Consider the following 144,179-nt stretch of genomic DNA (forward strand, 5'->3'; position numbering starts at 1 on the left):
GGCATATTTGCGGAATACACCACGCCCTGGCCGTTGACCCTGCCATTGACCGAGCAACCCAACGTTCCTACCAGCTCCCTCCGCAGGAAATGTGTTGAGAGCCCAGTGTCTTCGTGTGATGATTGTGACTGGTGGAGCACCGAGTGTGGCCAATCCTCTGCCACTGTTTATGGATGCCATTAGTTTACTGGATTCTCACCAATGCCAATTACTCAGGGTCCGTCCATCCTTGGAGATGCCGCGATTATCTCTTTCTGTTAGACCATACTGACCTCACTGCACGGTGTAGGCTGCTGCTCGTCAGTGGATTTGCCGTGGAGTTTATTTGTATGACATCTGTGGATCGATTCCCACCACAGCTGCACGACAATTTCTCTAATTATTGGCCAAGTGCTATTTGCTGTGATTGGATGTTAAAGGTTTTGACGTCGTTGGCCACTGTGTGATCGTGTTGTTGTGGTCCAATGTTGACAAATGAATGAACGTTTCTTGCAATGTTCAATTTGGGGAAACTCTTCACTTGACAAGAGTAATATGTGCATCCTTACACGGACTTATAGTAACATGGGTGATATGTATTTGGAAAACCTCTATGAAAACTCAGAGAAATTGGTCATTTGGTAAGCACGTCATACCTAAGAGTCTGAAGAGCCACTTATGCTCTGCTGAATATACAAATGTATGTATGTTGAACTTCTTTCACACCGTACGTAGCCAACCTTGCTAATCGGAGGTGCGGGGAAGGACAACAATCTAAACACAAACAACAGTTGCAAAAGATTTTGTTCTCAATTTCCACTTAAAAGTGCATAGCTACAGTAGCTTCCTAATATTCGAAACTAAACTATTCGTGATAATAATAGAACTAGGCCTGTTGCTGCATCCGCGGCACTAAAGGTAAGCTGCCTGCTGCTGGAATTTGATAATCTGCTGACCTTTAATCAACATGGAAGTCCTCCGTAGGCCCCACTCCTTCCTGATTAGGCTCAAATTGTTCTCTCTTTAAGGCTTCTTGACTTTCCTTTTTCGGCTCCACCCATTCTCCTTTAGGCTCCACCCCTTCCTCCAGACACAGGGTTGGGCTGGTGGGGGTTGGGTGGCAGTGGGTGGGCAGGGTCAGGAGGGATCGAGGTGTGGGGGCAGCTTCACGACCACTCCAAAACCCCCCTTGGAGCAATAGGAGATGTTTATAGGTACGATGGTGGCTGTAAGAACGTAATCACCAGGTGGGGTGTTGACTGTTGTGTTGGCCGACTCTCTGTGTTGTATTGCATTATATTTACAAGTTTACTAGGTTTGTTTTCTAATTCATTTGTACCTGACGATGGTTGCTTGTGTTGCAATCGAAACGTCGTATTCTATTATTATTTAATTCTTTCTACATGACTTTACCGAAAGAACCAAAGAGTAATTCCTGCAGTCACGAAAGCTTCGAATCTAGTTTTTACTACTTTGTTGTAAAATAAAAGTTATTGTCCTCTCGACTGGCCCTGGCCATGCAAATAGTGAAATGTACACGAGTGTGGGACCACCTTCACTAATGAGCAGCACTCCGTTGATCACTGGAACAGGACACACTGACAATATACTGGGTCAACTGGATTTCGGTGACTTTTTCTGTCCTTGTGTCTAAAAACCTTCCTGACTTTGAGTAAATACTATCGTTCTAAGTGCAGAATGCCAGAAACATTGGCGTGTTAACATATCGCCAGTGTTAAGACGATTTGGAGGCAAGAGAATTGGGGATAACCTCAAGTCAGCAGATTCACGATGGAAAACTCCACGGTGGAGTTTTAAGTATGGCAAGTGATGAACAAACGATTACTTAGGTTGTTGGGCGTGTAATGACATTCAAGTTAATCTTTTCTTTCAGAGATCATACCGAAGGATTGAGAATCCTCACGAGGTGGCTGAGCGTACGCAGTGACTGAGCGCTGTGGAGACCCAGGGTTCAAATTGGGGCTTTCACTCATCCACGATTATAAACTACCTTCTGATGTGTAGCAAGTTGGTGTTAAAACTAAGCTAAAAAAGTTAATTTTTATTTGACCAGGTAGGTCCCACCGAGCTATACAGCTGTTTTTAGAAGCGACCTGGCCCACAAATGGGAGCTCAACTTAGTGGCTTTTCGTGTGTATATTTATGGCAGCCAAATATAAATGCGTGTTTCTAACTGTGGAGGGAATAAGTATTATAAAAAAAAACGTTTTTTTTAAATACGATTTCATGAAATCTACCGTACTAGTAATGGCAGAACTCCACGACTCCAGGAAGTGGGCCCGAAGCTTGCCAGTAACGCTAAGGGGCCGTGGTGATTTACAGCCAGCGTCAGTTGAGCGTGGACAATTATACTCAAGCTGAAACATAACATATAAAAAAGAATGTTGAAAAATATTTTTGATAGAATATAGTATTGTCATCAGTATGACATAAGTATACCAAGTTTGCAGTCGATACCACATTGGGAAGTGGGTTAAAATTGAGTTACAAGATTTGAGGATATGACAACAACAGAATGAGTTAATAGAAAGCGTGTAAAAACCAGAGGACATGGATAACAAGTCCATACAACCACGGGGCAGAATATGCAAACACCGAATATAAAAGCGTCGGGATTGAACCCACGACCTGCATATCAGGCGAGGGAGTTAAAATCTCACCACCGTGTTAGCCCAGGCAACAATGAGCAAAAAACCTTCATATGCATACATTTGGTTCTTTACTTACTCAAGCTCGGAAGACTCAAATTTCAGATCAGTTGCTCATGAAACACTTTGCAGAGCATCATGAAAGATGCACCACCAAGTGGTGTAGACGCTATTGCATGAACTTCTTCACAGGCTGTCGTGTAAAGTCACGTTCTGGGTATGAGCTCATGTCGCACTCCTCACTGCAAGAGTTCCAAATGGAAATATCTTCATCTCGTGACAAGTCACCAACAGTCGTGGGGATATATTGGGGGAGGAGGGGAATATCGCACTACATATGAACAATGAACCTTGCCCATCAGGCAATGCTGCGTGTTTATTGCTTAAAAAGTTGTAAAATGTTAAAGGTGTCGTTGTTTTAAATACCCTTTGATATGATTTCCTGTCGCGCGTCTGCACATTTTTGAGATTAGTTTTGTTTTGCGTCGGTTGGTTTCACTTTGTATTTGTACAAAACGTTTTAATACACCTTTATGCAATGCGAGTACAAGCTGTTGTTTTTATTCGCAAAAAAAAACATCAATACATTCACATTTCGCTAACGAATCAAATTTCACAAAGTACGAGCAGACAACAAATGCATTCCTGTAACAGCAGCGCAACAATGGCCAAATAATGAGACTCCCTGCAGACAGCTGTGCCACCGGCACCAAGGGAGAGGCAACGTCGGACACTCCGCCCCTACTGACCATCTTCTGACAATTAGCTTCATCGCTCATAGATTTATCCAGGATAAATATTGTGATCCGTTAAGTTTACACGAGGCCGGCAGCCGTGGCTGCACTGCTTTGCAAACCCCGATATCGATGCATGAAGTGATGCACCGGTGGCTTCCGTGAAGTCTGTAGAGCGGCACTTCTCGCGCAGCTCTGCGTTGTTATCGACATGCTCGTGAATTTTTACGGAAAAACACATTGCCAAACGTGGATAGTTGGCCTGATCAGGGAGTGCCGAGTTGTTTCAAGATGCATCGCTCTAAAATAACCAATTGCTCTTCGGTGGCCAATTTGGATGAATGACGCTGTTTGCACGACACACATCTCGCAAACGGAAAGGATGCAAGTTGATGGTCCATGTGGGACTTGACTTTATCACCATCGTCCATGCAGTTCAGGGTCAATACATTGAGTACCACATTGTGAGAAGCCGTAAGAAGTTGTTTTTTGGACAGAACTACCACAAGAGGAATGTACACCACTGGTTCAACGCCGCTAGGTGGCTTGTTTAATCAGGGAGATTTAAAGTTATTTACTTAATCCACAACGGTAAAACAAGCCATGATGCCAAACAGAACACGAATATCTTTTATATGACCGAGAACCAATTGCTGATGTTTTTGCAAGGCCCTGTTACAGGTTCGCAATTGTGGGTACCAAATGGAGGCGCCGCAAGGGATGTGGTCATGTCTGCACAGCGGTGGAACGAAGTCTCCTGCCATCAAGGAAGGGCACTGTTCCTGTATCACATCTTCAATTGAAAACTCGCCGATTTAGAACTGCCTTTTTGTGTTTAGTTTCTTGATTGGCACGGCTGGCTACGTACGATGTGAAAGAAGTTCAACATACGTATGTACATACTTTCAATCACCCGCTCCCCCTTAACCCAGCTCCAGCCTGGCTTAGTGCAGCGATTGACCTCCAATCTCTCAACACCTAATCCATCACTTCATAACACCTCCCAGTGCATATGTTGAGTGCTGTTGTCTCAGTTAAACAGGTAGGCACCATTGCTTTCCCCCCCCCCCCCACTAATCCCCATTTTCCATTTTTTACGTTTGCACCACTGAACAGTGCTCCGTAAATGTAATGCTGACATGTGCGTAAGTGCCGAAAGCGAGTTTAGCAGTGACGAAAAGTTAGTTCCTTCAACTCGGGTCACATGGTGCAGTTTTCAGCAAAAGCCAAGCAATCCGGTACGTGGCGGACCTTACTAGGGGGCCTACGAAGACGTCCTTTGTCTCGGCGAAGTTGACTTGCCTGTGCGCAGTGAGTAACATACAGCTCTCTCTGTACAGCACAAGGTGATGCTCATGGGAAGATGTTGCCCGACTCAAACCTTCAAAGGTTCACTTCTGCAAAGAGTAATTTTTTTTTTACTTGGCTTCCCCTTTAATTCTTTGGCAAAATTCAACTTCGGTCTATCGAGAAGCAACGTATCTAATATCAAAGCCATGATGATAATTGAGATGCACAGTGGCTGTGACCAGTCCCTGGCACAACCAATACGAAGGGTTTAAAGGCCAAGCATGCAAGGAAGCTGGTTGGTGGCTAACTATTAAACCTGACAGAAAACCAGCGTTTTCTGCAGCCGAATATCACAGCATAACATGGATTATATTCAGAGGGGTTGCATTGCAGAGAACACTCAACTTAACACACTGGGTTTGACTTGGCCCATCATCTCACTAGAGTCCAAAACAATTAGTAGCACTGTGATGACTCAACAGTGGCTATCCTATGCATAGACTGGCCTCCCACTCAGAAAATGTTTAAATCCCTACAACTCTCTGGTAGCTGTTAACAATGGAACGAGGTCCATCCCATGCTCCTTGGGGTGGAGACACGCCTAGACTTTGACTCATCCGCACAGCAGAGCAAGGTGGGGGGGTAAGTCTGTCGTGAACTTCCGCACCAAGCACAGGACGAAAACCCTGCGACAGACCCACAAGTGCGCGTCTCCCGTAACCACGGCACTGATGATGTGCCCCCCCCCCCCACCAAGTCTGTCCCCCCCCACTCCCCGCCCCCCCCCCCCCAATAGGTGTCACTCAGGGAATGCGGAGGGGGTGGCCAGGGGACGTGCACTCAGTGCTGGGTCCACTGGATGCTCTTGAGGTCGATGCCGTCTTGAACCATCTCCCACAGGGGGCTGGGAACAACAGACCACACATAACTGTTTATACACGGATGGATTGTGCCCGCATATCTGCATTTATAAAAGTTACACCCAGCAGAGTAGGGCCGTGGTTTTATGGCAAGGTTAAAATTAATCGCCGAACATTTAGACCGCAAGCTCTGCAAGACACTGCGCTACAATGTGTCGTTAAACCCGCCACCACCCGACACAGCCAGCTCCTGACTAGGCCAGCACACCCGTGTATTGGACAGTGAACCCACAACATTCACAATTATAGTAACGTCGTTTCGCCGGTAGTTACAACCAGCCTCATCAGGCGACAGCCAGATTATGGACAATATTGGTGGCAAAAGCCTACGTGTTGAACTGTGCTACAATCTTGGCGACGGGAGGTCACTGCACAAGCCGTATCCAAATCTGTCCTCGGCCCGCTCTGCATTGACAGCCTCAAGTGAGTATTTGGTGCTGCGTGTAAACATCAGCGACGGGGGATAGAAAGGTGGAGTGTGCATGGTGCACGACTCCCTTGCGTGGCATGCTGGTCTCAACAAGTACGTGTTAGCAGCACTCGCCCCTACCGCACAAACACCCGCATCTTAGACTTGCAGATTACGACAGGAAGTGCCGTTATGTATGATGAACTTCGCACCGTACAGACCCAATTGTGCTAATCGGTGGTGCTCAATGAACGGTGAGCACCTACTGAGGCCAGCATGGCATGCGAGACAGTGGTGCTACTCACATTACTCCCAAGACACTTGTCTGCCGTCTGTACCAGGTACTCGTTTAATGTTGAGACACCCCCAAGCGCGGCCTGGGACATGTTCAGAAGCCACTTTCCACTGATGAGGCGCACGGTCGGGACTTGGTTGGGACTTGCAGTGCAGTGCGAGAACCTCCGTACCACCACTCCGCTCACTCGCACAAACAGAAAGGCCCGTGTGTGTGCGCGCGCAGAGCGGCTGCTCACCTCATCTCGCGCAGACGGTGAACGTGATGAATGCACTTTTCCACCGTATAGTCCACTTCCTGCTTCGTGGTGAATCGCCCGATGCCGAACCTGTCGCACGATCAGAGAATGGTGAGGGGGGGGGGGGGGGAGACGATGGCATTCCAACGGCAGAGCACGCAGCACGGCACTGCACCTCTGTGAGACTGCCTCGGCCGTGTGCTCAACGAACAATCCGTCTTGGCTGGCACAACACCACACTTATAGCACGATGGGCCCTTTCACAGTCATTTGTTGCATGGTGAGAGACCATTAAAAGCCACTGCACAGGACAATGTTAGGAGAATGTTTCGAGAAGGATTCAAATTATTTAAAGTCCAGCGTGAGACGATTCGGGCAATGCTGAAGGAGAGGGGGAAGAAGCAGCAGAGAGCGGGGCGAGTGTGGGGTGCCTTGGTGTGGGCGTGTGTGCAAGTAGGACGGCACCTTTGATTTAAGTAGCGCAATCAAAACTACGCAAAATTACAACTTATTTAAGTCGCAAAACTACGAGAGTAAATCAATATAAACTAAGACACCAATGAACACCACGAACAATTAAAAAAAAGCCAAAAATAACGTAAACGTGATAAGTCAAACGGTTGATAATTTTTGATAGTCACTGGAATAAATGAGAATAAGTTTCATTTTCTGGTGGGAGCAAAGAAATTGAGAGAGAATCTCAGGAGCGCTGGTCCAGTGACATCACAAGTGTTCAGGGTGCAGCATTAGCCACTCTGATCGCCCCTGGGACCTCAGCCCAGGCTGAACTGGGCACGATGCCGCACGTCTGCCTGTTGAACTTCTTTCGCATGGTACGTAGCCAACCGTGCTAATCGGAGATGCGGGGTAAATAAAACAAACTAAACACAAAAAGCAGTTCTAAAGCAATGAGTTTTTAATCTAGATGATAATTTAAAAGTGCATAGCTGCAGTGGTTTCCTAACTTCGGAAGAGCGTTCCAGATGGCCGCAGAAGCGTATCTGAAAGCGCGCGGTGCGGTGACACAAGTCTTTGTTCGATGACGAGACAAAAGCGAGGATGACATAAGTTGGCGTGATGACGGTTTATGCCGCTTGACGAGATCAGCAAGGTATTGCGGTTCACTTGCGCCAAACATTTTGTGCATACGAGTGCGAAACTTAGAATTGAAGAAGTGGTGGTGGCACGGGAGGGGGCTCACCTGATGGAGGAGTGAGCCAAGTCCTCGTCAGTGCCGATGGCTCGCAGCACGTAGGAGGGCTCGAGCGACGCGGACGTGCAAGCGCTGCGCAAAACGCGTCGACCGCATTAACACGCGGGGGGGGGGGGGGGTCAAGAGTCAATGGGTGGCACCGCAATCACCGAGCACGACACGGCAGCGAGACCACGTGGTCACCTCCCCTCCCCGCGGGTGCCGCAGTGGCGAGATGTTAACTACCTCGCCTGGTATACAGCAGGCCGTGGGTTCGATACGGACCCCGACGCCTGCTGTATATTTGGAGTTTGCGTGTTCTCTCTCACCACGGTGATGTGGATTTTTCTCCGGGTTCTCCGGTTTTTCCCTCCATATTTAAAATCAACGTGCATTTATGGGTATTTGGTCGCTATACATTGTTCACGTGATAAACCACTTCGCTGAGCAGTCGCTTCTGAAACAGAGCTGTATAGCTCAGTGGGCTTTACCTGGCAAACTAAAAAATAGTTTCGCTTTTTTCACAGTCCACCATCTCTCTGGGGTCAATTAAATCGGCGCTTGTTTTGTGCCAAGTCAACAGCAAGATTGTCCACACTCGCTAGAACATCAATCTCGCTGCAATATCAGTACAACACATCAATCACGTTTCAATGTTATTTTTTTGCAATTGGCTTTAACTTATTAATATTACATTCTGAAATGTAAAGAAAAACTCGAAAATTATATTTTACAACTGTAATTTTTGCTTGTTTTTTTATATAAAGTTGCTTCAGTTGTACACTGCATCTCAACTGAAGGGTTATGTGGCATCTTTCGAAGCTCACCGCATTGTTCCTCCAGTAATATAGCAATGTGGAATTCCCACCACTGCCTCAGAACCAACAATGTAAATGAGCATCACACCCCAAGCTCGTTAACGTAAGGCGAGTCTTCGATCATAAACTTGACTATGAAGGACTACAGAACATAATAAAAAAAACAAGTCTCTTGCAGTTAAATAAAATGTAACATCGTATGAATCTATATCCACTAAAACAAAATACTGAGCGCCAGTGGTGGACACACACACACACCAGTGGACAGTGACTTCTGTACTTACAAACATTTGACTTATGAACTTTCAGAGACACGAACAAACCTGTCTCTGTCCAGTTGCCTGTTCAGACTGAGAGTCGGAGGTTCAACCACTGCGCAATAGATGGCGGTGGTGACATCTACATCTGCAAAACGTGAAGAACCAGTGGCATCTACGTCTACAGGAGATTAAACAACTTTTAAAGCCATTCCCCGTGTTTAGTGTACATGCCATACAACATGTTTGGAATCGACAGGAGCAAAGTTGGACTAACGAACAAATCGAATTACGAACAGTACCCTCTGGAACCTAACTCGTTCGTAAGTAGAGGAGGCCCTGTACATGGACACAAACACGAGTGTACATATACAGAAGTTTGTTGTCATTCCCCTGCACCTCCGATTAACACGGTTGGCTACGTATGGTGCGAAGAGAAGTTCAACATACATATATTCCAAATTCCGAAGCGGAGGGCCAGTCTCTGCAGAGCACAACCACTGCCGACTCGCCACAATGTGGTACGACCGACCAATCGTGTCCCAGAATGGTTATTGGCCAAATTGACCACTGAGCATATTTTGAGTAAACAACCTTCTCATCAAATTTCGATTTAAAGCTTTCGTGACTGCAGGGATTCATATTGTTGGTTCTTTCAGTAAAGTCACGTGACTTTATCGAAAGAACCAAGAATATATAACCTTCTCATAGTCGAGTTGATCACTCTTGCAACACCGACACCCAACCAGATGGAGAATGAGTGAAATTGATAGTGTGTGTGTTTGTGCGTGCGAGAAATTTGAAAGCATTTACCTTCCCGAGGACAAAGCTACATCCTTCAGAGCCATGAGAAGAGATTCACCCTCCACGTACGCAAACGACAGATTAATACAACCTAGGGGATACAAACAACAGCCGCATGCGCTTGTGTACACACACAAACAATAATTCTGCATCAACTCGTACGACGCAATTATTTATCTGTTTCACCAAGACAACCCTGACTCCGTCTTAAGACTATATTTTACATGAAGCTTCATCAACATTGAATGTTTGGCTACATAGTTGAGCTATATCATGTGTGGCCAGGTCACTTCTGAAAATAGGTGAATACCTCAGTGGGCTTTGCCGGGTAGAATGTGGATGGTTTAGTGTTATCTGTGTGTTTTTGGGTGATTTGTTTACCTTTCTTGTACTTTGCACTACGATTGTGTTTTTGTACTGTTTGTTGATGTAATGTTCATACCCACCCCGACTGGACATCTGTGAAAAAGAGCTTTATAGCTCATCGGATTCTTCCTGCATAAATAAATATATTCTGATTCTGAAATCATGCCTGGTTAGTTGTTTGCATGAAGAAGCAAACATGTTGCCTAAAGAAAACTCACCACGCATACCAGGGAATAACATTTAAACACAGCTGTCTGAAGAACACCTCTGTTAGCAACCTACTTGCTGTACTGTTTACTAAAAAGAACCCTTCATTGTGCTGCCAGAGGGTATACTACACACGATGTCCCCGTCTTGACGTCATCCACTCACCCTGCCTGCACGTGTGCACGTCACAGCTCACACAGACGAACCCTTGACGATACGTGAACACAACCATAACACACTGGTCAACGTGCACGAATGCTGCATTGAGTGCCTCTGTCAATTTAGCTAAACGATGTACAAACACCAACCCTTACCCAAACCCTCATACAGCCCTGATCCAAACCCCACTCTAATACAAACATTAGCCCGAATCCAAATCCCAATCCTAATACAAACACTTGCCCTAATCCTAACCCAAATCCTAACCCAAACTCCATCCCACACTAACACTCTTCACAGTAACTCTCTCTCGCTCTTTACCTGTAATTCTACCACAAACACTAACCCCCCTACATTAGCCATAATCCTTCCCCATCACTAACATCTCCCTCACACCTAACGTTATTGTGACACTAACCCCCATCCTTTCCCGAAACACAAACCTACGTGAATTCTCATCTCAATTCTCCCATAAATCTACTGTGGCCATACAACCCAAACTCTGGACCATATAGTAAACTCTGGTCTGCGCTGCTTCAACAAAGGCAGGGCTGGGGAACGTCCGGCCCGCGGGCCATATGAGGCCCGCGAAATCATTTGGTGTGGCCCTGCCAAGGCAACCGCAGGCGGGACTCGAAATTCAATAAATCTAGGAGCAAACCTGGAAAAGCAGTTGCGAGTAGCAACATCATCAATACCAGCTAACATCACACGCCTCACCAAAAAGAAGCAGTTCCAGCCATCACATTAGAGGTATGTTCATTAAATGTTTGACCAAATATAACGGGCTAATTTTTAAGTTGATAATTTTGTATGGCCCGCGAATGATGTTAGAAATATCCAAATGGCCCTTGGCAGAAAAAACGTTCCCCACCCCTGAACTAAGGAGTGGTAAAACTACACCAACTCACTCCTGAAGCCCTCTCATAGCTAGCAGACCTCGACCTGTGGAATATAGCTCACGAACATATTGACGTTATATGCAAGAATAAAAACCCATAAACACAACCAAACCCTAAAACGAATTCTAATACTGTCCTAACCCTGACCTAGCACTAAGACTAACCCCTCATACTAACCGCTCACACTAACCCGATCTCTAACAATAATCATCACCTTACCCCGGCCCTACCCGAGTGCCAAGCCCTGCAAACCCATAGCCCGTAGGAAGCTGGGGCTTACCGTGGTACCTCTGCTCAGCGTCCCCGTTCATGATGACGTCCTTGAGCTCACCCATGAGCCTCTGGACGAGCCGATGAGACAGAGCCTCGATTCGCTTGTTGTCGTACTGACGGGGGGAGGGGGTGGTGGAAGAGGGAGCGGGCCCCGAGTCAAACTCTTCCCACACCGGGCGCACTACTGGTGGGTGAGCGTTGTTAGCGAGCACCTATTAAGGCCAATACGCATGGCATGAGCGGATGGTGTGGCTAGAACTTTATTTCCTGGATACTGATATTGACTATATCACAACCCTTTGTTTGCTCAACTTCTTTCGCATCATACATAGCAAACTGTGCTAATAGGAGGTGCGGGGAGAAGGACAACAAACTTAACACAATCAAATATTTAAAAATACTTTTTTTTTAAAACACGCTTTAATGAAATATACTGTCCGAGCTGCCCCTCCCCCTTAGCCCATCGCCCCTCCCCTCCTTCCACATCCCCCGCCCCTGGGCGTGGCTCCCCGAGGCTTGCCGTGCCGCAAGGGACCACGTGGTGATTTACAGGCAACGTCAGTTGAGCGTGGACAATTAGAGCCGTTAAAAAGATTGTTTAAAAAATTAATATAATTTTTAATGATAGAATATAGTATTGTCATCAGTATGATACACCTATACCAAGTTTGCAGTCGATAGCACATTGGGAAGTGTGTAAAAATTGAGTTACAAGATTAGTTTTTTATGGATACAACAGACGAAGTGAGTTAAATAAAAGCGTGTAAAAAAGCTGTTCTAAAGAAATGAGTTTAACATTTTTATCTCAAGATGACTTGGGGGAGGCGCCAGGATAGGTCAGAATCACAGTTTTTACTGCTGTAATGCGTCATGGCTAGGGACACTAATCATACAAATATTAGTTTTTTTTTATTTAGCCATAAAACCTCATGGCCACAAGAGTTGATTTCAAGAGGCAAGTAAAATAGGTCAAGGGACACTTTTAATCCCTGAAATTAAATCTTAATCCAATGACCTGTGAGCACCCAGATAAACTGTTCCCAAAGGCAAGATAAAGCCAATCAAATGTTTGAGCTGTAATGAGAATAGGGTAGCGCTTACTACTCCAATGGAAGCTCAGAACCAACCTTGGAATATCCACATTCGTATGATGAAGGCCAGGCTAAGCACTGCATAAGACACTTGCCGATGACTTCTGACAAAGGTGGTACTTACTTTGTCAGCCGATAACCAACCAAATGTTGAACTCGCACCACAACACTAATCAATCTCTGCTGCACGGACCAGTCGACAGCCTATTTGCTGTACCGCCTACGATTAGCTGCTGCCGAGTATCCCGATCTCTCATCAAGGAGCATAAACCATCACGCAAACTCTGGTCATTCTCGCAGCGGTTTCTGGCTAACCACCGAACACTGCATCGCGCGCTTTCAGATGCGTTTCTGCGGCCGTCTGAAACGCTTTTCCCTCCGAAATTAAGAAGCCACTGGAGCTTTGCCCTTTTAAATCATCTAGATCGAAAACTTATTTCTTTAGTACTGCTTTTTTTTCTTAGTTTGTAGTCCTTCCCCTGCACCTCCGATTCGCAAGGTTGGCTCCGTACGGTGTGAAAGACGTTCAACGTACGTACATAACACCAACGCCGTAAGGAAATGGCGAAGGATTGGGGAGTATGGTCGGGGGGGGGGGGGGGTGGGGCGGGGGAGTGAGCAGGGGGGCTGCGTCGCTCACCTCCATCTCGTACAGCGCGACGTCGCACGCCGCCCCGAGCCCCACCACGAGCGGCGTGGGCACGGTGCCCGAGCGCAGCCCCCGCTCCTGGCCCCCACCGCTCTGCAGGGACTCGACGCGCACACGCGGGCGGCGACGCACATAGATGGCCCCAACGCCTACGCACACACAGACAAAGATCCCCCGTATAGCCTCGGCAAACTCTTGGGGCGAGTGCTGTTAACAAAACAAAAAACCTTCATCGTGTGTTTATTTGTGTATGCTGTTGCAACGTTCTGACCCGCCCCGGCTGGACATCTGTGAAAAAGAGCTTAATAGCGCTCATCGAATGTCTCCGGCATAAATAAATATGCTGATCCTGTTAGCAAGTGGCAGCTATCTTCTTCTTTCGTCTGGTTCACGAAAATGCAGAGCAACAACGACAATTTCACTTTCAGGAGGTCAAGCCAGATATCTGAGTCAGGAGCAGCGGAGTGTATTGCTGCGATGTCTTCTTCGTCTTTGTGGATCAGTGGCACCTCTGAAAGTCCGGCACGGCACACAAGTGGGTGTTTGGTGGGGGCCAGCACCAAGCCCGTCTGCCTTGTTCTCGCAAGTGGCGATGTTTACACACCGCACTGGGTACTTGTTTGAGGTCGAGTCGACCTTGGGGGAAGGCCAGGATTGGTTCAGATCATCGTCACCGGTGTTGGCCGTGAGCGGGAGCAGAACTCTGGTCGCCGGGTTCGTAGCGCGGCGCGCTAACCGGTGAACTACCGCTTCCCATGATACAATTGAGCCAGAGGCAAACACGCAATTCCCACCACCTTTGACATGAATCATAACAATACACAAAGTGCACCGATTGACAAATGCACCTTCACCCCTCTGAACTCCAGGCACACTTAAGAGCGGCACGTCCGCGTGCAATCGCGACCTTTGGGACCGTAAATCTTGTGTCCGCTGATGGACATGAGGTCGATCTTCATGTCGTTGACGTCGATGGGGATCTTGCCGATGGCCTGTGCTGCGTCCGTGTGGAAGAACACCTTGTGCTGGCGGCACAACTCTCCTGTGGGGGGGGGGTGATGGTGGTGGGAAATGCCAGGAACGGGGCAACCAGTCGGCCAGCAAACGCACCGCCAGGGCAAAAACCGATAACTCGCACAGGTAACAATCCACAGTCCGTATGGTGATTTTACAGTGGCTAGAAACAGCACAGATGCTAACTGGCCTATGGTGTAGGATTTCGTCACTTCTGTCATGCGGAATGTATCAGGGTTTTCGCGATATGGCGATACTACAATATATCGTACAATATAAGATCCAGGATAACCATATCAACCACGTGTAAAATATCATTATATCGTGACTTTCATCGTTCATTTATTTTTTTCTACTTACTATATATGATAGCAAAGTGTTCAATGGATTATTTAGTAATGCTGTGCAACTGACAAACATGTGCATTATAACCATTATAGACTGTATTCATGTTCTTGGTTCTTTCGGTAAAGTCACGTAGAAGGGAAATAATAAAATAATAACAATAAAACAATAAAATTCTCACGACGTTTCGATTGCAATCGTGAGAATGTAATTGTTTTATTTGTATTATTTTATTATTTCCCTTCTACGTGACTTTACCGAAAGAACCAAGAATATGAATCCCTGCAGTCACGAAAGCTTTAAATCATTATAAACTGAATGATTATAATGACTCGCGGCAGGCGAATGTTGATTGAACAGCAGTCGAGGAACGCATAAGTAATCTTAATGCGCACTGGAAGTACGGCAAAGCACAAATCAGCAGAAGCGTGAAATATAACTACAAAGTTATAGGAAAATAAATATTGTGACAGCACTCCTAAGGAGCATTGACCGAAGTTAGTACTTGAGTGTAAGATTGCCTAGGAACAGCAGGTGTTGTAGGATTGGGCTGCATGGTGGGCAGGAGATGGAAGCACGGCAAACGGGATCTTGAATCCGTGTGCAGTGTAGAGTGTTGCCCCCTTCGTGTGCGTGGGTTTTCTCCGGCTTCTCCCACATGCCAAACACTCACTACATGGAATTGGTCAATAATGTTAATGCAGAGGCCTCCTGAGACAGGAGTATTTGGACTCATTCTGGCTTTCCTAGCAAATTAAAAGGGACTTATTATAAATAAAACTCAAAGAATATACAAGCTCAACAGCCAGTAGTCGAAATTCTACATTCCTACAGCACGCATCAGTATTTCTAGAAGACAACCAAACCTTGCTTATCTGCAACGTAACTCTACAGTTATGTAACTGCATAGTGATGTGGTTGCATGACTGCACAGTGTTGTAATAACAACAGAGTGATTGTAAGTGTCTCGGTCTCAAGATTGTTTTTGGAAGGGCCATGCTTCGGATGTTTAGTTAATTCTTTCCTGTGTAATTTTGCCAATGAGACAAACCAGATTCCACGGCGAAATAACCCCACGCATATTAAAAGAAGACTGATAATACTGGACAAGCAGGTAGCAAAAAGGTAACTCTCTCGTTGCAACAGAAGTTGAAATTCTCAAGACTGAATTCAGTTGTTCATCTTACACGGGGTGCTTCATTGGCAAGGCCCGCGGGCCACTGGCGGCCCCTGGTGGCCTTCAGTGCGGCCCCTGGCGTGCGGCCCCCCCGACAATACACAACACCTGACAATATCCCTTGCAGACGGTGGCGGCCTTCATACAGATGTCATCCTATTGGCGAAAGTGGACCCCTCTGAAAATGAGTGAAGAACACTGCTTAAGATGCTATAATAATATATTTATATATAAATATACCCAGGAAAGCCATACTGCATCATAGGACTCTTTTTCAGGAGGGATCCTGCATTGGATTTTTATTTTAAGACGTTTTCAGCCAATGAAATTAGCCTGATGACGACCGCTTGTGTTGCGATCGAAAAGTCGTGATTTGTTTCATTTTATTTCTAACTACGTGACTTTACCGAAAGAACCAAAGAGTAGTGAAATCAGTATTTTTTGCCAAGGGCCCCTGGACGCAAAACACTTTTTTTATAATATAAAAAGGCGGGCTAGAAATGTGTTTAGGAGAGATGATACAACAGATGTATTTCGGACAGTGAAATATGATCGAAATATGTAGCGAGAGGAGAGATAGCAGATGTAGGATAAATATTAAATGAGAAGAGACATGAGAGACGGACGAGAGAAAGTTGCACAAATAAAAACACGTTTCCAGCACTTCGATGAGGTGAGACAACTCCATCAACTGCAGTCCTCACTCCAAGCCCAACCAACTTGACACCCACAAGCCCGCATACTGATCCAGATGACTCGTTTAATCATTCCACGTTAGTGGCAAATATCAAGGATTATTATTTTTATTTGAAAGCCACGGTGGCGCGTCGTGTACCGTGTGGCAGGCTCGATTGGGACACAGTTAATGCAGCCTTAGCGTAAGAGAACACCTTGTGCGTGGTATGTGTCAAGTGTGGGGTGTGTGGTACGCAATGTGTGGCATGTGCTGCGTGACGTGTGGTATGCGTAGAGCGTGGGGCGTGTGTTGTTCGTGGTGTGTGTGTGTACATACTGTTTATAATGTGCACTGTGTGTAGTTTGCGTGTGCACCGTGCGGGGTGTGTAGTGTACACTGTGTGTTATGCAGACAGTGGCGTGTTGTGTACCGTGTGGGGTGTGCAGTGTGCGTGTCCCGCGTGCCGCGTGGACTGCGGCGCTGTGTGACAAACACTCACCAATTTCCCCGATAGGTTGCTTCACCCCGATCTCGTTATTCACGGCCATCACAGACACCAGGCACGTGTCCGGGCGCAGCGCCGTCTCCAGTTCCTGTCACGGGCCGACAGACACAGAGCAGCACTTAACCATCGGCAGGGCTTCAAGCCTCGTTCAGCCATCAGCAGGCTCATTAAGTCTTGTCGAATGCTCTGTGGTGAGCTAGAAAGATCTTGCTTGGCGGTCAGTTTTAACGAGATTCGCTTAAGAATCGGCAGTGCAGCAAACGTCACGTAAAGGTCATCAGTGTGATGAGCCTCACTTAATCTTGAGCAGATCATGTAACCCTGAGTAATGCTTCATTAGCCTGAGGGCGGTGGTGTGCTCCAGCGCTAAACTCAATCAAAATATGGCGAGTTCGCGATCAACTCGCAATTGGGGTGGTCGACACAGCCTATTACCCCCCTTTGGGGTTGACAAAATGAACAACACTCTGTGGAAAGTCGACAGCGGGATTGTGCTATGGACAGACTGCCCCCTGCCATATGAATGGTGATTTTTTTTCTGTTACTTCTGGCTTAAGGCCACAGGGATGAGCACCGATCTGTGCGGAGCTCCGTTTGAGCAGCGAGACCCAATTTGTTCTTTTTTTTACAAATTCCATTAATCTACATTGATTTACACTCAAATGTGGGACAAGTGTTTTAAAACTGCTGCCACGTGACAAACTACACTCGTGAATGGCACCACGTGATCTTTAGCAATCAGTGATGTCAATTTGAGCCACGAAAGAAAACACATTTGGGAATCATTTACACATCTTATCAAAATGAGAAATGTTCGTTGTTTGCTGTTACAGGGAAATCCAAACTGCCCATAGCATGGATATGGTTGTGGGGGTATTTTTCAAAATAAACTGTGTTGCAATCCTGCACATGTGTACTCAAGCCCTGTGATGTTATCGAGGGATCAATTATTAAAGGCAGCATTTGACCAGTTTAGCTCGGGGGATGTTTTTGGGTTGTGGGTACAAGTCATGGTCATCATGTCCTTACTACACGGCTCACAAAAGTCATTGTGACGCCGTGGTTCTGAATTACACACTTTACGTGCATTTAACTAATACACATCATTAAAGTATGCCCATTGGCTAGTGTACTGCATTACGAACCCGGAAACCTGAGTTCGATTCACGTCCATGTCTAGCATTCTTGGACAGTGATATTTGAACCATTCCTGGAAATCCCCCCTTCACCAACATGCACCAACCAACTTGTTGAAATATGGTGGCGATAATAATACGCTCCTGTTGCCACTGCTGCTGACAATTATATGTATGCTACTACTACTGCTGATGATGGTGCTGATACTGATGTTATTGTTTCTGCTCCTGGTACTGCTTAGAATGATAATCGTGACCACAATACAACTACTGTTGCTACTACTTCTATTGTTACTGCTGCAGGTGCTGCTGCTGATGATAATGCACGAACTAAAACTCAACTTTTTACTTTACCAAGTAAGGCCCACTGAGCTATATAGCTGTTTTTGAGAAGTGACCTGGCCACAAATCATAAGCTCAATAAAGTGGCTTATCACGTGGAAATGTATCGCAGCCAAATACTCTAAAAGCATGCTTCTAAATGTGGAGAGAAAAAACCAGAGGACCCGGAGAAAAATCCACATGACCACGGGGAGAGAAAGAGGCACGCAAACTCCAAATATACAGGTGTCATGGTCGAGATCGAACCCACGACCTCCTACATACCAGGCAAGGGAGGGAGGTAATCATACCCGTGGTTAAATCACAAGCCTGCGTGCTTATATTAGGTTTTAGAATTGTGTTCGTTATTTACTTGCTTGCTTTTAGTTCTGTGCGGCGCCCTGCGGCCTCTGGGTGAAACGTGCCAAGTGTAAATTATTATTATTATAACATCTTGCCACCGTGGTACGTGCTGCCTGCTGCTCTCCCCGGCCGAGCGAGCACCTTCATGTCGACGAGGCCGTTGCTCTGCACGGGGAGGTAGGTCACCTCGAAGCCCTCGGCCTCGAGTGCGCGACACGAGTCCAGCACACACTTGTGCTCCGTCTGCGTCGTCAACACGTGCCGCTTGCGCTGCTTGTAGAACCGCGCCACTCCCTGCCGCACACACGCAGGTACCAAGTAGGTGCACGCGTGTGTAAGGCAGAGACAAGACAATGTCCATCACAGAGGTTTTTGGGTTAGATCGCGTAAATATAAGTGTTGTTAAACACGCCACCACCCGACACAGCCAATTAGTAAGGTTTGCCAAGTAAACACCCGTGTCTTGGAGAGTAAACCCACAAATCTTGCGGGAATAATCTCCAACACACCAGTGTGCTGAACTAAACAAATTGACATGTTTTATTTACGTGACAAACCTTAGTATAGTTGACCCACGACTTACGACGGCTCGACTTGCAACCCCCCGCTTTACGACCTTTCTTATAGCAATTAAGACCCCCCCAGTAACGACCAAAACACGTATCTACAATCGCCTAACGACTGCTACCGACGCCGAGTTGATTGGCGACGAGTCTGCGCACATCATGTGCAGACTCGTCGCCAGATTGGGCTGCTTTGCTCTTCTGCCGTATGCGTATGTACAGTATAGCCCGACAGTCCGAGGCTGCCTTTCGCTACGTCCGAGAAGAGGAAATGTAATGCACGTGCAGAAAAGTACTTAAGAATGTTCAAATGTGTTGGTTTTTACTTAATAAATGTTTGTGGAGGTTAAATATTTTTTGGGGGTATTTTCATTTATTTTCGTGGTCAATAATGGTATTTTTACGGTACGTAACGGGTTTCCGGGAACGGAACCCCAATGTATAACATTGTGCCCTATGGGAAACGAGGGTTCCACTTATGATGGCCTCGACTTGCGACCGTCGTATAGGAACCAATTAGGTCAAAGGTGCAGGGGTTGCCTGTAATTAGTAGTTGTATCAGGTGGTGGCGGGTTCAACGACACATTTATATTTACGCGATCTCACCCAAAAACCTCTATTATGGATATTGGTTATGAAAGCCTCCGTGCTAAACAAGACAATGTGCAATGTGACATCATATCCTGCTCAATGTGCCGGCCCTGGGCTTGTGCTCATCACACCAGAGCTGATACGGGTAATGCCCTCTGATTACCCAAATCTACTCTCGTGTTGCCACATTTACCATTAAAAAGTCTCACGATTTCATATATATAATAAATAAATACAAATAACGAACCTTGCCCAGATGATCATTTACTTCTGGCTAGGTAAAAAAGGACAATGTAAAGAAATCTAAACCTATACGGTATTTTTAAAAATGTTAATATTGTCAAAAGAATTATCGACTGCAATCTCCGATGAGCACGGTTGACTCTGTATGGTGAAAACGAAGCTCAACATACACACAAACATACCTTCACGGCGATGTTGTTGGACTCGGTGGCTCCGCTGGTGAATATGATCTCGCGAGGATCGGCTCCGATCAGCGTCGCAACTTGCTGCACGGTGAGCGCAACAACAACAACAAAGCAGAGAGGGGTGTGGTCGATGAAACCCTCGTGGCAGTTTCGCTTCACGAGTGCCTTTAGCAAATCGCACGGCGCCATCACACCGAGCACACGCGAGCGATGCTGTCAGCGCGCAACAACGGAGGTGGGGGGGGAGAAGAGGCGGGAGTCGAACCTGCCGCGCTTTCTCGACGGCCGCCTCGCTCTCCCAGCCGTAGGCGTGCGTGCGCGAGTGCGGGTTGCCGTAGTTGCTGAGCATGTGCGGCATCATGGCGTCCATCACACGCGGGTCCTGTAAAAAACGCGCACGGGCACACGGGACGCGCGCACAGGTAAGAGCTTGGGCCGTGGCGACAACGCACCGGGGGGGTCTGCTCGGTCGGCTGTGGTGGCACACGCCTGCAAAGCAGCGCTTGGGAAATGCAAGGTTAGTGGGTAGCGCAGAATTCATGACCCTCTCAACCTGCAACTCTATGAGGTGGTAGTACAGAAATGTGTGCCGCTTAGCCACCCACGTGAGCATTTGGCGCGACAATGGCGGGATGTTAACTAACTCACCTGGTAAACAGGTCGTGGGTTCGAACCCGACCCTGACGCCTGCGGTATATTTAGAGTTTGCATGTTATCCCCGTGGTCTAGTGGATTTATATTGTGGGTACTCTAGTGTTCCCCTCCACATTAAGAAACGTGCGTTTCGAGTAACTGGATGCTATACATTTCCACATGAGCCACTTCGTTAAGCTATCATTTGTGGCTTCTGAAAAAGAGCTATACAACTCAGTGGGCCTTACCTGGTAAAATAAAAATAGTTTAGAGTTTGGGTATTTGAGCATTACGCCCTTGTACTTGGGTATTCTGGGACGGCTCTAGTCTTAGCCCCACATACAACTTACTTGCTAATTGGCCAAACATCTCAAGTACAGCATCTTGAAATTACTCGAGAATCGTTATTTGACAAAAAAAAAGCAACACTTTGATTGTTAAATAATGACTACACAGGGCATAGTATTGCATGCAAGAGTGGGTAGCAATCTCAGGCAAGCTGAAACGAAGTCGACTCAGAGGGCTGTAACATGTCGTAAAGAGAAGACGGGAAATGCGCATTGGAAGGAAGGCGATGAACGTGGAAGCACCAAGCTGGACACCCAAGAGGTGAACCAGAATATGAAGGACTGTGGAGTCGACGTGGACAAGGCCCAGGGCAGGAAGGAGTCGATGAAGACAACCGGGAACAAAGAGCACACATGAGTGAGAAAAATACCGGGAAGATAAAGTATACCAAAACTCTTGCCCATTTTGGGGGTTTGCGCTCTTGAAAGTAGCTGCAATCGGCAAATCCACGATCCCAAAACTCAGACAAATGGGAAATATAGGGTTTGGTTCACGATTCCTTTTGTTTTATGTTACCCTACATTAAACCAAACATGACACAGGAAGTATTTTTTACGTAACTTAAGATTCATATTGTCTAACAGTGCTAAATATAACTTGTACGGGAAATGTACAGAATGGAAAAAAATATAACGTAGTAATACAAATCGCGGGTGGCTGAATCTCACTGCCTTCCTCACTGGATGATGGGATCACGTGACCTGGGACCCACACGATGGGCTGGAGACGAGATGGAGACGAGACAGCGTGTGTATTCTTCCGCGGCAGCATCATCGCGAGCAGTGCAGTGAGAATTCCTGTACAGTGCTCTTTACGATGCACAGTGGACAGGAATCTCGAAGTCAACCGCGCCACAAGGGCACGATCTGTACCTCAATTAATTTGGCGCGAGTGGTGAAATCTGTGAAGGGAAAACCGTGATGGGCGAGGTTTTGGTGTATTCCATGCAGATTGACTCGGCAGCAAGCGTATACTGTATGTCTGAAAGAATCAGGTGTCAATGGGAATGGTGGATACCTTAAACTGCAGCAACGAATCCTTATACAAAATAAATACAAAGCTCAGCCATTTAGTCTAATAGACTGTAGGAGGCAATTGTCATTCGTGAGCACCTATTAACGCATGTGCTCAGCAACTGTAATTTAAAACCCCAAGTTTCCACAACACTCGTGGCGCAGTTTAAAAACCACTGCGCTGCCAAGAGCACAAACACGGGAACGCCAGAACACATTGTTTAAACTGTCAACGCACCAGTCAACTCTCCTCCAAGCAGCCCGAAGCCAGCCAACACTTGTTTTAGTGTTTAGTTTGTTCTCCTTCGCACTCACCTCCAATGAGCACGGTTGGCTACTTACCGTGCGAACGAAGTTCAACATACGTACACACATACCCAGTTCGCGCAATGCATCATGTATATCTCGCCGTGTTCTACCTGCAGGTTTAAGCCGTCATGAAAGTTTACGTGCAAATTATTGGACGATTCTGCATTGGCAGCGATGCAAAAACACAATGACCAAAATACTCTTCAATAATGAAAAAAAATGCTAAAATAAAGTCATTTGTATTCCAAGTGAAATAGTCAAATGTTGCTTGAACATTGTATCATGGGTGGCCGGTTGTGGCGAGGTCAATGGCAACTTAATTCACGTAATTCACTTAGTGATGCATTCCTGGGCCTGTCATTTCAATATGGGGGTACCATGGTCGTGAGAACTTATCTCCCTCATCTGGTGTGCAGCAAGTAGTTGGTTCGTTCCCGACCCCGACACACCTGTATTTGGCTGCTAGAAATCTCCACATATGCACCTTCGTTGAGCTATCATTTGTGGCCAGGTCGATTGTGAAAAAAACTGTTTAGCTCGGTGGGATTTACCTGGTACATAAAATAATAAACTTTTTAGTTTTGAATATGGTCAGAGAAGCTCTTCTTAACTAACTCTCTCTGATGTCTCTATGTATGTGCTATGAAGGGCCATTACCGAAAACATTACCTATCATATTTTTTTCCTTTTAAGGCCGTGGTGTCATTGACAAACGTGTTGCGTTGTCATTATGCAAGTGCAGTAGTTTTGGCTGTGGTCTCAGGTCTCCTATATTAACAGACTTCTTGTTTGGGCTGTTATGAAAGTACTGAATCGTTTCATTATGTAAGCACAGCTGCTTAGGTTTAGTGTATCCCGCTACAACATTAGGCCACACTTATTCACGTTCCTGACCTTCTCACATATCAATATTTGTAACAATGCAAAACATTGGGCGGTTCCCTTACGGTTGTGCCAGAGGACAGTGCTCTCGAATACGTTATGGACTCGACAGGTAGGATTTGTGTTGCAATAACCCCCAGAGTATCTGCCTTGCGAAGGTACACCTAAAAAATGCAATCGGGAATTACGTTCTTCCAACAGTCGTGGAATATTTTTTAGTCGTGGGTTTGGTGGTGAATGCCTGCAGTTTTATAGACGGTTTGTGGATCGAAGAGATAATTCATGTGCGACATTGATACGTTTTAGACGATGATCGCAGCACAGAAAGTAGGCTATTGATCTGTGTAGTATTTTTTTTGTTAGATGCATGGGTTTTCTGCAGACAGTTTGGTTTCCAACAACTTTAAAAACATCCAATCAGGCAAATATTACTGCCAAGGCCACGCCAGAAAGACAGTGTTGAGATTTGTTTGAGGGTTTCAGGCGAAGGACTTTTATTATCACTACCAGTGGCCACAATAGTTAATTCGCATTCACGTTATTGAATGGTGTTGGTGCTGAGCTAAGGCAATCACAATCCCTTGTGAGTTAGCAAAGCCACGTTGCAGGCTGTGAGGTGGAGGAAATGTCCAGCAGTCCTTGTGTATTGGCCCCAGTACACTGCAGTGTCAATGATTGAGAATGGCATTGCATCTCATTAACGTACCCTGGGGCACACACAAGGCAATGAGAAAAATGTGCTAGAAATTAATGTACAGTGTAACAGAGTAAACCAGGCACGGCAGACCGGTTGGCCTAGAAATGAGTCGTTTGGAGGGAATTAATTTACTTGTTTCCCCTAACACTCGTAAAACGTACTTTGCCAAACGTCCCATTCCAGAAGCCATCTGAAAAGGAGTTTTAGACTTTTGTATATTCCTGTACATTATGGGTGTAGCACTACATCGATTCAGTTTCAGTTCATTTTGAAGTACCCTGTGAGCTAAGAAGCCCTGAAGTCGGGTTTCATCAATTAAAAAAACACCGTTTCCTTGACGTACATAACAGAGAAAAAATTAATACAAATGAATAAAAAAGGTAAGAAATTATAGAATTTTAAATACAAAATTTTTCTTTAGAAAGTTTTGAGTGAAGAAATTCTAAAAAGTGCAAGATTAGCCGTAGAAAGTGCCAATTAAGATCAATTCATACACTCTGGATACAAGCATTGCATTGTGTTACTCTCTATTCGCATACCGTCTATGTACTAGGTTAACATGACCCCTATTTTCACTGGAGCAGGGGTTAGGTAACCTGCGGCTCCGAAGCCGCATGAGGTTCTTTAAGGACTTTAAGGACTGCTTCATGACGTTATTCGCAAAATATGGCTCGCTCTTCATGTCATTTTAGTTGCCGACCCCTGCGTTAGAGGCTGCTGCATTCACGTAAAGAAAAAAAACTGATGATCGAATCAAATTCCGACTCCAAATCCTGACAATGTACCAAACCATGACAAGGATGCATCGTTATAGACATTCTAATCATGCAAGGATTTAATTCTCATTAATCAGCAGACATTCTCGATTAACTGCTGGAGGTAGGCCTCTCCACATCACCACTATCCCTCAGTCTCGCAACAGTCATCTACAAGGGCATCTTTTTGCATTTGGCTGCCATTCCGTCACCAGTCTTATCTAACGGCTATCATCATTTCACGCAATGTGCCCTCCCCAAGCCCCTTTACTTATTGCAATAATCAATCTGATGTCAACATGGTTACTGGAAATGTATATATGCGAATGTATATTGGAAACGTGGAGTGGATTAATTTGTCACGTTGCCTTTGTTTTTTTTATATAGTGTCACAATGTAGACACGGACTGTACAGATTTTGTCACGCAAAAATCCCAATGCAGAGCGGGTGCCCCGTTCACCACCGAATCTCGGAACACGCAAGCGGTTCAGCATTAATTTTATTTAGAGAGGCGTAGCGCCGTTGTTTTTAAAGACATTGTACTCACCGCAGAGATCTGTAGCGACACGACTGCGCTCTAGGATCGCTGTGGCACCAAACTGTGCCACGTGCTCGTGGGAAACTCAGGTCGGAATTCGTAGCGATAGTTATTTTGATTTTAGGGTTTATGATGATGTACATGTACGTCATCATAAATAGTCATCGGAATGAGAAAGAGTTAATACAATGTACAGTATTATTCAGCATGTTCACCACAATGCCTTGGATCCAAACAGAAGGCAGTGCTCGCACGCACAGCGTAGTACACCGATGTGTAACTGATAGTGAAACCGCTATCACGCACCCTCCAATTACCTGCTCCATTATCCACACCCCCAGATAGATAAACAGACCTTTGCTCTTATCCCCACTGCTGCACCAGTAAGAGGAGCAACTTGGAGATCAGGGTAAATCAATGCTAATTATCCACACTTCCCCTACAGGTACGACACAACGCAAATTTAATTGTAATGGAATGGTCTCTCGAAAGATAATGGTCAGAAATACTTAATTTGTTTTATTGTATATGATGTAAAGAAGTCCTTTGTTAATACACCGATGGATAAATGGCTCCACACGCAGTGTTGGCTGTGGGCGTTGTTTGACCCTACGGCACCATGCTGGTCAGTGCAGGTTGGTGAAGATGGGTGCCCGGGACCGATCCAGACATCACTCGCCACCGATACTAACTGTGGCCAGACGTCAAGCTGGGGTCGTGATGTTCATCGCACGGCGAGCAAAACCACTGTGCCGTGGACCAATATAGTGTACTTTTAATGAAGTCTACGCCACAACGCTCCCACATTGTTACCTATTGGGCATGTAACAAATTCACCCATGTTTACACATTTATACGCAAAGCATGCATAAAGTCGTTAAATAATGTACGATGTATGATCATTGTATGCAAAGTTCCATTGATTCTAAGCCATGGATTCCTACAGTGGATAGATATACAGGACATGAATGTCCTGGGCAAACCTTTTTGCAATCCACTCATGACCAGCATAGCAAGATGTACATAAGTAGGCCTTCATCCAGCAATGGATTGATAAAGGGTTATATCTATATATTTTTTGAAAACGTTACCATTACACTAACGAAACTCACAAAGGAACAAGTCGAGAATGAAATCTAGATCCAGATCATATTTTACAATTCATCAAATAATTTTGGTGAAAATTATTACGTTCCTACATACTCAGGATGTGTTCTCGGTTTACATTATAAATTAAAGTGAAATTATTTTATTGAAAGTTATTTAATCTTGTGGATCAACAATTACGTTTATTGATAATAGAGTAAAACCTTGGATTGCAAGCATAATTCGTTCCGGAAACGTGTTTGTAATCCAAAGCACTCGTGTATCAGTTGTAATCACGTGACGCTCGGCAGACAAAGCGTATACACGTAGTACTCGTATTGCAAGACCTCACTCGTTCATAAAATTAATATTTATTTAAAAAAATTGCTCGTCTTGCAAAACACTCGCAGACCAAGTTACTCGCAATCCAAGGTTTTACTGTTCATTGAAATCTAAAAGCATGAAATAAACCCGAAATTCGGACTAAATATTCGAAAATCAGATATTCAAATAAAGGAAATCATAAACTTACTCCATCTCTATATCCTATGAGATATCTAAACTAGTCCAGAGTTGCTTGACTTGAATCAATGCTGCTGAAACCGTGCACTCCTAGAAGGCGGTGTCGCTGATGGGTTTTGTAAGATCTACTTTTTGTGATGATGGTTATGTAAAAGTATTCCCTCGTTATTCGGGAGGGATATGTTCCGGAGATGCTTGTGAATAGCAAATTTCGCAGATGACATTCAAATACCTTAAATACAAAAATAATACATCTCATCACCTTCTCTCTCATCTCTTTATCTCGTCACTTTCTCGCGTAACATTATCTCTCGTCACTTTCTCTCCCTCTCGATGCAGTAGTCGTGTAGAGTTCCAGACGCGATTCGCGGACGGACCAAACATCGCAGACAGCAAGTTGGTGAAAAAGCGAGGGAATACGGTGTACTTATATACCGTACTCCTATTGAGTCACTCTTGCGTGTGTGAATCACAGTGGAGTGGACCCCCAGGCTGTGCCGCCAGTCTCACCATGGGGGTAGTGGCCTGCACGTCCATGTAGAGCGGACGGAGTTCATCTGGTCCGGGAAGAACCTTGGCCTGTGTCACATCTGTGTACGACACGCACAAGAATAGGAAGGACGGAGTTGGAACGATACATTAACCAACAGTAACCTTGAAGAAGCTGGAAAGCCATCCCACGTTCAGATGAGGATTTTTCTCCCTGTTTGTGTCACAATATAAAAACAAATTTAGCCATGCGTTGTACCTTAAAACTAATCAAGTTTTATCTTCTTGGTTCTTTCGGTAAAGTCACGTAGAAGGGAAGTAATAAAAGAATAAAAATAAAACATAAAATTATTCTCACGACGTTTCGGCCACAACGCAATTCATTCAGACGCTGTCTCCCCGACAGACCTGGTCTTCACCTGAGGACGGCTGCTTGCGTTGTGGCCGAAACGTCGTGAGAATTATTTTATTATGTTTTATTTGTATTATTTTATTACTTCCCTTCTACGTGACTTTACCGAAAGAACCAAGAAGATGAATCCCTGCAGTCACGAAAGCTTTAAATGGAAATTTAATCAAGTTTTAATTTCACCAAGGCCCACTGAGCTATGGAACTCTTTTTGAGAAGCGACCTGGCCACAAATGATAGCACAACAAAGTGGCTTATCGTGTGGAAATGTATAGCAACGAAATACCATCAACGCATGTGGTTTCTGAATGTGAAGAGAAAAACCGGAGGACCCGGAGACCACGGGGAGAGACCTGGTGCCAGGTCAGTGCCAACGATTCTGTTGTTCACAATCTCAATGTCCCCGAGCCCCTCGGGTTAATTCCACTCTCGTGATGCCACCTCGGTGTGCTTGGAGCACTCGCTGTGGCGAAGACGAAGCCACCCGGGGTGGTGGTTGCACTCCTTCCCGCATTATCGGGAACTGCAGAGGGGAATTCTGATTAAAGAATATTCTGGAACTGGCGAACACCGCCACTCCAATGTCAGGTGAATGCCCTCCCGCCTGCCCCACGAAGGCCTGGTTCATGTCCCTGCCCCTCATCCAATGCCACATGTATGCCCCTTCCCCCCTGGAATGCCAGGTCAACCCCCCCCGACCCCCCCATTAAAAGGCAAGTTAATGCCACTGCCTCTCCTCCAATTCAGGGTTAATGCCTCGGTCCCTCATCCAATGCCCCTCTAGAGGCCAGGTTAATACCACTCCTCCAACTCCAACTCAATGCCGCTTGCACCCCCACGCCCCCCAAGGACCCTGAACCTCTGAACCCAGGCCCCCCCCAAAGACCCTGAACCCAGCCCCCCAAAAGACCCTGAATACAGGCCCTCCAAGGACCCTGAACCTCTGAACCCAGGCCCCCCCAAAGACCCTGAACCCAGCCCCCCCAAAGACCCTGAACAAAGGCCCCCCAAGGACCCTGAACCCAGGCCCCCCAAAGACCCTGAACCCAGGCCCCAAGGACCCTGAACGCAGGCGCCAAGGACCCTGAACCCAGGCCCCCCAAAGACCCTGAACGCAGGCCCTCCAAAGACCCTGAACCCAGGCGCCAAAGACCCTGAACACAGGCCCTCCAAAGACCCTGAACCCAGCCCCCCCAAAGACCCTGAACCCAGCCCCCTAAGGACCCTGAACCCAGCCCCCCCAAAGACCCTGATCGCAGGCCCCCCAAAGACCCTGAACAAAGGCCCCCCAAAGACCCTGAATACAGGCCCCCCAAAGACCCTGAACGCAGGCCCCCCCAAAGACCCTGAACCCAGACCCCCAAAGACCCTGAACCCAGCCCCCCCAAAGACCCTGAACACAGGCCCCCCCAAAGACCCTGAACCCAGGCCCCCAAAGACCCCCAACCCAGCCCCCCAAAGACCCCCAACCCAGCCCCCCAAAGACCCCCAACCCAGCCCCCCAAAGACCCCCAACCCAGGCCCCAAGGACCCTGAACACAGGCCCCCCAAAGACCCTGAACGCAGGCCCCCCAAAGACCCTGAACACAGGCCCCCTAAAGACCCTGAACCCAGGCCCCCCAATGACCCCCAACACAGGCCCCCAAGTCCCCGTGGCTTCACCTTGTGTCGCGCTCCTCCTCTGCGAGGCCCTTGCTGCTGCAGCTGCCGCCACTGCCACGCTGCGGGGCCAGAGGGCCCTCGAGTAGAGCCTGAGCAGCATGTCCGCTCCTCGTCCCCTGGCTGCTGCTGCTGCTCTTGGATGATGCTTCTTGTGCCCCTGCTCCTCCTGGCTTGCTGCTCCTTCTCCTCTCCTGCTACTCCTTGCCTGCTGCTTCTCTCCTGCTGCTATTTTCCTGCTTCTCCTCTCCAAGCTGATGCTGCTGCCGCTGCCTCGTGACAGCGCGGTACCGACGACCACGCGCGGCGTCCCCGTAGCCGCCAACAGTCGCTCCGATTGGTCCGATGTTGGGTCACGTGCGGCCGCGCCGACCAATGGCGAGAAGGGGGCTCGCTCTGGGGCCCAAGTGCACCACGTGTCCCCGCACCCTGAATCGGAGTTATATTTTGAAATAATAATAAAATTTAAATAACTAAATTAAATCACGACGTTTCGTAAGCAACACAAGCCTCCGTCATCAGGTGTAACTGCTCCAGTAAAATGAGAGTATTTTTTTGTTATTTTCATTTATTATTATTTTATTATTATTTTTACTATCAACGTGACTTTACCGAAAGAACCAAAGAATATTCCAGAGCTCGTTAATGAAACAGGAATGTCACTTCATGACGTCAGACAACACGTGTAAATACAAACTCGTCATTGCGTCATCGAAAACAACGCAGTTCGTTTACAAGGAAAAAAATGTAAAAAAAATATATAAACAAGCGACGTTTCGGCTAATGACCCTTCTTTATCGGAATGTAAATTACATAATTACGTAATCTAAAAGCGCTCTCGGTTAAACAAACACGTACCCGCGATGACGTCACGTCGCGATGTAAACAGCGCGGGCGGAAGACAACGCCCCTCGACACGTGCCGTGACGTCACCGCAACACGCGGGCGACTTGTTCGCAACACGCGCCGTGACGTCACCGCGACACGCGAGGCGACATGTTCGCAACACGCGCAGTGACGTCACCGCAACACGCGGGCAACTTGTTGGCAACACGCGCCGTGACGTCACCGCGACACGCGAGACGACATGTTCGCAACACGCGCCGTGACGTCACGAGGAACTTTAAGATGTTTTCTTGTTCATGTTTGTTGTTTGTTGCGGTTGCACCCGATTCAAGAGCCGAATGGCTCACAGGGCTACACCTAATAAATAAAACTGAAATGAAACTGATTGGCAAATACGCGCCGTGACGTCACCGCGACGCGCGAGGCGGACAACTTTCGTTTTCACACACGAACAGCAGCTGCCGCCACTGCCGGCGTGCGCGATGACGTCACCGCGGCGTGCGCAATGACGTCACCGCGCCGTGCGTGATGACGTCACGAGCCGCCGCTCTTTTATTTAAGGGCCGCCCGTCGGCGCCCGCCCCACAACGCGGGAAGAAGGCGGCGTCGTTGGTGGTGGCGGCGTTCGTAGCGAGGGCTCCTTGGGCCGCGTAACCTCTCAGAGTGACAACTTTGCCGTGGTTAGCGTCTCATCGGCCCTGCTGCCCGTGCGCGCCAGTCCGCGGGGACTATTCGTGGGTGAGTGGGTGGGTGAGTGAGTGGTGAGTGAGTAGATCTGTGAATGTGTTATGCAATGTTTGACTGCGACTTGCATTCGGAGTGTATATTGCAGTGTCAGCTTCGCTGTTGGAAATTGCTCTTGAAATTGCATCGTTGTACTGTATATCTACACTACATTGTGCTTAATATCGCATTTTAAAGTCGCGGCCATTGTTAGCAATATGCGTTGCATAGGCCAAGCTCTGAAAGACGAAAGTTTCGTCTCCTCTACCTCAATTATGGTTTTTATTGAGTCTTCAATGTTGACTCCTTGCTAGTGGTCGACGTTCCACCACCCTCCCCCCTGGCGAGGAGCCGTGGTCGTCCTCGCTTGACCCCGGGTTATATTTGTGGCTCAACAATCATTCTGGGCATGCATGTCAAGCGGCACCACGCTCCTATACCGAGTTTACTTCACGTGGCCACATGTAGAGCAGCAGAGGGCAGCGCAGACACATTAATTGTTGTGCTGTTCTTCTATGCTCCCCTGCATCTGTGCTGACCACCGTCTCCAACCCGTAGTATGGTCAGATACCCCCCCCCATCCCATGGCCCTCACTGATCCAGCAGTGGATTGACAAAAGGGTTGTCCTTGTGCATATTGTAATGTAAACAATAATTACTTTTTTACAGCTTTACTGGACTCCCAAGGTCAATAGATGTGTAAGATGCCACTTGTGCAACGCAACGTGGTAGACCTCGGCTAATAACTCTGCTGTGTGTTGAACTTCTTTCGCACCGTACGTAGCCAACCGTGCTAATCGGAGGTGCGAAATTGCTATCACAATTTCATGTTGGTGTCCATAACAGGAGGCCGCGTCTTGAGCATGTCCACAAACTCTCGAGGGATATTCCACTGAGTTGGGTTTTAGTAGCCCAGGAACGTGTTTGGTTGGATGCGTGACCACTACGGCCTATTATAAGGTGTTGTAGGGTGCTGCGGAATTTTTTTTAGAACGGAGGGTCAAATGTAGAAAAATACATGGGTCTTACTGCACAATGTTGCAACATCTATCGCTCCCTCCTGTCTTCACCATCCAGCACTGACCAGACTGGTGAAGTATGATTAACTAAGCCCCCCCCCCCTCCCACCGCTATACGCACGGTGTGGGGAGGCTCTCATCTAGCAGTGGATTGACAAAAGGGCGGCCTTCTGGTCAGCTGTTTTGTGCGAAAAGTGATTTGAGTGTGGATTTTAAAGGAAATTAAAAACAGCATTTGAATTGCCCACAAAGGCTGGTATTCACTTGCACGGGAACATTGCAAAATGTGCCCTTTGTAATATAGAATTCCTCCCCTCAAGATATATCAGTGCAATTCCTAGATTGACATTATTACTGTCATTATTTATGGCCATTTCGTAAAAAAGTATTTGGCAACGATACAGGGTCACTTGGGTTTGCCCTGGCAAGAAAGAAACCCTGAGATATGCTACCTTGTCACGCTTTATCTCTTAGCCCCCTCACCCTGTCTCACCCACTCTGATAACGCACTGGCTCTTGGACCCGACCAGATCTGGATGAAGCCTAGACATTCAAGCTCGGTCCGGAGGCTCCTCTGCTAATGTAACAAAAAAAAACCCTCTAGCTTCTTCATCGAGGAAGATATTACTGCAGTCAGTTGCTGTGTAGCCGGTAACAGTATAAAGTGTATTTTGATATATCTGGCCATGTGGAATTGTAATTGCCATTTGGAAGGGTTAGGAGTTCAAAGTCCCAGTTGGGATTTAGCTTGATCATCATCGTTGTCATCATCATCATCACTCCTGAGGCCGTATAATGACAGCCACTTTGTTTGAATCCATCTGTGGGTGTCCTATGTAGACACTACTGGCTTGTGCCATGTGAATGTGGAATGTCCTTTGTGAGATGAGGGTTGCCAATGGATACGAGCACCACTCCACAGTGATTTGGTTATGGAGAGTAGTTTGACATTAATACATTTGCATATTCTGTGTGTTGTGTGTTCACGACTGGAACATTCATTGCTTGTTGCAACCAACTAATTTACCTTTGCTTAGGCATTGCAATACGACGAGTTGTGCCCCTGTTCAAGTGAACGCGCGGCACTCCTCTCTCTGACCAGGTGATCTCTACCAACGCAAGCCGTCCACCGCTGCCCCGGCGCCAGCCATGAGGCTGCTTCTCCGCACCACCACCTCTCTCCTTGCGGCTCCCGTCACTGGGTCTCCCGGCGGAGCTCAGCTGCACCGCGGCAGGAGCACGCGTGCCGCCCATCGCCTGAGCCGCGAGCACGTGGACAGCATCCTGCGAGCGAGCGAGTACAGCTACACGGTGCCCGAGTTCGACGGCAAGAACGTGAGCGTCGTCATGGGCTTCGAGAGCAACCAGCTGCCGTCCAACTCGCCCATCGAGGACCGGCGTGCGGCCGCCACATGCCTGCAGTCGGGCGGAATGCTGCTGGGCGTGTTTGACGGGCACGCTGGGCCCGCGTGCGCGCAGGCCCTAAGCGAGCGCCTCTTCTACTACGCGGCGATGGCGCTGCTGCCGACGGCGACGCTGCGGCACATCGAAGACGCGGTGGAAGCGAGGCGCTCGGTGCCGCCCGTGCTGCTGTGGCACAAGCACCCGTACGACTACGTGAACCGCGAGAGCGCGGCGCTGTACTTCCAGAGCCTGCGCACCTACTGGCAGGAGCTGATAGACCTGGACGACGGCACGCAGCCCGACGTGGCCGACGCACTGGCGGGGGCGTTCGCGCGACTCGACTCGGACCTGTCGCTGGAGGCCCAGGCGGGCACGCCCAGCCGCTGCCTGACCGCGTTGGCGCTGCGCTCGGCGTTCTCGGGCGCGACGGCGTGTGTGGCGCTCGTGCGCGACGGCGAGCTGCACGTGGCCAACGTGGGCGACAGCCGCGCCGTGCTGGGCCGCCGCGCCGGAGCCGGCTGGGAGGCGGTGCCGCTGTCGCGCGACCACTGTGCGGAGAACCCCGCGGAGGTGGCGCGCCTGCACGCCGAGCACCCGGAGAGCGAGCGGCGCACGGTGCTGCGGCACGGCCGGCTGCTTGGCGCCCTCGCGCCACTTCGAGCTTTCGGCGACGTCAAGTTCAAGTGGAGCCAGGAGCTGCAGCGCCGCGTGCTGGAGTCGGGCGCCGACCTCGTCGAAGGCATCGGGCACCGCGACTTCTTCCCGCAGGACTACCACTCCCCGCCGTACCTCAACGCCCGGCCCGAGGTGGGAGACGTCAGGGACTGCGGACTGGCATCGGCACTGTAGCTGCCAGCCGTGACAACCGCCTACGCTAATACCAACACGGTCACTACTACCACCAAAGATTAAAGATCATCCCCTGTATAGCCTTAATGGACTGTTGGGGCAAGTGCTGTTTGCGAGTAGCACCAATGAAGGCCAGAATGGTACATGAGGGGGTTGTGGCCAACACAATGCCTGACCGTCTTTTTTCCCCCAGTAATGCTTACACTGCACTAAGTATTCCTTAGAGTCTGAGTCGACCTAGGGGAGGCCTGAGACTGGTTCAAATATTCACCACCGGCAGTGCCGAGAGAGAGAGAGAGTCTGTAGGATTGTTGGGGGCCAGCTGGATGTGCTAGCAGGAAGCAGCTTATCGGTGTTTATTTTGTTCATGAAAAAAGTGGCAGAAATATTGGTTAAGTATGAGCATTTATTTAATTTTGGTCAACTATGACAATGAGTTGGCTACTAAATCATCATGGCCAACTAAAATGAGAACATTATCGGAGATGCAGGCTGAAGATAATTTCGTAACATTATTCAGGATGGCAGTGTGCTGAGTAAGTTAATTTATAATAATTTGATATCTATATTTATTGAGATCACTGATTGGCTAACCTGATATTGGAGGCTTGGAAATTGCATGACCCTCACACCAACATTGAATAACTAAGAGTAGAATAAACCTTTCTCTGCTTGAGTTTATTAGACTAAGAATGACGGCATAAATCCACAGATAAAGACTCGACAAACATTCCACAGGTTTTCATTTGTCTAGATTAAGACGAGTAAAACAATTGCTGACTATCTTCTTGGTTCTTTCGGTAAAGTCACGTAGAAGGGAAATAATAAAATAAAAATAAAACATAATAAAATAATTCTCACGACGTTTAATTTTTATTTTATTATTTCCCTTCTACGTGACTTTACCGAAAGAACCAAGAAGATTAATCCCTGCAGTCACGAAAGCTTTAAATAGAAATTTAATTGCTGACTAAATTAACACTACATCTAACAGATCAATCTGGCCATCTCGCAGCCCAGGACTAGAGCAACTGGTATACACCTAAGCAGTACCTAACTAGGTTCAAAGCCTGCTTTGCCTGAGCTCATCCGATTCCTCCAGGATAAATAAAGAGTCTGATTCTGCTTCCGGCAAGATTGGATGTATTCAGGGTGATCTTTTTGAGGCAAGCTCAAGGCTATATTGCGATACAGGGCACACATGCAGGTTTAAGTCACATACACAATTATAATGCTGTTTTTAACAAAGGCAATACAAGCAATAAACAACTCTCATTTACCTTGGGTAATGAGGGCGAGCAATGGGCCGTACAAAACACAAACCTGGGTGATGCAAAACATTGAAATTAAGCAGTAAAAACATAATTATTGTTTGTGTGTGTGTGTATGGGGGTAGGGGGGCTAACTCATCGGATGATGAGGTCATTGTTGTAAGCAGCAATTCGGTAAACGGTAAATCATTACACACCGAGCGGAACTATTAACACGCTTAAAAACTGCACGTGCTGTCAACAATTATTACACAAAAGGTGTAAAAAATGTTATTCATCTCAGAAAGATGATGGCGATGGACTGAATCAACCCTGACCAGGAATTGAATTCACATGCAGTGGTGCAGTGGTTCTTTTACTGCACAACAATTAAGGCGACCTAATGTCAATTCTAATCCTTTGCCTTACTTACACAAGTGGGAAATTATATCTGAACTTGTCCTGGATATCCCATTGATGTATGAACATGAGCACTGGGGAACAATGCTACCCGGGCGTGGTGTGCGCCATACCACCCCACCGTGCATTGTGCCGGCCTTAACAGCTGCTCGCTAACAACACTTGCCCTAACAGTATATACGGTTGTTTCTGAAAAGTTTTCACGTGTTTGTACGTGTCGACATGTGTGTGTGCATGTGTTTGCAGTGTCTTTATGTGTATGGGGAGTGGTGACGTAGTTGCAAACACACGGTACTATGAGCATGGTGATCGAAGTTCGATTCCTGGCCACGGCAAATAAAAAGTAGAGGTATATACATTTGTCCTCGGCCTACCCTATCCTTCAATGAGTACCTGGTGCAGTGTGTAAGTAAACATCAGCACTGGGGGAATGATGGCGGTGTGGCATCGTGCTGGCCACAGAATCTGCTTGCACACCACGCCGGCTCGCTAACGGCACTTGTGCAGTCTATAACAGCCGTACGGGGGACTGCGATGTGTGTGTTTGGTACAGGTGTTAAGGCATCGGCTGGGTGCAGGCGACCGCTTCCTGGTGCTGGCGACGGACGGGCTGTGGGAGATGCTGGACATTGATGACGTCGTGCGGACCGTCGGGGACTACCTGGAGGCTACAGAGGGCGGCGCCGTGGCGCAGAGGCACCAGCAGGTGGGTGCAGGCCACCTCTCCGTTGACAGTGGGGGGGGGGCGCAGCGGGGGAAGGCCGCCAGGGCCGACGGTCGTCGCTGAACCAACGCTGCACGCACGCAAACGATTGCTCGGATCAAGCGCCGGTCTTGACCGAGGTTGCCGTGCTGATTGTCCCGTATTCATTCGGTTTTGCCACGGTACCATTTTTTAAATATTTTCTCCGGATAAATTTATATTTAAAACATTTGCTACAGTAATCGCGATATGATATTTTCTACGCATGTTTGGGTAGTCGACCTTGTATCACACGGTATAGTATCGCTTCATAGCAGCACTTATCTATAATATGCTGGTACCAGCACGTCCTTGGGATGTTTTTTTTCCCAACCTAGAATTGTTTATAAAAGATGGCAGCACAAATAACTTGAAGCCTCTCGGCTTCATCCTCCACTGCCCAGTCAATATTTACATAAAGCGTAATTCTACCATGATTAACATGGTACGGTGGAAGTTTTCAGTTGCTTTTTTTTTAACTAGGTAATAATTTATGCATAGGTCAACATGAATACCTTCTGTCCGGTTCTTGCTGGTATAATGAGCCCTTGCTTGACTGTACAGCGAAAAACTACTCAAATAAGTGCTGTAACTGACGGACATACGATATTCTTTTACTGGTAGGAATCTCCTGGTTACACCAGCCCACGGGGGATTATTGTGTCCGTCGTGCAGGGAGGGGCTGGGTGGGGAGGGAGGGGCTGGGTGGGGAGGGGAGGGTGGAGCTGGGTGGGGGGTGGGGCTGGGTGGGGAGGGGCTGGTCACCCCGTGGTGCCCTTATAAAACTCAACGTTTAACCTACTCACGCCGTTTTGTACCCGCCCTCGCAATCGGCCATATTTGCGGAATACACCACGCCGCCGTTGACCCTGGCCATTGACCGAGCAACCCAACGTTCCTACCAGCTCCCTCCGCAGGAATGTGTTAAATAAGAGAATGATCAAAGTGAAGAGCATATCGAGGCAATACAAACAGATGATACTTCACCTTCCTGCTGTACATATGTATGTTGAACTCCTTTCGCACTGTACGTAGCTAATCGTGCTAATCGGAGGTGCGGGGGAAGGACAACGAACGAAACACAAAAAGCAGTTCTTAAGAAATGAGTTTTCAATCCAGATCCCACAACTCTTGCACGGTTGACATCTACAATAATGGCAATTGTTCAGGCAGGAAAATCTTTGTGATGCTCCGTGGTCACGAGAAAACGGATCCGTGCCAGTCCAGCCCCGTTCTCTGATCTTCATCGGCCGATTCGTTTTCGCGCTCCTAATCCTCACAACGGGTTAAATCGCAGGCACTTTTTGTAAATTGCTCAACCAGCTGAGTGGGATGTCCGCACGATGAGAACTCCTTACGCTGCAGCGAGTCGCACAATGAGAAGAACTCGTTGTACATGCGTCAATGTGCATGTTCACCCACTTGCCGACTATAAACCTGGAGAATCGCAGTTGGCCAAAGTGTGAAGCTTAGTTTCCTCTCAGCGATGGTGTAAATAAAAACGATTGTTTTTGTTAGAATTTTACGTGCAAGTTCACTGTTCGGCAACACCCACGGTATGTCCCGCACAGCTCATTTCTCGCCGTGACGTTTCATCTCCGTGGGCGAAGGCCCTCCTCCCCCTTTCCCTGCGGTTGTGTAGCGGCAGTGCTTCTCACAATCCCCGTCACTGTGTGGCACACTTTGGGATCTCGCTTGATCTTTACCACAGAACCAAAAAAAAAATCGGTGGGCTCTTAAGCGTTCTGGCTGTGGACCCCAGGTTTAGATCACTGACCCACTGTTTAGGCTGAGAAACCTTTTCTCAGAATTGGAGGCTACTACAATTGTAAACTTTTAAACACACGCACTAAAATACAATGTGCCGTGACTCGCACACGTCGCTCGTAGCAACCGTTTGCCCAACTGTTCGTGCGCGATCAAGGTAGTTGAGGGCCGGGGTTGGGGGCCGACTGCTGGGCGCCACGGTGGCGAGATTTTACTACCTCGACTGCTATACAGGAGGTCGTGGCTTTGATACCGACCCTGACGCCTATATATTTGGAGTTTGAATGACTCTCTTCCTGTGGTCGAGTGGATTTTTCTCCAAGTCCTCCGGGTTTTCCCTTTAAACGCATTTATAAACATGCTTTAGAGTTTGGCTGTTATACATGTTCACGTGATAAGGCACTTTGTTGAACTATCATTTGTGCAAGGTCACTTTTGAAAAAGAGCTAATAGCTCAGTGGGCCTTACCCGGTAAAATAAAATTAGTTTAGCTTTTAGTTATAGCTTGACTGTGTCACGACCAATGGAGAACGGAGGTTGGGGCTGGATCGGCCACTGAACGGCACGGGAGAGTTCGTCTGTTCTAGCTTGCGAACAGTGAAGTTATTTTCTTTCCTATAATTCCAAAAATACTGCGGCACACCTGGAACTTCGCACCCGACGAAGCACTGGTGGAGGGAAGTGACCGTAATGTTTGTAGACGTTTTTAACAAGGTCTGACACATGTTCGGGTCGCTTGCGCTACCAAAAGCTCCCGTCTGTTGTTTGATCTTTTCTGCCGTCACTTAAAAAAAAAACATAGCTCTGAAGTTGACCTATGCAAGAGATCCGGTTGACAGGTATAGGTGGATATGTGAACATCTCATAGCTAATAACAGTTACACCGTCATGCACGTATAAAATAAAGCACAAATTGCTTTAAATACGGGGGAATTCTTCACTGTGCTTTACACACAAGTGATTACCATCTTTAAAAAAATAAGTTACTTGCACAAATACTGCACTGAGTGTGGGCGGGTTAATTGGTCAGGGCGGATATGCCCTAACTAGGAGATGTCCGCCTATCGTTTTCTCCGTCTGCTTGAACGACGACGGTAGGAGCGGCGCGAGGGCGGCTCCGTTGTGCGCCTGGGCGAGATGCACGGCCGCCTGCTGCTGCAGCAGCGTCAGCGGCAACGAGCAACGCCGGGTGGAGGGACGACGACGTCGCCGAGCGCCGACCGCAACGCGGCGACGGCGCTGGTGCGGACGTGCGGTGGGGCGCGACGAGTCTGGCCGCGTGTGCGAGGAGCGCGTCGCCGAAATGCTGGGCCTGCCCGAGGAGCTGGCGCGCATGTACCGCGACGACATCACCGTCACCGTGGTCGTCTTCAACCCCAGCGTTTTGGACGCCGAGCACCGGTGATGGCAGCCGCGACGAAGCGGAGAAGTGATGACGGTGGTGGTGGCGGCGGCAGCGATGGGAAAGAAGGCGATGACCGTGATTTCGGGCTTGTGATGACAGCGATGACGAAGGGGTTGCTCAGAGCAGTTGGCGGTGGTGGTGATGATGAATGTTGTAATGACGAGGTGAGGAGAGGGAGGGGATTATGAAGGGGTGGTTGATGGTTTTGGCAATAGAGTAGTGATGAAGTTAAAACGGTGATGGAGTGGAAGTGATGGATTGCAGGCGGTGAAGTCGAGGTGATGAAACCAATTGCGAGTCGGTGTGAGTTACTCGGTGGCTAACCCCGCTCTTGGAAAATATCCATATTTGGATGTCATTCGAGCAGCAAAGCGTGTTAATTCGCCACTACCACTATTTTATATCACAGTTGCCAAGCACAAAGCCCAAGGCTTGTGTTGCAGCACAAACCAACAAGTTACTTGAACTGATGAATGCAAGTTGAATCTGAAAGCTTTACCAAAACTCTGCATGCATACGCGTGTATGTGTGTGCATGTGCATACTGTCTAGCAATGTTTTCCAACCAGAAAAAGCAATTGCCCGTTACGCATCCAACATAAAACATTACACCGTACCAGATGTGGCGTGACGCATGGAGCAAAGCATCAAGCGGCAAAACACGAAACTTGTCTTTGTGGGACGGCCAGTGGATTCGGGGCAATTGCATTTATAACTTCCAGCTGTGTCGCGACAACACATTCATAATCGCATTATCGTGAGTCTGAAAAGCAGCCAAACCTCTTAAGCTGACGAGAAGTAATGCGCTGTATTGTTTTATTTTTTATTATCAATAAGGGGTAGGATTGTGTTTTTAAGCCAAAGTTTGTCAACTCCAGCCCTTGTGATACCCTCTCCTGTGGGCCAGCTCTGTGTCGCGGTGGCTAAGAGATGTTAACTACCTCGCCTGGTATACAGGAGGTCGTGGGTCCGATCCCTGACCCTGACGTCTGCTGTATATTTCGAGTTTGCGTGTCTCTTCCCATGGTCGCGTGGATTTTTCTCCGAGTCCTCCGGTTTTCCCCCTCCACATTTAGAAACAACCTGCGTTTAAGAGTTTTTGACTGCTATAAATTTGCACGCGATAAGCCGCTTCGTTGAGCTGTCATTTGTCGCAAGGCCGCTTCTGAAAAAGATGTATAGCTCCGTGGGCCCTTATCCGGTATCATACAAAGTTTAGTTTTATAAAAAATCTTATGTCCATATGCAAATTAAGCTACAGCAAACTTTTTGCACCTGATTGTTGGTAGTCGTGGAAACCTGTGCTGTGGGGGCAGCGAGGACTGGAGGAGTCAACACCGATTTAAAGGAAGATGCAACTCAACACGGAGCCCTTGTGGATATCTGTACTTGGGCAGTGGGAGGATGTCCGATACGAATTTGAAGCGTCGTTCATGAGAACGCAGGCTTGAGGCACTCTGTCACAGCGCTACAGTGATGGCAATGCAATGACTTTGGATGAGAACGTGTTAATATGCTGGCCATGCAATCCTGTCGGCGATAACTTTGGTTGAGATGTCATCCACGCTTGCCGTGCCGGCGAGTGAGCCCAGACATATCCGCAGACCTCCGCAAGTCACGGCGGGAACAAGCCATCGATGTTAGCTGGCTACGCATCACACCGCTCCCTCTGAATTCGACCAACTCCAGCCTAACCTGGATTTGCTCCACTCAGCAGATTGCATTCCCCTAATGCGAGTGATCACGAGCTCGCTCGAACGTAGAAGTGATTTTTAACAACATCGCTAGTTTGCAATTATTCACTTAGCCATAAAGTGTGTTGCTCATGAAGGGTCGACTGTAGCATAGTTTTCACCACTGGGCCAACTTGCATAGAGTTTAAGGTTTAATTCCCATAGTAATTTGTTTGGAATTTCCAAAACAGCTATCAGGTGTAGAATGGAATGAGACCCACGTGGTATTGCTTCCAAAATTAGTCCAATAAACCAGTAAACGTTTTCCATAGTGTATTTTATGCACGTTTTCCAGCATATGGCACTCTTTTGTAATCTTATCCATAGGACATGAGGCACCTGCAAGAGGCAGTACAACATGTAGGTTGAGCGGACAGTGGAGAGATCTCGCCTCGGATGTGGGTTTTGGGTTTCCTCATCCAAGCAAAATACAGGAAGAAATTTGAAAAACATCCCAAGCAGGACCCGCTTGATAATCTTGACTTGTGCTTTTGTTGGGTACATTTTACTGCGGTTTTCCACTTGGTGTGGGCTGGCTGGTGCTCACATCCGTTTATTGCGCAGATTTGTCATGTAAATTTCACATTCTCAGGGCAGGGGTTGGCCTCCCAAAAGGCTTCTCCTAAATCAATTGAGCACAGAATGATGGGCCCCATTGGGCCCCAACCAGGATTTGAATTCGTAAACTTACAATTGCGAGTCTAATGCTCTAACCACAGCGCTACCCAGCTGAATGAATTAAATGCTGTGTATTGCATGCATATCGGCCCAGAAACAAGTGGAGGGGAGCCTACAGGAGCTGAATGTGTCTTGGCTGAATGTGGTTGGAAAGTGCTTGGCCATAAGGAATGTGTGGGAGTGACCCCAACCCTTGCGTAAACGCCTTGCCCCAGGGCGCCATAGTGCTCAAAATATCAGCATACGCTTTTAGACTTGGAAAGGCGATTCAAGCACCATAGGCAGAGGAGACTGTCAACAGTTTGGTAACTGAACACGAACAACCAATTTATAGGTGCCAAATAACCTGGGCGTATTGTATACAAAGCTTTGTATTGGCATTGGAGCTTGAGAATTGTTCAAGTATGTCCACACTGAAAGGGAGCCCAGTTACTATTAAATGAATATGAATAGCTTGAGATGTTACAGAAATACGAATGGAGAGCCCTTTCTGAATACAGTGTTGATGAAGGCTTCTCCACACGTGTAAATCATGGAAGTCAGAGGTGGGAGGCAAACGAATGATTCCAGATACCACTCGCCTCTGACCTTAGCCATGGCCGACCATCAAACTCAGGTCTATGGGTGATTCATGTGGTGTGTTAACCATTGCGTCACTGCCCCGCTCTTGAAATCAAATGCATTTACCAAAGTGGAAGACCCACAGGGACTGTTACTCCCACTGCTAATCGGTTGAAAGGGTTGCCCACATTGGATAAGCGCAGCGAAGTACTGTAGGTTTACAAACTTGCTTGTCTTGAAAATCTATCCCAGTGGTGCTGCGGTCAAGCCACTCGACCACGAGTTCAGTTGTCGTAATTCTCCCCACTCCAACACTGCATCGTTTACAATTCAAACGAAGGATAACCAGTCTGCTCAAATTAAATTGCTTTTAAAATATATTTTAAATCGAGGTCTTAGTGCTGATTCATAAACGTCCATTTCGCATGGATGACCCAATTAGTCGTGTTTGAGGTGACTGCAATCACGTATTAGGTGGGCCATGAGGCTAGTCTCCTGCATCGGAACATTAACAGGCCAATGCACACATCTTCATAAATGGAAAATGTAAAGACAAGCCGCAAAGTGACTGTGGCTATGCAACTCAAACTATGGACAACATAGTACACCGTTGTGATCTGCACCCCTTCGATGGCAGAATAGCAAAACTACTCCCAAAGCCCTCTCGTGACTTGCAGACCTCGACATTTCACTCCTGAACATATTGCCATCCGCAAGGAATACAATAGCGCTGAACAATTAGAGCTCATGGTCGATTACGACACTCAGACGGTCCATGTTTTGTGCTCTTCTCTTACTTGGTAATCTACTTTTTTTTTACTAAAAAATACTTATGGCATCAGTGGGTTATATCAGTCTACTTTGCGACATCAACCTCCCAATCTGCATGTGGTGATTATTTATCATGGTCTAAGCAGACAGAAAGCCATTTTTATACATACTGTATATATAACATTGTATAAGCAAATGCTGTAATTTTGAAATGTTGACGTTGGTTAAGAATTGCGAGATTATACGTTTGCTCACTTGCCATCCAGCTCGAGGGGCATGCTGCTGAGTCTAAGTTTAAATCTCACGAAATTTTACTCTTGGTCACATGCTCCAGTATTTACGTAATGGACCCTGTGAAGCCAAACCTGCCCACAAGCCAAAACTTAGTACAAGGAAAACATTGAGACTTAATCAGTATCACAAAAATATATTTTTAAAGTGTATTTAAATAACCCTCACCTTTTAAGCACAAAATATTGAACCCTTTTATTTGCCTGTATGCTTGACACGTTATGCTCTATTTTAACCGTTATATTTAGTTACATTTGCATCGCTGTGTTATAAGTGTAATATAAGTTCTGTAAATATTTACTATGTTGCCGATAGACGGACAAGTGCTGAAATTTGAGTGTTACATTTAAGGGTTGATCAAGATTGCGTTGACAACAATCGATTATATCTTGTGGTTTAAGAAGGCTCCATTTCCTAGTTCAAAACATCCCCCAAAAATGTCCATGTCCTGCACATATGCACATAGGCTGCAATGGTGAAGTAGTGATTTGATTTTATGGGGTGGTTTGGATTTGGGAAATTTCTATTGAATGCCCTCCAGGTTGGGAGTGAAATGCTGCCTGTTGTCCGGTTTAACGGCACTGTACGCACGTACTTTAATTTGAGATCTGAATCTTGGTCGTTTTGTAAGCCTCAAATGTTTAAACAATAAACCATGCAGTCATATTTTGTAATACCGCGGTTGGAATTTCAACACCCCCCTTTGTCACGAGTTATGAAATATAATTGAGTAATGTGTACAGGTGGCAGTGGCTGAAGGTGAAAAACATGCTTTCCTGCCACCAACTGACCAGTTATGTTTTAAATAAACTGATCCCTGCCATGTGGAATTCAATCGTGGTTCAGGGCCACCTATGGATATGGGCACCACTGTGCTTATTTGAGCAGGAAGACCTCAACCTTTGAATCCAATGGAGCAAGTGCCACCAAGATGCCAGGTTTGAATCCATGGTTTGGTCGCCGGTCATGATCTGTCCACTTCTATGTGAAAGCCTCTCCATGTTTACACTGAGACCACCTTTGCCAGTAGCAAGATATAGTAATAGATTTTTACCCTTTTATCTGGCACAATCCTGACACCTTTATATAAGGGATCATGCTTGCAATAACCACAAGTAGTCAAAATGCAAAGACAACTCTGATGATATGCACTGTCCTTGAAATTGATTGGTCCACACGCGAGATGGCTTTTCTTCGAGCCTAGTCTCAACTAGTTTTGGACCAGATATCATGCTCCTGTGATTTCACAATATAGTGCTCCTGCACATTAGCTGATCTTAAGATTACATCTCTGCAATGGCCAGCCTTTTTATTTTAGCCATTCCATCACCAGTCTTGTCCAGCTATCTGTTCTAAGCTCAGACTTCTGTTAAAGACTACCTCGTGTCTGTAATGTCTGTCTCATCATTCGTCTCTCCATGGTTCTTTGTATGCTTCTACCATTGTTCTATTTCCACCACTCACCATGTTTCTGATCCATTGCCATAGCAAGTAATATGCACCAATTAAAAACTTTCAAGTGCACTTGTATGTTGCTTGAGCAAGTTTAGTTTTTCAAGTGATCCAACAGGCTCTCATTAGCCTCAATTTGATCCACTTCAAGTTACTCAAGGTATATATTTTTTCCTCTTTACATCCTGGTTCCTCCAGGTGACATCCTTTCAAATAATTTTTATTTTTCACAAGTAATTGGAGTATCTCGAGAAACTCAACCAAACAGATGAGTATTTTTCTGTGCCGTCACCTAATCCTATAGGTCTGGAGTGTCACGTATGATAAACTCTACATGGTCTCCCAACCCTGCATACAATCCGCCCTATGGTTGAACATTTGCAGAGCATATGTGCTGGATATCATGTTCAAATGCCAAGTCATAGCTCACTTTTGAGCTGAGCCCAAATTAAACTCTCCAACCTTTGTGTCGGTAACCCTATTGATCGACCTTCCCAATGCGCAAACAGTAACATGTGGTCTGTTTACTTGGAAAGCTACAGGCAGGACATCAATGATACATCTACAAACAGAATAGCATGGGCCGCTTTAATACACGTTTACCTATCACCTACAACCAGTTGGAATTCAGAAATTACATTGGATCCAAACGTGCATTATTTGTCACTTTACCCAGAATAAGCAATTTCTCAAACATTTATTTCAAAAACAATGCATACAATGTAACATGGGTTTAATATTTTAAAAAGTATCGGTTGTTTCACCCAGGTATATTTGAAAGGGTTTTCACACTGTACTAAACACCAGTGTCTCCCTCTTCAAATAGGCAGAGGGTGGCACTCACCTCCCTTTTCGCCAGTGATGGAAATTCCACACTTCCATGGCGAGGCCGAGCCTGCTGGTAGACTGTTGACTTCTCACGAAGTGGTCCCCAGAGGGGTTGAAAGGCTGAATCACCCCCCCCCCCCAAAATTAGAATTGATGGTGTGCCAGAATTCCTTAAATGTCAAATTAAATTGCTATTTGAATCTCGGTGGGGTAGCAAACAATTGGGTGTGAAGCAAAACCTTTTAAAACCAGACGAGTAAGCCAGATTCAGGGTAGGCTAGAAAGTTCCCCAAAATAAATAAATACACATTAGGCAATTGTGAGCATGTACACAAGCAGTTCCCAAATAACATACCACTTGGACAGAATTCATGGATTTGTTCCCTTGGACACCGGGCTCTTAGTTTTCTAATTTAAGTTGATGTTGCAAACGAAATAAATGCTTCGAGCCCATCAAAAATAAATCTACGTGGATTTTCGCATCCAGTGAACCTCGGCCACCTTCTGCTTCATTGGGATATTGACTTGGATTAAGCCGTTTCAACATTATGAAATTGAAAAATAGTTTGCGGATATTAAGTCTCAATTCAATGTCTTGCATGTTAATTGCAAGCAATTAAATGTAGCTTTTAAATGGTTTAATTTGCAGTATACCAAACAATCTGTAAAACTGGAATGTCTCCTCACTTGTCGAGCTTTGAAGTGTTGACTGTATTAAGTCTCGATCTGCCAACATTTAATTATTTAAACATGTTGTATTGCCCTGACTTGGCTCCTGAATTAACACCTTAATAACAATAGACATAAGTTAGACTATAAAAAAAAGTAATCTCAACTGACCCACCAGGATCAAGTAGCCAAGCACACGGTTCAATGAATTTATCAAAACAATCTGCCAGGCATAAGAAGCGATCAGACTGACTACGTGGCATAACTAACGTTTATTTACATATTGTACAAATCCAAGGCGCATAATGAGCTGTTAAACAGTGAGTGGTATTGCAAAGTCAATAGCTGGTTAACAAAATTTTAAGGATTGCTTTTTTTAATCCTTCCAGATTTTGGACACTGCTGAAATGTCTGCAGGTTTCTTTGCCACATTTATTCCTGGACTGATTTGAAAGGTGTCACACTGCGAGTAAATTGTAGGGTCGAAGTTTACCTTCTGAATATCTACAAAATTATATGACAAATTACCCAACAGCCCGGGTTAAGTCTAATAATACCATAATAAAAAATGTACATTTCTTGTACAAGGTACCCATGGGCCTCCTTTCAGAGTAAATGCAAAGAACACCCACAATTTACCCACCGGCAGCATTCAATGCACAATGGGACTTGCTGCAGAAATGTTACTTCAGACCTCAATTACAAATGTGATATAACATCCCACTTTAACCATGGACAAACTAAATTGAACACAAAGACCCCTAGCCGTTGTCAACAAAATTAGTATTTCTTTGGAGATTTTGGGAAAGAGACATGAAGCCATCAAACATTTTAATGTAAAGCAAATAAAATTACTAAATTAATCATTCTTGCCTACCATGAAATTATGCACAAGATGATGCCCTTATTAAAATCCAACAAGTTCTGTACGTGAAAAAACCCAAAACATGAATAAGCATGCATGCTGGAAATAACATGCAAAAGTATGCTCAAACAGCATCAAGGCTCAAAACTAATTGCCTGGAATGCATGTCATGTGACCACCACATTGCAACAATACGGCCACACAATCAGCTCTTGAGCTGGTAGTCTGGATAAGGTTGAGCTTTGTACATGCAACTGCGGTGGTCACATGAAAAGCATGCATGCAAGGCATTATGGGAGTTGTGCCCTCCGACGCGTGGTGACCACACCATTGTTTTAATAAAGATACTCCCCTTCTCATCGGAAACTTTACATTCTGAATTTCCTGTCATTGTGCGCAAGTTAAAATATTTTAGTTATTTTATATATGCCAATCCATTTGAACCTCACCACAAAATGTTTGAATGTCAGTTGCTCACAATTGGGTGAAGGCAGCAAATGAACAAACTATTCAATTTAAGTTGACTTCTTTGGCTGAACTTATATTGTTAAATCGTTTGAGCTTGGGGTTCGTATACATATAGTCATGCTCAGATTTATGAATTCAAAAATATGGTTGGCCAGTTTGAATATCGATCGTGCTTTGAGACTGAGTAACATGAACTCGCTAATTTACCTAAGTCGCTTGCAATGCATGGCCACTTCCGCTGAGGGAGCCGGTGGTCATCCAGTGATGGAGGCTCCGAGGTAAATATATATTTCCTTGGCTATATTCACAGTTCACTTAGCTTTTTCAAAACATTTGACCAAAATGACACTGATATTGCCGGAGTATAAAACAGTGGTGTGTAAGTATAGATGACACCGACACAAAATGTTTTGTCTATTTTTAGTCCCTGATTGACTTACAGTAATTTTCTTGTGCCCTAACATTTATGCTTTTTTTTACTTCCCATAACAGATAAAGCCAAGCTGAACCGAGAACAAAACTCAAACATCGTACAAACATATGCAGATATAAAAGGAAACAAAGTTTTTTTTATAAAAAAAATTTACGTTTATCCTAGCATTGTAAATCAATCGATTTAAAAACTGGTTTGAAAATGAAAAAAAAAGGCGATATTTAAGAATTCTAAATGTCAAACCTCAGGAGGCGTTCAAAAAATTATTCAGGGTGCAATCGCAGAAGGGTCAGGAAAGCCCCTTCTGGTCTGCTGTAGGAGATGCAAAAATTATCATCGTGTTTGCAATCAGCACAGGGCATGTGTGCTGGACCGACGTTCAACAAGGATCAAGCCGGAGTGATGGCACAACGGCCGCACGCAGCTGGGGTGGGAGCCCTCATCTCCTCATGGGCGTGAGTAGCTGCAATGCGTTCATGGAGTCTGGGAAGAGGTTGTGATAGGTGGGCACAGGGACGTATGCTGCCGTGATCATCTTACCTGCAGCAAACCACAGGCAAAAGACACCGTTGAAGACAACCCAAAATAAAAAGATGTGAGTTCATACCTGTACAATTTAACGATTTACCAGCTAGAAATTTATTTTTCTATGATTCTGGGTCACAAGTCAATTCAGAAGTGTATTCTTTTAGTATTATTTTTACAGTCCTGTAGTTTTTTTCTTATTCATCGAGAATTGTTCACTACATTAACTTAAATGTGACATTTGTAAGAATGATAAATTATCCTCACACGCAAGATTCAATGGCATGTATTGTGAGCATAATAACGTATTTTAATCGACAAATGTAATATGCATTGCCAAATGTCTGGTTACGACATTATACTTGAGACCCAGATCTTGGCTTCACAGAAAATAAACACTGATCATAGACTATAACTTCTAAGGGAATATTCACTTAGAAATCGAGATGGAACCTAAAAAACAAAGAGCTGTCATTTCAGACACACCGAGGCTGCCCCAAGTTGTCTACAACAAATTTTAAGTTTCCTCAGTGAAAAAAGCAAAACATTAGTCAGACATTCTCTAGGTGACGTCAATGTACTATGTTCAGGAACTAGATAATAACCATGTGGATTTCATGGCCACGATCGCACTGTGACTTGTATTTATTTTTCCATTTATGAAATAGATGTGCACATCAGCCTGTTAATGTTCTGATGCGGTTGATGGTTACACCATTGCGAAATGTCACAGGGAGGTCGTGCAATTTTTGGGCCTCAAACGAAGTATCTATTCTGTTTCAGTTTCATTTATTTGTATTTACCCTGTGAGCCATTTGGCTCTTGATTTGGGTTCAACCGCAACAAACAATACAATTACAAAATACACCTAAAATACATTGTACACAAATCTAAACATCACATACGTAAACAATAAAATCCTACAGAAAAAGCACAACCCATCCATGCTGCGTACAAAAGTGCAAAAAAAATCAATTTCTGGATGTCCAAGTTGTTCAACTCGGTTTTCCAACATTCTCCTGGATCTGGGTGAGGTACTAGGATGGTGACAGCGTGATCCCCAAAGGGGGATCTTGGGACTTAAGATGATGGTGAGGTACACTGCTGAGGTATTGGTTGATGGATAGGTTGTTGTTGGTAAGAAAACGTGGAAACTCCCCTGCACGTCTCTGGAATATTTGGTAGCAGAATGTTCACCAGAACAGAGAGCCGGGGGATTGGTGTCTACATAGCGTTATTCAATTGTACATCTCGAAGTTGTGTTCAAGCTCCCAGACCAAGCTGGAGCACAATATTCTGCCATGAATAGATCAGGGATAAGGCAAGAGTTCACACCACATCATCTGAGGCACCCCAGGCTGTTTTTGCAAGATTCTGAGTAAAGAGTAATTCTTAACCTTCTTCTTGGTTCTTTTGGTAAAGTTACGTAGAAGGGAAATAATCAAAATAAAACATAATAAAATAAAAATAAAGCATAACATTTTTATTGTTATTCCTTTATTATTTCCCTTCTAAATGACTTTACCGAAAGAACCAAGAAGATGAATCCCTGCAGTCATGAAAGCTTTAAATTGGAGCAATTCTTAATTGAGTATATTTACAGATGTTATATATTGGGGCTTTCAGGAAAGGCTTCTTCTGTTCACGATCACCACTAGATATCTCAAAATGGCACTGTGCTACCATAGGACACATCAAGGGTGGAATATGCTGCATGCTTATTCAGGTGGAACGTGCCTGTGCGTGTACTTGTGATGGATTTGCTTGGAGTCTCCAGCAAGGAATTATGCCTCCAATAACATTAGATCAGTGGCAATGTTTTCAGTTTGTGCCCTCTGCAGCAAGGGCTATGTGATTTCCGAAATTTCGTGTTAATGCAATTGACAAATAACGGACGCTTTTCGATGAACAACATCGAATTTAGATGAGAACTAAATTTTACATGGCACGTGCCGAGAGATCCATCCACGGTAGCATTGTGGATGGATGCAACAGTAATGCCTCCATCACCTTTCCAGTAATGTCAGCATGCATATCTTTTGGTGACTTCCCTGAAAAAGGTGGATTTTGTTGCTGTTTTTAACTAATTATTCATTGACAAGATTCCTGACATGCAACATTCCGGCGTCTACAAACTAAGCTGTGTCTGCGGCAGCAGTTACATTAGAGAAACTAAGCGACATGTCTCGGACCGTGTCCGTGAACACAAGGCAGATTTGAAACATGGCAGGACCAATACTTCTGCCGTGGCTGATCATTATTTTAATGCGGCTGGCTCACACGAAATTTATTTCTCTAAGGCGATTGTACTTTGCAAGCCCACTGGCGATCAACGAAGATTCGTTCATGAAGCCATCCATATATACAGACACAAAGACAATTTCAACCGAGAGGAAGGTTATAGACTCAGCAATCTTTGGAAATATGTCATCATCCACTTTTGATGTGTTTTCTTGCCAACCTCTACCCTGCCCATCTCTAAACATTTGTAAACCGCTCTTTGATTGGTGTAGACCTACTGCTGGTGTCGAGCCCTCTCCTACATTAACATTAGCTGCCCCGCCTATCTCTAAACCTTTCTAAACAGCTTGCCCTCAGAGGCTAACCACCCTGTTCCTGATGACGACCGCTTGTGTTGCGATAGAAACGTTGTGATATTTTTACAATTGTATTCTTTTTTCTATATATGTGATTTTACCAAAAGAACCATAGAATATAATTATTCAATAGTTTTACTACTTGTTATTATTATTTTTGTATCGTAAAAAAGTGATATAGACACATTCCTACTTTTTTATACTAAATTACTGGGAAAAGTCGTTCCGATTTATTAAATTTCGTTTTACGCGAGATTTATGAAGAACGCATCCCTTTCGTAAATCATTGCCTGTATATGACCTTGCGAGATAATATACATGGCAGGTCACATATATGATAAAGTGATGTTGCTCGTACTGAGCACTGATGGAAAGCCATTGTTAATAATTGTCTTGCAGCTGTATTGATAAACGGGGTGGTACCCTGAAAGTATGGTTGCCAAGCATCGCATCGATTCGTTTTACAGTAGAACGGCATCTCATGATTTTGGCCATCTTCAGCAGCAGGCCAGGACGCCAAACGGTGCCATCGGCAGCGGGGCGGAGGTCAATCAACTTCTATGAGGGTGGTGAGGCAAAGACCTTTTCGCAGCAACTTCAGCTAATTCGAAATATTGTTAATGAAATTCTCCTTCCTGTGATGTTTAAGAATGTCTTTACTATAAACTTCAGATTTGTGTTGGACAATCCAAGAAGCGCAGTAGTTAACGTTGGTATCTACAAGATCAAAGCTTTTCTTTTGAATGTTTTGTGTTTACAGTCAAGACAAACACTTTAAAGTGTGTTGTTCCCATGTTGAAATTAGTGTTGGTCTATGCTCATCTCCATTGGCTATCTTCACCCAATGTTTTTGTGTGAACATCTTAAATATACGGAATTTATATTCGTTAAAGAGTAAACCAACCTGCAAACCAGCGACCGTGAAGAGAGTTGACAGCAGCAAGTGCGACGGGTATGTTGGGACATTTCACATACACATGGCCCTGCAATGACAACGGTAGGGGCATGTCACTTTTTTTATCTCACAAATTATAGCCCAAGAGTTGGGTCTCAGTCATTGTGCCACGTTACGAACAAACGACCGGTACACATCGCCTTGTCGGTGGAGATGTCGACACGATTTTGACGAAAATCAGATACAAGGGGAAACATGAACCAACACTTGCATCAGGACTTGGGCTTCTGCCCTATGGGGCATTCGGCAAAATTATTCCGAAAGAGCTGATGTGCCCCCCCCCTCCCGCACGCACCTCGGCTGAATTCTGGTCGACGTAGATGTGCACCACGCCCCCGTGCTTGTTGCACTCCTCCACAACGTCGTCCCGGATCTCTTGCACCCAGCTGGAATTCACCTCCCTGTACAGCAGATTACATTACCACCACCACCCCTGCCCTTGAGAAAAGTCAGGTGTCGTTTTTCAATAGCTGAGAAATCTGACAATGGCAAGGAGTGGCGGTGCCAACCGTGATGGCGTCTTGAATCTGACCTTGTTTCTATGTATGGTGCAGCTCAAACCCAAGGCCCATAACAACATTTCCACGAGTGGTTTAACATGGGCCATACCTTTCCCAACATTTTAAACTAATAGTTGTGTAAAAATATCTTAAGCAACGTTGGCCGAGTTGGAGACCAGTACGGGACCGAGTAACAAGGTGCGACTGTGGTGCATGTGGAAGGTATCACTCACGACTGTGGATTGAACATGTTGGAGAGTTGGAAGCACTGAGTGGCGATGGTTGGAGACATGGTGAAGGTTGGGTTCATGGCTGAACAAAAAAGAGTGGGTTTGCCATTTAGTCGTCAGTCAATCTCACAACACACTATTGTTTTTACGACAGTGATAGCAAGGTAATTATAATTTATTATTATTATATTGTCCTCATATTACACTCCATATTTGAACCAAACCTTGCCAGTAATTATTTTAAAGGGAAGAATTCACTATTTACCATCTTATCAATTGTGTAAACTTTTCTATGACTAAACAGCACTTACACAATGAAAATAAAATTGGAAATCCAGTAATATTTACTTGCGGCTAACTATTTGTAATTTAGATATGGATAGTAGGCACCAATAAACAATATCTTGCTCTTGCCAATGTCACAGGTGAATTTAAATCTGCTTGATGAGCGCTCCACTCACAATCGGAAGGTCGTGAGTTCAGATCCTGGTTAGCAGTCGACCCATCATCTCTCCAGAATTGATCAAATGCATACAACTCTGTGGGAAACCAACAGTAGTTGTCTTATCGAAAGACAGGCTCCTGCTACGATAAATAGAATTGCCACCAAAGGGCCACCAATGGAAATGAGCACTGCCCCATCCCTTGTAATAGCAGGGAGACTTTCAAGGACTTTGTGCAGATTTAGCATTTTTGTGATAATTGCCCCAATAGGATTTGGCATATGGTAGTGATGAGAAAGCATGTTGTACGTGCCAACTGGCTCAGTGGCAAGCTAGTCGACTGCCAGGCTGTACTGGTTATATATTAGAGGCGGGTACTCACCACCGTCGCCCACAAAGCGGTATGATCAACTGGCACGATTCAATTTAAACATAAACAATTTTGTCTTCTTCACATGCCTCACTTGTGCCGTCTCGCCTACGCCATCTCTCTTTACGTCTTCTCCATAAGCGTGTTCTCTCTGTATTTTGCCCCAACTACACTCATCTACTGTATGGACTCTTTCGTATCATCTAATTCTCTGCCTTGTTGTCACGTTTGTACTGTTGTTCTTTGTATTCTCATTCCCGTCTGTTACGTGTCTCGTGTGTATTTTCTTCCCTCTTGGTTTTATTCCTTCGTTCATTCTTACCATTAGCCTTAAAGAGACATTTACATAAAATGCACTCGAATTGAAAATATATTTGTACACATTATAAATGAGCACAAGAACCGACTTTAAATTGGTGAATCGCTACAATATAAAACTAACATGTGTTTGTGGGCCACTTTGTCATGTCACTTGATATTTTGACATCAGTGTCACACGTACAGATGTTATAGGATGTCACGGGGTATCGTGATGTCAACGTCTGTATACGTGCTCTCGAATCTGAACCTCAACTCTCCGTCTACCATTCTCACTTTCATGTCACGAATCTTCATTCATTGTCAACAGTTATCTAATCTGTATCTCGTGTATCTCCCCTCACACCACTAATCTGCATCTCTTTATCTCTTGGTGAGCCATATCTTTCAGTGGGCCGCAGCTTGGTGGGCTTCTCTAAGAGACATTTGCAGTGGCACACCTGGCCCATGGACCGGCAGATTTCAAGAACACTGGTGTACATGATACACCCATCTGCTCACCATTTCCCTGCAACACAAAATACACTTACATGCAGCTAGGGAGGGCATTAATGCCTCCAGGGGAATGGCTCCATTCATCTGCAGAGCCTGCTGCGCTACGGGTGGTATAGTGAGCCCAGAACCTGTAAACACAACATGAAGACAATGTTAGGGGGCGAGGAGGACCACTGTTTGGGGGTAACAGATCAGCAATTGAAAAAAATATAGAACGTTTAAGTTGATAGACTTCAAGCAAGTGAGAACTCAAGAGACCAGGATAGTCTAATTTGCAAGAGTGACCTGGGGCATTCGTCTACCAGTAGAGGGCGATTGTTTTGTATAATCCCAATTCAGTCATTTGTGGGCAATTTTTTTTCCTTGGCAACTTTTGACACCGACGCCGGCACACAATGACCTACTCCTGTCAATGACTTCAGGGGATCTTAACGTCCACTGTAAAACAGACAGCACCACAATGATTAAGGTTATTATACCTGCACTGGACTCAAATCATTAACCTCTCCCAGCTAGGCCATATCACTGCTGAATCACAACGGTGGCGAGATGTTTTTAGGACCGTGAATGCACAACACTGCTGGTGTCGGTCCCGTAAGTTTAAATTTGACCGAGCCTAAAATTCGGACCACCGACTTAGAATACCCACATCTCAACCTCGTAATGTTTAACCCTCGCATATATGTATGGTGTCTTGGACACTTGTCATGCTACTAAAGAACATCAAATTATATTCTAAAGATGTCCTTTCAAGCATAATCTAGACATGCTTTGGTACCTTCTACCTGGATCCAGTTTGTTTCTCAACTTTCACTGATGTCCCTCAACAAAACTAAAACACAAGTGTCATTAATAGAGCTAGGAGGCTCTGTATTTGGATATTTGGCCATGCAAGAAGCAAACTGATATAGGGGGAGATACCACTTAAAAGTCCGCAGGCAACTTCACGAACCTACTTGCTGTACTGTGGCCTCTTGATTGTCTCGCAGCCCAGAAAGTTTGAGTCTCAAACCCGACAGTGTATGATCCACCAACAGTTGCCTCCAAAGCTGCACAACTACAGTCAGCTACATATCTCAACACCCTTCAACTATGGCCTACACTAAACAATTTTTTTTTGTTTTACCAGGTAAGGCACACAGTTCTTTTTCAGAAGCGACCTGGCCAGAAATAATATCTCAACACAACAAAGTGGCTTATTGTGTGAACACTCATATTAGCCAAATAATCTAAACGCATGTTTCTAAACGTGGACGGAAAAACCAGAGGACCAAGAGAAAAATCCACATGACCACGGGGAGAACATAGAAACTCCAAATATACAAGCGTCAGCATTGGGATCGAATCCACGATCTCCTGCATACCAGGTGAGGTAGTTAACATCGCCACTGCGGCACCCTGTGCAGATTACAAACTTCCCTAAACTTCCACACCATGCCCCAACCTTCAGATTCAACCTATCACTCCAGATTGCCCAGGTACGGTGAACCCGTGTCCATTGCCACCACCCACCCTCAGCCAGCTTGGCCATGAGCTGCAGGCGGCCCGTGTTGGTGAGATCGATGCCCGTCCTCTCGAGCTCGTCGTTGTCCAGGAAGGACGAACCACCTCCGCCGCTGCCAACGCTGATGATGACATCCGAGTGGTCCGACACGTAGTTCACCTTCATGGGTCGCCCGGCTAGCTCAAAGCCATTCAGCTGCTCCAGCGCCTTCTTGGCGCAGTCGGCGCTTGCAAACTGCACAGCACACGCAAGCACATGCGTCACCGCAGCACACACCGCACGCAGAGCCACACGCTAAGGGACCAATAAACATTCCCTGGGTTTCCATTAAGAGGAGAAATAACTCCACCAATTTGAATAAAACTTTCCAAGCTTGTCTTCTTACTATTTGAGCAACTGACAATTTTCCAAAATGGAATTGTCTCAAGGCCACAACTGGCATCATGTTCTGTAGAGTAGCGTCCTGATTATAATGGTGTGTAATTGAATGGAATGTATATGTAGCTAAATTAAAGATAAAATGTATTCATCCTCACAATCTGTACATCCTTGGAAAGTGATCATCCATCCTTCCTTTCCCTCCATCTGTTCCTCCCTCCCTCCAATCTGCCTCTCTGCCCAGCACTGCCCTGCCCACCACCCAGCAACAAGAAAGCCAGCAATCCATCCAGGAAAACTTTTTCCTAATATTGTACGATCGTGCCATATTAAGACACTGTACATAAACTCGGCATATTTTATCGCCTTTCCACGGAGCAGAACTTATATTTACAAGTCCAGACTGAAGAAGGCCAAGTCAACCGACACTAGGATTGGAACGTTTAGTTCCTACTTTTCACATTGCTAAAATTACTGCATCCCCAAGACAATATTACCTCACATACATATAATTATCCTCCTTGTAGCTTTATAGACCTCAGGGGAAAGTACTTGCATTGAGTGAGTACACATTAAGGCCAGAACGTTAGAATAAAACAAGTCGGCAACCCCATTTCCTCAACAGTACTGAGCTTAATTTGAAGCTTTCGTGACTGCAGGAATCCATACTTTCTGGTTCTTTCGGTAAAGTCACGTAGTTAGAAATAAAATAAAACAGTACTGATGTTCACACAACCACAACAGATACTCAATTAAGGTTAAGCCAAAGTAAATGGTGTCAAAGACAAGTTCAGATAGCTCTTGCCACTCATATCACGCTATGCATGGCTGATTATAATCAGCCATGCATAGCGTGATAATGATCAAAAGCAAAGATCACAGTGCAGCAAAGGAACTATTACTCGAACCGCTCACACACGACCCTCATCACCATGCCCTCACATGCCCTACCTTGACAATACAACTCCACTTACGCACACACAGAATTGAGCAAACAAAATCCTCACAACAGGGACAGGACAAAGCTTCATAGCGATGTGCGTAAATTACCGTTATGAATCCAAAGCCCTTGGACCTGCCAGTCTCGGGGTCCATCATCAGTTGGATGTTATCAATCTGTAAGGCAAGGCCAAGGAGGAGTGAAATCAAATCAGTCATCTTCATGAAGAACACCATAAACAACAGCACAAAATATAAAAATGCAATTAAATTATTACACGGGGGCGAGACAGTAGGATGAACAGCATACCTTCCCGAATGGCTCGAAGATGCCCATGAGCATGGCCTCGGTGATATTGAAGTGAAGGGAGCCCACGTACAGGCGCATGGGCCCCGATGCCAGTTTCTGAAGGTTGGCAGCAGCAGCAGCTGCGGCACGATTCTTTTCAGCCTGTGGTGGTCAAAGCACAGAGGTTTGTCCACGCCTCAAATAGTTCCAGTGGTGTCATCAAAAAAAGATATTAAGACTGGGAAATATAATTAAGAATGCATGGCATCCAAATTTAAAAATGAATGCTTGTGAGATGTTTTTGAAATAGCACGTCCTTTGAGCCTCAGGACGAGTGCTAAATGTTTTATACACAACATTATTGGTTGTTCCGATTTTTCAAAGATTGTAGGAAAGCATGGTTTTTAACCTTCTTGCCTATGGTTATTGGGCACCTGCGGCAGTGTCAATTACTTTGTGTATAATAAGTACATAGTACAGTTTTAAACACTTTCATTAATAAAACAGAGTAATATATAAAAGTAAGAACAATGCCAGACCATAATCTTCAGGTCTTGAATCAATTTCATTTAGGTATGTGTAGCTTCAAAATAAAAAAAATTATTAACTACTATTTTGCATCAGTTATATATTTACCTATAAATGTTAACGGATGGCACAGCTGATGATAGAGTAGCCAATGTGTGTTTGAGAGATGGGGTCCATGCCTATATGATTAAAATGCATGAGAGCTATATTGATAAACAAGTTGCTGGCAATTCAATTGGACTAAACTACGAAACAACTTTCAAGAATTCGTTTTCAGTGTTATCGAATGGTGAGATTATGAATCACTAAAGCAACTATGACAACCGTCTAACATGACATTGTTAAATAGGTTGTCAGATGACATCACAGCACTACCTTTGGTGTAATTTGAACAAGCCTTTATATAACAGATGTAGCATTATTATGTGAATGATTGAGTGCTCATCACTTCGTAATTTATGTAAAATCAGTGGTGCAGTTTTATGCATTATTCTTCATCTGGGTAACATGCATTTCATTGCAAGCCACTGGAATCATTGACACGTAGTACATCGCCTCAGGTACTCATTTGAGGATGAGTCTATCTAGCGGAGTCCCAGGACCAGTTAAAATAATCTTCACTGGTGTTGGCCATGAGCGAGAATCAAACTTGGGTCGATGGGTTCGTAGCGCAGCGCAGTAGCAGTTAGCGCAGCGCGCTAACTGCTACACTATTGCTTATATACGCACACATACAGTAAGGCCGCGACATGCACGAGGGTTCTGTTATTGTTAAAGAAGGTGCTTGTGAAGTACTGCCATTGTACATTTAGTAAGCGAATGTGTGCATGAACGTATTTGTTGAGGGGGGCTCATGAACTGGCGAGTTGACGACCACCCTCCAGCAACCAGGGATTTCAGCGCATGCCAGGCGGCTTAAAACACTCAGTAGTGCATGAACTTTTTTTAATCTATCAATTGATGTATACAGGTCGAAAGGCCCAGAATATCAAGAGATCAGCAATAAACAGCAATACTGAAGGTGTAATAGGAATTAATAGGTTTCTTAAATTGAGAAAAGCTTTTAGAATTGCAAAGTTCATCAGTGCAAGGAAAGAATCAGAAGAAAATCGTTTGCCTTGCAGTATGGTGTTGAACATAGCATGGATGAGACAAAAGTCAGTCTGGTCGACCTTAACATGGAAGGAGCAATTGATGAGTGAAATTCCTCGGAACAGTAAAGATGGAAGTAGAGATATGAGAGTAAGAAGGAGGTGACTGACTGCCGGTAAGCTAGTGACCAGTGATGATCCAGCGAGTGCTGGATTAATCAACCCAACTGCTTTACATTAAATTATATCAAGTGGAGTGAGGTGCTCCACCATAGATATAACAGTGATCCGCAGACAAATGTGTGAATAGTAGTCAAAATTCAAAGTTTAAGAGGGCTTTGACAAAGAAAAGCAAGCAAAGCTTATTCAATGTATCCTTAATCAGATGCATAATATAGCCATTCCACTAAAGGTCAAACAGATGAGATAACACATGCAATCATGTGCAGGTGCATTGCAGCAGTGTGGGTCTATTGCATGTGTACTTCGATGTGTATACGCATTCACGTGTAAACGCATGCAGGTATGTGCAAGTGCATGTGTGCGAGTGTGTGGCGGGTTATGTGTAAACACCTGCGATGCCTGCACGATGATGGGCACACCCAGCAGCCTCTGTCCCGTGAGCCCGATGGCCAGTGGCACCGAGTCAAGATCCACAAATTCGATGTACGCGATGCCCTTGGAGCGGCGCGAGTTGCGGTCCGAGATGAGGCGCACGTCACGCACCTGCAGGGCAGCACAAAGGCCAATGATCGCCGTGCACATTAATGTTTAATCCATGGCGAGTGTGCACAGCCTAAGTAGGACGAGATTAAGCTGTAAGGAATTTGATTACTACACTCTGCTTTAAACAAGTATCTCTGGCTGGTTGTCATTACTGTTCATCAGCCAGTCTTTCCACTATTGGATGCAGCTACTTGTCCAAAATTAGGAGGAAATTACTGCAAAGTAGCAAATTGTTTCAACGTTCCAAGAGGCTTGAGGTTAATGTTAATATTAGGCATGTAACTATTCACCCTCCTGCCCATAAGTAATACAATTATTTTCAATTATTAAATTCATTCTTTTTGCATCCATTTGAATTATATGTATAATTAAAAAAAATATATATCTCTTTTGTACAGTTTTGTTGATTGCATTAGTTAATATGTAACATTAGTATATGATTTCCATGAAGCACAATTGAGTCTTGCGCACACTAATATATATGTACCCAAGCATAGTAATCCACATGACTGCCGAATTTGTGCAGTTTTACAATGTCTAGGCAAGCCCATAATTAAGAGGTAACCAGGACGAAAACCTTTGATTTTACTACATCTCACATTCCTTTTTATTTCTACGTATTGAAATATTTTAACTGGATCCCTTGAGAGGAATATTTAATTTGAAATGGTGTCCAGGAGATATTGCTAGACCCCATAGCTCTTGCAACAGTCAATATTGGACCTCCATGTTCCATCATTACCATCATCACATCCCCCACATTTAATGTGTTATCAAGGACCACTATTGGAGTACCTTGCCAACAAGCATTACACTGGTCAACACACTTTTTCTGGCATAAGGTATTCCAACGGTTTTAAGGTAATTTTGGGGTGCTGATCACATCAGGTTTTTGATATATCAAATATTGCATTTTCAATAAAAACTGCAGAAGAAAAATATAAATGTGGATATCTACATAAAATGATATTATAAACACACTATCTTAGAAATTCAGCACCATATTTTAACACTAAAGCAGTCACTGATTCGCAACAACTTGCAATCATAAGTGACAGAGTTAATTTCGGGTAAAATCAATGAAAATGGGGTATGCCGATAGCATAAAAATGATGTGATAGAGCAAATCTGAGATCAGATTTGGAATCAGCACCCTGAAATTAGTCTAAAACAGCTGCAAAAGTCCAGGCCAGAAAAAAATGTTTTTTGTGTTGACCAGTGAATTATTCTTCCCCCTGGTCTATAACCTGAGTACTACTCCCGTGCCAATCTTGGTCACAAACTCACGTCTGCTGATTACATCTACAGCACTTTCCTGTCACATTCTATTCTACGACATTTTGCTCTCCGTATGCTGCAATTATATTGTCTAGATTAAATGGTATTTCATTAATAAAAACGGGCACTAATTTAGGGATCACTCTCCGATCTCCAACATGGTCAGCGTTTACCACTAGTGTACAAACCACATGGAAGAGGTACAAAAGTGTCGCCTTGAAAGTGCAATTTCTTTAAAAGCATTAGACTATTAAAAAAATGTAATACAAAAAAAAATCTATGTAAAACAATGACTATTTAGCAGGTGACCAAGTTAGTCACCGTGGTTGAAATTTGTGTTTTTGTTTGAAAAAGTGCCATTGACGGATAGGTTATGCAAATATAATTCGATGGATAAAATACATAATTTTCAATATTTTTTCTGAGTTCAGACTAGCATACCCAAGTCCTCATTAAAATATATTACCTCTTTTCAAATAACTGTATGTAAGATACAGCAATTAGAAGATCACATTTAAGAAATAAATGTGTAATAATCCTTCGGAGACGGCTTCGGAATCGGTCCTCTTTATTTTCACCTCCACGATACACTTATTTCACTCACGCTCCGTTGTTGGCAGACAACAGAGAGCGGCAGACTTCACACCAGTTCCCACCGCGCACGTGGCACCCAGAGCCCCCGTACGCGCGTGGCTCTCCCTCTGTTCGTTTCCCAGTCTGCTCTCGATCGTTCTCTCTCACTCTCTCTTAATCCCTTCGTCACGTGGTCCCCCCCCCAGCCAATCCTCCATGGACAGCCTCGACCGTTCTCGATGGTTCCCTGTCACTCCCGGGACCACGCCTCTCATCCGGATCCCCATTAGCTGGGGCCCCGAATGGCTAGGCCAGTCACTCCTGATGACATGCCGTGATAACGCCGGGCCCACGCTCCCTATCTCAACCCTTATTGGCTACAAAGCAGGACCGGCAAGCCAATCCCCACGTGAACCCTCTATGGCTGTTATTACAAATGTTTTGATATTCTTTGGATATAAGGACATAGCCTTGGAATGTATGTCGACCTTCTTTCGCACTGTATGTAGCCAACCACGCTAATCGGAGGAATCCAAAAACAAAATGAACACTCCTTTAAAGGACTGGCATATCAGCTAATAACTGGAAACGCAGCGATTGATAGGTGGGGAATGGGTAAGAGCGTGAGCTACGGCACCTTGCCCACAGCGGAGAAGAACTCCTCTAGGTCCTTGGCACGGATGCGCGCTGCAAGCTGCATGCAGAACACGGTGCGGCTGTCTCTCTCCTCCGGGGTGAGCGTGCTGGTGGATGGCCTGCGTGAGCGAACACACAAAACCAAAACAACACTTTTACGATGGGAAAACAATGAGTTCATGCCAATGATGCCTTGTGGTGGGTGTTGTGATTACAATACTCGACTTCTCAGCCTTGCCAATTGCTGTTCTGGGATTGAAAAAAAAGTGAAAATCACCTGTGGAAAAAACTTGCCTCAACTTTGGAAATGTGCCACCACTGGCTTAGGGCCCCCAACAAATGAGAGCCACATCATTGCTCAATTGAGCAGAGGTAATTTGACTTAGAGTCAATTTTAGCAGCAACAATTTCCAAACTGTGTTTATGTTGTAAGGCAAGGAACCGACATTGTGAGCCCCAACAGACAGCAGAGCAGCACATTAAGCAAGGGTTGGCCATAAAATATAATAAAAGAGATATCTTAACAGAACAGTAATAGTCATGCTCTGTAAAAAGTGGTCATCTGTATGTCAATCCTAATCATGCAATATATTTAACCATGTTATCACACAACTGGCTAGGCAAAATTAAGTGAACACAGTAGTGTTTAAATTATGTAAATGGCGATAATTTTGAGAATATAAAACTCTGTAAATTTGAGAATTCAATTTAAGTCAATGTCCAGATTTAAATCTGAGATCTCAGTCGTGCAGGTGGAAAAATGTACCTCAGAGCATCACAGCATTGGCTCTTTTTCTATGCACATTAGTATGAGCCAAGAATGTCTGTTTGTGTGTAACGCGCGTCACTTCACATGCCGCACCCCCAGTCATTAATATTCATGAGCGGGTGGATTTTTACACTTACGCAGAAGATCGAGCAGAATTTTTTTTCACAAATTCTACGTTTCTTTATTGAAACTTAATCTAATAATTAATTATACGCAGCAACTAAGTGGATTTGGTGTCCATTTATTTATTCAGCACTTGACAAAAGGTAAGTCTAATTCATGCTTCTACATTATGTTAAAATAGACATTTCTCGGTGATTTTTCAGATAGTGTATCGAATTCAAATTTATTTCAACCCCAGCCACCAAAAGCAGAAGAGAATAAAGTATCAGAGCAGTGAATTTGAACAAATTGAAGGTCAGTTATATACAGTGCTACAGTGAACTGCAGTGAAGCGTTCGATGACGTACTTTTGTGCAAGATTGACTGTCATTAAATTTACACAAGATACAATTATACTCTGCTCAATTTTTTCGTTAATTTTACAGCTTCCGTCCTCAGATGGGCAAACAAGCTAGTAAACAAATATGTGTATATAGTGTGTATTTGTATGCATGCTACATACCTTGGGGCATTTCCAAATTTTCCTCTCGGGCTTCTGCTCTTGCTACGGGAGCGTTTGTGGCTGCAAGACAGCACAGGCAATGAGTCACACAGGTTTGGCAAAACTGAAGACTGGCTTTATTATGGAAGCATTTCATGTCAACCACTGAGTTTCCGCTAAGAACTCGAAGCAATAAACTGAGCATAGTCAAGTAAAAAATCACATTTAATTAACTAGTTGCTTCCCAGGGTAGAAATATTTAGCTTTAAGCAGCCCCCAATATTTTGAACTGTGATTCATGTATTGTTTTTACAGAAGCATCCTGAATAAACAGTCATTGGATATAATCCATGTAGCTTATTTTTACCTACAAGATATTCAGTGCTCTAAATCTGTCTAACAAAATATAACTGGTATGAAACATTTTTCTAACATCACAAAAAAATATCCATTGTAAGCATAAAAGTTCTCAGCCTTATCCAGACCACCAGCTCAAATAACTTAACGCGTAGCCATTTTGGCATTAAGATCACCATGGTTTGAGAAAAATGTGACTATCTAAACTCTTTTTGAGTTTGTGATCTAAAAGATAAAATGACCGCACATTGTTCTTTTGAGCTGGTGGTCTAGATAAGGCTGAGAACTTTTGCACATGCAACGCACACCTTCGTGTTGTTAAACTTATTGGGTTCGAGCCCGCATTCATTTTTCTGCTGCGATTAGTTTGCTCGCCATTTAGAGATATGAATTAAACATTTTTGTTTATGAGACAACATACACATTTTTATCCTTCCTGATAATTTTCCCCATTAACTTTAACACGAATATATAAATTATTCAGATATAAAACACAAATTGGAATCCTGATGACTGAGAGATAATTGGATCTCAGAGGAGACCAGGTCAGGTTCAGATACACATTGCTACCGATAAAGCTGTGCTCAAAATACTACAAAACAAATGGTTAAATGGGATAGCAATGCAGTTTGTTAAACACTAATCGAACACAAAATACATATACATAGATCCTCCATTCAGTTTCGGAGAAAGTACTGTGAGCAAACGTAAGGATAACACGTGTGCCTCACAGCAAGAAGGGCCTGGGTTCGTTTCCCGACTCGGGCGCCTTTCTGTGTGAAGTTTGTATGTTCTCCCCCTGTCCTGCATGGGTTTCGTCGGGGTTCTCCGGTTTCCTCCCATAGCTAAAAGAAAACATACAATGTAACTGGTAATGGCTAAACATCCCAATGTGTAAAAATTACCTTTAAATTACTCAATTGAAATTAAACATAGCAACATCTCCCCTCCTGAAAGGTCTTGAGACTCAGTGAGGTTGTTGTCCTGGGTAAACAAGCATAGTAATAATACAACTGGATATGGCCAGCCCCACATCTGGCCACTTTTATACCCCCCAGTGCCAATATTAACACAGAAATACAGGAGAGGACCAAGCTAGGTCTGGATACCTTTTGCCACCGATTATGTGCATTTACAGGAATTGTACGGCAAGTCGTTAAGATTGTTAGCTGTTGTTAGCTGTGGCCAGGTTTGTAACAGATTATTATTAACCACTACAACACTCCTCTCACACACACCCCTGAGATTTTCACCACACACACACTCCCCACACAGACTCAACAGAATCACCACGGACACTCGCCACACAAATCTTGAACAGACTGTTGAAGCAAGTGATGTTAGCGAGGACCTATGAATGCCAGAACAGCACGCAAGGTGGACCAATGCATTTGTCTCCCCAGTTCTGTTTACACACCACACCAAGTACTCATTTTGAAGCGAGTCGACCAAGGCGAGGCCCAGGGCTGGTTCAAATATTCATCACTGATGTTTGCCATAAGCGGGAATTGAACTCTGATTGCCAGGTTCGTAGCGCAATGCGCAAATAACTGTGCCACCGCCACACACAAAGATCCCCCATAAAACCTTTAACAGACTGTTGGGGCAAGTGCTGTTAGCGAGCACCTATGAAGGCCAGCACGGTACAAGGGGGTGGGGGGGTTGCCAGCACCACGCTTGGCCGCCTTTGTCTCCCCAGTGGCGATGTTTACACACCGCACCAGGTACTAATTTGAGGCCGAGTAGACACAGGGGAGGTCCAGCACCAGTTCAGATAATTGTCACTGGTGTTGGCCGTGAGCGGGAATCGAACTTGTGTCGCCAGGTTAAGTATCCCAGTTCGTAAAACGTTGCGTCCTCGCTCCCCACACATTACCCACACACTCTCTCTCACACTCACATTGGGCTGCGGAAGCGTCCACGCTCCTCGCGGTGCCGGGTTCGGTCCCGGCTGCGACTACGGCTGCGGCGGCGGCGCTCGCGGCTTTTCCTGCGCCGCCGATCTCGGCTGCGGCTGAGTTCACGACAAGCGTTAGCAAATTAACAGCGGGCAAGCGGACTGGCAAAGAATGAGTGGGAGACAGCTGTACCTGTGAAGGCATCGGAACACTGTCATGCTCATGGAATGCAGTCAAATAATCTTGAATGCAGTTTGTTTCGGAATCCACGTTAGGTTTTATGTGCGCTTGGCAACATAGTGGCCAATGTGCCTCGTAGAAATCGAAAAAAATGGCTCTTCGTATGATTTTTATTGCCGACCCGGTGGTATGCCATATGATAGGTGTTGCCTAACAATGCAGGGATCAACATATCTTGGCACTGTCTGCATCAAAGTATTGCTCAAAATAGTAGACAATATCAAGACAAAATAATCAAGGCATTTCCAATGTACGGTAAATATTAAGCAAAACCTGGCTAAAGAAGACCATGATCATCAGCCATGGACTATCCACTCTGGGATGAAGGCCCCCCTCACTGTCACCATCCCTCTAAGAACAGCACATGAACTCATCTCATCGCTCCATCTCCACGGTGGTTGCCCTCTTGAACACATTCACTACTGCCATCCATCACGAGTCTCATCCATCAGCCATCATCTTGTATAGCAATGTGTCTTGCCCAAGACGATCATCGTGTATTTATCCTATTAAAATGAATAGAATTGCTTACCTAGCATTACTAATTTGTGTTTTGCTGTACATTTCGACTATTAGCTGTAACAGATATTAAGTGAACCCAAGAGTTGGGGCTATACCCACAATATCTATGAAAATAGAATTCATTTTAGAAGCTATCAAATTATAGGTCGAAATCAGTAGAACTACAACACTGTGAATATTAATTTCAAAATATACATTTAGGAATTATTACATTTCATAGCAAGAGATTATTTTGTCAAGAAAATAATCTTATTTGCAAATCTAAAGTTCTAAGTTATGGCTGCCATTTACGATGTAAGATAAACAATTGTTGATCACCCCCAGGCTGCATGTAACCTCCACAAAATTCTAAAATTAAAGATACGCTCACGGGTAACAGTTTTCTAGTGGCGATGAAGTAATGTGTGGTATAAACTAGTGGTTTAATGAGAAGACAAAATGTTATTTCAGGAGAGAATAAAGACTTGGAACATGAATGGACCAAGTGCATCATAGTTCAATGGGACGTGGCATAACTGTAACAGTTTTATCAAAAGCACTCATTATATTCTATGTCAGGCTATCAATGTTTTTAGCACCCCAAATATATTACAACTGATATTGAAATCCCGTACATTCATTGCATATAGCATCCTACTGTTAACTCTATTATTAGGTTACCTTCACGATTCACATGGCCACCTCTGGATTTAGTACATTGATTTGAAATGGGTTCGGATGACAACATTCAAATGTTGGCAATGTGCATCTTGCTTTGAGCATGCTCAGATGGTGTCCGTTTGTGTAGAGAACCAGTACCCACCTCCTCTTCTTGTCTCTGCTTCTGCTGCGACTCTTACTCTTCTTTTTCCTGGGAACAGGCACAGGACACATGCACAAAATATAAGACCATGGCCTCCGCAGCCCATGTCACAAGAGCAGGCAGCGAACAAACCTGGAACCTGCGTTAAATTAATCACACTGCAAAAGAGTAAACAAAAAGAACAAGCACGCTATTGTTATGCAACAAAGATGGTCTATTAAACACATTTGTAAGGCAGTGGGGGACCTTAGGCCTGTGACATAGGAATCAACAAGAGCAAACGAGAGTAAGATAAGTTAACATTAATAATCTTCTTGAACTGTCAGACTGAGGCTGGAGACAAATTGAGTTTCTAAGAACGCTCCTCGATAACATAGCTAGAAAAATGAGACCCTGACAATGCAGAACTTTACAAGAAAGCCTTAATGCAATCATTATCCACTGTGCAAAAAAATCTAAGTTGCGAAACCAAATGGCTTTTCACTGTCATTAGTCATACCCGTGAAATTTGACAAGGATCTTCGTAACACGGTCTCTTGAATAAATTTATAAATTCCCTATGCACAACAGAGCCATACATGCTGTGGAACTTAGGAAGCATTATTATAGGACGTTTTGCAATATATTTCAAGGGTGCATCATACTACAATGGTTAGATCTGTGGGGATAAGGGGAGGATTCTTACTTTGTGTCGGTTAGCGGGTGTCCATTCGCTTCACCCACTTTGGTGGCCTCCTAAGCAGGTTGATAGAATAACATCATAATGAAGCAGTCAACAGATTACAGGATACGCAGGGAGGGAGGTGGGGAGGAAAGGAGAAACAAAAACATATAATGCAAATAGCATATTAGCAAAGTTGCAAACAAATACTTTTTTAATTCAATTTTTTTTATTACCCTCCAACACCAGCAACCTGGACTGGACCACAGTATGTCAGGTGGGGTCTTGGCTCAAAAACCAGGGAGTGGGAGAGGTAGGAATCCAAGCTAGAGAACAAAAGCCGCCCTTCCATTTTCAAGTACCAAGGACTAAGTCAGGGTGCCCAGGATCGGTTAGTAAACCCTCAAAGAAGGGCCCTCTGATCTTCCAATGCTGCCAGTTTCCATCTTGAGCAGAACGACCGCTCGCGGGGAGCCTTTGCACTCCCATCTTGTCCTGAAGCAAAGGGGCATTTATATTTCTTAGTATCGTCAAACCAGGCAAACACGTTCTCTGCTTTGCTTGTGTCATTAACTTTATCATCATCATCATCATTACTAGAGAATGACTAGGCATGTGTCGTCGTGTGGCTTTTTTCCACCATTAACCACTGGGCTGAATGCCAGTTGGCCTCTTTAAATAACATGCAGTTATCACATTTTCAGTGTTCCGTAAATTGGGACACACAAACAGGCAGCAGTCATTTGCTGGTGATGCACAGTAGATGAAAGCCAACTGTCAAAAGCATTTGAGAATAATCAACTGCAGAGCAATGTATATTTTTGTTCATTTCAATTTTGAATGAATACCCAAGTGCAGATGTGACCAGTGACAGTCACTCTTACCAGTGGCGCTACAATTTTCCACGACTTTACAAATCAGCCTCGTCTGCTGTCGCTAGCTTGTGGTGTGATGAGACAGCTCAGTCCATGAAAGTCAACAAAAAATATTAAGGAACCCCGTTACCACACGAGTCTGAGGGTTTCAGACTGGGATCATAGCTGCACTCACGCCAGAACGCGACATATCATTTGGAAGGGTCTACGGAAAAAATAAATGGGCAATTCATTACAAACACTCACACTCATTACAAATGCATTGCAGCAGCACAGTCTCTCCTCTCCCTGATACAAGCTTTAAATCATTTGTTAATTTACTTTCATAATTTTTTTTCACCATAAACATTAACCACAAAGTTTAACGACACACATTTTAGAAGCTCCACAAATTAAACTGCAGGTATTTATAAAATCACAATAATTTTGACATCATTATGACAGTCTAAGCAATGCTAAAGCTAGTATTTGAGATACAATGCTGCTTCCTCTAGCCCACACACAGAGCACCGTTGAGACTCACCGTCTTTTGGAAAGGTGCCTCCAGCATGGCTTCAATGTCAAAGTCTTCAGCCATGTTTATTGGTGTGCACTGGCCTTAGGCTAAACTGTAAACACAAAAACACCATGGTCAATAAATGAAGAGACACACATTGCAGTTGGAAATCGTTTGGCCAGCAGTGACACTCAATGACAGGGTCTGAGAATAAATCGTAATCTGGTTGTGGTGAGACATTAGGGTACAAAGTTAACTATATTGGGTTTGCATTGGAAAGTACCTTGGTTGTCATGAAGGTGTAATTTAAATGATACCCAAAATAAAAGTAAAACCCATGGCATAAGTGCTACATCACAATGTAAAAGTGAAAACTTTGAACGTTTGAAATTATGGGCATTCTAGAATTTGTATATTCAAGAACAATACACCACATTGTCTTTTAAGATAAATTAACAGAAGCTCTTGAACAGCAAATTCGAGCATATTTTGTGAATCTTAATTTTGTCCCTTTCAGTATGCATTAGCGCAGGTGCCTGAGACTATTTACTGTCCAAGTACACAAGAGCATACATGAAGCAAATACAATTATAGTATTCAATAAAGTATGTTCGTATAATTTCAGTGTCATTATTTTAATATTTAAAGAATGCAAGTTATTTCATCATTACTAATACTTAATTGCAGTATTTAAATTACTTTGCACCATAAGTTGACAGCTGTGACCTGGTAGCACTGAGATAAAATAACTACTCACAATCGGAAGGTTACACGTTTTAATCCCAGTCGAGGGTTATGTTAGTCCTTCACCTGCGGTTGCACTGTGAAAGAATGGTCTGTGCGACGAGAATGTGGAATTCCCACCACAAGACTCTGAACCATCAAAAGGAGCTCAGAACTGCCCACCACGCTTATTTGAGTAGGAGGGGAAACCTTTAAATTTTAAACAGCCAAGAGCTCGTTCAGGATATTTTCAAAATCTTCACTTATCTGGATCATCGCTATCACTCATCAGGAGTGTGACAGCACAAGTGCCGAAAGATATGCACACCGAACCAGAGAAAATCCAGAGCCAGTCACCTACCCAAAATTACAACTCAAACTTATAATGACCCATGGAACGCTTTTGACCCACCGATGGTTGGGTGGGTCTTTTTTGGAACGCCTTTTGGAAAATGTTTGGTCTTTGCTGTCTTTCCAGTGTTCACCAAACGATTAATTAACAGTTGGCTTTAGTTTGGGTAACATTAACCGCACAGCCAAGGGTGGTGTTACGGTTGCCTGCTGCTTAAGTTCTTGCATGGCCCGAAAATATCCATAGATCATTCTATTTATAGTGATCCTGAGGACTGATATGCCTGTGATATTTGTACAAAAGTGCTAGTGTGCACTTCTAACAAATAAGAATGCGCGCATACACGACACTGATGGGGACATTCCACACGCGCATAGCAACATGCTATGCACACACAGAAAACATCTCAAGTGCGACTACTTGTACAAGTATAGGAGGACTTTTTTGTTAATCGTCTGTAGGATGAGGGCCTCCACAAACCATGAGGGCTGTGGGGGTTAACCCTACTTCACCAGTGCGGGTTGAAGGCAGGCATGTATACGAGGTAGCAGAGTAGGATTAATATTTTAACAAGTAGACGTAATCATATTCTTTGGGTCTTTCGGTAAAGCCACGTAGAAAGACCCAAAGAATATGAATTCCTGCAGTCACGAAAGCCTTAAGTCAAGTTTTAAATAGACGTAACATTGTTGGAACTGCCCTCGATGACCCACCACGTAGCGCCCCTCCAAGCAAATAAAATAGTGCAATTCTACATGTAGCATACAATCGCAAAACAGTCAATGTCTTCGCGTTATTACTAACGCTGAGTTGTTCTCATTGCAGCGAGGCAGCCTGATAGAGCGTTCCACGTTACTGTGACGGGGACTCGTGCACAAGCTTCCGCTGAAAACGTGGTTCAACCGGAAGTGTGCACGATACGTGCTGTACTGGGTACAGTAAAGTCGTGTGCTACATCTTTATTTACCCACTTAGGTCATAAACAATTATCATCTTTTTTTTAAAGATAGATTTTGTTCGTAGTTGCCGAGTATCTTTTAAAAACAATGTAATACTTAAAACAATGGTGGTTGTTTTTTTTTAAACGGGAGATTTGAGAAAACCCCTAATGGCGACGGTCTACACTAAAGATGTCGACATACGTAGGTCAAACTCCAAAGTATTCTGTATTCACTATTTTTATTATTTTACCAAAGCCCACTGAGCTACGTAGCTCTTTTTAAGAAGCGACCTGGCCACAAATGATAGCTAAACAAAGTGGTTAATCACGTGGGCGTGCGTTCTACGTTAGCACAGCAGCTTTAGCTGTGATGCAGAGACCAATGTATAAAAGGGGGTTACAATGATGCTCCTACATCATACATTAATTACCTGAGGCTCCAACCAAGATTTAAAAGGATCTTTAACATTCTATTGAGGTTCTGTGTTGATGCCCGAGAGACAAGTTTGAAGAGCGGGAACTTCTCGCGAAGTCACCCTAGTATTGTTATAAATATTGTATTATTGGAGTAATAACCAAACTAAAATATGTATGTACTGTATGGTGAACTTCTTTCGCACCGTACGTCACCAACCATGCTAATCGGAGGTAATAACCGTAATTATAGGCGAGTTGCAGTAATCGTAGCAGGCAGTAGTTATGAGGGCATTTAATAACAGTACCTCATGAACATTACATCAGCACTTGTGAGGGGGCAGTAACATAAAATAGCTTACAACAGTAATGAGGGAAACTAACAATAGTACTACTGTACCTCACGAATATTGGTAAATACACGAGTTATGAGGTAAATAGCACTCGCAACCGATATTGTAAATACAGCAGTAGCGAGGAAAAGTAACCACAGCACCTCGCTAGTAACGTGTGGCAATGCTGTTAAATCGCTATAACATCGCCAACATCGTCATCATCGCAGCCATCAACATCGTCACCATTGTCATCATCGCAGCGATCGCAGCCATCAACATCGTCACCATCGTCATCATCGCTCACCTCGTCGCTCTGGCGGCAGTTGCGTGTGGATGTGTGGGGGTGGGGAGGAGGAGGTTTATTGTTAGTTGAGGGTGGGTGGTGCTGCTGCTGCTGGTGGTGATGATGGTGGTGGAAGTCTCCGCGGCTTCTCGGCCACCCGGGACCTTCTGGAAGCGCCTCTCGCGGGGGGCACCGCTTCGTCGCTCGCCCCTCTCGCTCTTAATTTGGCGGGAAAAGACGATTTTTCTCTCTCTCTTGCGAGGCAACAATACGTGAAGGGGAATCCGTAACGATGCGGCGTGCTTGCTCGGTTGGGGGTGTTGGTTTGTTTGCGCGAGGCCTTGCCCCTGAGTTGCCCCCCCACTCCGTACGAGCGATGAAATTCCGTGCCGCGTCGCAGTCGCCGTCTCTCGCTGCGCTGTTCGGCCTCAAAATGGCGCCGTGACCCTTGTGGTGGTGGCTGGGTGGGTGGCGGGTGGGGGGCGATGCCACGTGCTTCCGGTGTGACGTCACGTCCGCCAGCTGGGTCACCCACCACGTGCTTCTCTATTCCACACGTTGTGTTGTGGGTGATGGTGGGTTAGGAACCCCCAAAATTTAAATTTCGATTTAAAGCTTTCGTGACTGCAGGGATTCATCTTCTTGGTTCTTTCGGTAAAGTCACGTAGAAAGGAAATAATACAATAATAAAACACAATTCTCACTGTATTTTATTATGTTCTATTTTGATTATTTTATTATTTCCCTTCTACGTGACTTTACGGAAAGAACCAAGAAGGTGAACCCCCAAAATGTATTTGCCGAGAACCCGTTACTTAAAATTGGAACCCCTTTTTTTTGCCAGTATGAAAGAAAACATTAAGAATAGGTGTTACGCTCTCTGGCAATACAAACAGGTGTTATGGTATTCATATCTATTCTTGGTTCTTTCGGTAAAGTCACGTAGAAGGGAAATAATAAAAGAATACAAATATAAACAATACAGATTCTCACGAAGTTTCGACTGCAACACAAAAGAACGTCGTGAGAATTTTTTTTGTTTTATGTTTTTTTATTTTATTATTTCCCTTCTACGTGACTTTACCGAAAGAACCAAGAATATGAATCCCTGCAGTCACGAAAGCTTTAAATCAAAAGGTGTTATGGTGTTAAAACACAATTGAAATATTTTGCAAGGATATGTCTGCATTAACCACACCACACACGTGTGGCGAACATGCATACATGCTTCTGATAATACATGCATTCGTTTAACACGTCGGCTTCCACGACCAATATCCATATAGGTGTTTTGGGTTAGATCGCCTAAATATAAATGCGTCGATAAACCCGTCACCACCCGACAACCGATTAGTAAGGTCACAACGCCAATGCGTTACTAGTGTAGGGCTTGAGATAACGTGCCACGCATCCCCCGCCTCTGTTGCTATGCGAGCAAGCACAGTACAGTGGGGTGATGTGAGGTAATGGTTGTTGTTGTGACTTTAGGCGAAGTGGGTCGTTAAGAGTTGAAACAGGTGTCTAGGTAGCCGGGAGGACACAGGCCAGTGATTGGCTGAAAAGGTAATTCGGCATTAGCGGGCGTTGCTCCGGTGGCGAAAACAAGGCCACGTGACACGGGGGCCAGGGGGCGAGCGATAAGCGGGGGGGGGGGGGGGGTAATTAGGGAGATTAATTGGTGTGGGGATATAAGCCAGAGCGCAATGGAGAAAGGGGAGTCCTGTACGAGTTGGCGTTGTGGATGGAGCTGCAGCAACGGTGCCCAGGTGGAAAGACAGTGTGAGTCGAGTAAAGCGTAGAGAGACAGTGTTAGTAGAGTAAAGCATGGAGAGACAGTGGTAGCGAGAACGCAGTGAGCAACCAGGGTAGCCATGCATCGGAAGGATGCAGAGTAGGAGAAACCGTAGAGACGACAAGCGTAGCGATAGTGAGGCAGAGCGACGCGGAGCGACGCGGAGTGAGGGCACGTGGCGCAGCAGAGCGACGCGGAGCGGGGTCGCGCCGAGACGCGGAGCGGTGGCGCGGCGAAGGTGGACTCTTAAGAGGAAAATAAAGAGAGAGAAAGATGACCCTTGTACGAGTCCTGCACTAGTACAACACACCGGTGTGATGGAGAGCAAATCCACAAATGTGGATTTGGCAGATTTAACGACGTGATCTAACCCAACAAAAACCTATTATGGAATATATGCATTCACTTTGAAACTGATTGGCTTACATCAGAGGTCTACACCAAAGGCAACACTTTTCGCCTTTTGGCGTTCTCTGGTCTGACACTGGTGAGACTGTGGATCGGGCATTGCGTCATTATACGTTGTTACGCTCTGTTCTGTATGACCACAGTAGCATCATGGAGAGTTTTTTTGAAATTTTCCATTTGTGCATCAAGTATCCGCATCTGCCATGGTTTGTGCTTAGATGCGTTTTAGGATGGACCATGAGCTTCGTTAAAGATCAAACCCAGGGTCTTCTGCGTTGAGTCTTTCATGAGGTGTTTGTGAGTTATTTTGAACTCCATTCAGCTCTCCAAGCTTCCTCGGAATTGAACTCTCATTGTGGAAGTGTTAAGCGCGTGGGTCCATAAGGGCTTGCGTGACTTCAAGTGATGGCGAGGGACGTTATTGAGGCCCTAATGAATGTGAAGGCAAGCTCGTGTTTCAATGAGATGCGTGGACTCACCTGTGTTGTGTTAATAGAATAAAAATATACTGGAGGAATGCGATGAGCTATAAAGCTCTTTTTCACAAACGTCCAATAGAGAAAGATCAGAACGTTACAACAACAAAATACAAAACATGGTAGGAGTCCAGGTAGGAGTGTAAAGTATAGGAAATGTAAACAAATAACTTAAACTATATACAAATAATACTCAACTATTATCTTATTTCGCAGAAGCAACCTGGCCACAAATGATAGCTCAACGAAGTTACCTGTCACGTGGACATTTATAGCAGCAAAATAATCGAGACGCATGTTTCTAAATGTGGAGGGAAAAACCGGAGGACCCAGAGAAAAAAAATCCACGCCACTACGGAGAGAGAGACATGCAAGCACGCAGTAAAGCTTCTGGATGTCTGACTACAGAAAAAACACAACAAATCAATAACACCACCTTAAAAGAAAAACACAAAGGGCAATATTTCTGGTAATGGCCATCCATAACACAGGCCAGAAAAAAACTGGATAATAAGTTGGAGACTGCACGTTACACCCCTGAGGCCTGATGAGAATTACATTTTTCAAATGTTTTCTGATCAATATTTAAATAGGCATGATGTAGAGAATCAGTAACATGCAAAGCTTCAATAATCAACATTTCTAAATTAAGTCATAGTGAAGGTAACGTTCTAAAATATTGCTGCCTCGTTGCTTTATCGGGTTCAATGCATAATCCACCGAGCAATGCATTCCCGGGCCCAATTACCCAATTACTTTTGGACAATTCCACGTGAGGTGTTTTATGCAACCAGCCACGGTATATAAAAATATAACACAGTACTGTTATACAGTAAATCTCATTATGCATACAGTACTCAATCAAGCAACAGTGAGCTGGTGGTTTTGTTATCCGTGACCTAATCTGAATTAAGAGGTCCAATATTTCAAAAAAGCCGAGTGATTATTTTTTTAACAATCATGACACCCGTTAGTGAGTGCCGCGTTTTAATATTAAAATTGGGCAAATTTGTGATTGCGGTTTGAAAACTGTGATTTAATTATGATCTACGACTACTTGATGTAAGAAGATTTTTAGCCGTTTAGTGGTGTACTTTAATCAGGTGAGGGCCCTTCAAACGGGTACAATATTTCACAAGAAACACCTGATTGTTGGGCTACACTGCTACATTATTATTTGAATTGTCCACTTAATAATCTTTACTGTTGGGAATTCGGATACAACAATTACACTTATTGTTCCTTTCTTGCAAAAAACCACATCATATGAGTTTTTTATGTTCACGTGACAAACAGACAATAATTCAGAAATAATCTGGAGAATGTATCGGGTGGCAGCAAGAATCAAACCTTAGGCCCTCTGCAAACTACCCTTTGTAAAATATGAAAAATGCCACGGTTTCATGCAAGACAAAGCTAAACATTCATTACGTCCAATACAGAATGTCGACAATGTGCAAACCTGAACATTGCTCTACCAGGACGTGCCACCTGGTGTCACTATTGTGTCAGCCTCAACTTTTCCCAGTAGCTCTCTGTCGCCTTGTGTCACAAGCGGTCAAAAGCACAGCAACATAGCCGTGCGCGAACACTTGAGTACAAAAGCAATGAGAATATCTGAGCAAAGACCAGGTCACAGTTGGCAACCAGATCTTCATCATAACGCAAGCACAAGTGTTTGTGTTTATATTTTATCTTCCAGCAACAACTAAGAGCAGAGACGCATATAAACAAATTGAGGGAGATGGACTTACCGTAAATCACTCATTTGTATTTCACTATCGTATGCTTAAGAATCGATTTTGATCGATGAATTGATGTAACACATCTTTCACTCTGTCTTTTTGTTTGCATAATATTTACAAAGCATTCCTCTGGAGATGAACCGGAGCAAGTGAAATGCATTTGGCACCACGGTGGCAAGATGGAGGAGGTTGTGTATTCGATCCCGACCATGACGCCTGTATATTTGGAGTTTGTGTGTCTCTCTTTCCGTCGTCGCGTGGATTTTTCCTACGGGGCATTTTCCCTCGACATTTAGAAATATCCGTGTAGAGTTTTTGGCTGCTATATATTTCCACGTGATAAGCACTTCGTTCGGCTATTACTTGTGGCTGTCGCTTCTGAAAAAGAGACATATAGCTTATTGAACCTTACCTGGTAAAATAAAATTTAAACTTTTTTGTTTTAGTTTACATACTCTTAGTTCTTTCGGTAAAGTCACGTAGGTAAAAAATGGGATAAATAAGGGGCAATTGGTTTATTTATTTAATTAATTATTTTACCTACGTGACTTTACCGAAAGAACTGAATCCTTGCAGTCACGAAAGCTTGAAATCTAGAATTTAGTTTACATCTTAGATTATGTTTTTATTTATGCAGTCATTGGTGACTTGCCTTTGACTAAATCACCCGGAATTAGCCAAATATTGTCAGACCTCAGAAAAAAAGCGGGGCTGAGCCTAGATGCAGCGCTAGGATGGACGCTCAACATGCATGCTCATCAGGTGTGGTAGGTCTGCTGTGGCATAACGTTGTCAGCAGAGGACAGTGCTGCTAAAACCCAGTGTTGTACGCTATTGTGCTATGCTCCAGCATCGATGCTCCACGGCTTCACCAATCAACCCGCACTGCCAGTGTGGTAAAGTATGGTCACATAGCCTCCATCGTCGGATGCCATGCATCCAGTGCATTGTAAGATGGCCTGTACCGTACATGAAACTCAACACACTCTTCAACAACGCTGCCATAACAAATGTACTAGTCAACACTGATTGGTCCACACCAGAGACGCCAAAAGGGGGAGTCCCTTTTGGCGTCCTCTGGTCTAACACCGTTTTGAGACTAGGCTCAAAAGAAAGCTGTCTCTGGTGTGGACCAATCCGTTTCAAAGACAATGCATATATTATCAGAGTGTTTTTTGTTTGCATTCTGACCACAAGCATTGTGGTTAATGCAGACATGATTCCTTGTAAAAGGTTTCAGTTTGGTGTTTTAACATCTTAACACCTGTTTTGTTGCCAGAAAAAAGGGGAAAACCTATTCTCATATTCCAGAGGTCTGTTCGTAAGTCGATTTTTTCGTTTTCCAACTTTACTTCCGTCGATTCCAAACATGTTATACGGCATTTCCACTAAACACGGGGAATGGCTTTAAAAGTTGTGTAATCTCCTGTAGACGTAGATTGGATCTTCATGTTCTGCAGCTGTAGATGCCACCACCGCCATCTATTGCACGGCTGTTGAACTTACGACTCTCAGTCCAAACAGGCAAGTGGACATACGGACAGGTTTGTTCGTATCTCTGAAAGTTCGTAAGTCGAATGTTCGTAAGTAAAGGAGTCCCTATAATCGGTGACTTTTCGGACAATGGCCCTTCTTTATAGCCGATTGCCCGAGACGTTCACGATTATTTTCTTTTTTTTTTAAGTAGTGTTGTTGACGAGTGCATTGAATGTTTTGTTGTTGTTAATTGTGCTTATGCACCACTGCCAACGCAGCATCACACCAAATCACGTGTGCACGTGATTTGGTGTGATGCTGCCAATTGTCCCCCGCGCAGAGGGTGCTCACCAAACAGGCGCGCATTCCGAGACGCCCTTCGCGACTCAGCAATGCGACTCCAAAGACTTGGAGGACGGTTATTAGGGGTGACTGCCTTGAATTATTTTTTTCAAACGATATAAAAATGACAATCGGGAGACACGGCCAATGGACTTTGAGCAAGATTGGAAAGGAAATGATGGAAATATAAAAAAAAACGAATTTGCCTAATGGATGTGCACAGACGTCACGGGCGATCACGTGACATTAGACGGTGATTGCCACGATGTCCGCTCTGATGGGTGTTAGATTTTCCCTCACGAACACCGGTAACAATCCACATGTGTAATTGCTTTTCACATATAGCTACACTCTATCGCAATCTATTTTAGAAAATTGGCTACGTGGCACTGTGGTTAAAAAAAAGTGCTTGGCGTCTAACTGGTAGGTTGCAAATGATGATTCCACTCCCTCGGCCTATTACGGATGAAATTACTTCTACTCTTGGAACTTTCTTCACCATCACCAGCATCACGAATGGAGATTAGCCTCGCCCCATTGCTCGTTTGAGCAGCCAAATGCTTTAACCTTTGACATTATTGATTTGTCGACTTTTAAAGTGGCTCCATTTTGTTGTCAAGTTGTGAGACTAATTTTGTATTGATTGGTTAAGAAGTATTGGGAATACAAATGCCTGGTTCAAAATTGTATGACATTTGGTTTCTGCACGATAACATTCAAGGCAAACTGTAATGGTTCAAACTTTATTTTTTTATTTTGGAGATGCCAATTCGATACGGTATCCTCGAGTCTGAATCAGCTTTGCAACAGACTTAAAACTGCAGTTGTCATTCCAAAGAGCATACTCTGTGTGTGGTCAGCATGGTGCATTCGTGACGGGCTGGACTCATGAGAGCAACCGCGGAAAACGAATGCTCGGCTTGACTGAGATTGGTGTGGCTTTATCACAAGGAGGTTCACAGACTTAATTGGGGTTCGTGGAAAAAAACCCAACACCTTCGCGCGAACTCCGGTCAACCTCGCAACAGCAGCAGCTTTTGTCTAAGCCATCGAACAAAAAGCGGTCACCGTGTCGTGCGCTTTCAGATGCGCTTCTGTGGCCGTCTGGAACGCTCTTCCTTCTGATATTAAGAAGCCACTGGGAGCGATGTACTTTAAAATCTACACTTAATTCTTGAGAAATGCTTATTATGTTGAGTTTGTTGTCCTTCCCCCGCACCTGCGATTAGCACGGTGGCTGTACGGTGCATAAGAAGTTCAACATGCATACAGTAGAAAATGCTTAATAAACGGTTGATACCCCTCTCCGCTAAAATACAAGTGTCACTTACAAGGAAGATTTGCAGAAATTAAAGCCTAATAGACGAACTTCAGAGAGAAAGTGGTACGTTAGCGCAAAAACACTAAGCAGGGGAAAAAATAACGCCAAGATAAAATTACATAAATCATGATTACAATCCTAAAACGTGAAGAATAAATCAAAAGTACAGGGCGCAAAGGTGAACGAATACTTTAGACATTTTAAGCGCTATTGTATATTATATGGTTCTATTCTTGCGTATGGCTATATGTTCAGGAGTTGTATGCTAATATATGGAAATATTGGTGTACGATAAAAATACAGTAAATTGTAATGCACCACTCTGAAGCAAAATAAACCCACATGCTTAAAAATATATGATTATCTGCAACGTATGTACCGTGCATATCACATCCAACGATTCACACTCCGATGTTCTCTTTGTAATTCAGCACCATATGTCCAAGGAAACGAACTCTGGATCTGCCCTGTCCCTCCGGATCTCATCACGAGAGATGGGGCTGCTGTTGTACATGCGGCACTGCACGGCTACAAAACACATAGTCCTGGATAATATTGGTTTGAAAGCCAATAGGCCGACGGGCTAAAATGTATATTTATTTATATGTAGAGACCCAGAGTGGAGTTCTGCTTACTTATATAGTATACACTTTTGCCGATGTTGTACTCTGTAGCAGCAATGCAATATGCATTTTATATGTTCGAGTAGTTTATCTTCGCAGCTTAGCTTCATTGGTCTGCAGGCAACTCATTTCAATTGCAGCCAACTGGTGCCTGACCCTTTCAATTGATGTGCAGCGTTGTGGGATGCAAATGCATGAATGAGGTTATATAAAATTAGTGTTTGTATTATTAATAGGACGAATGTTGACTCCAGTCATAATCAGAATGAGGAGTTAATTCCCGAGTAAAGTCCACTGAGGGGTGTCGCGGTGGCGAGATGTTCACTACCTCGCCTGGTGGGTTCGATCCCGACCCTGACGCCTGCTGCTGTACATTTCGAGTTTGCGTGTCTCTCTTACCGTGGTCGCGTGGATTTTTCTCCGGGTCTTCCGGTTTTTCCCTCCACATTGAGAAACATGCCTTTGAAGTATTCGGCCTCTATACATTATTAAAAAAGTATGTTTAATTCATTACAACGTGTTGTCTATATTTATTTAAAGTTACACATTTTGATGTGACGTCACATTTCTCAAACCCCCCTTCTCGTCACACATCGTCACAAATGTCTGACTCCCCCCCTAGGTGCTTGACGTCATTTATGGACGGCCCCTAAGCCAATTCGTTGGGCTATTAATTGTGGCTGAGCTCGCTTCTGTAAAAGAGTTGTACAGCTCAGTGGGCCTTACCTGGTAAAATAAAACATAGTTTAGTGAGTATATAGCCAGAAGCGACAAGTCTTGTCGCAGCAATACTTATATTGGCCCATAGGACGTCGGGGAATCATGACCGTAGCGTGACCCCGGGTGGACTAATCGTGTGATTGTTGGGTCACACGGGGGCAATGCAGTTCCAGTAATTACGATCCCATTTTCTCGCTGCGTCATGCCTGTTATGAGGAAGAATGCAAGAGCGGCTTTGGTGTGAACACGCGACGAATACATTTCCATTCGACACAACATGTCAACTTTAAACATCCAGCTCGTGTATAACGTCCTCAAATGTCCTGCTAAATAAATTCAGGGATTTTTTTTTTTACCAACGTACAGAAAAACCGAACGGTACAGACACGTGGCATTGTATCGAAGTGTAAAATAAAATGTCGGGACGTTCTCGCCAAAAATGCAAAACTTTAAAATGTATCCACTTGTTCATTGCGATTAAGCCGTCGCCACCTCTCACGATCCTCCTGCGAAATAATTCTCTCAGCAACTGCACATTAAATTATTTCATCGCTCCACCTCCTCTGTGCACGTCCTCTCGGATGCGTTCCATTCCCTGGCTGCCACTCCGTTGTTACTCTTGACCATCGGCCATCATCCCTTTCTAGCGACGCGTCCTGCCCAAGCCCATTCAATGTTCTTAACAGTTCGATTGAAGTAATTCACCTGTGTACGTTCTGGAATCCATAATACCTTTTCTATCTCTCAATGTAATTGTAAGGCATGCAGCTCGCTATCTTCGTCATTCATGACTGTGTTTCTGAACCATATGTCACAGCAGGTAGCACACAACTGATCAAACAATCACTTCTGGAGACATTGCTATGCGAGCCTTCATAATCAAGTTCCTCTTTCCAAAATAACTCCAACCTCATCTTATCCGCCTCTTAATGTCACCACTGTCATTCCGGTCCAGCCTTCCCTATAGCTCTACTAGGTGCACACATTACGCTGCGGGTTTTTTCTGCCCAATGTTGTTCCTCCCTACTATAAACACCTCCACTCGTTCAGAGGACTCGTTGCCGACACGACACGCGGTCAAATGCAAAAGGGAATTGGCCACAATCCCTCGCGATGCTGTGCGTGACATCGTGGCTCACAAAGTGCTTCCCGCTCATGAATAACGCATTGTCAACGTGTGGCAGAACTTTTGATGATGAATAAAACGTGAAAGCAAAACATCTTTTCCTGCGGACTTGCCAAGCCGTGCGTGCCAGAGGAATTCGGCGTCAGAGCGGTGAGTCACCGTCGAAGTCAACAGGATTGACTCTTACTCTTAGGTTTTTTCGGTAAAGTCACGTAGGGAAAAAATAAGTAATAATAAATAAATCATAAAAATAATAGAAATATTAATAGAAATAAAATAATAAATCACGACGTTTCGGAGGCAACACAAGTCTCCGTCATCAGGTGGGACCGCCACAGCTAAAATTTACCGTATCAAGTGGGGCAAAATTCCAAGAGACCAGCTCTTAAATACAAGTTAAGGGGGAGGGGGGGGGGGCTTGTCTGAATGTGGTAGCCAATGAATGGAACGTGTTGGGGGGGGTGGGCGGGGCTAAAAGAGAACAATCGGTGTACCTCGACTTCGGGTTGTAACCGGTGTTTGGCTGACAATCCAAATACAAAAAAGGCAGTCATGTTAAACGCTGGGGATGTCAACACTCGGTAAAGTAGAATAGTACCTGTCAAATAAGGGTCGGTTCAGATAATCGATTCACTCTTGCTTTACTTCTTAGAATCTTTTCCCTTTAATTTCTCTGTATATCCCACGCTTGGTCTCTGTGTGCGGGTACAAAACCACGCCTGCCTCTATGCAATGCTGTATACGTCAAAGTGGCATTGCAGGATTGTTCGCGGGTTGTCACTTGTACAATCACAAGATTAGTTCTCCTCGGCCGCGAGAGGTCTTGTCTCTGGGTTTCTCCGAAACGTAGCCGTCGGCCAAACAGCCTTCCACGCTGAAATGTGGGGAGATGCTCATGTCCTTTTCTTGCCCCAAGCCACCGATGTAAATCCCACAATCCTACGGAGGGAAACTGGCCAAACTCTATATGATGGCCTCTGGTGACTTCCAAAACATCGGTCATTATGTATAGACCACAAAAGGGGTTATGAGTTTGATTCAATCGCCCCACAACTTCAATATCCTTACAATTGTGGGTCTCAGACACTCCAACAGTAGTGCTTTCTCACCAGACGACTGACATGTGTGTAACCGAGTTCTGCATAGATAACTTTTTGGTCTTTTTATCAAATTCTCTTCCATCGGTATCACACCACGAGGCTAGAAGTGTCCATCCAGAACTCGAAGATGCACGTATTCGAGGACATGCACGTGGGCGATCCCTTCGAGTGGAACGTTCTTGCACCAAGCGACAGAGAAGGAGTTTGTCGTATGGTAGCACACAAGTTCAAGTTCGTGTATTAGGTATAGCCCTGTGAACCATTCGGCTCATGAATCGGGTGCAACCGCAACAAACAAAAACAAAAACATGAACAAAGAACATCTTAAAGTGAATATGTGACTAAGTGCAAACAGAAAATCCAAGAAAAGACAGCAAAATATTGCAGAAAAATCACCGTACACCAACGCTGTATGCAAAAATCCCAGTGGGATGCAAGTCAAACAACAACAATAACAAAGACACATCTCCCCCCCCCCCCCCGCGTATAGCCTTACCAGACGTTTGGGGCGAGTGCTATTAGTGAGCACATTTGATGAAAATCGGCACGACACACGTGGGGCTGGGTGGCTTGCACCACGCCCGACCGCCTTTGTCTCCCCAGTGTCGTTATTTACACACTGATTTGAGACTGAGTCGATCTAGGGAGAGGCCCAGGGTCGGTTCAGATAATCGTCACTGGTTTTGGGCGTGAGTGGGAATCGAACTCGGGTCATCGGGTCCGTTGCGCAGCGCGCCAAGCACTTACACTACCACGCCCCATGTCACAGACGCCCTACAGTAATGTTTAATGATCATAACTGTGGTTCTCGGAGCTGGAGGAAATGTGTGCATTATTGGTGTCTGCTGAGACCATCAGAATCCGTGTCTGAGAAATGTGTTCAGATCATGAATACGAGTCCCAAGGGCTCTAACTGATACCTTCAGAGATCATGGCGTGGTGTTCTAACACAAAGACTTTGCGACTCTCTTCCATCACCTAGCCAGCCACGTGAGCTACTTAAAATAAACTATTAAACCAGATTTTATATTCTACTTGATTTTTTTTTGCTGTACAGTCGCTGACCTTGGCTATTGAAAATGCAATTTAGTGTGTATTAATGGGTTTCTTTTATGGCATTTGAAGGAAAGGCATAACGGCACATTGATTGCGCACATTTGCACATTTACACGGGTCTCTGCACAAAGGCGATGAATCAACAGCACGTGGACAAATTGTGAAAGCGTGTTTGTGCCACATTGCTTTCCCAAAATAACTACGAGGCGTTAAGAATCCCCGTCCTGTTTAATTACATTAATTGCAGCCTTATCTGTGTAAAGAGCCCACACATCTGTTTACTTTGCATACATGTTTAGCACTAATAATGTGTACGTGCACACATTTAGGCATTGCACGCTTTCCCTATAAATACATTGGGCTTTTTTTGAATGTCAGAGTCTTCCACTGAGCAATGAGCAGTGCTAATTTCCTTCGGTGACCATGAGCAAAGGCTGCAATTCCACACTCCTTTGGCAAGATACTGACGCGAAGATGATCAATGAAGGCAACTTATTGTGTGTGTAATGATTAAATAGATTGTAATACATAGGTGCAAGCACACGTATGTTTGAGTGGTAATGCAGTGATGAGCGTGCTGTGCTTATTAACCCAGACCCCTGAGTTAGATTCCCAACCAGGGCTGGCATCAGTCGCAAGTTATGAACCGGTCTGTACCTGGGCACCCACGTCACTCACTTGCACTCACCGGCGCGGTGAAGTATAGCAAGTAGAGATTCCAGCGGTGCTGGCTTCAGCGAAGGACTACTTAAGCCTCAGTACAACACGTGGTAGTTAAAGGAAGGTTAAGTGCTAGTTAGTGGAAGAGTGCTGGATAGTAAAACAAAAGCTTAAATATTGACCTTCAACGGGAAACAACTGCGAGTACACGGGGCGCAGTGCAGGGCCAGATTGACAAGCTGGAGGGAGGAGAGACACGTGAGCGTTATTGTAGAGCGCAAATGTCGGTCTAGAGATAAACATTGTCTGCGAAGTACGTCTCACGTTTGATTAGATTCATTGTATACGCGGGTTCTAAATTTCATTGACATTGCGCATATTAGATGCTCTTGTTGTTTACCTGTAAGGGGCCGGCCGTCCATAAATGACGTCATGCACCTAGGGGGGGGGGGGGTTCAGACATTTGTGACGATGTGTGACGAGGGGGGGGGGGGGGTTGAGAAATGTGACGTCACATCAAAATGTGCAACTTTAAATGAATATAGACAACACGTTCTACTTAATTAAATATACTTTTTAATAAATGTTTTCTCCTACAACATCACAGTACAGCGCCACATTAAATACGCACTACAATGACAATAGTTTAAAGCGATTTGAAGCATGTTTTATATTTTTTGGGGGGGGGACAGAGCTTTGTGGCGTCATATTTGAAGGGGGGGTCTGACTTTTTGGGGGGTCAAAAATCGTCCAAAATCGCGTGACGTCATTTATGGACGGTCCCTAAATGGAATTGTTGAACCCCCTTCATTATCAAAGTCTCTCCGTGCCAAATTCGGTTTTTGCAGGTGGTCATTACACAAGCAAAGCGACAAATGTGAATCAGTTTGGGGGTAGTAGCTATTCTAGTGCGCACAATCGACAGCAGGTACACGAACAATGGGTTTGCATAATGCACGTGCATAACGTACGTTGATTACCATACAAATAACCCAACCGGCAATTGATACCCATAGTCGTTTATATGCATTCATTAACACCCCCCCCTTCCCACACCTCGCGCAAGAAGAAGTGCTCACAAGTGATTTAATCACATCTACCCCTCTATCTAAGGAACGAAACAGGAGGGTTTCCACACAAATCTATCTGTCGCCCGATGAAGCTAGTTGTAATTACTGGCAAAACGTCGTACTCAGATTGTAAATGTTGTGGCTTGGCTCTCCAACACACAACCGGTGTGCTGTACTAGTGACAAAATTGGCCACGTTCTGTTTACATGACAACCCTTACTAGTTGGCTGTGTCGGGTGGTGGCGGGTTTAACAACACATTTATATATTTACGCGATCTAACCCAAACAAAAACCCCTTTATAATGGCAGTTTGAGAAAAGTTAAGTGGTCTTGCGACCGCGAGTCTTGCCCCGCCATAGGAATGTGGAGTTTTCACCAACTGATATGAGCTCCCAGGGTGGTGAAGTATGGTCACATAACTCCACCTGCATGGCATGAGGCCCTCATCCAGCAGTGGATTCAAAAGGGCCTGTACATGTACGATCATGATGTGAGCTTGTTTGACAGGGAGACCTTTTCAATGTATCATCATGCATTGCTTTAATTAGACTTTGATGTAAAAATAAGAATTTACTTCTAAATATTGTCCCAAAATAGCTTAAGGAGATATATTCACATTAGTCTTTGCACAGAACATGTAATCAACACCATCTCGCGCACATCTGAACCACACCCATTGCCCAACAGCTTACAAATAGAACTGCTCGTGAAATTAGGCAGCACACACGCTGCACGGCGTAGTAACATAATCCCCTTAGGGCTGCCGCAGATTTTTTCAAACGTATAAATGAAAGTGATACTAGTCTCAGCTCATCGAGAACCCCGAGCAAATGTCTCCGATCTTTGGAGAACACCATCCGCGGTTTGCTGGGTGAGGTGCTTTCCACGCCACCAAGCGCTCTATATTAAATGGGTTTTTTCAGCAGGATTCCGCGGATTTCTGAGCGGGGAACTTTCTACGCCACCAAACGCTCTCTATTAAATGGGTTTTTTCAGCAGGCTTCCGCGGATTTCTGAGTGGGGTGCATTCCACGCCACCCAGAGCTCTCTATTAAATGGGTTTTTTCAGCAGGATTCCGCGGATTTCTGAGTGGGGCGCTTGGCACGCCACCCAGAGCTCTCTATTCCATGGGTTTTGCGGCAGGCTTCCGCGGATTTCTGAGTGGGGTGCATTCCACGCCACCCAGAGCTCTCTATTAAATGGGTTTTTTCAGCAGGATTCCGCGGATTTCTGAGTGGGGCGCTTGGCACGCCACCCAGAGCTCTCTATTCCATGGGGTTTGAAGCAGGCTTCTGCGGATTTCTGCTGTCGTGCGTCGCGAGGCCCAGCGATCCGAGTTTGATTCAAGGCGACGGCTCGAGGATGGGTAGAGAAGCGCAGGATGGAGGGGATGGCTTAATTCATCACTTTGATGTTTTCCAAAACGCTTCTAGGCTGGCTTGCAGTCGTAATTATCAGCGTAAGGCACTACCACTAGGGTACATTTCACCCCAACGCTCTTCGTCACCTGCGTCCACTCATTACCATCGATATTGCCATCAACCTCGCCTGCGGTAACGACTTCTGTAGTGGCATTCTCTCCAATTCATCAGTCATTAGGCAACGTCCTCAAATCGCAACGGGTACAGAACACAACCTTGCTCCTGTCGTCCCTGGCGTCCATCATCTACGACTCGACTCGGCCACCACTCTGCGTACTCTTCATCGGCTCCCTTTCGCCAGCAGGACAAATGAACACATTGTCCTGCGGATGGAGCTGGTATGAACGTTGGGTTGCTCGGTCAATGGCCAGGGTCAACGGCGGCGTGGTGTATTCCGCATATATGGCCGACTGTGAGGGCGGGCACAAGCCGGCGTGAATAGGTTAAACGTTGAGTTTTATAAGGGCACCACGGGGTGACCAGCCCCTCCCCACCCAGCCCCTCCCCACCCTCCCCTCTCCACACAGCCCCACCCCTCCCATTTTTGGATTAACGACGGACGGACGGACACAATAATCCCCTGTGGGCTGGTGGAACCAGGAGGTTCCTACTCGCGCCTGCCTTTGCCATCGTGCCTTCACCACCGGCTCCCCACCACCAGACCTCGCCTCACTTCTCTCCACTTGCAATGAAGGCTCACGGTAGAATCCCACGCAGCAGTAGTAGCAGCAGCGTCACTAAATCTGCTTCGGGCACCAAGGGTCTCGAACTGTTACAGCCTCACGTCACTCTACATTGCACTATACACTACACTATACACTACACTATACACTACACTATACACAGTCGACCACAACACCCTGCTTAGTAAACTAAGTTGCCTCCGTTTCTCCAAACATGCAGTGGAATGGTTAAAAAAGTACCTCTCTTCTCGCACCCAAACTGTATTCACAGATGGTTGGAGGTCAAACAGTGTTAAGATAAAAAAGGGTTCCACAGGGTTCCATCCTCGGCCCCCTCTTGTTCTCTTTTTATGTCAATGACTTGGGCACTGACCTGGATTATTCCAGAGTAAATCTGTTTGCAGATGACACCATACTTATTACTGCTGGCCGCTCTGCGGATGACGTGATTGCTAAGCTCCAGGGTGATTTCAACAAACTACAACATCAGCTAGTTGCTCTTAAACTAGTCCTGAATACCTCCAAAACCAAGGTGCTATGCTTCTCACCAGGACTAAATCAGGAAGTTATTTTTCCCCAATCACATTCCTTAAATAATTATCAAATAGAGCAAGTCAAGATCTATAAGTATCTTGGGGTCATCTTTGATTCAAAACTGAATTTTCAAGATCACATTGATTATATTGGTAAAAAGACAAAATAAAAAATTGGTTTTCTGTATCGACACAAGCATTGCTTCCCCCCTATTTTCCGTTTGGAATTGATAAAAGCTACAATACTTCCTCTACTTGATTAATGTGATATCGTATATAAATCAACCCCCAGTACTGTACTGAAGAAGCTTGGCCCAATGTATTACTCGGCCTTAAGATTTGCATTGAACTGCCCATATAGGACCCACCACTGCGATCTCTACATTGGGTCAAACTTAACATAACTTAATGTTCGACACCTTGTGCATCCGATCGTATCTCTTCATGATGTACTTACAAAAATATCAGCAGACTACCTGCGGGATCTCCTCGCTGTTTCGAAGAATAAATGTGACTTAAGGTCTTTGATCCTTTACCAGCTTCACATTCCTTATTGCGTTACAAATACTGGAGGAAGGTCCTTTGCTTTTGATGCCCCCAGGGTCTGGAATGCTATCGCCAATAAACTGCAACTTGGATCACTACCTGTAAGATCTGCACTCAAAACTGCTCTTGAGGAGCTGTGCACCCCCCGCTGTCACTGCTATGCAGAGTGGCCTGAAATCAAATGCATCGCTCCGGATGTCTGTTGCAAAGTATGATATTGAGTTTCGATTATAGTGGGCTGAACTTGAAAGGTGCATTGAAAATTGTTGATGCTCCTGCTGATACTCCTGCTGTTATGGAGTGCTTCATGCTGCCAGCTATGGCTGCAAAGTTTGGTCGTACATGTTATGTATATCGTTTATTGTTAAATTTGAATAACAGTTCTTAGGATCACTGTTGCATTGTTTGTATAGATTTATTTTGGTGATTTCAAAAATGTATGGTTTAGCCATGTTTGTTTGTTGAAGTACAGAGTTAGCCTGATAACATTAATCTAAATTGTCTTATGGTTGTTATTGTTTGACTTGCATCCCATTGGGATTTTTGCACACAGCGTTGATATGCGGTGCTTTTTTCTGGAATATTTTACAGTTTTTTCCTGGATGTTTCTGTTGCGTCGTCACTTCAAGATGATCTTTGTTCATGTTTTGTTTGTTGCGGTTGCACCCGAGTCAAGAGCCTCATGGCTCACAGGGCTATACCTAAATAAATGAAAAAAAACCGACATGCTATATTGTTACAGTCTCACGTCGGTTCTCTGCTGTCGCCCCATTAGTGTGGATCTCTCTAATCCCTATGCATATCCGCAAGATCAAATGCCCTCTGACTTTTAAGAAACATCTCAAGGGTTGGGTCAGGCTTTCGAGCTGCCCTGAGGTTGGCTCCACACTTCTGAATTCTTGACTTGTCTGCAAAAAATATAGCGCGTTATGAATGCCATTATCATTATCAAGGCACGTCTCTCCACAAATACTCCGAGATAAGTTTACCCTTACGCTCCTATAAACCTACGGAACATGTTCAGGACAACACGAGACGAGATGGATTGCGGCGTGCCAAAGTAATTCCGGGAACAGCGTTCTGTTCTGTCTGAAATTAAACACTGGGCAGAGTGTAGATGACAAAGAGTGGGGAGAAGAAACACAGTCCAGAGAGAATACGCTCTATACCAGGATAGACTTGCGCTAGTGGAAAGGACAGCGCTAAGCGGACCACACTTATGAACCCAGCAGCCACCTGCGTTTGATTCCCAGCAGTGGCTAACATGAGTGCCGAGTGATATCTGTCCTCTATGCCATCTTCATATCTGCGTCTCTTCTGCAGGTGATTGGGAGTTATTGACCATACTTCCCACTGGAGGTTGCGGGTTGGTGAAGGCGGGCATCGTTGTAAGGCACATTTCGTCCGTAGATCACCCATCGATGCACTGCCATCTACTGCCTATCGCCTAGCCTCACAGCCCTATCGGAACCTTAACAATGCACAAGACATATCCATGGAAAAAACAGTGTTGTTATATGCGATTGGATGCATGCATCGACAAATCGATGCTTCGTTGCATCCCTCGTGTTTAGCATCGCACTCAAAACAAGTCAGTGGTTTCCTGCTGTAGAGGAGCATTGCAGCCCCGAGGCAGTGGTGGAAATTCCACAGTCCTGCGACGGGGCAAAAATACCCATTGGACAACCACAAAGCGGTTATTAACTCATGTTATCAACCACGGTGGTGTGATCTGCTGAGTCAACCCCGACCAGGATTTAAACTGTCAAATCTTTCCCACTGCGGACCCCCGCTCGCTGCACCGCTGACCGTGCGACCAGAGTGTCGTGGTACGCGCGCCGCTGCGAAGATTTCTATGACAGCTGCCAACGGGCGGAGAGAGACAGAGAGAGAAAATAGCCGCGCGGCTGTGCCGGCAGTGACCCCGAGATTAGGGCGACGAGGTGCAGGCGTTGCCACAATAAACGCGCCACGCGCTCCCCGTGTTTATCTCTTCACTTAATCCCGACTCGGGGTCACAGGCAGGAGCAGGTGGATGCACGGACACCCATCCGCTTGCACAGCACGAAAAACACCACCTATCTACGACCGAAGAGAACATTTAAATGTCACAACATCGCCCAATAAGCCGGTGGACTAAAATATATTTTGTGTGTGTGTGTGTGCGGAGACCCAGAACGCAGTTCTGCCTGTGTATGCATTTACAGCTCTTACAGGGTGTTTGAAAAAGATGGACCTGATTTGAAATCGCTATATCTCTACAACCACGAACCGCCCATGAATGAAACTCTTACCACTTGAAAGGGCGGGGCACAGAGTTTCAAATGATTACCGCGAGACGCCTCTCCCAGCACACAAACAGCCCCTAGCCTCAGTCGTTCGCAAGACGGTGACCTCGCAACACAAGGGGCGTTTTGCGTTTTGCAGCTCAGCAAGACTGAATCCGTAATTGACGTGCGTTTCAACGGCGTTTTGGCATTGATCCGCCAATGTCAAAGAGCATTCATCGTTGGTACCGACAACTTGAGGAAACAGGCTGTTGATGTAAGGGGAAGAGCACAGGGCGACCACGCACCTCAGAGGAAAACGTGAGAAGAGAGGCGTTTGGGACGAATTCAACTATCGTCTCGATGTTGTCCGTACAGCAGGTGGAGGGCACATAGAGAATTTATAAAATGGTTAGTAAAACATTATAACTTATTAAACCGTTTGTAAGTTTTTGTGTAATTGTAACATGTTGCCATCGTGAAATATACTGCTTTGAAATTGGGTCCATCATTTTAAAAACAACCTGTATAATGCTTCACAACAAACTCGTGACGTGTTTGTATACGATATTACTTTTTTCTTGCATTGAACAGGGCCCCAGAGTTGATATCCAGCGCTCTCGCCAATAACGTCTGAAAACCCAGAAGCATTTGTTCAACGAGACTGCACGATTCTGCTGATGAGAACCAAAATATTTAAAGTTGTCCAGAATTGGCTTGCTTGAACAATTGTTTCTGGATAATATTGGTTTAAAAAGCCAATAGGCCGATAGACTAAAACATATACACATTTGTAAATATTTATTTTGACAGTATTGCATGCACACGTAGACCTCTTATTGTTTCAACTACAGCAGGATCATAGAAATCACCAGCCTGAAATTTCCCAACATCACAACAGGCTCAAGTATGGACAAATATCCCCCGTACAGCCTTAACAGGCTGTTGGGGCAAGTGCTGTTAGTGATCGCCTATGAAGGCCGGCACGGGACAAGAAGGGGGTGGGTGGCCAGCACCACGCCCGCCCACCTTTGTCTCCCTAGTGGCGATGTTAACACACTGCACCAGGTACTCATTTGAGGCCGAGTCGACCTAGGGGATACCCAGGACCGGTTCAGATAATCGTCAACTGGTGTTGGCCGTGAGCGGGAATCAAACTCGGCTCGCCGGGTTCGTAGCGCAGTGCGCTAACCGCGACACTACCGCTCCCCATAGGCGCACGGACACACACGACTCTCCTTCTTCCTTGCAGGTCGTATGAAGGCCCCTGAATTTGTGGGCTACACGCAGGAGAGTTCCCCATCTATTTCTGTCGCAGGCGAGCTGCTGGTATTGCATCCATGTCACCACCGCTCCTCTCCTTTCAAATGCCAACCGAACGACGGCTTATATAATAGTAGTGGCAACTTGCAACGTGCACAGTATTCGCTCACTCTTGAACCGAGGGAACGACTCAGGGGAGGAGGAGGAGGAGGGGCCACATGCGAGCATGAAGGCAGGCACGCCAGTGGGCTGCCACCAACAATTGTCAAACGCTCTGCAGTCCTCTATATATCAAGGTGTTTTTGGCCGACACCTTCAGTGCTCCTCTTCAGTCGACGCCGTCTGTCTCTGTTGCCTTGGTGTTATCATTGCTTTTGCTAGAAGGCTCTTTTAGATGGCCTTGCTTCTTGTAACCTCCCGATACCACAGCACCGGTGGTCTCTGTTCTTCAGTGCTTCGTATAATAGCGCATTCCGTTTTCCAATTCCTCCCTGAGGAATTAATTCCTCATTCCACACAATGGCGTTGCCGGCAAATACAAATCTTAAAATCCACACTCCCGTGGCACCGTCGCTCGCTTGAGTTGCGTGCAAATGCGTGCAAGACAATGCAATTGCTATTATGGAACAATCAACATGCATGAACGTTAAACTTCTTTCGCACCGTATGTAGCCAACAGTATTAATCGGAGATGAGGGGGAATGACAACAAACTAACACACAAAATGCAGTTCTCAAGAAATGCGTTTTCAATTTAGACGATTTAAAAGTGCATAGCTCCAGTGGCTTCCTAATGTTGGAAGGAAGAGCGTTCCAGACGGCCACAGAAACGCATCTGTCTTGATCGATGGCCAGCCAAAAGCTGCCGTTTCGAGGACGACCCGAGTTTACGTGATGGTTTATGATCTTTGACGAGATCAGCGAGGCAATTCACGTGTCCACAAAATAGCACAAGGTTAAGGCAACGATAAATAGAACATCAAATAAAACCAGGCACCAATGAACACGTCAAAAAAAAACTGTTTCGCCTTCACCATCAGTAGCAGCAGGAGCAGCAGCAGCCATGATCGATCCACTGCTGAGTGAAACCCTCACCACGCCATTGCCATCTCTCGCAGGTCCGCGATGGCAAGAAGAATTCACGCGCACGCGAACCAACTTTGTCGTTTTTAATTAACCACAGCGCGTATGAGAAACGTGAATTACAAAACAGACTTTAAATGGCACGGAAATATCAGACGTGTTAGAGATTCAGTTACCTGTTAAGGTGATGGATATTTGATTGGTATTTAGATGTATATTTATTCTTCATTTATCACGCTATTGTTAGTAATGTTTTGTAAAGGTCTTTGTACCGCAATTTGTCACGGAGTGTCTATTTTTACAACCGCGATGGCTGCTGGTGCATAGTAGTAGTAGTACATGGACCTCTGCCGGCTCGTATCTCCACAAATAAATAAAATGTTCGTTTTGCGAATCAGCCAAGGAGCTGTTACGGTCAATATTATCCAGCAGAAGCACGTGTTTTAACAGAAACAGCGCTGCACCAGTTTCGACCTGGGTCTCATCAGCACACCCAGGCTTGCTAAACAAACACTGCTGGGACGTCAGCTAGTATTGACCCCCTCCCCATTTCCCGTGCCCAGCTCATTGTGGAAAAACAGCAAATGTGATATAATATGTTTATAAACTCATTATACAGAGGTTGTTTTTGTCTATAATCTTTCCTGTAGAATCCACTGCTGTATGAGGGCACCACACCCCACGCACCCCAAGCACGTGTGGGTCGTGCGGACTCTTTGACCATACTTCACCACGCTGATCAGCGCCGTTTGGTGAAGCCTGAGAGCATAGACGGGGCGGGGGGGGGTATATAAGTACGGACAACAGCGGATGTGGCTACACTGCTGCCCATAGCGTATACCCCACTTGCCCTATGACAAGCTGTGTGTAAAACGAAGCTATCTTTTTATTTGACCAGGTGAGGCCCACTGGGCTACACAGCTCTTTTTCAGAAGCGATCTGGCCATCACAAATGATAGCTCAACGAAGTGGGCTTGTCACGTGGAGATGTACAGCAGTCGAAATACGCTAAGGGCGGGTTGTTGATTCTAAATGCGGAGGGAAACACCGGAGGACCCGGAGAATAAGCAGAGGCGCATCTGAGAGTGCGCCATGCGGTGAACTTGTTGGTAAGTGCAATGTGCCGACCATCATCACCGCCACAGCAGCAGCAGCATAATCCCGTATTAAAATTATACACGCAGAAATCACTGCTCATCAATTACAACCCTAATGATCATCACCAAGCATTGTCAATAATAATATTGGAAAATAATCTCACCTGCAGGGTCGCTTGCCTATAAATCTGACAGTTCACCACCAGAATTGGAATACAATAAAGCAAGCCTGACTCTGCTTGATGAGGCAATGAAAATCGAACAAAATAGAACCAATGCTGATGAAATCAGGCACTCAGAGGAGTGCGTTTGGCAGATGAGATGTGCAATGATTATTTTTTGGATGTGAATGGACGGCTCTGGAGAGGAAGGCATGAGTGTTGTCTGCTAATGGACTCATGGCACACAAAGTGCTCGCCACACATGAAGCACAATACCCTTGTTGATCTCGAGCAGCATAAAGCATCGCGAAAACTCAGATCATCCTCGTAGCAGCGGCGGCTCTTGGCTCAGCACCGAACAAAGGCGGTGGTCACCGCAGCGCGTGGCGCTTTCAGATGCACTTCTGCGGCCGTCTGCAACGCTCTTCCTCCCGATATGACAACAGCTTTTTGTGTTTAGTTCGTCGTCCTTGACCCCCCCCCCCCGCACCTCCGATTAGCACGGGGTCGGCGGCTACGTACGGTGCGAAAGAAGCTCCACGTACACACGCACACAGTAGTATCGTCAATTCAGGCCACCTATCGACTATATCCGATTGCAGACCACGTGTAGCGAAGGGTACAGGAGCGTGCGGCCCCGTGCCTGGCTCTTGTCGACACACGGGGTGGGAGCAGGGGAGGCGGGAGGAGGCGGGGTGCGGCTTTGTCGCTCCGCCTCACGGTGGAGTGGGGTGGTGGTGGTGGTGGGGGGGTAGCCACTACGGGGGGAACCCTCGTCGCGCATCGTGACGCATGGAACAGCAGGCTCGGGTCTCCCCCCCCACCCCCCAATCCTCTCCATAAATAGCTGCCCGCGCACTTGCGGCGACTCACACAGCATCATTCAGCTCACGGGCACCGGGGAAGCTCATCCTGCTTGGCCGTTCTACACGGACTCAGCCAGCCAGCCACATAAGCAGGGATCGTCAGTGAAGTCGAGAGACAGGCGGCTTGGTCAGACAGCCGGTCAGATAAACAACTTGTCAGACAGCCGGTCAAGTAGACGAACTGGTCAGACAGCCGGTCAGATAAACAACTGGTCAGACAGCCTGTCGATCAGCCGGTCAGACAGCCAGCCACGCGATCAGCCAGCTACTTAGACAGACAGGCAACCGGTCAGACAGACAGCCAGTCAGCGGACGTCTCATCCATCCCCACGGTGTTCTTACCACGTGTGCATGCGTGCTGCTGCTGCTGCTGGTGGCTGCTGATCGTGGCTCGCGCGACGGCGAAACTCATCGTCTGCAAGGTCGTCTACGTCAGCTCGCCTCCTACGTCAGCAGGTACGTGCAGAGCGCTTCTCTCGGGCTATGCACGTCGAGGGACACGGGGTCTGGGTCGGCTAGAGCAGTGGCGAATGTACCCCCGGCCACACGAGTTGGATTCCCGGCAACGGTTAACATCACGTAGGGGATTGACTTCTGACATGGGTCCTGGGTATCCCACCCTGCACCAACCCTGCACTTGACCGGTGTGGTGATGTGTGGAGCTAACAACGCCAATGGCACGGCGCGGGGAGGACTCCGTAGTACGTTTCTGTACGTGAGTGTTACATCATTTTACAAGACAAAGATCCCCCGTGCAGCCTTAACATACTTTTGGGGCAAGTGCTGTTAGCGAGCACCTATGAAAACGGGCACGGCACACGAAGCGGTGGGGGGCCGGCACCACGCCCGGCCGCCTTTGTCTCCCGAGTGGCGATGTTTACACATTGCACCAGCTACTCAATTGAGGCTGAGTCGACCTAGGAGAGGCCCAGAACCGGTTTAGATTATCGTGAGTGGGAATCGAACCCAGGTCACCAGGTTCGTAGCACAGCAGCGCGATAACCCCTGCACACAACCGCTCCCCCGTACATCATTGTACGAAGACACGCACACGCACGCGTGTTAGCTTCATTTCCAAGCACTGCTGCTCCTGACATAGACTGCGCCTTTGAGAGGCGAGGATTGCGCTGATGCTCAAGAGGCAGTCGTGTGATGGGCATCACAACAATGCGTGCGATGCACGCAGAGGGACGTGCCTGTACCAAAGCGTTACGTGTGACTTCGGCTTCGCGCACATCATAATTTCACCGACTTTTCAACTGCAGTATGATGATTTGATGTCTCTTATTCACACCGCAAGGCCATAACCGCCGCGTGTTAAATGTAGGCTAACAGGATACCAAATATAGCTCGCTTACTGAATGCTCAAATAGGCTGCGTTTGTAACGCTTAATGCAATGATATAAACTCAAGCTATCCCGTCATTATGCAAATGCATCATCAGATTTATACGTGCGAACAGCACACGAACTGCTCGTATGTGCAGCGATTGTGTTTTACGGTCAAACCCGCACCAGTAACCGCCTCCAGTCGGTAGAGAACAATGCGAACAGCACTAATTAGTAGGAAGCAGTTGCCACGATGCAGATATTGACACCCCGGGCCACACGATTGTGGAATGTCCGGCACGTGCGAAACAGCGATGTTATAATGTGTTCAATTTTTAATGAGTTTATTGTACATATGTATATTTGTATTCTTGGTTCTTTCAGTAAAGTTACGTAGAAGGGAAATAATAAAATAATATAAATATAAAACAATAATATTCTCACGACGTTTCGACTGCAACACAAGCAATCATCATCAGGTGTGAAAATCCACAGCAATTACATTTTTATACAATTTGATGATTGCTTGTGTTGCAGTCGAAACGTCGTGGGAATTTTTATTGTTTTATATTTATATCATTGTATTATTTCCCTTCTACGTGACTTTACCGAAAGAACCAAGAATATGAATCCCCGCAGTCACGAAAGTTTTAAATCACAAATGTATATTTGTGTTCCTTAGAAAGTGCATGCGAGTCTCTCTGCCTTTCTCTGTCAATCCGTGTGGGATAGTCCGGTGCAACATCTCGGCAGGGTTGGGGGAAGGGGGGTGGGTGGGAGAAGGCCCTTCCCCACTCCTTTGTGCGTCGTAGTGGGAGGGGAGGGGGGGTGGTGGTAATTTTTACCATCCCCGTTGTGGCCCCCACGCTGCTCAGTTGCGGCGGCTTGCGGCGGTCAGATAAACCCTCGGAGCGCCCCCGCCCGCAGCTCGCGTTACACACGGACGCACCGCACCAGCGCACGTGCGACACAGCGGGCTCTGGGTTTGTTTTTTTGACAGCAGCCGTCAACTCGGGACGCGGGATTCACGGCTCCCGGCACCGTTGACACGAGCCGTGCCGTGCTGTCTCACATTTAGTTTGTTATATATATCAAGTCAGGCACGAAACACGAAACCCGACGCCTGCCACGGGCTAAAGGGAACCAAACCCCTCGTGTTCCTTCCCGCCTGCCCGGGGCTCGGTGTGTCTCGCTAAGCCCCCCCCCCTCCTTCCTCCCCCTCCCCCCTCGTGGCAGTAGAGGAGGGCTGAACGATTAATCGATTTCAAATCGAAATCGCAATTTGAAACTATGCGATTAGCAAATCGCAAAGGTTGCGATTTTTTGCGATTTGAAAAGTCATGTTACTTTCTAGTTGGAATTGTTTTATTATTTATTATTATAACTTTATTTATTTTACTTAACAATTGTTCTATGTTTGATTGTTCTATTTAAATGACACCATTTTAATAAATACATGTTGGAAGCAATGAATATATTTTAAGTTCTCATCCTTGCATTAGAATATATACAGCAGTTCATATTTTGATGGTATCATGTGGTAATGCTCCACCACAAGTTTTAAATCTATTACACAGTGAATATTGAACTGAAGCTTGACTTTGAAAAATATTATCGTTAGCGCCCCCCCCACGACCCCGCGGTGCGCGGTTATTTTTGTGACGTCGTGGCGCATGTGCCAGCCGGGATCACGTGCTCTGCTGCCCGGGCTGTCGTATGCCCGCAATGTGCACGTGGTCGATGCCACTGCTGGATGAGGATCTGTCCCCAACGCCGCCGTGGGGGCTGGGGTTATTTGAGCGTATTTCACCACGCTCGTTCGTGCAAGAGATGGTGAAGACGTGGAACATAGATGCCGGAGCATACTACAGTACAATGCAACAGTGGTTGATGCACTGCCCTCTGCTGACGATGTTACACCGCAGTAGCCCACAACACCTTGATTTATGCATGCGAGTCGTCAATCGCGTGGTAACGACATTATCAGCTCAGAGGGTTACGGTAATTGGTCGAGTGGGGCCCCCAATACTGTAGGAAACGTATCTCACGATGGTTTGAATCTTTCGTGACTGCAGGAATCCATACTCTTTGGTTCTTTCGGTAAAGTCACGTGGGTATAAAATAAAATAAATCACGACGTTTCGGGCGCAACACAAGCGTCCTTCATCAGGTGGCAAAGCGTGGCCTGCTGCTGAGGCAGAATGTTCAGTAGCAGGCCACGCTTTCCCACCTGATGACGGACGCTTGTGTTACCCACGTGACTTTACCGAAAGAACCAACGAGAACATCTCACGGTGGCTGTCAAGGGGGCTCCAACTCGTAGCTTTGGCCACCAGGCGGGGGCAGCGGGGGGGGGGGGGGGCAAGGCACCCCACTGCCCCCATGCTCGGCACGCCACGGCTGGTGGGGCACCCTCGCCGCTCTCCAAGCTCCACCCAACTCTGCTTAGCTTCTGAGAGCTGACGAGAGGGGTAGGGGTCCCCTTCCGATGCGATTTGGTCAATGGGAAGTTGGGAATAACTTGGGTTGTGGCGGGAAGAAGGGTGGGGGGGTAGAGAGAAACGGATATATAAATGCGAGTAGCATTGCTGTATACCAAGATAGCAGGAATAGGAAAGAGGAGATTGAATAGTATAGGGGAAATATTTAAAAGCAACGATTGCGGAGGGCAGGATACAGAGAAAATATTTTATGATAGAACAGGATTATAATATACAAGAACGGATAGAATAAGTAGGAGATAATTTGATGTGAATCATAGGATTGACAGGTAATAAGATGTGATATAACATCATTAGACTTTTACAAAATGTGGTCAATTGCTGTATGGATAGAGTGGTGGTGGCATAGCGGTGAGGTGAGCGCACTGAGCCCCATGAACCCAGCAACCTGCCTGGGTTCCTCGCGTTGTGGTCTATGAACATGGGACGCAATACAAGGTCAACGAGCACGCGATGCGACGTGCAATCGGCTAGTCGCAGTCGCCGTAACAGAGTGACTGGGCATCGGGGAAACATCACGGGATGTTGCGGGCGAGAACAACAGGGCAACGCAGCGAATAGATATGATTAATTCTAGATTTGAAGCTTTCGTGACTGCAAGGATTCCTATTCTTTACCTACGTGACTTTACCGAAAAAACCTAAGAATATAGATAGGATTATCCATTTGTCTCACAATGATCAGAAATTTCACTCGGACTTAAAGGCTAAGCCGTGCGTACGGGCTTGCGTCATTGCACTCTTGAGCCGCCTGATATTTTGCGGGCACAATGCGCGCGCTGCGCGGAAACACGACGCCGGCCTGTGCTCCAACCTCGCGGGGATTTTTTACTTCTATAATTTCTTTTTAAACAAAAAACAATCTCGCGTCGTTCGTGAGCATTATAAGAAAACGGCGACGCACGCAGCCGCAGAGACGTTGACGTAATGGAACCTGATGTAATCTGACTTGGGTAATGAGCTCGTCCACAAGTGCAATTGGGTTTCTCCACTGGGGGTGGAGGTGGGGTGAGAGGCGCGCCGCGTGTTACGTGCGATGCCACCTTTGAATTAAAGTCAGGCGCTGCTGGCCAAGGAACGAGGGGCCGTTAAGGCTTCACAAACTTCCCCAGCGGGGGAGATTGTCGTCTGATGTTAATGTGTGGGGCACCGTGGGCTGCTATGACTGCCGGCTGTGAACAGTCCAGGGTGGTTTTGTCGGGCAGCGCAGCAGAACCTATTGGTTGAATTGGTTCAAGGTCACGAGCTTAAATGTACAAAGTCAGCTCAAGCCCCTTATCCTCGTCATCATCGTGGTGATCATCATCATCATCACCGGATATCAGCGTTTGTCATCGTCGTCTACTGTCATCAAAATCAGTGACATCCATCATCACACTTTTAATTATACTCGTCATTACATCTGCCGAACTTTGCACCTTTCATCGGCACCAGCAGCACCAGCAGTAACAACAACATCAGTGGCGGTGCAATCTGCAGCAGCATCAGCAACAACAGCAGCAGCACCATAATCAGTCTCGTCACCATCGGTCGGTGTCGTGACCGCTCGAACGTTGCGCTCCCCACCAGGATGACGCTCAACGTGGCCGAGCGCGCTCTGACGCCGAAGAGCGCCAGCGGCCCGCAGCTGCCCCTGCGCCACGCGGCCCCCACAGCCACCGCCCCCGGCGCCCGCCTCGACATGCCGCCGCGGCGGCTGCGCCCGGCGCAGGGCACCGGCATGCGGCCCCGGGCTCGACGCGCCGTCGCCGGAGGTGCCGGAGGAGTCGGAGCGCGAGCGCCAGCGGGCGCGGGCGGCGATAGCGGCGCCCAACGGCCCAGGTGGTCGACCGATTCGGCCGACTCGCTGCTGTCCAACTCATCGGGGGCGAGCGAGCGCAGCGCCAGCCCCGAGATCGCCGTGGCTCCGTGTCGCCTCGCCCGCCAGTTCCAGCCGCCGCCGCCGCCACCGCCGCATTCGCCCTCTTACAGGGCCATGCTGCTGGGCGAGCCGGGCGTCGGCAAGTCCACCCTGGCTCGCATCTTCGGTGGCGTCGAGGATGACTACGACGCCGATTTCGGTGAGCCTCAACCTCTTCTCGATTGCCCCTCCTCATCCCCATGACAAGCCCTCGCTCCTCCACTCCTTCCCATCCCATCCTCTACCCTGTAGTGATCCCTAAGTGCCCCTCTATCGCGGTCACTCATTGCTCAATCCTTGCAGCGCGCCCCTGCCATCCCAAATCATTCAATTCTGTGTCACCCGTCGTGTAAGCCGTGTCGTGCGCCTTGAGTGAAGGCGTTCGATATAAATGCAGCGTTTGATGAGATCAGAAGGGGACAGTGCTCGTGGCGTTCACGAAACGAGCACAGGCTTCATTCGCGCTCACGAAACGAGCGGACGTGCCGCTTGAGTGCGATGCCCCTCGGGGTTTGCGTGGGCTCGTTAACGCGTTCCTCGTCTCTCTCCCCCGCCAGCCGCGGAGGACTGCTACCAGCGCAGCGTGGTGGTGGACGGCGAGGAGACCACGCTCGCCCTGCTCGAGTTCTGTGGCCAGGTGAGAGAGAGGAGTGTTCGAGGCAGTGTCTTCATCCCCCGTGTAGCCTTAGCAGACTTGTGGGGCAAGTGCTGTTAGCGAGCACCTATGAAGGTCGCCACGGCACACGAGGGGGTGGGGGTGGTCAGCACCACGCCCGGTCGCCTTTGTCTCACCCAGTGGCGATGTTTACACAGCACGCCAGGTATTGATTTGAGACTGAGTCGACCCGAGGGAGACTCAGGATCGGTTCAGGTACAGTATTTGCATCGATGTTGGCCATGGGCAGGAATCAAACTCGGGTCATCAGGTTCACAGCGCTGTGCGTTAACCGCTAGGCCACCGTTTCGCACACGCGAAGACGGCGCTGCACGTGGACACTCACTCCCGGCCCCATTGCGCACGCCGCTCAACCCAACGCCACACATGTGGTACCATTTAGCGTCGCAGCGTTCCTATTTTTGGAGCGACGTTGTTGTTCTGGGTTTTTTTTTTCCACTGCACGTGTGTGTGTGTTTAAAACGGCCTATTATTCCGCTACAGGCACGGTTAAACGTAGTGATTTTTTGTCAACGGACGGCTGTGTGTGTGTGGTCGTTTCGCAAAAAAAAATCGACACTTTTGTGCGTCATTGCCCAAATGGCTGTTGTTACATCGCAACAGTGGGGTATTGTTTTTGCTTTCACAAGTCCTCTTGTTCTCATGAGAACGTGGCATTCATCTCTGTTGGTGGCCTTGAGCCGGCATTGGACATTCCAGAGTCGTATCCGTACGAAGACAACTGATAATTTTCCACAAAGTGGTGCTAATTTTATCTAACAGGGTACTCAATTGAGTTTTGTTTATCTATAAAGAGGGGTCAATTTCCAAAGCAATCAGGCTACTCCTCGACACAACATCAACGTCAGCACCAGCCTTGTGACGAAAATAAAATCATAGCGGGCTGAAGTTTCGGGCAAAAGGTTCTTGGTTCTTTCGGTAAAGTCACGTAGAAGGGAAATAATAAAATATCAATAAAACATAATAAAATAAAATTATCACGACGTTTCGGCCACAACGCAAGCAGCCGTCCTCAGGTGTCTGTTTCTTCACTTGTATTATATAAAAAATGTATTATTTTATTATTTCCCTTCTACATGACTTTACCGAAAGAACCAAGAATATGAATCCCTGCAGTCACGAAAGCTTTAAATCGAAACAAAAGGTTATTCTCAACATACCGTTGGAAATCACATCTCACACCGCAGGCCTGCGAAGTTGCAGACATTTGACAAATGCACAGGTTTTGATTTGACACCTGAGACGTTTTCCCACTGGAGTGCGCATCGAGTATCCAACAGACCGATAGAAAAAAAAGTGCCACTGCCCAAAACGTCAGCCTATTTATCATGACACGCACCGTGAGAGAGTGTCCATGATGACACTGGTGAACTTTTGTGGGTTTATTCCTCCCCACCACCGCGACAAAAAAAGAAACCTCGCAAATTGTCCATGCTATTGTTCCGTGGCCAAGCCAGCGGTGATGACGAGTCATGGCGAGACAGACGTTTTCAGCCAGCGCGTCTTCGGGTGTGCGGACGAGGGGTTTTTGTTGACGAAGCGTCACCTCCGCGTTTGTCTCGGTGTGGGGCGGCAGGCGGGCGAGGAGTGGCTGGACGAGGAGTTGGCCCGCGCCGGAGACGCCTACATCATCGTGTACTCCATCGCGGAGCGCGCGAGCTTCGAGCGCGCAGCCGAGATGCGCATCCAGGTGCGCAAGGCGCGGCAGGCGGACGACGTCCCCATAATCCTCGTGGGCAACAAGAGCGACCTCGTCCGCTCACGGGAGGTCAGCGTGGACGGTGAGGGCCGATACCCGCGACTGCCAAACGCACGCACGCACGCCCGCACTCGTGCCTGCTAACAAAGACAAAGATCCCCCGTATAGCCTTAGCAGAATGTTTGGGGCAATTGCTGTTAGCAAGTAGAACCGATGAAGGCTGGCACCGAGGGGGTGGGTGGCAAGCACCACGCCCGGCCACCTTTGTCTCCCCGGTGGTAATGTTTACGCATCGCACAGGGTATTCATTTGAGGCTGAGTCGACATAGGGGAGGCCCAAGAGAGATCGTCACTTGGTGTTGGTCGTGAGCTAGAATCCAACTCGGGTCGCCCGCTTCGTAGCGCAGCGAGGTAACCACTACACTACCGCTCCCCACACGCGCACATAGAGACAACGGTCCCCCCGTATAGCCTTGAACAGACTACATTGCACTAGAAGGAGTGTATGAAATCTACGTTTCTCAGACGGTGCCAATTGACAACCCCCATTAACCTCTCACGAAATGACACTCATGTTATTTGATACCAGTTTGATGGTTATCATCCTAGGCCAGTTGCAAGTTGAATGCCCTGACCGCAGCACCACCTGGGCAGATAATGTAATCCAGGTTTCCTCATTTTTTCGGATCGTAGATGCATTCCAAAAAGAGGGCGCACGAGACAGCTGCTTCCCGAGTAGCGCACAAAGTATACAAACAGTGTAGCCGCGTTCGAGTGAATTCAAACCGCGTATAGAAATTATTGGGTAGAAATCGGTGAACCGCATACACAGCGCGAAATTGCACAAAGCGACCCGCGCGTACAGCGAGGTAAGCCTCTCCACGGGGCAATCTCTCCCTGGCCGCTCACCGCCGCTCTCCCTCCGCAGAGGGCCGCGCGTGCGCCGCCGTCTTCGACTGCAAATTCATCGAGACGTCGGCAGCGCTGCAGCACAACGTGCGCGAGCTTTACCACGGCGTCGTGCGCCAGCTGCGCCTGCGGCGCCGGCGCGGCGACCTGGAGCGTGAGCGCTGGGACGAAGCCGGCCGCCTCCTCCACCCATCCGGCCTCGCCTCCTCGTCCTCCTGCACCTCCTCCGCCTCCGCCTCCGCCTCGTCGTCCTCCTCCTCGTCGTCGTCGTCGTCGGCGGAGTCCGCGCCGTCCTCGGCCGGCGCCGTCTCGTCCTCCGCCTGCCCGCGCCACCACCCCTCCTGCCACCACCACCGCTACGCGCGGCGCAAGGAGAGCCTCACGAAGCGCGCGTGGCGCATCCTCAGCCGCTTCATGGTGGCGCGCGGCGCCGGGAGGCTGGCCTTCCGCGTCAAGTCCAAGTCGTGCCACGACCTCTCCGTGCTGTGAGCGAGGCGGCGGTGGATGCGCCCGCCCGGCCTTTCCGGGCTGGAGGGCAGCTCGTCTGGACAATCGTAAACGCGGGGGAGGGTGCTGCGTAGGAAGCCACGAGGCTCGGTGGTCGGGGGGGGGAGAGTCTCGGTGCCCTCGCTTGAACTTGTGAACGGACAGACAAACCTCGCGCGGAAACCTCCTGCTTCGGCCACGGCCGCGTTACGAGATGCGCAGGCTTATTTCTCTCGCTCCCTCCCTTCATCCCTCACCCCCCCTCCCCCCTCCCCCCTCCCCATGCCTTCTGCCACACAAATATCCGTCTCTGCCATTGTTGTGACAGCGCAATGGATGAAAAACTACAAGAGTTTTTTTTAAATTTGATTCTGATCGGTGTCCCGAAGCACAGCCCGTTGGGTTTCGAGCGACCGCGTCGCGCTCACCTCAGCGTGCTGCGCCGTGGCAAAGGTACGGCGTCGCCTAACAAGTCGGGGGCAATTGATTCGCCTCGCTCATCAGCCAGGCACGTAAAACCATTACTGCATCAGGTATGCAATTTGGCTGTACGGCCCAGTTACATTTCAATTGCACCCAACGTGTGACAACGGACGGAATGTCGCAGCCTTTTTTGTAAACGCTCGGGTTGTTTGAGCCACGCGCGTGCACGGACTTGTGCAAGTTCAACCTCACCCCTCCTGCCGCAAAATTGACAATTTACGAGGATTTGCAGGCACTTCTCAGATCGCTCAACGTCACAGCTGAATCAGTCGAAGGGGCACCCCCGGCGGCAGCTGCCCCTGCGCGGCACAAAGCGACTCGGCAGTCGGCCTGCAGAACGGGCATCAGTCTGCCAGTGCCAGTCGGAGGGGCGGGGGCGATGTCTTGCTATGGATCATCACGACTGAGTCATTTGCGTGTCACTTTCAAATTTGGACACGCAATGGCCTACTCTCGCAAACGGGGTCAGGGGATCTCGAACGTTCACTGTGAAGCAGATGGCACTTAGTGCTGCTACGGTTGTTGCACACCGCAGCGATAACCAGGGCGGCCGCTGGATTTCGAACCGTGAGCCTCTGCAACAAGCGGCGATTGGGAGTGCTTGTCTCATGATTAGAGCGTCATGAATTAAAATGCCGGTTGGGGGGTTATGCTACCCCCGTCATCCCCCTGGGATCAACACAATTAGTACCGGGTTTGTGTAAATAGCGATTGTTTAAATGGTTAGACTGACCCCCGCCATGGCAATGTGAAACTTCAATTAATGGGCTCAGGCCATCAGTAGATATCAGTACTGACCAAAATCGTATTTTGTGCAGGAGGGGGGGGGGGGGGGGAGACACCTCGGCTTGGCTAGAAAAGAACAAAATTCAAATTTATTGTCACTCATTGTTATGATGTTCAATTAAAACTTCCGGAGGGCATTTCCTGCAGGACGACAGTGAGTGGCTTTAGACAAAGTTGTCAGTCATCCACAGCTTCCAAAATCATACCTTACATTTTACAAAATGTATATTTCAGAAAGCCGCTTTCAATCGGCGCTGTCATTTTTCAGCAGCGAGTGCTTGAAAGACAGAGGTCTGTGCGAAGAGGTTAACACTCTTTTTTGACACCTCTACTAGAATGTTTTTAACCTACCTGCGTTTCAGCCGCAACCTCTGCGTCTTGCATCCTGGATGTTGCCACCGCTGGCTGACGGCGGAGTGGCTCCCTCTCGCTTGCTCCTGCCAGAGAATTATGAGCAGACGTATTGAGGTCACACGTAATTTATGGTATTCCTGGGGCACCCCCCCCCCCCCATCTCTCTCTCTCCAGTCTCATACGAAGTGGCTCTTTCTCCCTACGGACAAGGATTACCATGACAAATGGGCATTTCGTTCACAAAAGCGCCGTTTCTTTCAGCATCACGATGCACTTAATATTCGCACAGCGTCAAACCAAAACACGATTCGTATTTCGAGTGTTTCCCTGCTCAATCGAGACGAGACCCATCTGTGTCCCGCGGCCTTGAATCAGCAGTGGGATGTCCACATTAATTTGGGAGGGGGCCAGTCTCTCCATGGGACATGCAATTAATTTCAAGTGGCACTCTTCTATCCTGGAGTTAACCCGGGACGGGATTTGAATTCCTAAACCGTCTAAATGTGAGTCAAGCAGCCTAACCCCGTGCCACCTGGTCAGATGAACCCATACACTTCACCATCGATACACTTTAGTTACATTAAAAAAAAGTTTTCTGCTTACGTTTCAGATAATGTTTTTTTGTTAGTTCCATCTCATCAGCATGCCGCACAAACATGTAACAGTGAGAGTGACGTGTAATTTCACTTTACTCATTACAAAAGTGACGCCCGACTCTCTGGCTAAGCGACAGTTTCTCACCTTGGCTTGACCGACGCCAAACCGAAGAGCCACAGCACTACTGCTGCTAAAACTAAACTAAGCAATTTTAATTTTACTAGGTATTGCCCACGGAACGATATAGCTCTTTTCAGAAGCCACCTGGCCATAGACGATAGCTCAACGAAGCGGCTTATCGCGGGGAAATATATAGCAGCCAAATCCTCTAAACGCGTGTTTCTAATCAGGGAGGGGAAAAACCGGAGGGCCTGGAGAAAAGCCCACGCGACTCACGGGGAGAACATGCAAACTCCAAATATACAGCAGGCTTCAGGGTCGGGATTGGGATCGAACCCAAGACCTCCTGTATACCAGGCGAGGTAGTTAACATCTCGCCACGGCACTGCTGCTGCTGCTGCTGCCGCTGCGGCTAAATATGCAACGGTGCGACGGCGGAGCCGAACGGGGTGGCCACTCCGCGTCACCGCGAACGATATCTCCTTTCTGTGTGGCTGTGCCGCTATGGATATGGCGCATCAATAATTGATCGGCAGACACGTATGAATGGTCGCAATGAAAACACAACATTCGATATGCCCCTGAGAGTGTTGCGGGTTTATGCATCGTGTGCAGGGTTGAAACCGATTGCCTTATTGCAGTACATGTACATAGTGTACACACACACATCTACATGCTTTAAAAGTTAGATTTTATATTTAACTGTATGAGCAAATATTCCTCAAGAGTTTTCTAAGAGTTGTAGGTTCTGATCCGCCGCTTATACCTATGCTGTGTGTGTGTGAACACCTCACGATATCTTGATTGTGCAGAGGTCCGTTGGATTGTTTTTTCTCCAATTGGAAATAAACCGTTTTATAAGCGTGCTTTGAGTGCGGTGTTTATCCTTTGTGTATTTACACAAATGTATCTTGATCGCGAAACTATTATAATGCAGGCTTTTGGGTTAGATCACGTAAATATAAATGTGCCGTTAAATCCGTCACCACCCGACACAGCCAATTAGTAAGGTTTGTCACGTGAACAGAACATTCCAATTCGTTACTAGTACAGCACACCGGTGTGTTGGAGAATCCACCTGGCCACAAATGATAGCTCAACGAAGTGGTTTATCACGTGGAGATTTATAGCAGCCAAATACTCTAAATGCATGTGTCTAGATGTGGAGCGAAAAAACTGGAGGACTCGGAGAAAAATCCACGCGACCACGAGGAGAACATGCAAACTCCAAATATACAGGCGTCAGGGTTGGGATTGAAGCCATGGAATGTGAGTCAAAGGTTATTTTTGTTTCACTCCAGGCCATCCATTCAATGTAAATCAAAATAAGCTCGACAAGTAAAATATGCAGCGGACAAGTCAATGCATTTGAATAGCACGATATTCCTTTACCAGTCCGTTAAACACCTCATGCGAGACCCAAACACCACAACTCTTGGCTTGGAGATTCCTTAAATACACTGGTGTAGCCATCAGCCGCTTCAGAACATCAACAGGCTGATGCACATGAATGGGAACAAAGAAAACAGTGCAATTGTGGCCTTGTGGTCCGTATAGTAATCCACTATATTCTGTGCTCTTTCAACGGCGGAAGAGCAAAACTACACCAACCCTCTCCCGAAGAAGCCCTCTCGTGGCTAGCAGACATTGGCATTTAGCTCCTGAATGTATTGCCATCATGCACAAGAACCAGTCTGTGGAATTGCTTAACCCCTGCGCCACTGTTCCACCTCTTATAAATACAGCCTGGGTGTATTCCTGTTAACTGTTACATAATTAGAGCGTAACCTTTCATCGAGAGTCAAAACGGCTCCACAAACGAGCGTGAGACGCCGGTCATCTATTTGAGGCGAGCCGTATCCAGGGGTGGAAATTCCACATTGTTGTGCCAGGGGCAAGTTCGTTTGTGGAATTTCAGGCAGGGGGCAGGCTTGGGCAAGGACATAGGCCCACTTTTCACCTAGGAAATCGGAAAGCACACACTTATCGCAAAAGACAACAAATTAACAATTTTAAATAAGATATAACAAATATACAATAAGAATTGAAATAACATATTTAAAGACTTTAAACCTTATCGACTCACATACTGTCTGGTAAGACTCTCTTTACTTCCCGCAGAGTGGTACCCAGTGGTGACGACGCTCGCGACAGTAAACGAATATCGCTGTGACTTTACTTTGAAGTTTAATTCTCATTCCAAGTTGACATTATTATTATTATTCTCAGTTGCGTGAGCGTCCAATAACATTGAAAGTGTTCTATTTATGTCAGGCGTAGTACATGCAGGCCCTGATGTCAATCCACTACTTGGACAAAGGGCTGTCCTCTACGCTGTCGGTCATGGGGTTTGTTTGACCATACTTCACCACAGCGGTCAGCATAGGTTGCAGGGGGGAGGGGGCAGTGGGGGATTGTAACCAAGACCGGTAATTGAACTCAGCTCACCAATATATTATTTTATTATAATATTTTACAAAATATTATTAATATATTAAATTGTTTTTATTATATTATTATATTATGTTTTATTTTTATTATTGTTTTATTTCCCTTCTACGTGACTACCGAAAGAACCAAGAAGATCAGCTCACCAAGTTTATCTTGCTGTGCGCTAACTACAAGTTCATTATGAGCACCACTTTTAGATGAACCAAAAGTGGTGGTACGTTGAACTTCTTTCGCACCGTACGTAGCCAACCGTGCTAATCGCAGGTGCGGTTATAACTACAGTATAGAGATATTGACCCCCCCCCCCCCACCCATAGGAATGTGGAATTTCCACCACTGGCTCACGGCCGCCAAACAGCGACGAGCCTCACCCCGAAGACGTTCTTGTTGAACGTCGGGACACCGCTCAGAACGTGGTACCAACTACAAGAAGCGAGCGGCTCGATGTTATTGTTACTGCGCGTCGAATGTGTTTTGCAGCAAGGCATTCTGCAGTCTTGAGGGGGCAGGGGGTGGACAAAGCGATATCGCTGAGGCCAAAAGCATCATTAAGCCGCACACTTTCCATCTCTCCTGCTAATGGTTGCGCGTGACCCCGGACCCCCCCCCCCCCCCCACCAGCACCTCCCCAGCTCGCTCCGTCCTCTCCTCCTCGCGGAGCCGCCAAGCACGTCAAGAGCCGGCCCCAAACCCCAACCACAACATCACCACCACAACCTTGCACCATTTTTCCACGAGACCTCCCCCCCCCCCACGCTGTTCCAAAACAACCTCAATTATTAACACACCTTTTCACACCCCCCCTCTCTCTCTCTCTCTCAACTCTCCCCATCTCCCCTATCCAATGCACGTGCGCGTTGTTTTTTTCTTTCTCTCCTCCTTTTTTTCCACTGGAAACTGCACGCGGGTGCTGATAGGGGACACCTATCAGACGATGATGTTGATGTGGAAACCCAATGGCGCGTGGCTTTGCTCCTCTTCGCCCCACGCGGAGTAAGTGGGCGGTCGCGTTGCCCGTTGGCCTGTGTCGCTCGACAATGGGACAGGGTCACTCACCTGTCACCTCACCCTCCCTCAACTCACCCTCTCGCCTCACCCCATCGTGTGTCACTCGGCTATGGAACAGGGGTCCACCCTCCCTGACCCTCCCTCACCTCACCTTCCCTCAACTCACCTTCTCGCCTCACCCCATCGTGTGTCACTCGGCTATGGAACAGGAGTCCCACCCTCCCTCACCCTCCCTCACCTCACCTCACCCTCCCTCAACTCACCCTCTCGCCTCACCCCATCGTGTGTCACTCGGCTATGGAACAGGGGTCCCACCCTCCCTGACCCTCCCTCACCTCACCTCACCCTCCCTCAACTCACCCTCTCGCCTCACCCCATCGTGTGTCACTCGGCTATGGAACAGGGGTCCACCCTCCCTGACCCTCCCTCACCTCACCTCACCCTCCCTCAACTCACCCTCTCGCCTCACCCCATCGTGTGTCACTCGGCTATGGAACAGGGGTCCCACCCTCCCTGACCCTCCCTCACCTCACCTCACCCTCCCTCAATTCACCCTCTCGCCTCACCCCATCGTGTGTCACTCGGCTATGGAACAGGGGTCCCACCCTCCCTGCACCCTCCCTCACCTCACCTCACCCTCCCTCAACTCACCCTCTCGCCTCACCCCATCGTGTGTCACTCGGTTATGGAACAGGGGTCCCACCCTCCCTGACCCTCCCTCACCTCACCTCACCCTCCCTCAACTCACCCTCTCGCCTCACCCCATCGTGTGTCACTCGGCTATGGAACAGGGGTCCACCCTCCCTGACCCTCCCTCACCTCACCTCACCCTCCCTCAATTCACCCTCTCGCCTCACCCCATCGTGTGTCACTCGGCTATGGAACAGGGGTCCCACCCTCCCTGACCCTCCCTCACCTCACCTCACCCTCCCTCAACTCACCCTCTCGCCTCACCCCATCGTGTGTCACTCGGTTATGGAACAGGGGTCCCACCCTCCCTCACCCTCCCTCACCTCACCTCACCCTCCCTCAACTCACCTTCTCGCCTCACCCCATCGTGTGTCACTCGGCTATGGAACAGGGGTCCACCCTCCCTGACCCTCCCTCACCTCACCTCACCCTCCCTCAACTCACCTTCTCGCCTCACCCCATCGTGTGTCACTCGGCTATGGAACAGGGGTCCACCCTCCCTGACCCTCCCTCACCTCACCTCACCCTCCCTCAACTCACCCTCTCGCCTCACCCCATCGTGTGTCACTCGGCTATGGAACAGGGGTCCACCCTCCCTGACCCTCCCTCACCTCACCTCACCCTCCCTCAACTCACCCTCTCGCCTCACCCCATCGTGTGTCACTCGGCTATGGAACAGGGGTCCCACCCTCCCTCACCTCACCCTCACCCCACCCAAACCTGTCGATCCCTTATTAGTCAGTGCCTACCTTATTACAGACCAATTCAGACCTTATTGGTCACCCCGTGCCCCTTATACATCTCAACGTTCATCCTACAAAGTCTCATCGCAAGGGAAAAACACAAACAAATAGACACTTTATTTTTGCCCGTATTGAAACGGCCGTACGCCGTATGGACCTGAAAACTCAATTCCCCAATAGGGGGTAAACCGTGTAGGTTGGCAGCTATGCATCACCCCATCGTGTGTCGCTCGACAATGGAACAGGGGTCCCACCTCCCCTCACTCCCTCACCTCACTCTCGCCTCACCCCCTCGCCTCCACCAGCCTTTTAGTTTCCATAGGCTAACCGGACGCGAGCCGTACCGGACCTTGTTGTTTGGCTGTTGTTGTTGTTGTTCTTGATAAGTGCCCCAGCAAAGTTTGTTGCTTGTCCCACCGCACGGCTCCGTGGGTTTTAGATCTCTCCCTCCACTCCGTGACCCCCGTCCAACCGACGCTTCGTGTCATGGCTGCAGGAACGCTGCGACGAGTTCACATCCCAGTTGGGTGGTCGACTGAGCCATCATCACCACTACCACCACCATCGATCTGAGGTCGATCGACTCAATCCATTTTTGTGGGACATCAACAGCAGTCGTTCTGTGGACAAGACTGCCGTGGAAATGTGTAATTTTCACCGATAGCCGGAGTAAATTTCTATAAAGTAACTTGCGCGTTCAATGTATTTATTGCATATCTGTTGATTTCGTAAGCCTTTTTGTTGCACGGGTGGATAATTTTTTTCAATTACAACTCAGCTCTTGAAAGTTGACCTGCAAAGTGTGAGAAGGTTCAAACCGCCCCAAAGCGTCAGCTCGCAACCATCCGCGTTGATGCTTGCGACGTTACGAGCCTTCGCTGAGGACGGCTCGGCTGAGGTCGGGGTTACAGAGTAGCCTCCTTTGCCGAGCGAGCTCCAACTCAACAACAAGCGGAGCCTCTCTGGCTCGAGATGCCTCAATCGCTTGCCTGGCCACCACCCCCCCAGAGGCTTGCCATGGGAACCTTGAGGGTGGCCGTGCACACCCACGAGTCGCATAGCAGACCCGAGTAGGCCTCGCTTTCAAGTATCCGGCAGAAGCCGTGGCAATTTTGGAGGTCGGTTTATTATTTATGTTTTCAACCAAATCCCAGAAGACTCTTGAAAGTTGACCTGCAAAGTTTGAGAAGGGTTCAAACCGCCCCAAAGCGTCAGCTCGTGCCGTCCGCGTAGATGCCTGCGACGTTATGACTTGGCTGAAGGTGGCCCAGCGAAGCTCCAACAACAAGAAGAATAAGCGAGGCCCCTCCGGCTGGGGATGCCCCCTCGCTCCGCAGACTACCATGGGAACCTTGGGGGGTGGGGGGGGGGGTGTAACATGAGGGGCAATGTAACATGATAAAATTAATCCGCTACAGAATAAATAATTTGTTTGGGCCCAATACATTAACATAATCTATAATTCATTCATTATTATTCTGTCACAGATCCACACCTGTTAACCCCTTATCAGTGCCTACCTTATTACACACCAATTCAGACCTTATTGGTCACCACGTGCCCTTATACATCTCAACGTTCATCCTATAAAGTCCCATCACAAGGGAGAAACGCAGCCAAAGAGACAATACATTTGTTTTGCCCGGATTGAAACGGCTGTACGTCGTATGGGCCTGGAAACTCAATTTCCCTGAACAAGAATACGGGTAAACCGTATGGGTTTGCACGGTATGCAGACCCGAGTAGGCCTCGCTTTTAAGTGTCCGGCAGAAGCCGCATCAATCTTGGAGGCAGTGGAAGCGGTGGCGCTTGGGTGGACGGGGGCGGAGGGGTGGGAGAGGGATCCGTAACTTAACACCCGATTTCGTGAGGTGTCCCAATATTATTTGTATTGCAGCGCAAAGTTTCCTGCATTATCCCGGCCTCTGGACGTTTAATGCAATAAAGTAAAAAATAAATATCCCACCTGATGACGGTTGCTTGTGTTGCAATGGAAACGTCGTAGTTTTTTTATCATTATTTATTTTATTATTTTTGAACCTATTTACGTGACTTTACCGAAAGACCCAAAGAATATAAAGTAAATATCAATTCCCCCTGGCTCTGTCCACTCAGCATGTAGTAGAAACAGATACGTCACAGTTGATTGGCAGGTCACGTATGGTGGGATAACGTGTGGGAATTCCCACATCTCCCAAGACGTACTTGGGCGCCGCGGTGCCGAGGAGATGTTAACTACCTTGCCTGCTTTTCAGGAGGCATGGGTTCGATGCCGACCATGACGCCAGCTGTATATTTGGAGTCTGGATGCGTCTCTCCGTGGTTGTGTGGATTTCTCTCCAGGGCCTCCGGGTTTTCCCTCTACATTTAGAATCAACGTGCGTTTAGAGTATTTGGCGGCTACACATTTCCACGTGATAAGCCACTTCGTTGGAGCTATCATTTGTGGCCAGGTCGCTTCTGAAAAAGAGCTGCATAGCTGAGTGGTCCTTACTTGGTAAAATGAAAGTAGTTTAGTTCAGTACTGCCCAGGAATAAAAAGTAGATCAGACAGCCTCCAGAGGAATTTTGTAAAGCTCCCTCTGGTGAAGGCCCTTCTGCCAGCAGTGGTGTGAGCAGGCGTTTTCAGGGCTGCACTTTTGCCTTTCATTAACCATTCGAGGAACGAGGCCGCATCAGTTGTCCATGAAGTCAGGTGACCGCGCTGACAAACACGACCGGAGCCGACAGCTGAAACGAGCACTGCAGTTTAACCCAAGGTCCAAGCGAAGGGCTTTCATCCTTACATAACATCATTCTTATTATTATTCCATCCCCGCACCAGCTTTGAGTCACATCAGGGATGCACTTTCCGGAATACGTTGGCCTAATGTGAAACGATAAGTGCTTGCGCTCTCTGCATTTATCTTCTTTGTTCTTTCGGTAAAGTCACGTAGAATGGAAATAATAAAATAATAAAATAATAAAAATAAAACATAATGAGAATTATTTTATTATGTTAAATTTTTATTATTTTATTATTTCCATTCTACGTGACTTTACCGAAAGAACCAAGAAGATGAATCCCTGCAGTCACGAAAGCTTTAAATCGAAATCTCTCTGCATTTGTCATTCTGTAGAGTTTAAAACCTTGAACCACAATAATATCAGCAACGAGAAGTGCAACATCGCATCCCCGTGCTCCAACGAGCATGGGGTGGTGCTCATCTCAGTTGGTGGCTCGAGCCAGTGGGTGGAAATTCCATATTCCTATGGCAGGGACCAATCTATCAGTGACAGAACCACTGGAGACTGTCTAAAGAGTAGTACTCATTTATATGACCAAGGGGAGATGACAATGATGATTGGTTAAGTTGAGCCCCAACTTGGATTTGAACTCATGCCCTTCTGACTGTCAGACACTCTCACGATCGCACCACCCAGCCAGTTACAAGAATAATAATACAGGCTCCCCTTGCTTCATACGGTGATAAATGCGTTCCAAAACAATAGGGCACACGACGAAAAACCGCCGAGTAGCGCATTCAGTACACATAATGTTGCATGCTTGAATCCAAACGGCATATAGCAAATTTTGAGTAAAAATAAGTTTTACTGCATTTCCGGGAAATTGTGCAAAACGAGCCTGCATACAGTGAGGGAATCTCTATTAGGGTCTGGCGATGCATCGATTCATCAGTTAATTAATCTCACGATGGTGCGTGCACTGAATCACATTTGTCAGAATCGATGTTTTTTTAATGACATACATTGTATGCAATGAGTTCATGAGACTTCTACAACCAGGAGGGGCCGTTTCATTCACAACGTTGTAAAAAAACTAATTATGGCCGCGAGTCGAGACAATTTATTGAGTTGCAAGAGGGAAAATCGTTCCAACAATAATATGAGTTTACCCGGGAGAGCTTCTTTTTCACAATCTTTCTGCTCAGAATATTTGACAAATTCCTCGGTGATTTTTTTTGTTTTACTTTAGGTGGAAAGGGAGACGATGACCACATCTCCCGGAATGCATCCGGTCTCATGATACCCTCGGAATCTAAGCAGTGTTGAGCCTGGCTTGGGGTTGGAGGTGCGATTACGATGCATAACAGGTTGCTAGGGGCTGCGGGGATCTTTTGATGGGCACCAGACGGGCAGTGCAGAACAATCCTGTGTTATACATTACTTCTATGTTCTCACATCAATGCTTCCGACATTCACCAAGACGCGCTGGCCATCCTGGTAAAGTATGGTCAAACAAGTCCCATGACCCGCACGGTGTGGGGAGGCCCTCATCCAGCAGTGGATTGACAAAGCGGCTGTGGGTGTACATGCGACAAATCAACTAGAACGCGTGGAGAAAACCCTTCAGACAATAGCACTGAGACACCTCAGACTCAGAATCTTTATTTAGACCGGAAGGAAGCCGATGAGCTATGAAGCTTTTTTCACACCTACTTGCTGTACTGCCTCCCACACGCGTTTAGTTTCCCAGCAGCTGGGTTCCTCACGGGGTCTACAAATGGGGTATTATACCATTAATGATTATGCTGCTCTGATGCAATGGTTAGAAACACTTAGTCTAATGGCAGTACACTACACTTGCAATCCAGAGGTCACCGATTCGATCTCTTAGGGCTACATTTGAAACGAACGGTGCAACCTTCTTAAATCCCCTCCACCTCTGTCCACCCAGCAGTATGAATGGGTACAGCGTGGCTAGGCGATCAGCAGGAAAGTCGTGTATGGTGGGGCAAAGTGTTGGTCCTCCAAACTCTTACAATATGTCTGGCCAGCTTAGTAGATTAGGCCACATACCCTCCAGCGGGGATCTCTAGAGCTCCTTATCGTGTATGTATGTTAAACTTCTTTCGCACCCTACGTAGGCAACCGTGCTAATCGGAGATGCGGGGAAGGACAAATATAGCGCCTTTCATCGTATCATCTTAAGGCACTTTACGTCAATGGAAATGGGTCGGTGGGGGGGGGGAATGTAAGAAGTGGATAAGTGAAAAAAAAATTTCTGCAAGAGGAACGAATTTAGGCTGGGACTTTAGGGTCCCAACCAAACCGGACTCCCTGAAAACCCTCGGCAGAGAGTCCCACGGCCTGGGTGCCATGGACGCGATGGCCCGATCGCCCGTGAAAGCGAGAACACGCATTTCCACAGCACGTATCACACATGCGGTAATGTACTCCTCGGCGATGTGACTTACAATGGCGTTACGACAATGCAGGCTGTCAGAGGCGCTCACGATCAGATTTCAAATTGATATGGACACAAAGCCGCTCGAAGCCTGCTGCTGCTTTTGAAGACGGTGCAATATGTGATGTTGGCCCAATAATACAACATTGTCTGCTTTCTCTTCCCAAAATAGTGCTCGTGTCATTCCATAAGATGCTTAGGAATTGATGGGCGTGTCTCATCCTTGAGATCCTAATCGTCGCACTCTATTGTGCAGCGAACTAAAAAGATATGAAAAAGGGACATGGCATTTTTTTTTTCTGGCTGGGTAGCCAAGCTCACAGCTTGATCGTTGCGAGGTTCAGGTCCCTGTCACGAAGGGACTCTATCATCTCTCCAGATTCAGTCAAATTGGGACCGCTTTGTTAGAAACCAACGGTGGTTGTCCCATGAGAAATGTGACATTCCCACTTACCGGGTTAGGGTCACCAGGAGAGATTAGCCACTCATTCGAGCATGGGGAAGTTCGAATGCTCTAATTTAACTTGGCCGTCACAATGCTTTGCTCTTTAATTGCCAAAGCGGCAACATTGCCAAATCACATTAATTAACGCTGCCCACTGTCACACCTCTAAACTAATTACATTGTTGAATAATCCCTTCTTCAATATGTGCAACCTCCGAGATAATAGATCTCCCAGCTATTAATTCTCTCTTACGGCTATTGTGTAATTGATTGCATTGTACAACAGTGGACGAGTGGACTCAATTACGAAATTAGTCTGCCTGCTTTAAGGTAAGTCTGGGATTGCTGCACTCTGCACATTACTTTTTTTTCTTATTCCCAAAATGAAAATCCTCTTCTGCCTCGAGTCTAAGCTGCATTGGAGGATTAGCCGATTTAGTCGACAAATCAACTAACAATTGCAACCCGCTACTATATTTGTGGTCGATTACCGGGGCTTCTTCACCACATCCTGCCTCGTGAAGGCAGGAAACCCTCCCCTTTTGTGCCACGCCCAACGGTTTCGCTATGACGTCATCAAGCCCCGCCCATCGCCTCCATTTATAGTAGCACACGTGGCAACAGATGTGAGACTTTGTTTGTCTTCCCTTCAACTATTTCCGTGTTATCTGATTGGTCGCGTGATCAAACTGGTATTTGGTAATCGATTGCTTAAATAAATAATCGGACAGTCCAGAGATAATCACCATTGAATTCGGTGTTTATTTATTTAGAGAGCCGCTCATTGAGACGGAGGAGCTCTCTTTTGTAAAGGCAGGACATTGCAGCCATAATTCCACCAGGGCAGATGTAAAGCATTTGGAAAATTATCCAGTGCAATAAATGAACCCCGTGTCAATGACATAAGTATTGTCATGATCAACTTGTTTAGTGGCACTGATAATTATTGGAATACCGTACGTGCACAACTCGCCTATTTAAGGATGCAGATTCAAGTCCTAGTTGAGAGTTGACTCAGGTTATCACTATTGTTTGTTGGTAGTCTTGAGCTAGGAGTGAAAATTCTACATTACTATGACGAGGGCCAGTCCCTCGATAACACGACCACTATCTTATACTAGCTTTTTGCCCGTCTTAGGACGGGTGTATATTGCAGGAAATCAAAAATATTAAATAGAAATAATGTTACTTCTATGATTATTAATGAGGGGGGGTTTCCCAATGATGAGTGACGTCACCCACTAATGGTTATTGGGGAGGAATGCGGCATGTGGAGTGACGTCACCCCCTCATAGTTATTGTGGAGGGGTGCGGCATGTGGAGTGCGTGACCTTCTTGTGCGTTAGTGTAAATTCCTACGCGGGCATGAATACTAATGAGGGGGGGGCTCTTTTGCAGCGACGTTACGCACGGATGTAGCACTGTGCTGTGTATATCTACTTTTTTAGCGTCACTTTTTGTAAAAAAATGTCATATTTGAAGTGACTTTGCATAATGAATTATTAAATTCAGTTTCGATTTAAAGTTTTTGTGACTGCAGGGATTCATCTTCTTGGTTCTTTCGGTAAAGTCACGTAGAAGGGAAGTAATAAAATAATAACAATAAGATTCTTATTTTATGATGTAAATGTTTTTATTATTTTATTATTTCCCTTCTACGTGACTTTACCGAAAGAACCAAGAAGACATAAGATCACTCTTTGTTTAACAGCACAAAACCCATCCAGTGCAAATATATCCCCACACAGATGTCCTCTTGCAATACAGGCTCATTGTGAAACACTACTCCCGTTTAATAAAACAACTGCAACTTGTTCCAAATGTTATTAAAGAGGTGTCATCACTTCAAGTTAGGGCTCAGCGCAGGGATGACCAACCACTTGACTGTACCTTGCATAACTGTGATCACCTTACGGACGCACTGGACCCCACTATGGGAATGTTACTGCTCTATTTGATGCTCATCTGAGCAAGGGGACTCTGACCTTTTCAGTGCCCTTTTTGGTACCTCTGCTCGCAAAATGCTGATAACACTTTGGCTTAAATTAGCGAGCACTTCCATGGATTTTGAATCCCCTCTCTAATTACTGATAGCTTATCGCACCTGTCGGTGAGATTTTCTCAGCGCTCGCTCGTACTTTAATTGGATCACCTCCACTGTATGCGAACTAAATATAAAGTGGTATGTGCACGACACAAAGCTGCAATTCTCAGATTACTGACGCAGAAACAGCTGAACCGTCAGTTCATTTCAATGACCCTTTGACAACAAGTGGAGCTCACCAGACTTTACGTTCAGGACAAAACATTTTGACTGCAGCTATTTCATGAAAGGCTCTATCTCAGGTGTAAATTAATAGGAAAAAATTGGCAATTAAGTGGCCTCTTGAAAACAAAACATCCAATGACCTGTGTGCAAATGGGGTTGACCAAAACATAACAATATAGGACCACTGATCTTGGGCAATTGCTCGTGGCGATTTTGGCCACTTCCTGCTTGTTTGTGGTTTCCCGTGCCTTTCTGTCAAAACCGCACCCAAAAATATCCTCAGCGTTTTGGGATTCAAGTTTGCACGAATGACGCTGTCTAAAATAACATGACAGTATTGTCAACATCTATCGGGAGTCAAAAAAAGAAAACACCGTCTCGGTCAACAGCGGCTGTCCAATGGAGACACTAGATTCGGCTAAAGAATTGTGCAAGTTTCACCACGGCCATCACGACCGGAGATAAGTGTTGCCCTAAACGCTAATTCGAGTCTCGAGAAATTGACCTTTTGTGGCTGATTAGGATTGTGTGTCTGGGCTGGTGTGTATATACCGTAGCTGGTTAATGAAGCAGGAGCATCAATTAGGCAAATCATTGTCGTTGGAACAAACCCCCCCCCCCCACAACGCAGGCCCCAGTCCCTTGCGCCTGCAGTCATGCCACTCGTTTGGTCAAATTCCGGCTGAGACGCTGCTTTGAAATAGAATGTACACAACGTGGGGCTTGCTAAGAAGCATCGATATAAAACCCGCATCATGGAGAAAGGAGGAATATGAAGTAATTTTTTGGTATTACTCGTTTTTTTTGTATTGTAGCAGGTAAGGCCCACTAAGCTATATAGCTCTTTTTCAGAAGCGACCTGGCCACAAATTGTAGCTCGACGAAGCTTTTCGTGTGGAAATGTATAGAAGCCAAATGCTCTAAACGCATGTTCTTAAATGTGGAGGGGAAACCCGGAGGACTCGGAGGAAAGTCCACGCGACCACAGCGAGAGCGACGCAAACTGAAGATATACGGGAGGCGTCAGGGTCGGGATCGAACCCATGACCTCCTGCATACCAGTTGAAGGAGTTAACATCTCCTAGCCACCGCGGCGCACCCACTGGGTTGTACTCACCTGGATTAAGTTCAGGTTGAGGTGTATTTTGGTAAACTACTGTAGGTGAGAACTCAAGAGATCAGAATAAGCATGGTTTTGACGAATGACCTGGGGCCTCGGTCTGCCAGTAGGGGGCGATATACATGACTCTCGTTACCCTATTGCGCTTACAAGTGTCATGTATCGTTCCAAATGAGTGATTTTGCAGGTAATTTCTCAATTTAATAATTCGGAAATTCGGACCCTAACCCCGTGTACAATGGCCTACTGGAATGACATCAGGGGATCGTAAACGTCCACTGTGAAGCCGACTGGAGGGAATATTTGTTCATGGTCAAAACATACCGCAGTATTAATCAGGGCGGCCACTGGATTGAACCGTGCAGCTCTGCAACGAGCGGCGGACGCGCTACCCCCTGGGCCCTGTCACCGGCTGTGGTGGTCGCCGGGTGCAAGAGGTGCTCTCACATCACAACAACGCGGCACAAACAGGTGATCTTTGTCGTTGCCTTCGTGTGTTAACGAAGGCCGGCACGGCGCAAGTGGAGCGGGCGTGACCAGCACCACGCACGGCCGCCTTTGTCTCCCCATCGCGGAGGTTTTGCACACCGCACCAGGTACTCAGATTAAGCTGAGTCGACCACGGGAAGGCCCAGCACTGGTTCACAGATCTTAGCCATGGCCTGGAATTTAACTCAGGTTATTAGACTGCGTCGTGCAATGCGCTAGCGGAGTACACTACCGCTCCACCCTTCATAGGTGCTCGCTAACAGCACTTGTCCCGATAGCCTGTGCAAGGCTATCGGGGGATCTTTGTCTTTGCGTCTCATTAGGGCTGTAAGAGTAATGAAATCTCCATGCAGAGCCCACCGCTAGGAAGATTACAACAGACAGGGTAGCAGATTATGCATGCCCGGCCTATGATATCATGGCGGAGTTCGTTAATGGGGATTAATTGCCACGGGCAAGGAGATTTGATGCATGTTGTGTGATGATCTTCGCAGCATGTGTGTGCTGTGTGTGTGCTGTGTGTGTGGGGGGAGAGGTAGTGTAGAGGTTCGCGCGCTGCGCTACGAACCCGAGCCTTCCCCATGGCCACACCTTGTCCCCTGCCATAGCAATGTGGAATTTATTTCCGCTCTCGCAGGGCTGGCAACCGAGAAGCGAGGCGCCAAACATTTGTTTGAACCTATTATGCCGTTCTGTGATTTCAAGGAGATAAAAAGAAATATATATATGGGATGTTGGCTACCAACAACAAGGCAACTCCTATGACTAATTGGGAATGGGACGCAAGCGTAGGATTGATCACCCTGTCGCTGGCCGCCTTTGGGGAGGGTGTATAGTGTGAAAGGCCGAAACACCCTAGGAACCAAAGGGTCACTACTGACGATGCGCTCCCCAAATTTCACCAGGCTCACTGTTCATGAACTCTTGGAAGTGCTTGCACAAAGGATAGTAACATCTCATCCTGTGTTCTTTGGAATCTGAATTTCAAAGACGAACAATATGAAAGCGTGTTACATTCCAGACACTTCAGAACGAACGTGACAGCATTTTCCGCAGCTGATAGCTCCAGTTTAATCGGCCAGAGCGAGGGGGGGGGGGGCAACAGCAGTGGCCTTGATTTCCACTCAATTACTGCTCACACGAGCGAGAGATTGCTCCGGTGGATTTAAAGTTACCTGCAGCAAGGGCACTCTTTAATTTTTTTTCTCTAAAAAAACTAAATCTGGATGAGAATTGAAAGCCTCTGCTGGGGATGATTTTTTTTTCAAGCCAAGACAAAAGTGTCGGATTTCAGAAGACCACACATTCACAAGCAATTAACAACCCACCAATCAAACACGGGGATATACACTACGCCCCTCTCAATGTGTGCGTACTAGCTGTATCCCTGTGGCATTAATCCGAGGTCGAAATGATTACAGGGCAATGATTATGGACGGAAATTTATTTGCACGGTAACTCAGCTTGTGATTTACATTTTCTACTGATGCAGTGTGATGGTGGCTATTTTTTTGGTTTTATTATTGGCAGTCAATTTTTAAAAAGTGTGTGGGGGGGGGGGGGAATTGCAAGCCAGAGTCAGAATTAGGGCTTCGGCGCTCGAGTGATGCGGATTATAGTTGGATGACGCCAGTAATGACATCACCGAGCACTTCAATTTAGGGCGAGAATAATAAGAGACATTCCACTCTGTACGTCATTGTCGTGGAAGATTAGAAGTAGCAGGTCAGTTGACATGTAAACTCGGTTAGTCTTACCTCGCATCGCAGCTACTAATTAAAAAATATATAACTTACTGGTTTATGCAAAAATTAAGAGTTTCAAAGTGAAGTATATAATTTGATGAATTTACAAGTGGCCGTTACATTAAGTCAATATTTATTAACTTTAATACGCTTTTAAATAATTTGTGTGCACTTAAAATCACTTGATGTAACCCAGGTCGTGTCGTAAAGAGGTGGGCAGCACGTCACGTGTCTCAGCGGGTTAATTCCATCTCCTGGTTACATCAAGGAGACTGACAAATGATACGTTATCCGACCAATATACATATTACGAATACATATGTACAGCCTATACGTATACAACGTATATGTACACAATAATCTGGTCGTGGTGTTGTATTAAATGTAACATGGTTACTGGTGGGGTTAATCCGAGAGCATGATGAGATGCGTCAGCTTGCTTCGTTCAAACATATTTTTAGTCAATTAGCCCAACAGGGAAATTGACCTGTTCTGAATTTCCGCAATTAAAAAGTCCCATCACTTTTTTTATTAATAGCGTGCTCTCTTACAGTTTACAAATTCATTTTGTTGATTTTACATAATCATCCCAACAACGTCACACGGATGTTAAACCCTAATCGTGCTATTAAAAAAAGTGCAAAGAGACCTCCCGCAACATAATCATCGCAAATTGCTGGTTTCTCATTCAGAGTCTGCGCAATGGAACTTATTTTTTTTTTGCCACAAAACAAACACCAGCCGTGGAACCCACGCTGTTTATAAACATCTCGAGCCCATTGGTTGTAATAAGTTCCTGACTCCACGATGGATGTGGCCCAACTCCGATTAGCCACGATGCCAAGTCCACTGTGTGGCAAGGCTCCTTGTGTAGTACGCACCAACGCAGCCTCCGGCAGGCCATGATGAACCCTGCCACTTGTCATAGCAAAGCTTCGTAAAGGTCACGAGACCCACGCGATGATCACGGACAATGTCCATGATGCCACTGCACCTCCTTTCCATCTTTTGGACTTTCGGGATAGCCATCGAGCAAAGACGGTCACTCTGCATCGCGCGCTTTCAGATGCGCTTCGGCGGCCGTCTGGAACGCTCTTCCTTCCAATATTAGGAAGCCACTTTAAAATCTAGATTTTTGGTTTAAATATAAAAAAAAATGTTGTGTTTAGTTTATTGTCCTTCCCCCGCACCTCCGATTAGCATGATAGGCTTCGTACGTCGCGAAAGAAGTTCAACATACAGTCCATACATCTTTCTGTCAGATGTCAGGTTTGTTCTCAAGTCCTTGTTGCACCATGCAGCACGACGCACTTGTAATAATAACAGTGGCGGACGACATTCACTAGAGGGGGAGAACTTTAATTACAGGGAAAATAAATACGGGGAAAAAATATGAGGGTCAACAATAACTCAGCATGGGTAACTAACAACTACACGCACCTGTGACGCAATGTAAAATTAACCGACGACTACACGCGCAGCACTAAATAGCACTGACACGGCCACACGTGTGAGCATGCAATGTCGGGTTAACGTTGGTTGACGTTGGGCCAACGTTGACGCGTCGTCAACCAGCGTCTTTAGTACTCCTAAACCCCTGAGCCGGATCTCTTTTCAACTGGCTCACAGCGTCTAGCACCACGGCGACGCTGCGCGCTAGGCAGGCATCTCCCTGCACGTGGCTATCCTCCACTTGGCCTGCGTCTTGGGTGCTCGGCGGCTTCGAGGCTGGCTCCAGGACGCCCTCCCAGCAGGCTCCACCAGGACGCCCTCTCTCAGCTGCTGTTGGCACTTGGCCTCCGAGGTTGCGGCGTCGGCCCGTGGCGCTGGCCTCGACGCTGCTGCTCAGCCTCGAGCAAGGGGGTCGGAAAACTTGCTGCTCCTGAGCCGCAAGCGACTCTTTTAAGGGCTGCTGCTTCGCGGAACGTTAATGTAATAGGGACCGCCGTCTCGTATTCACATTGCATTGCGGCTCCGGAAATATAGATTTATATATTTTTTTACCGAATTCGCCAAAAAATGTCTCTTCTGGTGACCTTGGTTGCCTAGAGGATCTGACCCCGAGTGACCTCGACACTGCCCTGCACCTAACAGGCTCCCGACCTCTGCCTCTGCTGTTCGAGGTGCCCCCATGGCCTTGAGTTCGATACCCACTCGGACGTTGAGCCCCACCATCTACACGCGCCTTGAGCTCTGCGCGCTGTGCGTTTACACACGCGTGGGATCTGCCCCCCCCCACACCCACCCACCTCGCCCTTTGTTTGAACCTTCTGGAAGGCCCTAATAATTGTTGGTATCAGCATGTCCACGGCTAGCGGCTACCCCCGCAAGCGACATGGAATGTCCACGGTTCGTGCGCACAACTTCTCCCGTCCCGTGCTGGTAGTAAACTTTACGATGGCCATGGCGATTGCAGCGATGGCCCACGATGGTGCTGGGCATATGGTCCTGAGCTTGCTTCGTAAACAACCGCTGCTGTAAAACATTGTCCGGAAGCACTATAATAGGCTGAACGATTGAAATGTGTTTTTTTGTCCGTGAAGGATAAACGTTGTTTTTTTTTGCTCCGTGTATGTGAACGTATTAGGAAATGGATGTGATGGATATGGAGCAAGGAGCTCTCCTTTTTGTTCTGCGGTCAATTGTCGGGGGCAATTTTATTTTGCGCGAGCAAATGTGGACAACTTCCCACAAATTAGGAAAGCGCGTGTTTACATCGTACAGGATGCCACCGCTCTATCGCTGCCACATCTCACTTCTCACACGCCGCCTCCACGGGTACCGGCTTGCCAAAGGCACCTCATTCCCACGCAACCTACCCAGTCAACATGCCAACGTTGGCACAACGTTGGTTCAACGCTCCGCTGGCTATAACCCCGCGATGAACGTTAGCGATGTATCGATGCGTTTGGATCCATCGGCTCGGGTCGATTGCTGAGCGCGTGTCTACAACTCGATGTGCTTTGATTTGTACACGATGTGTCTAATGGGTTAGTGTGTCCTCTGCAACCGATGGAGGCCATTAAGTTCACCCCCAGTGATAAAATATAATAATTAATTCTTGAATTGAATTACAACCGGTGAATCGTAAAAATTCTTCGAATTTGCCGGGGTGCGGGAGCGAGTCGTTACACCCCTGAGGAATCTACCGAGTCAGCATCTGAGATGCTCGAGCGAGCATCGGGCAATGCTCATAAATGCTGGAGGCCCTGAGCCAGAAGTTGAGCCAGCCCTGGTCCAGCCCTGAGCCAGCCCTGAGCCAGCCCTGAGCCAACCCTGATCCAGAAGTTAAAATCCCACTTCTCTAGGGCCCGAATCCAGTCTATAGAACTACCACTCTTGGTGTCTCACAAAGGTGCACTCGTTTGTATGCCATTTTGACTTTTTTTTTTTACGAATTACAGTGATTTAAGAACACTAAAGTCAGAATTAGAATCTCTAATTTAGAATATATTTCCACGTACTGTATAATTATCATGCCCTTTATTCAGAATAGTCTCAACGAGTCTCAGGAGAAGGATCCTACATAGGGTTGTTTTAGCCTATCCCATTAATGAGCGATATGGCCCACACAACAACAACAACCGTCATTCGCCACTAAGTGGCGGTGACGTCATTCGCGACTAAGTGGCGGTGACGTCATTCGCCAGTGGCGGTGACGTCATTCGCCACTAAGTGACGGTGACGTCACCACTGCGCATGTGCCCAGAGCACACCCACACACGTGAGAGGGGAATTACGGTCAGAGCTCCTCAAAAACTCGCTTGCCGAACTGACACAGCACGGTCAACTACATGGAATATTCATAGATCTGTGGCAACCGCCAACCACATACCTGTCAACTCATACGGTTTAGGGGTCCATCCATAAATGACGTCACGCACCTGGGGGGGGGGGTGAGAAATGTGACGTCACATCAAAATGCGCAACTTTAAATAAATATAGACAACACGTTCTACTTAATTATATAGACGTTTTAATAAATGTTTTCTCCTACAACATCAGAGTGCAGCGCCACATTAAATACGCACTACAATGACAATCGTTTAAAGCGATTTGAAGCATGTTTTATTTTTTTGGAGGGGGGGGCGGGGGCAGAGCTTTGTGACGTCATATTTGAGGGGGGTCTGACTTTTTGTGACGCCGTGTGACGAGGGGGGGGGGGGTCAAAAATCGTCAAAAATCGCGTGACGTCATTTATGGACGGCCCCTTACCCCGTATTCTTGTACAGGGAAATTGAGTTTTCAGGTCAATACGACGCACAGCCGTTTCAATAAGGGCACCAAAAATGTCTATGTTTGTCTTGTGATGGGACTTTGTACGATCAACGTTGAGACTTATAAGGGGCTCGGGGTGACCAATACGGTCTCAATTGGTCTGCAGTAAGGTCGGGCACTGATAAGGAGTGGACAGGTATGCAACCATTGCCTCCCAAAGTGCTGGACTATGCAATGGTGAATGGCGCGTGTCTCTAACGGGTGCTACTGCACGATCCTGTACGAGCGGACCTCGGTGAGCTTGGCAACGACTGCAGCTTCTACCAGAGGGACGTGATGTGAGGTGTGGTGACAACCGTGCCATCGGCCTCCTTGACATCCACCTATATTGCACATCCATATGCAAATTTGCTTGCAATTACGATCGCTGTTTTATCGCAGAAGAACGTCAGACCACAGTGGGTGACATGACCACAATAAGAGGAATGTTTAGGTATGTGCGTATAACTTTTTTCGCACCGTACGTTGCCAACGGTGGTAATCGGAGGTGCGGGGGAAGAACAGGAGACGAAACACAAACAGCAGTTAAAAAAATATATTTTTATATTTAGATGTAAAAGTGCACTGCTCCAGTGGCTTCCTAATAACGGAAGGAAGAGCGTTCCAGACGGCCGCAGAAGCGCACCCGAAAAGCGCGCGATGCGGTGACCGCCTTTGTTCGATGGCTTAGCCAAAATCCGCCGCTGCAGTGAGGAAGGTTTATGCTCCCTGACGAGATCGGCGGCGAGGCATCGTGGTTCATTTTTATTTTTATTATAAAACAGGAAGGGCACCTTCGGTAAAGGTGAACGACGGTCGTGGACGGCGTTTGTCCTCCCCCCGCCACCTCTCCCCTGCGTCTCTCGCGGCTCGCCGCGGTTACCGCTGCGTGAAATACGGCGCTCGGATTAAAATAAAATGCGTCCGTGCCACGGCAGCAGCAGACGAGCGGGGAGGAGGAGGAGGAGGAGGCCGTGGAGGTGGTGGGGACGCACGCGCGCCGACGTCCGCGCGCCCGTAAATTCCGCTCAACGTTAGCCGCGGGGGGGGGCAGGCAGAGGGGTTGGAGGAGATCGCGGGTCCGCGCACGCACCGGCGTTGTCCTTGCCGGGACGCAGAGGACGATCCCGGGATGAAGAAGATCGTCGTCGGCTCCCGGTTTGACCGTTTGACCGCCCGGTTGTTGCACACCCTGTGATGGTGATGTGATGAATAATCATAATCGTCATTATTTATGGTGGACAATTATCATAATCAACATCATAATTATTATTATTATTATTTATAGTGCGTCATTATTCATGCAGGTGTCAATGTGCAACGTCTACAAAGGCGCATGTCACGACTAATTTAAGCTTCCTTGTTGCTGCACCTTCACAGGTCTGAATGTTTTTTTTATTTGAGTACATGTTTTAAAATGCATGAAGTCTACAAATAAACCGAGTGCCTTTTAAAGATCGAGGATATAAAAATAGTTACCTCTGCCGTAAATTGAATTAAGAAAATGTTCTCAAAAGTAATTGACTGTGACTCCAATAAGGCACAATCAATCACCCAGCAGTTAATTAATTATAATGATTTGACGTTATCCTTCTAAAAAAACTCGATTCCTTTTTTTACTCTCTCGTTTGTATTGTTCCATTATATTTTCCATCACGCTTGTACAGTTTACTATACACCCATTAGCGTAGACGTAACAGGAGCATGTGATGTGAATATAGCCTGCCTAAATCACAAAGAATCAATTGTCACACACGTGATGTGGTGCGTGGACCACAAGAATCGATGTGAAGCCATGACTCGATGCCTCATTACATGCCTACTATAAATATCTTTGTTTTATTTACTGGGAGACCTTAAAGCCAGATAGTGGTGCTGACGAGGCTGTTAAGAGTTGGGGGCCTTAGAGGGCAACCGTGCAACAACTTCGGGAGCAGAGCGTTAGTGGAATATACGGCATTCAGAATCGGAATCAGAATCTTTATTTAGACTGCAAGAGGAGGAATCCGATGAGCTATGAAGCTCTTTCTTCACAGATGTCCAGTATGGAGCGGGTCAGCAAGTTAGAACAACAATACAAACAAAACAACGATGGCAGTTGCAAAATAGAAGAAAAGGTAAGCAAGTCGCTATAAATAAAAAATGCATTCATGATATAAGTCCGATTTATCAAGCTTGGGCAAGGCAGCAAAAACAACAAGACTCACAGACACACACCAAGAAAACACCACACAATAGTCCCTCAACAGAATGGCACATTTATATTCTTAGGTTTTTTCGGTAAAGTCACGTAGGTAAAAAATTAAAATTAATAAAAGTAAAAAAAAATCACGACGTTTCGGAGGCAACACAAGCTTCCGTCTTCAGGTGGAACCGTCACAGCACGCTAGCTGTATCAAGTAAATGAGCGTGCTGTGACGGTTCCACCTGAAGACGGAAGCTTGTGTTGCCTCCGAAACGTCGTGATTTTTATTTTATTTTTTATTTTACTTTTATTAATTTAAATTTATTTTTTTTACCTACGTGACTTTACCAAAAAAACCCAAGAATATGAATCCTTGCAGTCATGAAAGCTTCAAATCTAGAAGAATGGCACATTAGCATTGAACTACCAATACTACACAGGTTAGGATCAAAGTTACAAATCACGTTCGCAAATGTGACTGTTTCAGGCATTGGCCTCGATGACCTCTTAACCTTGGCCTTTGAGGGAGCCTTAGGCCTTTCGGGGGCATTAAGGAACTGAATGTTGCGTGTACATGTAGTCCTCCAAATGTATTCTTGTTATTTTCTGCCAAGGTTCATACGCGGACGACACTGCTACCCCTCGTGGACTGTACACTGCGTGCAGCATTGGGCTTGAAGCTGCCAGATAAAAACAACCGTACGCTGTGCTGAAGATTCAATGCAAAAAAAAATCAAACAAAAACGCAACCCTTAGATCTGCGCACCCTTATTGATTTAGTAAATTCGCAAATCGAACCCAATCTGCAAATTACAAGCTAAATCTGTTTGCTTAAATAGCAAATGAAATTTGTCGAGATAAAAAAAACACACAACATCCCTCAGCGGTTGTACGGAAAGGAAAAATCATTAAACCGTTATCACTGCCCTCGCAGTGAGGGGCAGTGAAGGGGAAAAAAAACCGAGAGGCTGTCGTGAAGTGGCTGCATGTGTGCGTGTATAGCACCGCCAAAAATAGCTGCCCGCTGAAGTGTAATAAATCTGAGTTGATAAGCCCCGCAGAGCGAATGTGTCTCGCGTATGAAACCCCTGAGTGGGGTCACACGTTTACAAAATGAAGGTCCCCCCCCCACCCATTGCAAGCCGCTGACTTTTAATCAAAGGGGCAAGGACAAGCCTCGTCAGTTAGCGGAAATGTAATTGCGATTGCCGCCAATTGTTGCCACTGTCGGGGGTGGAAGGGAAATAAATGTTTTTTTTAAATGAAAAAATGTTCGGTTATTTTTTTTTGTATCTAGAACAATTGTGGTTTGACTTTAAATCAAAAGGTAGTGGGTTAAAATGCAGGTTGGTGTGTCAACTAAACCATAAGTCATCCCTTTCGGGTTGGTTAAATATCTACCACGTTGTGGGGAGTCAATAGTGATTGTCCTGCGGAGGGGCTGGACCCCCCACGAAAGCAATGTGGAAGTCCCATCGCTGATTTTGGGCTGTAAAAAAATTAACCCGTTAAAACAAAGTTTTTCACTACAAATCCTTTATATGCGTGGCATCGGTTTTATTTTATTATTCATTTCTGTTTTTCTTGAGTAAGAGTTTCATTTTTATCACATTGGTATTTTAAATTAAATATGAATTTTTTTCCCCTAAAAAGTGGAAAATTTTGGAAAAAAATTTTCACGAAAATAAATTGTCACGCACAACGAGTCTGTGTGCAAAATGTCAGCTCGATTGGATCACGGGATGTGGGTTAAAAAACGACCGAAAGATTTGCACGGTCGTAAGCGCGCAAGCAAGCAAGCAAGTGAACTTAATATAAAGGATTTAAAAAGGTAGTGTCTCTCTGTTTGACAAAAGAAACACGTAGACTTTTGTTTTCCTTTTCCTAGAGGGAATTTAACGTGTGGCATGGCCTAAACAGTGCTCCTTGGCAAAGCAGGCTACAATAAAATCAGAGCAATTGGGAGCGGCCCTAAAATGTTTCTTTCCAAGGCAATTCCCTGTGTAAATGAAGCATCACTGCTCTCATTATGCGCAACATTGAGCGAAACAAGATATATTCTGCCTGCCCAACAGTTGTAACACAACGTGCGGAATCGTCGCTCGAAACTCCCCCATTAACAAGTCCTCACAATTGTGTGCATGGCAGCGTGCGGTGCCAGTCGTGCTCCCAAGGGACGAGCGAAACAACTCTTTGTAATCGGGGGCATTTATGATCACCCAGTCCGAAAAGAGTAATGGGAATTTTGAAACATGGCCTCATCTTTGGGGTCAAATACAGGTTCAATCATAAATGTCTGCACATCAGCTCAACACTTTAGTCTTCGGGGTTGTTATGGTCGCCGGACTGGATCTACTTTACTGGAAACGTGACGTAATTTTCACATTGAGATAACGGGTCATCCAATAATCTTTTCCTACATTTCACCAATGGAAACTTGTGTATGATGCTCTTTGGTTTTATTCGGTAAAGTCACGTAGGTAAAACAATAAAATAAAATAAAAATGAAATTGTTTTTCATTTTTAATTAAACTGAAATTTTGTATCATTTTTATTTTATTTTTTTCCCTACGTGACTTTACCGAATAAAACGAAAGAGTATGGATTCTTGCAGTCACGAAAACTTCAAATCTAGAATTGTCTATGATGGGCATGAAGTAATAACCGTTAAATGTTTGCACCTTGAGGGTTTTGTTCTCCCCCGAGTCCGAACAAGAATCGTGTTTGAGATTAGAATTTATCATCGCAGCTCCGAGATCTCAGCCGACTTTAGCTTTCCTCAAGCATGCGTGTGTAATGCAACCAACCCGCTTTCTCTAAGCATATTTGCGTAATGCAGGGGATTATAAGGCGGAGGTCAAGGGGCCATTACATTAGTGTGATGGGTTTTTGATGGACTATACGAACCACTGGAGTGTTAGAGATCGAGTTAAGTAATATTTGCATCACTGCGCAGATCATAGAGTTGGACTTTAACAAAGTCACTAGAAAATACGATTTCGGCTTGATTTGAAGCTTTCGTGACTGCAGGAATCCATGCTCTTTGGTTCTTTCGGTAAAGTCACGTAGGTATAAAATAAAATAAATCACGACGTTTCGGGCGCAACACAAGCGTCCATCATCAGGTGGGAAAGCGTGGCCTGCTGATGAGGCAGACTGTTTTAAAACATGGTCTGCTGCTGATGATGGACGCTTGTGTTGCGCCCGAAACGTCGTGATTTATTTTATTTTATACCTACGTGACTTTACCGAAAGAACCAAAGAGGAAAGATTTTGGCTGTTCACCACAGGTGCATGCAGACGATGCTAGGGTTTTACACAAATCTGCCAGCTGTGATTTACGTATCAAAAACATGGAGATAGTGACAAATAAAATGGAAAAAGAGCTAACCGAGTGCGCAAAGAAACGTAGCGAGGTGCCTGCTTGGAATTGCACTGAGAGACAATACGCCAGGGAGCACGTGGGTCAGGGAACAGGCGTAAATCAGAGACGTCACATTGACTGTTACGGGAAAGTAAAGTGGTCCTGGGTAGGACACACAACACTCGATGGGGCGATAGCCGATGGACTAGTCCGGTGACGGAATGGCACCATAATGAGATAACACGCCTGGGAGCCCGGCCAACCATGGCGATGGGGCAATGAAATCAGCTCGTGTGGGCCGGGCCGGGCCAGGGGGGGGGGGGGGAGTTGCGAGACGAATCGTGGCATCGTCGCGGGAGCGCGAGAGACGGAGAGAGAGGCCCTCTCCAAGCGGTGGGTACGCAATGGCTGACGGCTGTTGGTGTCTCTGTGTTGTTCACGCCTGTTCCACCTTTGTTAGTGATTGAGTTTAGAGGTGGAATGGAGTGACAAGCATGTTTGAATGCATCAGGGGTGTCTGGTGGAGTGGTGAACCGCACGTTTATGCATGTTTATGTTTTATATGTCACACGGATGGTCAAGTTAAGCAAAACAAAGGCACGAATAATCCAGAGAACGAGGACAGGGTCCTTAAGGAATATTGCACAACTAACAGACAAGGTATTTAATCGTCGTAAACAAAACACACGTAAATGTAAAAAAAAAATGCAAATATAATATGAGAGCAAGAGGCGCCAGAATAGGTTAGGCGCATGTGCAAGTAAGCTCGATTTTAGTCTAACAGTGATATAAACACACGCACATCGAAAAGATGAAACAGTATAGACGCGTGCGAGCAAGAGGCGCCAGAACATGGGTAGGGACAGCATATTTATTTATTTAGTAGGTAAATGAATAGGGGATGAGAAGGGGGTGAAGGAAGGGGGTGAATCCACTGCAGTCTGCAGCAGCAGCAGTAGTAGCAGCAGCAGTAGCAGCAGCAGCAGTAGTAGCAGCAGCAGCAGTAGCAGCAGTAGCAGCAGCAGTAGCAGCAGCAGTAGCAGCAGCAGCAGTAGCAGCAGCAGTAGCAGCAGCAGTAGCAGCAGCAGCAGTAGCAGCAGCAGCAGCGGCCGTGCCGCGTGTGTCCATGAGGGTCACTGCTTGACGCCCCCCCCCCCCCCCCCCCCCATTAGTGCCTCGGCTTTTGTGGCCAAAAAAGCAACATCACTGTCGGTGTTTGTCAAGGGGCAATTCAAGTCCGAGGCGAGCTTCAATAGCCTAATTGAAGGAATCCCTTGCAGGGGAATTGGAACTGGACTATTGTGCCACGTGCCCGTATAGCGAGGGCTATTTTTAGAGGATCTCTTTGATGCGCAGAGTTTGCACGCATATTGTAATTTTAACGGCGAATCTCGTTGCGAGCGCAAAAAAAAGGCTTTTAATGGTTGAGTTTTAATGCTGGCAGGCAGAAATGGAAATTGAAAAAAAAACGAAAAGGAAGAAAGACTTATAGCAGCAGCAACCGTCCAAATGCAGCATCTCACTTATTGAGTCGGAAAGAAAACTGATGGGTGGAGTTGACCACCCAACTGGGATTAGAAGTGACAACAGGAACTATTAAAGTCAGGAAGCTCATTTAAAAAGGCCGCGTCTCTCTGTTCAAATGAGTGTGAAATGTTGGGCCAGAGTGGAAATTTCATAAGGAAGGGCCCAGCCTATCCATAAGATAACACCCGTGTCTCCTGGTGCAAAGTCAAAACATCTGCCGACTTAACTGCTGTATTATCAATAAAAAAACGTCTTTATTTGCAATAATAACAATGTTTATTAACAGGTGGGAGCTAATTCAGACTAAATATCTCTTTTCCATGGAGAAACCAGAGTTATAAAAGCAAAATACAAACGCAGATAATACCATCAAATCTCGCTGCCAAATATAAACCCTTAAGCTTTACGCGACATCAAACATGTTACAGTGGAAAGTTTAATGGGAATCGATAACATTCGCGAGATTCGAGCTATGAGAGCTAAAAGGTAATGATCAAAGCCATTCACATCCAGAATGAAATGTCCAACGAGGTCACGGTGGCGTGATGTCATCTTTCTCGCCCGGTATGCAGGAGGTCGTGGGTTTGACCTCGACCCTGACGCCTGCTGTACATTTGTAGTTTTCGTGTCTCTCTCCCGAAAGGTTGCGTGGATTTTTTTGCGGATCTTCCGGTTTTCCCCTCCACATTTAGAAACGTGCGTTAAGATTATTTCGATTGTTTGGCTGCTATAAATGTCCGCATGATAAGCCACGTCGTGGCTAGGTCGCTTCTGAAAAATAAGCTAATAGCTCAGAGGGCTTTACTTGGTAAAGTAAAAACATCGTTTAGTTTAGTTTGTATTTTTTTGTTATCTTATTTACCTTTCCTATACCTGGCACTCCTATCGTGTTTTTGTTTTCTTTGTTGTTGTAACGTTCTGACCCGCCCCTACTGGACATCTGTGAAAAGAGCTTCATAGCTCATCAGATTCCTCGAATATAAATTCATATTCTGATACAAAATCAAAGTGGGCAGCAATCATCTTCATTGGTGACCTTGAGCCGGTGGTGGAAATTCCACATTTCTATGGCAGGCTCCATTGTCTCCATAGGACAAGCACTGTTGATATCACACAGCACTGTTCGTTTACATGATCAGCAGAGGGGTGATTATTACGGTGACAGCAGAGGTGAGCTACAAGGAGGCTGTGAACCCACCAGCTTTTGAGAGCGAGTCCGCAGGCCAGATTAACAGAGTCATCATCTATTTATTTAGCCAGAAAAATGCTCGCTGAGTCTCAAGGCACGATTTCAAGAGGGGACGCGTGCATGAGAATGTTTGACCAAATAGTTTGGGAGTAGCTTTGCCTGCGGAACGGCAACTGGATTGCTTCGCGAAAACTCACACGTACGAGAACTCCACACTGATCACAGCAACCTACTTTCTGTACGATATCATACATGCAATCCATTGCTCATCAAACTAACGATTTAACTTATTTTTTTAAACCACGTAAGCCCCACTGAACTACGCAGCTCATTTTCCAGAAGTGACCTGACCACAAATGGTAGCTCAACGAAGTGGCTTATCGCGCGTGGAATTTTACAGCAGCCAAATTCTCCCAAATGATGGCTCAAGGCAGTCGACTTGCCTGCACTTGAGAGACCCGGTTTAACCACAGGCGTCTGAATCGCGGATTTAAGACGCAGATCCTCAGCAGTGACGTGCGGCAGTGCTGTGACACGGTCCTAGCCCCCCACCCACCCCACGCTGACTCTGCCCGGCCGCCACTCACTGTGGATTCTAGGTGAAGTATTGGAATTGACGGCAGGAACTTCTTGACGGGTAACACACTTTTATTAAATCCTTACGTTCACAATACAACGTGTGGTCTCCTTTCTTCCGACTACACACTCCACTTAACTCGTGTAGACTCTATGGTTCTGACTACACCCAATACACTTGACTCGTGTAGACCCTATGCCTCTGGCTACACACAATACACTTGACTCGTGTAGACCCTATGCCTCTGGCTACACACCATACACTTGACTCGTGTAGACCCTATGCCTCTGGCTACACACAATACATTCGGCTCGTGTAGACTCTATGCCTCTGGCTACACACACTACACTCGCCTCTGGGTTACACAGAGTCCCGGTCCCGTTAGGACAGCGGGACTAGGTACCGCAGGGCCCTAGGTCTTCATCCCCGTCTTCATTCTTCGCTGGTTACATACTGCCCTTACGCCTGTGTGCATCCCCTTTTATAGCCCCTGCTCACGAGAGACGGAGCTGATCCGGACGTCGACGTGAGCATCGTTCCCTAGTGAACCAATCACGACGCACTCTCTCTACGATCCGTTTTCCCAGCGCGTGTTAACACTCCTCTACCAATCACACCGCGCTGCCACCCAATCACTCCCTCTCAGCGCGTCACGGGCCCACAGCCAATCAGTACCCCGTAACCCACGACCCCGCGCTGACCCCTGATCCTCCACCGTCAGCGCGCGTCACCACCTACACAGCCAATCATTACGCGCTGGCATACGATCCCTAATCCCAGCGCGTATCACCTCTACATCACCCCCTCCCACATAGCTTGCAGCCGGCCCGGCTGTTAACCAACAACACAACCTAACGTCAACGCAGTAATAAAGAAACTCCACCTCCCAGCGTGCCCCGTAACGCAACAACAACAACACAACACAACACTTAAATATGAAGCAATATACAGCCCGACGAACAACACAATAAGAGCGAACACCCGAAAACGAACGCGCCACGTGTCTCTGTGACTAAACGCAGTGCCGAGGCGCTCCGTCTGCCACGACTCCTCACATGGTAGGTCACACAAAGTAGCGCGACCTAGCGCGAGTCCGTCTGGCCGGTCCGTCGTATGGGACGGGACGCTGGCATACGTCCGGTGGCTTCGGCAGCTCTAGACGGCGCGGATCGGGCCTGGAAGGACCGGCCCCGCCGCGAAGATCCGGCCGCCGGTGGTCGGCAGCTGTCAGTTCCGAGACACCTGGGAGCGGATCAGGCGGAGACATGTGAGGAGCAGGCAAAGACAATTCCCCCTCAGGGTCGTCGGTCACGTCACATGCTCGGCCCTCACTACACAAGGGGAGGCCATATGGAGGCGAGAACGGTTTCAGTCGGGAGGGGTGGACGTACCAACGGCGTTTTCCCCATTTTATCTGAACGCACTGGGGGCGTGCAACCCGCACGACCTCCACGGGTCCCCGCCATGGCTTCAACAATTTAGGCGACGTAGCCAAAGGTGCCTGAGGGCAATGCAGCCAGGCCCTGTCACCTGGTTCCCAGTTGTGCACGGACACCTTCCGTGCACGCAACCGCTCGTTAGCAATTTGGCGAGCCCGCGAATTAAGCCGTGCGGCCTCCCTTGCCTCTGTCAGCTTGTGAATGTTAAATTTAATATGCTCTGCCAATTTCGAATTAGTCCGTGGTGCGGGCAGACCCAGCTGCGTTTCCATGGGCGGGTCGGCTTCCCGACCGTACATCAGATAAAACGGGGAAAATCCCGTAGCTGCATGGGGGGCCATTCTATACGCGGCGAGGACCCCAGGAACCTGCAGGTCCCAATCAACATGTGCCTCACACACCTGCTGGCACAGCATAGAAGTCAATGTCCTGTTGAGCCTCTCAACCATCCCGTCCGTCTGCGGGTGGTACGGGGAGGTACGCACCTTCTTAGTACCCAACAGGTCGCACACCTCTTGCAGCAATTTACTCGAAAATTTTTTCCCTTGGTCGGTCAGCAAGCGTTCGGGAGCCCCCTTGTCCAGGACGTAGCCCTGGACAAAGGCGTCCGTCACAGCCGCCGCCGACTGGTTGGCGAGTGGCCACGCCATAGGCCACCGGGTAAAATATTCGACCCCCACCAACAGGTACTTATTACCCCTAGGCGTGACTGGAAAAGGCCCCAGAATATCGAGTGCAACGAGCTCGTTAGTGCGCGAGACCTGAATAGATTGCAGCGGTGGATTAGCTGCCACAGGCGGTGGTTTCCGTCTGGCGCACTCAACACAACCCTTCAGAATATTCACCACGTCACCCCCCATTCCCGGCCAATAATAGTCACGCTGAAGCAGGGCAAGCGTTTTGTTAACTCCCAAATGCAAGAGGCGTTCGTGTGCGGCCAAGACAACCTTCCCCCTCACAGCAGAAGGCACCACAATCGCGTGCCGCCGGGACAAACTGTCCCATCTCATTAACAGGCCCTGCTTAAGCACGTAGGAGCCAGTTCGTTCATGGTCACCTTCGGAACCCCCCGTCTTGCGGCGCAATGCTAGCAGGGAGCTGTCCGCCATTTGGAGACGGCCCCACTCAATCAACGACCGTGAGAGCAGCGAGTCCTGACCCCCTGGGGTAGCGGGAACATCCCCAATTGGTGTGCCCGCGGTCGCAACCAACTCCTCCATACCTTCCGTAACTGGCGGTTTACAGCGCGCCGATCCCGACAAGCACGCACATTTGTGACAAGGCAACAACCGCGACAGGGCATCGGCATTTGTGTGTCGCAACCCTTTACGGTATGTAGTCGTGAACTGATAGTCCTGGAGGACTTCCAACCACCGCGACAATTGGCCCGAGGGCTGGGCGACCCGCAATGAATACTGGAGCGCCGCGTGGTCCGTCCGGACCGTAAAATGACGACCATAGAGATATGGCCTGAATTGTTGTACGAAAAAAAATATGGCAAGCAGTTCGCGACGGGTGACGCAGTAGCGCTGCTCTGCCGGCGACAACACCCTGCTACCATAGGCGACGACTCGTTCGACCCCTCCAACGACTTGGGACAGCACTCCCCCAATGCCCGTGTTGCTAGCATCCGTGTCCAGCAAGAAGGGACTCGCAAAGTCCGGATAGCGCAAGGGTGGGGCCCTTACCAAGGCGTCCCGGAGGGAGCAGAATGCAGCCTCCTCCTCCGGTCCCCATCGGAACTTCACTCCTTTCGCCGTTAGAGCGTGCAAGGGTTTTGCAATGGTGGCGAAGTGCTCAACGAATCGGCGATAATATGACGCAAAACCGATGAAACTGCGCACGTCTGATACTGACGTGGGCGTCGGCCACGAACTGACACAGTCCGTCTTCGCAGGATCGGTAGAAATCCCCGAAGAGTCGACAATGTGACCCAAGTACCTCACGGATTTACGAAAAAGGTGGCATTTGGCCGGTTTAAACTTTAATTTAGCCGATCGCATTCGCAAGAACACCCCTCTCAATCGCTGGAGATGTTCTTCAAACGTTTTACCGAAAACAATGACATCGTCAAGGTAAATGAGGCACGTATCCCACTGCAAGCCCGACAAAACCAATTCCATAAGACGCTGAAACGTCGCAGGAGAGGAGTGAAGTCCCATGGGTAACCGGTTAAACTGAAACAGGCCCCCCGGAGTTCGAAATGCAGTCTTAGGCTTAGACTCTTCGTCGAGTGGCAACTGCCAGAATCCGGATAATAAATCAAGAGTCGAAAAGTATTGCGCACCAGACAATGCGTCGAGAGACTCGTCCATCCTGGGGAGCGGATACGCGTCGGCCACAGAGATCTTATTCAGGCGACAAAAATCGACGCAAAATCGCAGGGACCCGTCTTGCTTTTTAACAAGCACAATAGGTGCTCCCCAAGGACTGGAAGAAGGCGAAATAATGTCGGCTTCCAGCATATCGTTAACTGCCGACTGAACATGTTCCTTCTCAGCAGGACTCAATCGGAAGGGATTTTGCCTGACCGGTGCCGCATCGCCCGTTTCAATGTGGTGGCGTAGCAGGTCCGTGCACCCAATGTCATACTTATGTTTACTGAAGACATCCGAAAATTCAATCAGCAACCCGCGCAGCGCACTCAACTGTACCACTGACAAATCGTCAGAGTCCGCACACAGCGAATCAACCCATTCGAGGTCCTCCTTCAATGTTACGTTTTTCGTGGGGCTCGGATCAGCCTGCGCAACCAGCCTCTCCTCCGCAGGGACCCGCGCCGCGTGAGCTAGCACGGTGCCCTGCTGAATGACGGCCGGCCGCGCCCCAGCATTTAAAACCATCACAAACGGATCCCTGTCAGCCCCAACCAAAGTGTGAGCCACCGACAAATCGAGACCTCCAACAGCCCTATTAGAAGGACCCAAAAGCATGCCCTGTTCCGAGGCCTCCCTCACCCATGGCTTCCGCAACCGGAGGGGAATTAACATTTGTGAACCCGGGGGCACGTGCACGGTCTGTGTCGCTAACGCCTGTATGGTAGCGCACGCCGTCCGAATTTCATTAGGGCTCGTCAGAAATGAAATACGGCGACCCGATGGTAGTTCAATGCAACGCTGATCAATGAGAATTTTGATGGGCATTTTTGCCAAAAAATCAGTGCCCAATAGACAGGGAACCGCCAGGGAGGACGAAACGAAGACGGGTCCCGACAATTTGATATCACCAATGCAAATGGACGCCCTAATCTGACCGATAATGCCCAACGATCCCCCGTTAGCGGCGTAAAATGGCACATCCACCGGAAGAAGCGGACGACATTGTACAGGGAGAATGTTATAAATGAGATCCGATATAATAGTCGCCGATGCCCCCGTGTCCACTAACACCCTGACCTCGACCCCATCAATAGATCCGGTAACGACGGATGAACCCGCTGAGGCAGCCACTATTCTGTGCCCCAACTCCGACCATTTAATGTCCCCCCGGTCCCGGCCGAACCCCCCTCTCCGAACCGAATCCCCGAACTCTACTCGGCTCTCCCCCGCCGCAACGCGACGACCCATACGTGTCGAGTATGCGGGCCGAGCATGTGAGGTGCCGCGACTTGCCGGGGTTTGCAGGGATGACTTGGGGCCTTGTTCGTCGTCCCGCCGAGGTCCCATGGCGCGCTGACGTGGGGCGCGGCAACCGGAGGCCACGTGGCCCCGGAGGCCGCAGTTATAGCACGTGATGACAGTCGTCGGAGATCTCGGTTGCTCCAGCTTGCGGGCCGCTCGCAGAGGCGAACGGCCCCCCGACCTCCAGTCCCCCGGTCGTTCCGCGATGAACGCCTCCTCTCGTGGGCTGACGACTTGGGGCACGGTGACTACCGGGCCCGGAGCTGAGGCCACGGCAGCGTTGCAGACGACCCCCTGTTTACGTTGAAGGACCTCGTGCGCTTGTATGCTCGTAGCGACTCGTAAGGAAGAAATATCGGTCTCGTCGGCCGTGTTGATGGGGACCCCCAGGTCCTGCGCCAACTTGAGCAGTTGCTCCAAAACCATCGCATCTTGGCCCTCCTCGTCCATACGAGGGAACGTGGCGTCGGCGAGAGCAAGCAACGCCGTGCGGTAGGCGAGCACAGTCTCCGTGTCCGCCTTCCGTCTTGCATAAAAATGATGGCGGCACGCCGAGGGAGGACCATAGACCTTGGCCATGAGAGCCAGCGCATCCTTGAGCGTGGAGCGGTCCGACCTGCGTGCGGACGTGAAGGCCGCGAGCGCGTTGTCGTCCAGCATGGCAGGCA

At 46.7% G+C, this 144,179-nt stretch overlaps 4 protein-coding genes across 9 annotated transcripts; 2 read left to right on the top strand and 2 right to left on the bottom strand.

The window, feature by feature from the left end:
- Nucleotides 1–3,193: 3,193 nt before the first annotated feature.
- NFS1 (NFS1 cysteine desulfurase) lies at nt 3,194–30,002 on the bottom strand. Its single transcript, XM_061565575.1, has 13 exons — nt 29,716–30,002; nt 27,666–27,745; nt 20,637–20,753; nt 20,369–20,452; nt 18,931–19,083; nt 16,964–17,057; nt 14,160–14,294; nt 13,244–13,401; nt 11,520–11,625; nt 9,615–9,696; nt 7,736–7,819; nt 6,535–6,624; nt 3,194–5,576 (listed from the first exon to the last, which is right to left on the bottom strand). The coding sequence occupies exons 1-13, from the start codon at nt 29,813–29,815 to the stop codon at nt 5,513–5,515; spliced, it is 1,347 nt and encodes a 448-aa protein (XP_061421559.1). The 5' UTR covers nt 29,816–30,002; the 3' UTR covers nt 3,194–5,512.
- Nucleotides 30,003–31,152: 1,150 nt separating this feature from the next.
- On the top strand, nt 31,153–40,285 carry PDP1 (pyruvate dehydrogenase phosphatase catalytic subunit 1). The gene is given in 5 exon segments (XM_061565582.1): nt 31,153–31,296; nt 33,403–34,511; nt 36,777–36,929; nt 39,831–39,980; nt 39,982–40,285. Coding segments are annotated over 4 exon segments (1,521 nt in total). The 5' UTR covers nt 31,153–31,296; nt 33,403–33,449; the 3' UTR covers nt 40,138–40,285.
- A 6,015-nt stretch (nt 40,286–46,300) lies between these two features.
- Nucleotides 46,301–73,988, bottom strand: RBM39 (RNA binding motif protein 39). Of its 6 annotated transcripts, none has more exons than XM_061565577.1 (17): nt 73,553–73,988; nt 70,512–70,596; nt 69,138–69,187; nt 68,453–68,500; nt 66,891–67,004; nt 65,722–65,835; nt 64,655–64,696; nt 63,262–63,379; nt 60,621–60,773; nt 58,450–58,590; nt 58,251–58,316; nt 56,831–57,056; nt 55,354–55,446; nt 53,696–53,774; nt 53,258–53,363; nt 52,912–52,990; nt 46,301–49,425 (listed from the first exon to the last, which is right to left on the bottom strand). In XM_061565577.1, exons 2-17 carry the CDS (start codon nt 70,563–70,565, stop codon nt 49,325–49,327), a joined length of 1,584 nt encoding a protein of 527 aa, XP_061421561.1. In that variant the 5' UTR covers nt 70,566–70,596; nt 73,553–73,988; the 3' UTR covers nt 46,301–49,324. The 6 variants fall into 6 exon arrangements, with proteins under 6 accessions (XP_061421561.1, XP_061421560.1, XP_061421564.1 ...); XM_061565576.1 differs by having other exon boundaries at nt 64,655–64,714; XM_061565580.1 differs by lacking the exon at nt 65,722–65,835 and adding an exon at nt 69,476–69,608 and having other exon boundaries at nt 64,655–64,714; nt 69,998–70,596; nt 73,553–73,987.
- Nucleotides 73,989–97,388: 23,400 nt separating this feature from the next.
- LOC133350822 (GTP-binding protein RAD-like) lies at nt 97,389–110,071 on the top strand. The gene is made up of 5 exons (XM_061565583.1): nt 97,389–97,823; nt 102,765–103,255; nt 103,653–103,732; nt 105,348–105,552; nt 106,399–110,071. The coding sequence occupies exons 2-5, from the start codon at nt 102,766–102,768 to the stop codon at nt 106,866–106,868; spliced, it is 1,245 nt and encodes a 414-aa protein (XP_061421567.1). The 5' UTR covers nt 97,389–97,823; nt 102,765; the 3' UTR covers nt 106,869–110,071.
- Nucleotides 110,072–144,179: the final 34,108 nt, after the last annotated feature.

The sequence above is a fragment of the Lethenteron reissneri genome, chromosome 35 (assembly GCF_015708825.2).
Source record: "Lethenteron reissneri isolate LAM-NWPU_2019-01 chromosome 35, ASM1570882v1, whole genome shotgun sequence".
Lineage (NCBI taxonomy): Eukaryota > Metazoa > Chordata > Hyperoartia > Petromyzontiformes > Petromyzontidae > Lethenteron > Lethenteron reissneri.

What these genes read in the sequence shown, in the direction of transcription:
- LOC133350822 (XM_061565583.1), top strand. Translation starts at nt 102,766, where the DNA reads ATGACGCTCAACGTGGCCGAGCGCGCTCTGACGCCGAAGAGCGCCAGC. An exon ending in TGACTACGACGCCGATTTCG is followed by an intron (nt 103,256 to 103,652) that starts GTGAGCCTCAAC and finishes CTCCCCCGCCAG; the next exon opens with CCGCGGAGGACTGCTACCAG. An exon ending in TGCTCGAGTTCTGTGGCCAG is followed by an intron (nt 103,733 to 105,347) that starts GTGAGAGAGAGG and finishes GTGGGGCGGCAG; the next exon opens with GCGGGCGAGGAGTGGCTGGA.
- NFS1 (XM_061565575.1), bottom strand. Translation starts at nt 29,815, where the DNA reads ATGCTGCTCAGGCTCTACTCGAGGGCCCTCTGGCCCCGCAGCGTGGCA. An exon ending in ACGGCCTCGTCGACATGAAG is followed by an intron (nt 17,058 to 18,930) that starts GTGCTCGCTCGG and finishes GGCCCGTGACAG; the next exon opens with GAACTGGAGACGGCGCTGCG. An exon ending in CAAGATTTACGGTCCCAAAG is followed by an intron (nt 13,402 to 14,159) that starts GTCGCGATTGCA and finishes GTGTGTGCGTAG; the next exon opens with GCGTTGGGGCCATCTATGTG.
- RBM39 (XM_061565576.1), bottom strand. Translation starts at nt 70,565, where the DNA reads ATGGCTGAAGACTTTGACATTGAAGCCATGCTGGAGGCACCTTTCCAA. An exon ending in AGGCACCTTTCCAAAAGACG is followed by an intron (nt 69,188 to 70,511) that starts GTGAGTCTCAAC and finishes CAACCTGCTTAG; the next exon opens with GAGGCCACCAAAGTGGGTGA. An exon ending in TCTTCGAGCCATTCGGGAAG is followed by an intron (nt 58,317 to 58,449) that starts GTATGCTGTTCA and finishes CTTGCCTTACAG; the next exon opens with ATTGATAACATCCAACTGAT.